The following is a 144,179-nucleotide window of genomic DNA, read 5'->3' as shown; positions in this document are numbered from 1 at the left end:
GACTTGTTGGAAGCTTACTGAAGTATGGAAAGTGTCATTAAATATAGAGTTCATCTTGCCTCTTTTAGATTCCCCCAGTGTAGATATCCACATGTGAGAGAGCTGCTTGAGGAAATCATGCTTGAGAAAGCGTGATTCAGCCGGTCTCCTTGAGACGTTGCTTTAGTATGTGGCAAGCGTAGCCTGGAAGTTCACGTAAAACGTTCATCAGCTATAAAGGGAGCGCAGATCCTGGTGTCAGCTGGTGATACCCACATTAGAGACGTCCACAGTTGGTCAGACAAACCCCACTCTGTCCAGCCGGACGGGTGAGACCGTTTAGACCACACATCGTTAGTCTCGGCAAAGCTTCTCCAGCAATGGTTTGAAGGGAGGAAGATCCAGATCTTTTCCACCTCAGCTAATGGAAGGTAAAGAAACGGGGTGGGAGTTAAACGTGAGTAATCTCCAAACTCTGATCTCAGCTGCCAAAAGGGTTAGCAGGGTTTCTCGCTGTTCAGACTCAGGCTCTTGGACACAGTCTGGAGAAGAAGGACTGAGCGAGAAGCCGAGTCCCTGGCCAAGGAGCGGCGGCAACGGCAAGGTGCCTCTCCGGCCCTGGGGAAGTCAGTTTGAGAGGTGGCTGTACAGGACCCTGGAGGAAACAGGGTTGTCCTCTGCTCAGGAGAAGAGATCTGGATGTGGTGAGACACCAGCGAGCACCTCGAAGCTCTGGGACTCCCAAAGGGAGTTTTCTGGGGCTCCCCGTAAATGAAGCCTCTGCCTGTTGAGCACCATTCTACTCCGTCATGCTTCTTGCGTTACAGCTTCATTACATGGAAATTAGGTGTTAAACTAGCACATGGAGTGAGGAATCGGAATCCTCCCATTTTTACGCATATAGTTAAGCCACGAGCCAACAAAGTGTGGGTTTCAAATTCTGAAGCTCTTGGCCTTCGGCTTTATGTATGCGTTGCTGCAGCATAACTGTAGGTTTGATGCTGTCTCACTAGGCAGTATATTGGCAAAACACAGCAAAATCGTTTGACTCTGGGAAGAGCCTACGGCATGAGTAGAGAAAAAAACCCACGCAGTGTGCCTGTCTGACGACTCCCTTTGCTGCTGAAGGGGCTCCACCTCGTCTCACGGATGGCTGCCCCCCCCGTCCCGAGGAAGGGGAAGAGAGGAGAAAAAGAAAATAAGAGAGCAAGGAGCAGCACAACAGTCCCAGGCGTGACTACAGCATCCCACGGCCAGCCCCTGGCCGGATCACGGATGTGGGTGGTGAGGCCATTCCCATGGGAGAGGACCGACACTGCCAACTGATTTCTCTGAGCCTCCTGGAGCCCAAGAACTGGGAGCTTTTGCTCCCTTCACAGCCTAAGAGCAATCGCTCCTCCCGGAGCGCTGGAGATTTGCAATTATGCAATACGAAAAAGGAAGACGGTGGCGTGGGAGGTGGTGGTGCAGGAACATGCCCCCGGGGTGGCCTTGCAGCGATGAGGAGGGTGGTGGGAAGGGCCAAGGCAAGCCGTTGGGTCTGCTCGTGCCCGAGGCCAGCCTTTGGTAGACAGACACCGAAGCAAGACTTCACGGACAAGCGTCAGCAGAAACATTTGGTGGTTTTGTTGCTCGAGGCAAGGAACGTCTTTCTCTGGATGCCCTGCCAGCTTCCAAGAATGGTGTTACATGCCACCATGAATGCACCAGGACAGGGGAATCATCATGCTCTAGGTTAATTATAAGTGACATTTGAATAAAAAAATCCTCCATTCCTCACCCCACTGATCCCTTTGCTATTTGATTCCAGTGCGTACATCTAAAATTAGGCCTTTGAAAGTACTTCACGGCAGGAGTTGTAAATGGTATATTTTCCTAAGCCTGCTGCTCTCGAAGCTTATGTTTTGCCATCTTATGACTTGGCTCATGGCTGGGATTGCATCTGCGTAAATTTGGGACACAAAGGCTCAGTAATACACTGCGACTTCAGTAACAGAGGAGCTGAAAAAATTCCATTAAAGCATATCAAGTTCATTTAAACAAAGAGCATTATTATTTAACCCTTAGACTTGCGCTAGTCCGACACCCACCAGCGGGGACATTTTGACGCCTGGTGTGTCATCTCAGTTCAGCACTGCGTGGATGTGTCGGGACCTGCTGTCACTGTGTGCACTGGAGAGGGGGGACATTGCCTTCTCCATCACTGCTAACAGCCTGAGCACCCCACTTTGCCAGCATCTTCAGAACACATCAGCTAATTTTTTGTGCAATCATTTTTTTAATGACGGCCCATTACATAAAAATAAAAAGTAGTCCACTAAACCAGCTGCACAAAGAAGACAAGTTTTGTGTAGTCAAAGATTTGGCTTCAGATCACATTTCAGTGGGGTGTTCCCTGAAGGATATCTCAAAATAAAACCAGGCTATTAAAAGAAACAGAGTTCTATTTTTGTCACAGGTTTTCTAATTTCAGTTCCCACTACGGGCCCCAGGACTCTTATGGGTTTTGGACCAGAGACGGGCTGATAACAGAGGGTCAGATTCTCCCATGCAATCTGCCTCCTCTGATTTGGAGCTTGTTTACTTGAAGAAGCTAATAATGTGTATACCATGGGTGAATGTAAAGGGCAGCAGCGCTCACCCCTTGGACATTGATCGTGTTTGTGTCTAAAACAGATGCCATTGTGCAGTTTATGCTGATCTATTTGGTAGCAGATTACCACAAACTGCAAAAAACCGTTTGCAGCAAGGAGTAAAGGTGAGATACACTTGCTTTTTTCACCCCTTCGTACTCCCGGCTGTCCTTCATCCCGCTTTTCTTCTGACATCAGGGTAACAACACTGTCATTTAATCTCTCTGGTGCGTGGCACACAACAATGTCCTGTGAGATGCTATATTAGCTCTCTCCAAGCCTGCCTTTTTAGGGCTTCACTCTGCTCCCTGCATTTTAGCCGCTCTTTGCTGTGGCACCATTCTTGTCATTCTTTCTGATATTTTTGTCTTTGAGTTTCTCCACATCCTGTCATTAAGTGATTTCTTGAAGCCACACTATGCACCCCTGTTATTTTCTTTCCCTCCAAGCGCTTGTCTTTGTCCACCATCTCAGCTAAGATAACGAGGATAATGATTTGGTGTTTACGATAGCTAAAAAAAGTGAAGACTGTAGAGGATTCAGGCATACCAGTGCCATGATTTCACTACCAAATCATCGATGGAAGCGGCATGGCACGAAGGACAAGGGCTGGCCGGAAAGGCAGGACACTAACCCTCCAGTTCTTGTGAGACCCAGAGCAATTGCTTAACTCACTCTCCTCCCGTTTCCCCAGTTGTAGGATGAAGCTGACAGGGTGCCGCTACACTGGGCAGGAAAGAGGCACTATAAGTGGCAGATAATTATTAGAATTGCTTGCTTGATTTCAGGCCATGACATAGAAACAGAGGTCAGGGAGGGAGTTCATGAGAAAGAAATTCCACATTGCTTGAAGGCATAGACGGCATTTCCATTAAGGATGGAGGAGTGTGTAAAATAAATGCTGTAAAGGTAAAAAAAAAAAATCACACAGGAGTGGCCTTATGTATTAATTTTCTCCCTTTCTATCCCACCGGTTTGAATTGTTCTCATGTGTTAGCCAGAAATCCCCTCAGGTTTGCAGATGCAACTTTTGCAATGACTTGTATCATACCACTTCAAAGGAAGGCCAAGCGTTTGACTATTTCTCTTTACCAACTCTAGCCCTCGTGATACCCTTCACTGGAGTTTTAGAAGCTGTCTCCAGCCCAGACGGGCTCTGTCCACATTTCTCTTTTCCCATCTGGACAAGATTTTTCAAGCAGAAGGAAAGGATGTTTCATAGAAACTCTTGATACAAAGGCAGTATTGGGTGAGGGAATGGTCCGTGTGCCTCATGGAGGTGAGCGGTGAGCAGGAGGAGACCGAAAGAGACTTTGCAGAAACCCTGCAGAGCCAGGAGCCCAAACCCTGTGTTTGGGAAGGAGAGCTGGAGACATCCCGGAGAGAACTGATGGATGGAAGTTTGCAAGGTGGGGAAGGCTGCGCCAAGGGTCCTTCTTGGCCTGTGGTTCTGCAGTTACAGAACCGGTGCATCGCTGGTCCTCAACCAAGCATCTGCATGGAGAGGAACAGGAGATCCATAGTTGCTGGAGACACCCTGCTGCGGGAGACAGAGGTCTCTGCAAGCCAGCCTGACCTGTGTTTGGGTCTGGGACGCTGCAGAGATGACCAAGGGTTGTCTGGCCTCAGACTATTACCCTCGCTGCTCTTCCACATGGGCACCAACGTTACTGCCAGAGACTTCAAGCATATCAGGAGAGACTATATGGATTTTGGGGTGCTGGCGAAGGGCATGGGGGCCCACGTTGTGTCTCCTCAATCTGGTTGGTGAAGAGGAACTACAAACACCATTAGAGTAACTGGAACGTGTTGGGACAGCTCGCACAACTGGAGTGCTGTGATGGGCAGATACCGGGTCTTCAGGAAAGAGGCAGGGAGACAAGGGGGTGTGGAAGCAGATATGTGACGGAGCAGCTCCGATGTATGGAGCTCCTGAATGGGCCAGACAGTAGGCTGGGTGAGAGCTTGTGGGTCAGGACAGGGGTTAGTCATCAGTAATGGTGCCAGTCTGGTGGGAGTTTGTTAATGACCACTTAATCAAGTGAGGAAGAAGATGAAGCCTTCTTTAAACAACTTGAACATATTTCTGGATCACATAATCTGCCTGTTGTGGGAGATTTAAACTTCCCTGATGTATGCTTGAAGAGCACTAGAGAGGGATGCAGGCAACCCAGGAGGTTTCTGGAAGATGTCAGGGCCAACTGCTTGACACAGGCACTAGGTAAACCAGCCTGGGACCACACACCCTGGACCTGCTATTCACAAAACATTCACACTGGTTGGGGGAGTCATAATCAATGGCAGGCTGGTTGTGGACGCCCTGAAATATTGGACTTAAAGATACTGAAGAGAATGAGGAAGACAAGCAGCAGACTACGGACCATGGAATTCAGGAGAGGAGAGACTTCAGTTTCTTCAGACTAGTGAAGGTTGGATCCCATAGGAACCATCTCTGAAGGGCAAAACAGCTCAGGAAAACTGGCAAGTCTTCACTGACAACATCTGCTAGCACAAAACCATCGTAGTGTGCAGGAAAACAAGTGGTTGTATCAGGAAACCAGCTTGACTCAAGAGGGAACTCATGCCTGAGCTACGATGCAAAGACTTGGTGTAAGGAGAAACTTTTTCTCCATTCGGGACAGTCAAGCAGTGGCTGCCCAGAGAGGCTGTGCAGTCTTCATCCTTGAAAGTTTTAAGATCCCATGTGGATGAAACCCTGAGCAGTCCCATGTGGATGAAACCCGATTCAGTCTCAGACCTAACCCTGCTTTGAGCGGAGGGTTGGACTAGTGACCTCCTGAGGTCCCTTGCAGCCTGAATGGTTCTGTCATTACATGAAGGAGTTAACATGGCAAGATTACCTGATTCTTTATTGTCAATGTCAGTATGACCAGTGAAGCCCAGTGAATTTTCAACATAACACTGCTGAGTAAGTGTGAGCCTAAGGTTCTCTTTTTAGCCTTTTTATGTGCACATTCAGGAAGGCAGCAGCTTTGGAAAGGAAAGTCTGGATGTTGCAGATACTAATAACACTGCCAAAGAATGCTGGAGTGATGTACAAATACCAGTATACATCTACTCAATTGCTGTCTTTGTACAGAAGTAGTTATAAGACCTACCAATAGCTTAAAGGGATATTTTGGTTTAAAAATACAGACTCATGGCATCACTGACGTTATAAAGAGGAACTAAGCAAGGCTGTTATTACTGCCTTCAGCTTTCCACGTTAAAAATCAGATCTTTTTCCAAGAATGGCCCTTCATGGAGTGGTGAGTATTGTCTGTTTTTCAAGGATGTTGGAGTAAATCTTCGTATCAGTCCAGTCCTTTTAATATTTGGAGATCAGCTTATCTTATTGGGCAGGCTGCCAAAAGTGATTACAGCTGCAGAAACTCTACATTTGAACAGGGATTTTATCAAATCACTCACATGTGGAAAAAGGCCAAGAAAAACAGTGACTGGAGAGAGTGGAAATCATGCCTCAAAAATGGGATGAGAAGCTGTGGAATAATTATTCAAAAGCTATGTGAACTTACATGAACATCTGCCAGGTGACCAAAATTGCCATCTGAATAAGGCATTATCCACAGTTAGACCAGATTTAGCTAAACAAGCCATTCCACCAGGCATAATTTCACATTTTCCATCCTTATAGCTTTTCTATTGAGTGTGGATATCCCAAGAGCACTATAAATTCATACCCTATCTTAATGCACACTAGCCTTCCCTTGTAGACAAGCCCTTAGAAACAGAGGCACCTCCACCACTATGAACAGAGTAATGCTTATTTAAATGCTACAAGATGAGGAAGTCATTTGGTGGTCACTGCAAACAAAAGTGGGTAAATACACCGCTGGCTATGGGAGTAGGCTTTTAGTAATGAAGGCATCCATTACATTTGTTTAGCCAAAAACACAGAAATATATCCATAGGGATCCACTTCATATATCAGCATGAGCCCTCCACGGTCTACGAGAGCACTCTGTGCAAAAGTAGTTTCTCAAGCATTACTGAAGGCTCTTTTTCCACTAATATGAGAAAAGGGGGAAAGGATACAGGACTTTTTCCATCCCGGTTGTGTTCCACAAAACAGCTGTCCACAGTCATAAGCGTCAGGCACCCAGAACACCTGGGGTCTTCCAAGAGACATTAATCACGGCCGGTCGGGGAGGAGAAGCGTGCGAACACCAGCGTCAGGAGGACTGGCTCCACGCGGGGCCAGGGGAGCGTTCTTTGAAGGTGGTGTGAGCCCGCTGCTCCAGCTTGCTTTTTGCTAATGCTCCAGGAGGAAATCTCCACCAGCCAGAATTCCTCCAAAGATTCGGGGGCAGCAAGGGCTGTAAAAAACCACGTTAGTTGGTTTCGGGCCATAGTCTGCATCTGCATAGCAAGGTGCTGTTTGCACATGGGTAAATTCAGGATCTGTATTCCCTTTGCTCATTTCAATACAGTCTGTGTGAGTTCACAGACTGAACCTTAAATGCAGATGTAGCTAGAAAAGATTGCCTTTTGAACTAACACTTCTCTTTTGTTAATTCCTTCTGGAGTGTATTGCCTGGAGTAAAGGGTTTACAAGTGCCGGGCTTTCAATTAATTTTGCCTACATCATGAATCATAAATTAGAGATGGAATATGTGGTCAGGTCATCTGCCAGTATAACATTTCACAAAGAGACGATATAAGCTGCTTTTCAATTGCTTGTTCGCTTAAAAGGGAGTATTTTTTATATGCAAAAAAATAATTCCTGTGATACTTTGGTGCCACTTGAGACCCTGTAGATTGTAATAAGTATACAAAATGGGAGTGTGCACATGCATGTGTGTGTACGTGTGCATGTGTGTGCATCAGGAGAAACAACCAACGAGAGGGAGAGAACCAAAATTAAGCGCTTTATATGCATAAGGCATGTCTACGCAGATGGGTGCAGGCAGATGTGGTCTCCTCTGCAGGGCATGTTAGCTTGGGCAGAGAGATGCAGGAAAATGGCTCGATGGCTTCCAGACCAGAACTGGCTCCCATTCCATCAGCTCAGAGCGTGGCAGATGAACGTACTTGTCTGGGCCCATCCATGTAGACATGCCCAGACTCACCTCCGGACTTTCAAAATATTCCTGGAATGGAAAGGAGCTTTTCCAGTTAGGACCTAAAATAAATATTTGCTGGGATAACATGCATACTTGCTAAAGCGTTTGAAGTGGAGAAAGACAAAAAATGCAGTAGAAACCAAAATTAGATGATGATGAAATGGGTAGTTTAAGCAGGGCTCACTTATCATGAAACCATGGCAGATCTCCAGCCCAGGGTCAGGTATTTATTTCCAAAAATGAAGAGGGACATGAAATATAAAGGGTAACATTTGACAGAGCTCAAAGGAGAAGAGTGCAAAGGGAGGAGAAAAGGCAAAAATTAATTCCCTTTATGAGGCTTACAGACTGAGCTTTACTTTGGGTACCTTGGATGCTACTGGCAGTGTTTCTCTCCTTTTCAGCTCTCTGACTTTTGGGGAAAAGAAAGTGTAAAGCTGTGATGGACACTAGCATGACCATTGATCAAATTTACCTTAAGCCATCTAATCAGAGCCATGGGTCCATGGTCTGTCCGAAGTCAGTGACGAGAGCAAGTCACTTCCAGAGGCTGCATTTAGGGTGGTGAGAAATGAAATTTAGGATAAGTGACATGAATTATACCCTACAGTTGGTCTCTCTCTCCTTCTTTTGACTGTAGCAGATGAGTAGCTTAATCTAAATCACCCGAAGTCAGGGGAGATGAATCTCAACCTAAAGGGAGTAACAGAAGGAAGAAAAGTCAATAATGTTCATGGAAGATTCTGCACACACTGGGTCCAGCTTTGTCTCTGGTGTAAGCCTAAGGGTATCTCAGAGGTCAATGAGGGTCAACATATCTGCAAATTTTGTACCTAAAAGAAAGACCTCAAATGAATATCCTCAATTAAAGCAGAACATGGAGGCAGCACTGTTGGAAGAGGCAGACTCACTTTAGACCAGCTGCCCATCTTGCAGTCCACGTTCCTTGTCTAAATAAGTATCTCAGTTTATTGAGGTACTTCAAAGGCACTGTTTCTTTTTATGCCAGCGCTAACACTCAGAGGCTTAATAGAAAATTGCAACTTGTATCATGTGTTTCCTCTGCTTATACAGATATTGTCAGGTCAAATTACCAAAAAAAAGCCCCACCTCACTCGCTTCTTTTAAGAGTCTTAATTTAGGCTTTTTCCATTACCCAGTTTAGTAATGATTAAAGGTCAGATTCACCTCCAGGCTTCCTTTAACAAACACAATCTGCCCATGACGTAATCTGAGACACGCTGGTATTCGTAGTACCACATATTAAAAAAATTCTTGGTAAATAAGCCCGACGCTTGCTGGTTCTCTGTTTCTCACCACTTACCTGACCAAATCTGACTGAAAGAGTGGCAAATGTAGTGGCATCCTTGACCATCCCTATGCAGGGAGCAAGGGCTGGACCCAAGTATCTAATATTTACGACATACGAGGATCAGTGCACACTACAGGTCTGTGACTCAGTGCTGCTCTTGCTGGTCCAACAAATGAACTCCTTATGTTAGAGAAAGTGAGCAATAATAAGCGGTGCTTAAAACAAAGGCCTTAATAATGTGGTAGAGGGGCCATCCTTTCCCTTTCACCACATAGGTGAGATAAAAAAAAGTCCGTGCTGTAATCCCCTTTCAGGTAAGAAAAAGCCAATGAGATTGGTTTGGCAAGAGGCTAGCATGGAAAGGTAGGAAATTTGCTATATACTGTAAAGATGGTAAGTATTAAAATAACTGGCTGAAAAAGCCAATAAAGCACAGCGAGCATAAGAAAGGGAAATCACATCCGTTGCAGCAGCAGCTAATTATGCTGCTTGGCTGTAACAACCTGAAGGCATCGCTGTGCTGTGGGAATTAGCAGTCCAGGTCTGCCTTATGGCTTGTCGTGTGTGTGATTGGTAAAGACTGGCCATGGTTAATCCCAGTCCTTGCCCAGTGCTTTAACTGAGACCCCTTCACAGTGCTCCTTGGGAATGAAGTAAATGTTCAGCGATGAACCACCTCTCCGCAGTAGGACCCGTTGGCTCTCCACCCTCGTTCCCACAGCAACCTCTGTGAAAAGTCACCGAAAAGCTAACATCATGGCACCAGGAGCATTTTAGATGGGGACCAGCTGTGATTAGGAGATAGCTATGATCTGAAAATCTGTAATTATTAGAATAACTAATGTTAATGTATTCCACTTGGGCTCGACCATCCATGCCGGAGATTATTGCAGTTTAAAAAAATAAAATGAGAAGCCTGAAGCAGTTGTGTTTCTCCAGAATTTTTTTTTTTTTTAATGAGTGTTTCATTTATAAAGTCCAGATTTTAGTATCCTGCACAGCCACAAGACGACTAGGCCTACCTCAAACTGATCAAAATGGAATTTTTCCATTGGGTTCAGCATTCAGTTGACTATCCAAACATCTGTTTTGTGGTTCGTTCAACCTTATACGTCAATACGATGTTAATCTCCTTTATACACAAAAGCTGAAGCAGTGCCAATGATTTAACTTCCTAGGAAGATGGAAGATCCTTTCTCAAGCTGTAAATCCTTCTGGCCTATGCCCAAAGTGAAAAATGTAAATCACCAGAGTGGAAACACGGCAAACACGATTTTCTGTCTAAACAAGGGCAGTCTTAACTCTGGAAATTAATCAGACTCTTTCTTAGAAACACCTTCAATGACAATGAAGACAAATCTCCCAGAAAATTACTTTGGAAATTAATCAGCCTCTTCCTTACATATTTTTTCCAGTAATTTTCTGGGAGATTTGTCTTCTTTGCCATTGTAGGTGTTTCTAAGTCAGGAAAAATCTCTTCTTCAAGAACAGAGCCAGCAAAAGCATTTTTTAATGTATTGCAAGCTTTCTTTCTCTATGCTATGTTCTAAATAATCCCATTCCTTCCTTTCCCTGAAACCAAATTTTTAGTCTGTGCAGAGGTGCACCTAGTGAGGGGGTAGCGGCAAGGGCATTTATAGGCACCATTCCTGCCCCCACGGCCGGCGTTGTCCCGCTTAGGAAGCAACCACTTGCACCTAAATCCAGTCCTGCAGATATGAGTCACTCGCTGTGGGACAAAAAGCCCTTTTTTGTTAAAAAAAAAGATGAAGACCTTACTGAGAACAATCCTATCTTAATGTCCATATCGTTCACTTTCAAACTTAATAAAGTTTCCTTTAGGAAGCTGCAGCCCCTTACTTTTTACTGCTCTTTTGTATACATTTTATGGGCTCTTTACACTACAGCGCAATTCCTAATAAATGATCAAATTTACCTGTGCATGCCCCCGCCTTGCTTCTTCGTTCCCTGTAATTTTCTCCAATAAAACAATCTAGCAAAAACCCAGTTTCCCTTGACACGGACTTTTTCACCTCTTGAAATCTGAGCACCGTCACGAGCAAGTTTTGTCACTCGTGACATAACGCGATGCCAAAGCGGAGTTGGACGGTTTGGGAGGACGCACGGAGGGATGTGGGACTGGGGCAAAGGGAATTCTGGAGGCACTTTGAAAATGCAGCAAGAGTTTTTCGGGGGGGAAGCGGGGTACCTCAAGCAAGCAGACGTGAAGGAAGCGTGGCAGCATCTGCAGGGCAGAGGTGCCAGAGAAGGACGGAGGAAGGGAGCAGATGGAGAGCCGCGGAGAGGGGAGGGATGTGAGGTAGGAGTGCAGGGAAGATGCGGATGCAGGGAAAGGGAATGTGGGGAGCACATGGGGCCATAAAGCAGCGGTTTCTGCAGAAGGGCTCGCAAGTCGGGAAGGGCAAACCGAAGTAGAGGAGTGACGCGGGAAGCGGGACTGTCGGTAAAAAAGTTTGGAAACTGCTGCTAAAAAGTTATTGGAGTTTAGGAACAGGAAAGCAGCTCCTGCTCTGATTCAGCCTGGAAACCTGTCGTGTCCTTCATAAATTCTGGCAGCAGATGCTTCAGCGGAAGGTGTAAGAGCTGTAAGCGGGCGCAGAGGTAAACGCGGTCGTGCTCAGGTTGGGAGGAACAGCCTGAGTGCATTGCCCTGATCCACCCACAAATGTGCCAGATGTGGCAGAGTTGATCTGGGGACCCAGAAAGCTGCCTTAGCTCCCACGTAAGAAATGCTCACCTTGGGAGGTTAAGCCACTTCAGCACCTCGTGAAACACCCTGGCACTGTTTTGTTAGAGACTGGCATGAGTTTTGGAGAACCAGATTTAGCATCTTTCTTAACAGTTTTCAGTACACATGCTATCTGGAAATGTACTCTATCCACATCCATGCCCCATGTGGCTTCTTGAATCATACATCTCAGCTAAAAAGAGTTCCCATGGCAATGAATGGTCTAATGATAAGTCTGTGGAAGAAAACTCTTCCTTTTATCCATCTCAAATTTCTTGCTTTTTACATGTCAGTGACCTGTTATTAGCAGGGACAAAGAACTACCCACATCTTCTACCTAACATAAAAAATCCACATTGCCATTGTACTTTCACAGCCATCAAGTCTCAGAGTAAATAGAAAAGGAGAAGATTTACACAGGTATGAGCACAGCAAGATTTTGCAATAGCAGGAAGATCAGATGAATGCATCTTTTTCATAGCAACTAATAGAACCACCCAAAACACAAGACTTGGTATTAATGAGATTAACTCCTACACAGGAAAATAGCAGGGTAGAGACGGTCCACAAGATCTTAGGATGTGTCATGAGCAGCATTGTTAATGCAGAGGGTGGAGAAAGCAACTAGAAGAGAGGGTTTTCTTCATTTTCTTCTACGTAAGAACATGGAAGTAAAGGTGATCTGTACAAGTGTGACCGTGATATGACATTTCCTATAACTCTTAGAAAAAGCGGGAAAAGAAAAAGCTAAAATAAATAGAATAGACTTAAGAAAGCAGTCCTCAAAATACTCAGAAATCTAGCAGGCAAGGTCAACACAGAAAACAAATGTAAGAGAGAAAGGATTGAGGGAAGGTGGAGAGTCCCTGAATGTCACAGTAAGGTCAAAAGTATGATCTGTCCTAGTGAGGAGGACATCTAGAATTGAGTGTCAGAGGCAAACTTGGATAAATCGTGAGCCTAGAAAAATGTCAACACAGTTCTCATCATTATAAGGGAACAGGGGAATTACAAGGCAATCAGCTTTCCTTCAACTCATAGAAAAATGCTGGAACAAGAAATCTGAGAAGTTGGGGCATCTGGAAGTTAAAAACCAGATGACTGATACTCAATGAGGATCTGTCATGTCAAACTAATACAATTTACTCTCTGCGGCAGGGCAAGAGGTCTTATTGGTTAGAAGGAGGAAGTTAATGGCACATACCTTTAGTTTATTAAGGCTTTCAACATGCCTGACATTCTCATAAATAAGCATGGAAAAAAGGAGCAGATAAATGTTAGGAAGCCCCATAACTGGTTAAAACCATGTCCTCAGAGAGTAGCGATCAACAGCTCATTCTCAAATCACAAAAAGTATCTGCTGAGGATCAGCAGTGTCTGTACTGTGTCCAGGACTATTCAAGGTTCTCAACAGTGACATGAGAGAGCAGACATATGCTTTTTAATTACATGAATGACTAAACTGGGAGAAGCTGCAGTGATGACAGAGGACAAGATGGGAAAGTAGAATGATCTTGACAAATTGAAGAAATGGCTTGGAAGAAATAGGGTGCAACCGAAAAAGCATAAATTAGAAGTTTTAATAATTAAATAGGAATAGCAAACTCCACAAACATAGGAGGCAAATGACCGATTAACACAGGGTAATGCAGCTTTGGGGTATAGTAGCCTGCAATTTCACCACTAGTCAAGAATTCAGATACAAAATAGGCAACAGCTGTGTTATGATGGGTAAAAATGACCAGTCCGTGAAATATGATGTAATTCTTTTGCTCTATGTGCTGCTGGCAAGGTTGTGTCCCATTTAGGTCACGGTGATTCAAGAAGGATTTGTCCTCTAGGGGTTGGTAGTGAGAAGAATCGGAGGAATTTGGTTTAGCATGGAGGAGACTCCAGTGAGAGACGATGAGTCCTTAAATATCTCATGAGTCCTTAGATGCGCATAAGTCACTAAACATAAAAATAATTCTGAAAATATGGAAAAGATAAGTCATAGGAAAAGAATAAACTCTTCTCACGCTCTGCTGGGGGTTAGATAAAAAGTAATGTCAGGCATCACAGCAGAGACGACAGGTTATTCATCAGGAAAATTTCCGTAGTAGTAAGGACTGTGCAGCACTGGAGCAGACTGGCAAAGGGGGCAGTGAAGTCTCCATCACTGGAGCTTTTAAAAAAGGATGGGGCAAGCGTCTGCCAAGAATGTCATGTGTTTAATCTTTCTCTATTTCCTTCTTTGAAACACCTGTAATTTTGTTACCTTACAACCCACCCTGATTTCCAAATTATTGATAATCATAGTGAGTAACACAGGCACCAGGACTGGATCTTCTGCATTTCACCATTTTTTCATAATGAAAATAAACCTTTAGTCCTACCACACCTCCTGCACAATGTTTGGCTCAGGATAATACTCTGACTCTTGCTTTTTCACTATTTAGCTGCTGCGGTGATACCTGGCTAGATCCCTGTAGAAATCCAACCAACTTATTCTGCTTCCAGATGTTTTATTGCTCTAGCTTCAGTGATAGTTTTGACCAGTTCCAAGGTACAAATGCAGCAATTAGTGATCATTGTCAGATTTTTCCTTGTGTATATGTAAATACTGGATACACTTGCCACTTGAACTCCTCAGGCACACAAAAAGCTTGCTTTCTTTCAGCCCATCAGCCTCCTTGAGGAGCAGAGTGCCTTCCCAGTCTTGGACATACCATGATTGTAGCGACTTGCAACTTTTTCAATTTGCTCCAACATCTCAGTTGTGATATTTTCTCAACGGCTTCATCTCATCCTTAGGAAAAGGTTCGACAGCATTGGTGGTAAAGACTAACACTGAAAGATAATTTTACTTCTGAAAAATACCCTTGTCTTCCTTTAGTTGCTTCCTTCAGTCCCTGGTGCTCTCACAGCCCTGTGGATTCTTTCCTGTGACTATCACTTCTGATAGACTTAAGACAAAAATCTTTTTATGTGTACTCTTTTTTTTTTTTTTTTTTTAGCTATATCCCTTTGAAACCTATGTTGCTCCTTCTGATTTCCTGCTAATTTATCACCTACCATAATTTATAATCCTGTTTATTGCCCCCAGTAGGGTCAGATTTCTAAATGCTGAAGGACTGGCTCAAATTACCTCTTAAATCTTGCCACTTGGCATTCCTCTGCCCTGTCTGGTTCCCTTTTATTCAACCCTATGCATATCTTCTGACACTATATAACTGTTTTGAGCAGGCAACTTTCTAGGGATTTTATCTTAATGTTAATTTTAAAGCATTTTAAACTAACCTGCTCATCTTATTTTGTAATGCTTACCAGAACCATGTCACTTTCTGGTGTTTTATTCTCCCTTTCTGAGTCTAGTTCTAGGGTTATCTCTGAGTATTTAATATTCAGCTACTGTAATTTTCTTTGAATTAACTCCCGTGTGTTAATTAAGACCGAATGAGGAATAGCTTTCCCTCCGCTGTGCAAGCTCTTGGCCTAGTTACTCTAAGACCCGACCCTTGCAACCAAGAAACTCTCCCTCTGGGGTTGGTGCAAGCTGTCCAAGCTGCGGGTACCAGGGTGCCTCTTCCCTGCTGATGGGCTCGTTTTTCTCTCTGCACTCACTTTTCCTTGCTTTCCTCTGCAGAAGCACAGTTCCGCCGCAATCTTGCTACCAATCCAGCAATGACATTTTCTTTTTGCATTCACGAGGACGTGACAAGCTTCCTCTTTCTCTCCAAAGGCTGTGCATATCTGGGCTTTGCTCAGGCTGGCGATTTGGCCGTAACACCTATTGAGTTGTGTCTGCGTTGCGCACAACTACTAATTAATTCCCCTCCTGGCCGAGGGGGCCTGTAGACCTTGGGCAGCAAAGACACGCTGGCCACGGCGTGCCGCTGAGCAGGAGGAAACCCGTTTCCCCCGTAAGCTCCGGAAAAGCTTCCATTTCCCACCTCCATCTTGCAGAAACGAGGAGACTCTGCATCCCGGGAGGACCAAGGACCAACGTGGCAGGGTCCAGCCCCGGCGTAGGGGCGAGGAAGGACAACGGCTTGACTCACGGCATTTCGCTTGGCCAACGAAGAGTCCTTCAGGGAAAGAGTTCACCGCTGCCAGTGGCACCGGAGCTGCCCGGGCTGGTGTGCCTCTATTTCAGTCCCAAGCAGACGATGTGTGTCTCGTTAAGAGGAGAATACAGGCGACTATTACTACGCTTCTTTTGAAGAGTTCTCATTTGGGGAGTTGATCTCATTAAACGCATCTGCAGTGGCGTGGGCTGCAGTCGCAAACATCTGCTCGGGAGGCTGCCGTAACGAGGCGATGCCTTCTCCCCGCTCAGCCGCCGCGCGTTGTCCGTTGGGCGCTGTCGGCGACACGCATCTGTCCGTCTTTGGCAGGAACACGTTGCAGAGCATTCGGCACTAATCGGGAGGATGTGCTGGGTGCGTGGACACATAAACCCTCCCGGCGTCAGGTTACGTGTTACACAGCTGTTTAAATTGTTGGGAGGCTTTCCCTCGGTGGTTCTTTTATATGGTTTATATGGTGTGAAGGGAGCATTACTCTTGAAGGGACTTAAAGATCTTGGCCTGGTTTGTCTGTGGTCTTTAAAGATCCCATGACGCTTTTCACAAGAGCTGGAGAATTAATCTCCCTGTGCTGCTTAAATTTCAGCAGGGAGAATTATATTTTGCTTTTCTATCCTTTCTCTTTCTGTGCTCTGCTTTGTAGATTCCGGCATTATTAATACCTTTTATAGCATTTTAAATGTACACTGTGTGTGGCACTGTGAATGGAAATCTGAGGGGTCAAACTCAAAGGAAAATCGGATCCTGAATAGTTTATGAGCTGGGAGAAGATCATGGTAATAGGCAAGAGGCAGCGCTGGCAGCCAACATATGGGCATTGTGAATATTGAATAAGAAAGTACATCAAGTTAAAGTGCTGTTAAGTACATAAATTTTTTTTTCATTCCGATATGATTTTCAAACTACTTTTTTATTTTAAAAAATGAATGTTTTCTTCAAAAGCTTATTTCTTTGACATTATGATGGAGTTCATAGTGTAACAGACCTCACATCCGATGTAAATACGGAATACCGTGACTAGATGTCATAAAACACTCGGTTTACGTCAGTGTAAATGAAAGCAGAATCCGTCCTGCAGCAGCACCCACATGGCAGAGTGTGTTAGCTGGTCGGTCGTCTCACGCTCAGGTTCTTTCTCAACACAAGAAACAATCGAATGCCAAATTCGTGGAAATAATTTGGCTTTGCGTAACAGGTACATAATATCCATTAAATAAAAGGTGATGAAATGAGGGGAAATGAAATGGAAAGAGTTCTTCAAAAATGCAGGAAGAAAAATGGGCAATGAGAAAGAAATAGCCTCAAAGACAGGATTTTAAAACCCTCAATTAATTTCTAATAGCAGTCATAGAACATGCCTGCAGGTTTTCTACAGTAAATAACAACAGTAACTCAGTTACTGAGGACAGAAAGACGATCAACACCACAGACTGCGTCTGTCCCTAAAACGGGCTTTCTTCCAGAAGTGGAGATGCCTTCCAGACCAAACTCTAGCCGCTTTCTACGCCAGACCTAACGACCACATTGTGCCCCAAACGGCACATCCCAGAGGAGGTTTCCTCACGAACCTGCCCCCACGTCTCCCACCCCGCAGCCCCCCCAGCACAGGCTGCATCCCCCCATCCCCATTCCCACTGCCTCCTGCACGGACCAGTTTGGGGAGCAGCGTGTCGCACCCCCCTTTACCGCGGCAGACGGCGCAGGAGACGCGTTCGGGCAGAAGCATCCGTGCCGAGCCGTGGTGCGCTACAGCGAGCACGGCCACCGGCGCGAAGCGCTCTTCCGAAAACACCGTCAAAGAGCCTTAAATTCAAACAGCATGTTCCCTCTCCTTCAGGAGAGACCGTGGTGGGAGCAGGGAGGTGGAATGCCAGAAATGTTATGGCTTCGTGTCTAATAAGCAATAAATGGATTTTATTATTTGCGTTAAATCATAACCCCTATGCTAGCTTTCATTGCTGCTGCAATCTGAGATAGCCAGTATATTAGATAATATTGTGTCATGGGAAAATATATGGTTTCCTGAAGTTCAAACTGCCAAATCACACCCAATCGCTATTGTTCGAAAATTGCATGAGTGTTATAACTGTAACAGATGACACGGGGAAGCTATGTTGAAGTGCTGTAGTCAAATATCATCAAGTATTTGTAATCGCACAGTGGGGCCATGCTGATTTAACAGAAGCTGGAATTAAGTTTGGAGTTGTATATCCTGATTTCTTTTTGATTTAACATGGGCCATGACATATGTTGTTAGCTTTTTCTCTTCCGGGCTGCGCAGAGGAAGCCTTCGATCTAGTCAGTGGGTTAAAAATCTAGTATGATGATGCCACAGGAAAAACAGAAGCTTTTAAGTGAAGGACCCTATACTTGGGCATGGGTTTCAGGCTAAAGGCCGTTATCTAGTTGTAATCTAAACACACAAGACAAAGAATTATTCTAATACTTGTCCTACAGACCAGGGATAACATACAGAAGCCACGTGGTTTGCTTGGGCTGACATAGGAACAGGGAAGGGAGCTATACATGCAGCTCAAGACCATATTTTCCTGCAGGAACCAGGCAAAATCTAGAGAAACTAATACAGATATGCTCGTTCCCAACTTTTGCTCTGCAACTCCAGCTTCTCAGTGCACACATATGCCATGCGACGAGAGGTACGTAATTGCTGGCACCTAATGGAGGGGAAGAGGGTTTGCGGCAGATTTACTTGTCTAATAGAGGACATTTCCCCTGAGAGTGAAAGTGAGAAAATATCAGTTCCCAAGGACTCAAAAGGAAATAAGGGATTATTTCGAAGTTTAGGAAACTTCCGTAGTTCACTGGAAAGATTTCACAACTATAAACCTGACACCTTCTTCGAATATTGCAAAGGTCATAAGCCTTTCCTCCAGACAGGCGCGCCAACTCCTACTTCGGCACAAACCCAACTTGCCGGGGGCAAGGGGGCTGCTCCAGCTCCCCCGCCAGCAGCCCTGGAACCCCAGGGAGCAGCGACCCGCAAGGCACCCCAAAATTTAATGTTCCAGCACCATCAGACATACTCAGTGACAGCGGCCACGTAACAGAGTCCGGGCTAAAATCAGCACTGAGATTTTCCGTGCAACGTGCTGTTCGCTCCCTTCTTCCACAGATGGGGCAATTTAAAGCGATGGGATTGTTCCCTGTTAGAACCAGGCGATGCCCACAGTCCCTTATCCCACCCTGCACAGCAGTACTGTTGGCCCCCACCACTAAAAGCAAGTCCCTTCCCCAGGTGTAAGCACCGATGGGACCCTTCCTTTGGCAGGGCCAGCAATCCAGGACAGGTCTGGTTCTGGGCTAAAGGTGCTGGACACGTGACCTGCCACAATATAAAAAAAAAACCCCAAACCATATCACTTTGGATACTTCTGAGCAGATTTTTCTCTGGCTTTATTCTAACAATTAAATCATTAATGACTCCCCCAGTGTTTCCTGCAGAAGTTAGAAGACAGCTTTTGAAACGGGCTCAGGCTTTGCATTCAGTCTTTCCAATCTTTGTATCGCTCATTTGATTTTGCTAAATGCATTTTCAAGTGAGTGCTAAATACTCTTTATTTTCATTTTCTCACAAGCACTGCAGACACAGCTGAGCGTTTGTAACCTTTCCATTGTACACAAACCAGAGATTATTAAAACCTTATTATCATACAGTTTTAAAAGTGCAGTCCATTTCTCCATCTTCCAAAACCTGAAACATTTATCCACAGCTGCTTTTAACAAAACCTGATTTGTGCACTTCACTGTATTTGAAAAATGTTTGCACCAAATGAATAGAAATGAAAAGTAACTGTGAGGAGAAAATGGCACTCGCATGTCCTCTCTCTCCCCTACATACATACAACACATACACACACACACACAATTAGGAAACTGAGGAGCCAAATTTCTGGTAAATAGTTTAATTTGTATTTCCTTCAGCACTTGTGAATGCCGATAGAAATTCTATAAACTATTTGTACATGAAAAAATTTAAGATCAAAATTATGGTACCCCCCCAACATACTCATATTCTGAAAGCTAATAATATTAGGTATCGTTTTTCATACCCTTTGTTTTGTAATCAAAGAAGATAGCTAGGCTTTGTAATTTTGAGTCCTGAAAGCATTTCCCTATCTGCTGCCAGTTGTAGCAGCACTAATCCAAAATAATTCTATTACATGCAGTTGTTTCACGTTTGCTCCATAATGTGGTCATTAATTTCACCATCAAGGAAGCTTACTGCTGCTAGAATTTAATTGATATTAGCAGAGGGTTTACTGCACAAGGCTGTACCTCAGTGCAAGGAAGTAAAATAATGACCTCCGCGCCGCAGAGGGCTGGGAAGAGCACACATAATCAAATAATCAGAAAGTGTCCAAACAACTAACAGCAGAAATCATTATCTGTCCTAAGGTTTCTGTATCCGATGGAAATGAAGGATCTCTGTGTGATTTTACACAGGAAAAAGACTCTCTCAGAGCACTGTAAAACTGCCTGGCAGAGCTCACTGCAGCCTCAGCAGAGGGGCAGCCGTGCCAGTGGGGACAGACCTGGGTGAGGATGAGGAGGTGCTGCTGGGAGGAAGACTTACCAGTACCTGTCCTGGGACATACTTAGGTTTCTAGCCTTGTCAAGTGACTTCACATCACTTTTTTTGTTTTTTTCCTGCAAACCTCTTTCGCTTCATGCAGAGAATCACACGTTCGCACTTGTTCCAGTCCATCGGATTTTGCATTTCCATTTGCCTTTGGCTTAAAGTGAAATCCAAATATGAAACAATGCCCTCCACCTCCCCAACGTGGTCTAAATTTTTTTTGATACATAGACCACATCCTCGGACGTTAAAGACCCTTGGACACCGTGGTTAGAAATAAAACTTGACACACAGTTTATCTGGTTTGCAGCCATCACCCCGTGCTCAGCGATGGGCCCTGGGACCAGGATTTCTGCTTTGCTGGCAGTGCCCCAACCTACCGGGTAACAGGTTCGCCATCGACAGCGATGGAACGAGCCGCGGCTTGGTAACGTCCTCGCCGCTCTCCGCAGCTCCGGTGAAGCCGTCAGCCAGAGCGGTGCCGGTGGGTTGGAGATATGAGGTGCTGCTGGGGGGGTGGGGGCATCTGACCAGCTCAAACCTACCCGGTAAAGGAAGAAAACCCCTTTAGATATCCAGCACTCCAGTGATCTGCTATGTGGGACTAAGAACTGGCGGTATTTTAGGCTTGCGTTCCACTAATTCATCATGAGGTCCTCCACGTAGTGGGTTGCCTTTCTGCCTCAGGTTATCTGTCCCTGCATGACCCTTTGGCCAGCCCTTCCTTGCCTTGCAGCCCTGGAAAGGGTTTTGCAGTTTAGATGGTCAGAGGGCTTAACGATGGAAACCCATTAGCGTTACTCAACCCCTTCCAGGCTCGGCTGACCTGATAACCTGAAGGGAGAAGAAAGTTACAGAGGTTTTTATTACTTTGGCCGATGGATGACGGGCCTCCTGGGTTATTTTTGACTAAGTTTGTTTTCAAAGCCCATGTTGGACTTATAGGGAGCCTGTCCCACCTGCCAGGCAGTGGGGCGGCAGGAACGGGCAATGCCCACGCTGCCCAGCGCCCTTCTTCCACCTCCCCTTCCAATTACTCGTCCTTTCCCCAGTCCCCTCCTTCACAGGCTCCTGCAGAGAGCTGTTATTACACGTTGTTCTTACAACAAAAAATTAAGAGCTTTTCTTCTCATTTACCCCATGCACGATCAGGTTCAAAATCTCTTACTGTGTTTTGCAGAATCGTAGCAGGATTAGATACAAGAGTGTAGTAACAACACCTTAAATAAGTGATGACTTACGGGCAATTTTTTTACTAGAACACCTGTCTTAGCGATTGCCATAGTTCAGGGTGAGCTGTCCTTCCTAACCCACACCGGCTTTGGGCCGTCAATATTACGGTCTTACAGCTTTACTTCTGTGGACTGCAGCGTTTCCACTTTCAGGTTCCATCCAACCTTTCCGTTTAGCTTCAACTCCACTGCTGAGCTTAAGGGCCATTTTCAAAAATCAGTTGAGCACCTGGGAACCCGAGAACTTACCTCTATTCGTGCTCTTACTATTTTTATGTCTAGGTACTCTTGATGGATTTTAAACTTTTGCACCCACCTGTTAGATGGGAGGAACATCCGAGCTTGAGATTCAGAATTGCATCTCAGAAACAGAGATTTTCAATAACCAATCTTAAGCTGGTAATTGCAGCAAACCCCCTAAAGACTGGGTATAGTTATACTGATATCAAAGTGCTAAAAATGGACTGTTTCACTGTAGGACCAGCTAAACTAAGGTTTCCTGACCGAACTCTGCCCTTGCAAAACCTTTTACTGACATAAACAGACATGAGGAAAATAAAATCAAAACCATAAGAGATGCAATTGTATCAGGAAAGCCTGCATTTCTTAAGGATTTCAGGCCTCTAATTTCTTTTGAAACAAATGAAGATTAAAGGTATTTAGATGCCCAACACTTACAGATTTTAAAACCTATTAAATGTTTGCACACCCTTAAGGAGCTGGTTCTAGGATTATTTTTGGTCTCTTGCTTTCATTTAAAGCCAACGGGACTGAAGCGGTGCTGAGGATTTTGCCATAGCCTCTCTGCCGGATGGTGAAAATCTGCCTGCTGTTTTCGGCAACAGCTGCCCAATATCTGGCCCTTTTCGAATGAAAACATTATTTAGGGTCACTGTCACTAGTGCTACCTAGTTCGTTGGGTTGCCAAAAACTGAACAATGCTGACAGTCAGTAGGAGTTCGAAAGAGGAAATCTTGAGGAACAGACGCAGTTTCAACACCTTTCGGAGATCTAAGCATGCTTTTTTTTGCTAAATTACCAGCACAGAGAGTGCACCAGGGGACACGTTCAGCGCCAATCCCAGTCCCACCGGGAAGGTGCAGGACCGGGACGGCTCGGGGTGGCCCCTCTGCACAGAGCGATGTCCCACGCCGTGCGTGGGGCCAGGTTCCACGCAGGAGCAACCACCCTACGCACCTTCCACCATTTGCTACACGGCGGGGGCTGCCGCCTCTTCTCCATCCCATAGAGCAGGGCCAGGGGTAGATTTTTTGGAAAGTGTGTTAATAGCCGTTTCCGTACTCCCCCAGACAAACCCTGTGCAGGCACAGCCCCGCACTTCGGGGCAGATCGCTCTTAAAAATACAACCTCACTGCTCCTCCTAACATAGCAATCCCGATTTAGGGCTGCAGCTGGACCGGGAGGCAGTTAAACACCTCTCATCATATTGTACGAGGCGGGGATAGACTGCGAAGGTGATCTCTGAACGAGTACATATGGCAAGTTTATAGCGTGCCCCGTGTCTGGCACGCAGACCTGCTGCGGAGGGTAGTCAGAGCTGCGACGTGCTCGCTGGAAAACCACACGTACAACCGTGAGAGGAGCACACCCTCACCGACTAATGGGCAGAGCTTATAGATTTTGTTGTGTATGGTAGTGGAAGGAGCTTTAGCTACTGAGAAATGGGTGGTGGATGCCTGAGCATCCCCATGGCTGCAGGTAGAGTTGGAGCTGTTGGAGCCCTGAAAGGTTTCCCGGGAGGGATGGGGATGCTCCTGCTGCTGCCATGGCCAACAGCCTGGCTGTGGGCTGGGCAGGACGAAGGCAGGATGGTACCCAGGGCTTGAGAAAAGCTCTGTGTTGGAAAACCTCACCCCGTCTTTGCTCGGAAAAGAGGCAGCAGGGCTGTTTCGGGGCTGGGGCGGGCTGCTGCTTCAGGCTGCTGCCTGCTTTGCCTTGCTAGCACTCACTTTAAATAAAGGAGCTTGTCTGGTGAAAGCATCAGTTTTTACCGACTTCCTAAAGGGAAAAAAAAAGTTTATTGCAATTTTCCATAACTGATGGTGTTATCTGAGAGGATAATTGTTGGGTGTAATAGCAAACATTCCTCTTCTCCACACAGCCAGCAGGTTTGGGGAATGAATAGGGGATTCTTGTTCAAGCAGTTACCCCTGATGGGTTCCAGCTCCTTCCCTGCGACAGGGCTCACTGCACGCCGCACCAGCTTGGGACTCCCATGTCTCTCAAAAGCAGCGTGCGTTTCAAGAATCTTCCAAAGATCAGCAAGACCACAAGGCAGCGGTTGTGATCCTCACCCTCTCCTGCGGTCTTTTTTTTTAATCAATATGGATTATTGAATTGGTTGTGGTGAGGACCACTGTATAGAAAATTCTAGACATGTGAACCACAAGATGGTCAACGTGGGCTTTTTTTTCCAAACGAGCCCTCTCTCAGCCCTTGCTACCTCCACAGGCACAACCAAGGGGCGGCACATTGCTACCACCATGCTGCTACCCAAACCAGCCCAGTCTGGGTGAAAGCACACTCAGGGGCGAAGGCGAATAAAAAACCAGGGGTGGAACAAAAAAAGAGCCCTATGCACCAGCAGTCCCGGCGTGTATTAAGTTGCACGCCTGCTACAGCCCAAGTGTTGTCAGATGAGCAGGTGCCGACAGATTCCCGCTCCTCCGGCAGCGTGCCGTGGGTGCCAGCCAGCTCGGGATCAATCCTGTGTTAGCACAGTGCTGACCACAACGTACGAAGCTGGTGGGAGCACAGCGACACGCTATTATGGCAGCAGGGCTTTGGGACGAGGACTCGCTTGCATGCGTTTGCCCCTGACTGCGAAGATGTGCTCGGGAGGGGGGTGGCACTCTTTGGGGTGAACTTTGCTTTTCTAAGGTTTCCTGGTCTTTTGTCGTTGTGTCCTGACGGCTTTCACAGAGTCGCTGCGGATTTCCCTCTTCTGCCTGCGGCCTCGGGCAGGTGTAGCCGGCTTGCCAGGTTGGCTCGCCTGGTTGTTATTTTTTCCACAAGCTACCTTTTTGTCTTGTACCTTGCAAAAGCTGGATGGGAGCATGAACTTTCAGCTTCTTGCTCGATAAGGCTATCAAAACTGCACGGGCAGGCTCCTTGTCGAGCACGTGTGGGAACAGGCAGTAAGTGCTATAAAAAGCCTTTGTGCGCAGCAGCTTCAAATCTTCACCGGCATGTTTAAGCACCGTCCTAAATTATCGGCCGTACAGGTGTCTGCAAAGTTGGTGCAGGACCCTTGAAAGTGGAAAGGCCTCTGGACAAGTGTTTTGGCTTCGCAAAGTTGCTGCAGCCTACAGCTTACCTGGGGAAAGGATCAACCACTGCAGGTGTAAGGGACCAGGCAGCTAAAGCCCAGCGTGTTCCCCTGCGGGGTCTGCATGGATCTATAGGGTCTGTCCATATGTAGGGTTGTGGGGAGAGAAGAGGAAGACCCTGCTCGGCAGGAGGAAGGACTGTGAGCAAGCGAGACACAAAGAGCCATCTGAGCAGAGAGTTTGTGAAAACTTCCCACCTTCTCTGTACGCACGCCTTGTTTGCTAAGGGAGCAGTTATTGCCTTTTCTTTGTGTGTTGCCTCGTCTGTTTTGTTTTAATTTCTCTAGCCATAACAAAGCAAAGAAAGACTTCATTATACTGTGTTTACTGCGCTAGGTGCCTGCTTCAGTGAGTAAAGGTATGGATTTTGCAATTCCAGGATAAGTAAGCAGCAACTCAACCAGTGCGAGCAATGGAAGAGAGAAAGACAAGAAACCTGTTGGTGGGGACTTGAGCATAAGAGAGGGGGAGGAACAGGTATTCTGGCTGTCAATAGTTTGAAATGGGAAGATGCCATCTTCCTGGGCCACAAAAGATGAAAATCTCAAGGGATGGAAAACCAGAAAAAAACCCCCATGTATTTTTCAGATGGGGTGCCTCTGATTTTCTGTGCCCGTTTGTGGTAAGATGTATGCATACGCACACCACTCTCAATAATATAATTTCACAAGCAAATCACTCTGGTAATGCTTTCTTCCAAAAAACAGGCAGCAACGGCTTCAGGAGGCTTAGGAGTTCTCAGCACAGCATCTTTCGCACCAAGCAGGAGACGGTGGAGGCAGGCAGAGGGGCTCCAGCCCCCGGCAGTGTGCCTGGGTGGGCGCTCGGTGCTGGGGACCCGGGCAGGATGCGTGCTGCCCACTTTGCTGAAGCACTGCCCACGGCCGCTTTGCGTAGCGGGTGGGTGGGTGGCAGGGGTGAGATGTCACATCACAGCATCTGCTCGGGACCTTACGCTGATCCAAAACACCACGGGCTATAAAGCAGAGTGAAAGCTTGGAGCCATTGCCCAGGGTTTTACCCCTGAAGCCTCGTGTGAGATGAAGCTCTCATTCCAGACTCAGACCTAGTCGGATGTGAGATGACAAATGTTGAAATGAGTCTCAGATCTGAAGCACTTCTTTTTCTCGTTGACATCATTCAAATCTCTCTGGTTCCAGGCCAAGCTTGGTTTTTTTTAAGAAACACCTTTTTCTTATTAGCACATCTCTGCAATTCTTGCTGAGAGACTTCAAACAGAAATTCTTATGTGAGTGTACCAGAAGAAAACTGAGTTTCAAAATTACCCTTCAAGCCAACTACAAAAAAAAAAAAAAAAGCAGAAAGGAAATCAGAAAGGAAATCAAAAATGAGCCCTTGTTACACAAACAGGCATGAAGTTGCCATTTGCACAGCAGTTCTTGTCTCTTAAGTGAGCCCAGTATGTTCCAGCAGCGCCTTCGACCCAATCGTTATTTGATTAGGAAGCTTGAATTAAGTGGCTAGCACTTAAAAAGTAGCCTACCAGACTAAACTATGGGATTTTAATTAAGGCACTTTCTTACGAGGAGCAGTAAAGGGCCCTGGGAACAGGAGCTGTTTAGTGGACTAGCTCCGAGGTGGGAGCAGGGTCTCTGAAGGGGCATCGGCTGGAGGTCCCCCGTCTTGCCCTCTTCCCTGCCACGCAGGCAGAAGTGTTTTGGGAAGGATTCCCGGCCTCACCTGCTGCTCTTCTTGCTGGCTCACATGCAGCGTAGACAAGTCTGGTCTTGAGAGCAGCCCTACAGCAACTCGCACCAGCCGGTGTAGACATAACCGTGCTGGCCCAGAAAGGAGCAGCAGTGCGGAGAGAAGTGTCCTCTTTAACAGAAGCAAGGAAAACTGCTGGCGTGCACGAGGAGGACCTCTTTCAGGCATGTGGACCTAGAGGACTTCATGAATGTCACAGTCGGCGCGAGGAAGGGTGAAAAATTATATCTGTGGTCTACAGGATCGGGTGTAGAGGTGATTTGCTGTCAATGGTAGCATTGTAGAAGTGTCTGGAAGATAGCAAACTGGGCTAACAGGAGGCGAGCAGATAGTCCTCTGAGTCAACGGCAGGGCCTGTGGGCAGTTGCTGCTTGGTGGGGAGAAGATGAGGAGTGGCAGATTAGTGTAAAGGATGTTAGAGGCACATGTTTTTCCAAGTGCAGCGGAGTGGAGGACATGCCGCTTCCACGGGGATTTGCATTCTCTGTCCCTCCCTTCCTCCACCTTTGTCCCCTTGCGCCACAGCAAATCTAGTTCCCATCTTCGAGCTCCAATGCCTACCCCCTGCTACAAGAATTTCAATTCCTCCAACATCTCTTGGATTTCTCAGTCCCCTCACAGCCTCATCCCCTCTCTGTATCAACTGCTTTCAATGTCCCTCAGTTGCAATCTGGACAGAAGGCAGCACATGCTGTGCTCTATAGAGCTATAAAGGCTAGATAAAATAAATGCTCCACTGTATAGAAGCTTTCCTCTCAGAAAAGCCATTAATTAGGGCCTTCTTCCTCTCCACAGCTGCCTGCTATCCCAAGACTTGCAGGAATTTTGAGATTTCTACCTGTCAAACATGGTGGAATCCAGTCAACGTGGTCAAATCTATGAAGAAGGCTGACAGACACATAGGGACAGCACAGCTCCATAAATGAAATTACCTTAGGAAACCAGTCTACAAAAGAGCTCACCGCTAGACAGAAAATGAAATAAAATGAAGAGCTTGGTTTTATTTGCAAAGAATTTGCAGTCTGGCATTTGTGGTGTTCTGCAGGGAAGCCTCTGATAAAGGTTTGAATTCCAATCAGGGGTGTGGGCAGAATAAAAGAATTAGCCTCCTCCTTTAAATGATGGGAAAAATCAAACTGGCTAGCCCAGCAGTCTTGTACGAGGCAACAATTTTCACATCTGTGCTCAAATAACAATGATACAGTCCATTTTTGTAATATACATCAGTCGAGGTTCTCAAAGTGCCTTGGAGCATATGAGCACTCCTACCTCCACATAAAATGCACCGACTTTTGAGAGATACGCCCTGTTTTGCACAAGAGCTGGCAGGAAACGCGGAAGACATCCATCCATATTACATCTTTCCTAAATGGAGATTGATCGATATGCTAAGGGTAATGTGTTGCACAGTCAAGAGAAAGGCTTGGGACACGGGTATTACACTTTGTGGGTTGCCTCTTTTGACCTAGCTAGGTATGCCTACACAACCTTTAGGCTGCGTCCAGAGCAATCCCCTGACGCCTATGAGGATTTGGCAATGTCATGTCACCAGATAGCAGAATTGAGGACCGAAAGCCAGGGTTTGTTGGTGATGACCAAAAGTTTGTCTCCCAGGATGGCTGTTTCACCACCCGTGGGACATGAGTTGCTGGTATCGGTGCAGTTCTCAGAGAATAAGTGATCAAATTAGCAACGCTGTCACCAAGGTCAGTACAATTAGCTTTCTTGCTGGTTGCTTCAGAAATTAGCCCAAGGGTTGTCTCGAGCCTTTTCCCACTTACAATCTTATTGGTTTAAATCTAAGCAAGACCAAAACCTGGAGTGTCCTGGAGGGCTGATGTTCCTGTACCCTTAGGAAACGGCTGCTGGAAAAATTTGGAAGTACAATGGCAGGCAGCCACCAATGCTGATTTTCATCAGTCCAGCCTCAGTCTTGCTCCAGCTAAATCTGAGCGGTCGCACCTCAAGATCTCTGTGTGCAACTTTTGCAGCTACCTTCAACTTCATACTGCCCTGCTCAGAGACCCCTCGTCCTTGCCCAGTGCAGGGCTGCCCTTCTGCCCGGCTTGGACCTACGCTGGGACCAGACCCAGCCTCCTCCATCACCCCTGCCCTGGAGAACTGCCCGGAGACACGGAGCGGGGCTGTCCCAAGGCGAGGGCCGTGCTCCAGCACAATCCCCGGCTTTAGGAACCAGCGCTCCTGCCCTGCATGAGCCATGTGCACCCAAAACCTGTCTGCAGCTCCTTTCGGTGGCAGTGGAAGGGGTTGTGGGCAATTTTAATCAGCATAGTCGTCCCCAAAGTGAGCACAGGACTCTCCATATGTTCATGGGTTAAGCTACTGGTCTGCTTTGAGCATGTTTTTGCAAGAGAATTGTGCTGTTACTGTTCAGGAAAGTCTCCTATAATAGCTTAATTTCGTACTCATGATTGTGGCACAAGAATGGCAGCCTTCACAATAAATTGCAATAGCTTTAAGCATTAAGCATTAAGCTTTTTATCCATTGAAGGGCTTATTTCCCTTTGTCACTGGCACAGGTGTGTTGATGACTGTCTTAGTAGAGCTGAGATCTATCCACACACTTCGCAGCATTCGTACTTCGATAGGCACTTAAGTTTTCAGATGTTTACTTCATTTACTAGCACTGGTTTCTAAACTCCTCTAAGCTCCTAGTTACGCTCTTCCAAAATTTATCCCAATTCATAGTGCCACACGTAAAACACTGTATTATCCAAATAATATCTGCAGTTCTTACTCCAACGGCACTTCGAGCCCTCAGTGCTTGAAGTGTTTGCAAGTGATCTGCTTTATTCTGTGTCCAGCTTAAACTACTTGCACATAGCAACTAAAAGAGTTTCCAAGTGTCTCTGTCTGTCTGGAAACATTGGCCTGTTTATTAACAAGGGCTGTTCATTAATACCATGGCATTGCTAACGCAATGCGAACAGAGACCTATGGGGAGCAAGAGAGCTCAAAATCTCCCTGTGTTCAGAAGAGGGTCCCCAGGGTCCAGCTCCTGCTCTTCCATCACATTTCAGCTCTCCGATTCTCGCTTGCAGGTGCTAAAACTCAAGGCTGGGTCCGCAATGGAGAGCCAGCAACTGTGCAACACAGCAGGGAAGGGATGGGGGAAAGACCTGGAGACCACTCGGATATAATGGTGCAAATTGATACCCACAATGAAGCTTCCTTACCAGGAAAACTAGAAGAAAAGTGTTAAATGCGACCCTTGCTAGCAGACACCGTGATGGATGAGTTAGAGTCACCCAGAACACTGGCAAGCCAGCCAGCAGATGCTCACGGGCCTGTTCGTTCATTTTGTAAAGAAAGGACCTAAGGTCCTCTTTTAAAAGAACAATAATTTTAATAATAATATTTTTAAAACCCCACAGAATTGGAGTGGAATGGCTAGTGATACAATGAAGTGAAAACTCTCAGCTGTGACAAATGACTCAGCTGCAGACAACCCATTGATGAAAAGCTGTCCTTGTAGAAAAATTCCTTTATAGAACGCTGACACGCAGGTCGTGGCCTTTTCCACCCCCCCACCCCCCCATTTTATACATGAGTTTCATAGCATTCCTCCCTCCCCTCCCGGTCTCCTCTGCCTTGTGTTAAAAGCATCTACACGTAAAGTGACTTAGCATCAAGCTCCGGGGCTCTTTGGAATCGCTACAACGAATTACAAATGATGCGATCTGATGGTATGAAATGAATAATCTCTGCAAACGGCATGGTGGACTAGCCTGTTTGCTGCATTAGTCAGACACATGCTTCGGTTCAGCAAAGTGCTGCCAAAAATTCTGACCACACCCAGAAAGAAACATGAAAATATTCCTCTCAGGAAAACAGATAGCTTATTTTAGTTAATTTTTGAAATGAGATGGTGGCCAGCTAACTGGATTTGACACAGAAAGAGAAAAAAAAAAAAGCAGTATAGCCCTCCTTCCTCACAGAGGAATTATAAATCATTCAAAGGGTTTTTTCATTACTGGGCCATTACAAAAATGCAGACAAATGCTGGATGTTCATGAGCGTATACAAGCGCATGTGCGAATTTAGGGGTAAAAGTGGGCGTAGAGCCTAGACAAGTGCACTACGTATCATTAACGTCCCCTTCGAGGATTGCAGAATATGAGAATGTATTAAAAAAAAAAAAAAAAAAAAGAAAAGATAAAAGATCCCTGTTAGGTCAAACACAGCCCCGGCCAGCGCGGTGTCCTGACTCGGAGAGTTGCCAGTAACAGATGCTTTGGAAAGACTATAAGAAAGCAAGCAAGCAGAGAGAGATCCTCCACTTCCAACAGTCAAGCAGAGGCTGCGGAGACTTTCTAAGCTGGAGGCTACATCTGGAGCCCGGTTTTTAATAGCCGCAGAGATGCTTTCTGCTCAGGTGGTCTCTCCGCAGGCGGGGGGGGCTTCGCCTCGTAAACAGCGACTGAGGAACGACCCCGGGGGCTGCCCTCGGCTGCTGCGGGAGGAGATCCCGCCTGCCCCCGCTTCTCCAGGGAGCCCCCGCTTCGGGGCATGTTCGGTCCTGGGTTTCTTCGCTGAGACGGCCAACAACAGTTATTATAATTAAAATAAATTGTGGTGATGGACTCGCTAATTCTGTTCAGAGAGGTTATTATACAGCTATTAGACTGCAAAAAAAAAATGTGGCCACTACTGATCTGGGCTGGTTTGAATTAATGACCCAGAAATGAAAGACTCTATATCCTATTAACAGTCTGCCAAGCCATGCCAGATCCCATTACTTTGGTTTATTTGTAACCCGTCAGGAAGGACCCAATGCAAATCCAGATCTGGAGTCGATCCAGAGCAACTCCGAAAGGCACCTCCGCAATCTCCCTTACGCGGCAGAGCAGCGGCTGCCCCGTTTCGCCCGGCAGCGGGGAAACGTTCATTTCCACGGGGTTTGGTTCACCCGGACACGTCGGCCGACATCGGTGGAAAGGGACCAGCGAGTCGTGAACGGGGACTCGAACTCTCAATTTGCAAAAGCCGTCTGCAGCGCCACGTAAATAGGAGACAATTATCTTAAATTTCAACTCTGGTCCGTGCGTGACCCCGCTTCGGACCGGCAAAAGAGGGGTGGGTTTGGCAATGGCAGGGAAGCGGGTCACGGCGTGCGCTGTGGGACAGGCTCCGGCAGGTATCCCTCATCGCCCGAGACTTGCAATCCCTGCCGGCTGATGGGAACTGGTGGGACCCTCCAACCGGGACGCGGCCACCGCGACGGGACCTTCCCAGGGCTCGTTTCAACCCCGCTCCCCACCTACCACCCACGCAACTGTGGGTGCAGGGAGCGAAACCTAGGTACCACAGCAATAACTTCAGGGTTATCGTGTTAATTCCAGCAATAAAGAGATAAGGGAATGCCGAGAATACCACGCTCAGAGCGAGGTACGATCCCGGGGGCCTGTGCCGGTCTTGGCAGCTGACGCTAGTGATTGCCTACGGAATAGCGCAGGTGGGTTGGGTGCCAGGCTGACAGCCCAGTCGCGTGCAGCTCTGCAGGTTTTCCTATCTGCTTACTGCTGGAGACGGCAAGTAAGGATATAAGCATACCAGTGAGCTGAGACAATCTGAAAAAAAAAAAGAAAAAAAATATAAAATCACCCCTTCCCTCCCCATCGCTCCCATCAGATGCAAAAGGAGGATGAGAAGGGGGAGAAAATGCAGGACCTCCCCCCCCCCGCCCCCAGCCCCCTGCATCCCCTGCTCCCAAAAAAGCTGCTGGAACAGCATCGCCACCGCCGCGACTGACTGCAGCCTTGATCCAGTCCAGGCTTTCTACAGATCCCTCCTGGAAAGAAGCCATTTTTCTTGAGTGTATTTCCAAGAAACAGTTGACAGGCTTGGCACAGCTATTCCTGGAAATGTTCAATAGGTCATCTTCTGGAAGAGAATGCCTGACTGACGGAATTGAACAGATCTTGTTCTCCGCGCCGCACACCGCTCGCTCCCTCTCTCGCGACGGCTTGGCGTTCGCCTTCACGCCGTGCCCAGGACCCCCCACCACCTTGGCATCCCCCCCACCACCCCAGCTTAAGCTCTGCACCCAACCCGCTCTGCACCAAAGCAGGATTTGGCGTGCTGCGAGCCGTCTTTCCCTCCTGGCAGCACCGCCGTGCTTGTCCTGCGCTGCCAGAACAATTGCTGCGTGAAGGCGACCGGCCCCAGACTATAAATTACAGCGTTGCCCCCTTGCACACGCCGACCGGTGCAGTGGAAATCTTGTGTACGTACACACACGCGCACGTACGTGGTGGCCGGGAGCGTGGTGACGTGGGCTGGCCGACCCCACCGTCCCTGCTTATCCCTGGCCATCCCTCCGAGCTGAGGAAAACGCCGGAGACGGGCTTTTAGCTTTTGCAGCGTCTTGCTGTTTGCCAGCAGCAAGGAAGGGCACGGTGAAGTCATGCTCGGAGAAAGTTGCTTAAGGTGAGGCACGCTGGTGAGAAAAAAAAAAACAAAAAAACAAACCCCGAAGATCCATGTTGGGTGGTTTCTTCAGCGCTTCTCCTGCCTTTAACCTGTTCCTGGTTTTAATTGCTCTGGCGAGATCTATTTCCTTTGCCGATTCGGGGGCGGATCCTGGCACCTCTTGCTAACTGAGGAAAAGGTCTTGGACAGCGATCCCGGCCCAGCCGGAGCCAGGGCAGGTCAGGATCCCTCGCTGGCATTCCCACCCAGGGCAAGGAAATGCTGCCGTGTGCCGGGACGGACCCGCCGGTGGCAGCAGGGGGGGGGTCTGCGAGCAGGGGCAGTCACCCAGTTTCCCCAGTGTCTACCAGCTTCGGCAGGCGGAGAGTGCCAGGGGTTGTACCCTCAGGGCAGCAGCCAGGGAGGAGAGTTGCTCCATTTTCGAAAAGCACGCAGGTTTGCTCCCCACGAAGTGCCATAGCCTAGCTCTACCTGGCTGCAGACGAGAGCTCCGGTCCCCCCCCCCCCCCCACCGTCCGTCTTAGCTCCAGGCCCTTCTGCCCACAACAGGTATTTTTTTTCCCCACGTTCACAGAGGTTTAGCACGGCTGGCTGGGTTTAATTCTGGCCTAGGTAGTTCCTTATCACGTTAAAAGAGTTTTTCTTCCGCATCAGCACACGAGAGGAGCATGAGCCGGGCTTGTCCTCGTGTCCCTCCCCAGCTGCGTGAGGTGGAAAAGGCTCGGGAAGGACAACGGCGGTGTTTAGCTGGGATGTGGTACAAAAAGCCACCCTTGCCTCTGTATTTGAGCTGTGGTAATTCTGCAGGTTAAATCCCGTCTCTGCCCTGAGTCCCGGGAGCTTTTTCTTTCTCCTCTGCAGCCTGCGAATGCAGCTGTTCACTAAAATTCTTTTTAAATAACGCTCTGCAGGTTCTGTGTTGTCCCCCTTCAACTCTATCCACAAATAATGGACTTGCTCTCCGCCAGGAATTAAATTTCATCCATATCTGTAAAAACATCAAGACAAAACACACTCGGCTCAGCTGCCAGAGCTGGCAGCAGACCTGTTGGGTCCCCAGGCAGCGGCTCAGCGAAACCTTCCCTTTTCCCTCTCACATCGTGGGTACATTCCACCTCTGCTTTATTTCCCCCTTATTGCCCCCTCCCCAATTCCCAGTAGCCCGGAGCTCATCTTTTCTGTGGATTTGTAAAACTCGTTTAGCGCACAACCGCAGAGCTGTAACAGGTTTTAATGGAGAACCACAAATTTTAAGACAGGCAAAATAAGGACTGGAAGGTAGTCCTTGTGCTAGCAATGCAGACGTGACCACGCAGTGGACATTCGGTCCCCACACCTCCGGAGAGCACCCATTTCACGCCTTCCCGCTAGCTCTCGGATGGCGCGTTTGAAAAAAGGCAAAGCAATTTTCCAAGGAGCCAGTAAAACCTCTGCCCCCGTTTACCGGTGAGCGGAGAGGTGTGCCTCACCGCTGATGGGGCACCCAGGCCACAGACTCCAAAGAAATGCTCCCAAAAAGGACCACGGGGCTCAAGGCTGGTCACCCCATGACAGACACAGCAACCAGCTGTGAAGTTGAACCCAAAATAAGGACTTTCCTCAGAGCTGGGGAAGGTATGAAATGAACGGTTCATTTTAGAGAAACTCTTTCATAGGGAGAAAGTCGTAACCCTTCTCACCAGGGAGCAGGACTCCTTAGGCTCTACCTCCAAAGCGTGGGGCTGAGAACGCTTCTCCTGCGCGCGGATGCGGGTGCCTGCTGCGGCACGTTGGGATGAGAGCAGTGCCCGTGATTTCCCTCCCTCCTTCCCTTGCCCCAGCCCCTGCGGGTCCTCTCATCTCCCAAAGATAACCCCAGGCACGCACGCAGCGTAGACCTACTGCTGTATTTCTCTAAACTGAGCTTGCTGTGGGATGCACCTGCTCTGTAACATGGACAGAGCTGTGGGTTTTTCCAAATCTATGCCTTCTAGTCCTTTTTTGATGCGTTAATAAACATCTCAAATCACCATTTGTTACTGACTTAATTACCGGTTGTCACCACTCGGCAAATATTTCAAACAGCTGACAGTGGGAAACACCCCGTCACGCACAGTATACAAGACAAGCTCTTGAAAAACGATCTCTAAAATAAAAAAAGGAGTCGCTCATAGTGACACTTATCAGGGTCCTTGCCTCCTGCTGGGTGGACACACAGAAAAATGTGCAAAAATCTTTTATCCAGCGTTCAGTCATTCATTCAGAAAAAGCTTCTCGGAGACTTCGCATAATTTTCAGAAGCTTGTGGCCACCGGTGGGACCAGCTGCGGTGCCTTCCCGCGGGTCTGGGGCACTGCTCCGTGACTGGGGGGGGCTGCAGCTCCGTGGTCCCCCGGGCTAGCGCAGTGTAGAGCGGTGGGAGATCCTCCGGGAGCTGGAGGCTTTGCCGGGCTGTGTCAGGCTGAAGAACACACCTTTCGCCTGACGTTCGAGAGACCGCTTTAATGTGAGACTTGCCGAGTCTGCAGGAAAAGCAGTTGATGGCTAAATGCAAGTGTAGGTCGGGGTGAGAACGGGGAAGGGGGTGCAGCAGAAGGGGGCAAGTTGTGGTTTTTTGAGTAGCTGCAGGAGAACTCATCCTCCTCAGGCTGAGAAAGAAATCCTAGCTTACGGTTTGGGACAGGATTCACGTGGAATGTACATCTTTTAAAACATACAGTGTTTATTAATAGAATGTGCTCTCCTTCCCTAAACCTAGCTTCCCTATAGCTCAGTGTCTGCTGACAGGCAGCTAACAGTCAGCATTGCTTTGTCATTTTTGTTTAGAGCTGTGGTTTTCTAGAAGCTATTTAGAAATGTCTCTTCCATTTTACTTGCCTGTGTATCTCCCTGCTGTCTGGCCAGCTTGTGGCTGATAATTCTCAGTGACTCACAGATAAAACCTATTAAAAAAACCCCCTAAGCAGTGACGCACCAGATGTGCAGTGAAATGTTAAAAACATGCTATGACTTTTTAGGAATACATGCAATTAATATTAAACAGATGCTTGAAGTTTCCTGCACAGCTGTTTCTCTATTACGTGTCATGACTTTTAATGGCACTGAGGTGAGACACACAGACATGAGGAAATGCAAGACTATTCCAAATTCAAGCTTTTAAAATTCTAGCAACAAAAAGGGGAAAAAAATAAAAGCCAAACCGCCAAACCTCTCACAAGGCGCAAAGTGGAACATTTTTGCTTGGGTGCTTCACAAAGCAGACAGTGAAGTATCTCGGTCAAGGTAACATATACCATCTACCGCTTGGTAGTTTATCACCTCTGTTAGGCACTCCCGTCTTTATTAGCTTCCTCCGATAGATCTGGTTTTGTAGCAGAGATCCACTCTGTGTTTATACACAGCTAGGACTAGAACTGGATTACAAGGCTACATTTTGTTCCAGAATCCCCCTTGCTGTGTGTGAACTGTTTTTACAAACCGAGTAGGTCTTTTTCCAGGGAAGCTTGTCTACCAAGTTTCAATTTCCTTTTATTGGATACAAGAGCCATTTATTACCCCCCTGAAAGGCCTCCCTGAATCTCAGGCTGTCAGGACCTCCACGGCTGGTGGGGCAGCAGCGTTACCGCAGGGGCCATCAGCGTTGGCAGCCAGGACCATCAGGAGCTGAAAGCACCTTGTCTCAAAAATCAGGCTTTTGGGTTGGGATTGGTTTAATCTGACACGAGGGATGGGATTCTTCTCGATTAATGAACATACCTACAGATGAGCTAGGCTTCAATTATAGCCACTGGGGTGTGAATTCGTCTGTCTCATCCTAGCAAAAACATAAGGAAAGGCAGATGAATCGCACCCAAAAGGTGCCTGCTTCTCTCCCTTGACTATAAAAGGATGTGACGGGGATCAGCTCTGATGTAGGTGTCTCTACGGTAGATGTCTAAAGGTAGATGGATCCTTCTCTGGGTTTCTAATGCTAAATGCTTGGCCAAAGCAAGTCATCTACATTCCCTCGACAGCCAGTTGAAAAGAGATCCCTCTAGAAGATGTCACCCGCATCTACCCGACCGGTGGGCTGAGCTGCCGGCCAGTGGTGCCCACCTTCATTCTGCTGTCGACGGGAGCAGCAAGGGCTGCCTGCCTCATCTTTAGCTGGTGAAAGCGAGAAGGGATGAAGTCAGGTCTCCACCTTGTAGGGTTACTTTGCTTCAGGATCACACCCTCAGCCCCGACCTCAGTAAGGCCTCAGCTCATCTTTTGGGTGGCATGGTGCAAATGCATCGGTGCTCTCGTTTTTCCTTGGATATACTTTCTGCCTCCGGGGTTAAGCAGTTAAAGCGACACAGGAAAGCCTCTGGATGCTAAGCGGTTCCACCTCGGTACCCGACAGGCCCGTACCCATAGGGTGCAGTTCCCCTCCCACCCACTGCCCTCTCTCCCAAGGGGATCTCCTGCAGCCCCAAATTCCTCCAGCAGCAGCCTGTCCCCCTTCGGAGGCTCATTATAGTTGTGATATTTGTTCTCTCGCTATTCATCGTGCCTTCTGTGGGGAGTCACAGCCAGTTTATCAGCTACCAGGAGCATGCTTTCTGGGCTGAAAAGCAATTTCCTTTTCTCCTCTTATTGCAGGAGCCTAAGAAGGGCTTGATTTATGCCATCAGTTTTAGATTTAAAAATCTTCAGCTTCACCTAGGTACATTTCCTGGAGATCGGCAATGCTTAGTATAGTAAGCATTTAGTAATGCTTAACAGATGAGCAGTTCTGTTACGCCATATGATCATCTCTCATACACTAGGTCTGGATTTTTCCTACCATGTTAGTTACAGCCACTGTCAAATGGTGCCGTTCATCTTTTCTTCTCTCTCTTACCAAGCTTATGTTCCCGGGAGAGTTCACAGCGGCGAACGTGGCAGCCCTTCGACACTGCTTCTGATCAGCTGCACTTCTGGCTTACTTTTGTGCAGCACTCCTACTTTCTTGCTGTAAAGGCCCTTAAAAAACATAAGCGTTTGCCAACATGCTCAAGTACAGGAGAACACAATGGCACTATTCGAGAAATGCTGGGTTTTTAATGAAAAACACTGCTGTCTGCCAGGGGAAGTGGCATTCACCACCGCATGGATAGCTCCAGCTCAACGGGCCAACGCTCCTCGTTGCAGGATTTCTGCTGGGCTCATCGGCAATACGCCGCGGGGTGGACGGGGAAACGGGAGATGGACCGAAATGTGCTCCTGAGGGTCCACGCAGGCCCACGCCGAAAACGTCCACGGCGGGAGAGACAGAGCAGGACGGGCTGCGAGCGTGGGGTGGGCGAACAGCAAAGGGGAGCGGTGAGGAGCGAGCCGGAGCACCGGGCTCAGCACTCCGCCGTTCCTCCTCTCCATGCTCACGGTGCTTTAATTAGAACACTTAGGAGAACAAACCTGCATCCCTAAGACAAGGCACTCGAGGGAGGTCCTCTGACCTTTCTGCCGACTTATTTCAGTTCCCACAGAACCCGCTATTTCGGTTGCCGGTTTGTTGAAGGAATCGACTCGCAGCCCCGCACCAGAGCCGGGCAAGCCCCTTCCCACCTCCGAGCAGCGGGCAGGTTTCTGCAGCCGACGGAGCCGGACCTTCTCCTGACGCTCTCCAGCTCCACCAAAGCTGCGCCCAATGGCTCAGGTGGTTAAACACCTCCCAAAACCGGGTCCCGAAACCCAGCGGGAGGCCTTGGATGGGGTGACCAGGGCTCATCCTCCAGCCTTTCCCAGCAGACGTCCCGGTGTTGGCCCGGCGCGGGGTGGTGGTGGTGGCCACGGGTTCCTCGGACGGCAGCGGCCGCGGCCAGGAGCGTTTGCTGTCAGCCATACCGGCACTTCTTTCGGGTGATGACTTTGCTTGGGTCGCTCGCGGCTTGTCACCTTGCCAGGACGCGCGCCTCGGGGGATTAGCTTTTGGAAATGGCAGCGGCGTGCCCTCTGAGCAATGTCCCTTCTAGGAAAGCGTGTTAAACCCGGAGCCAGCCCGTCAGCTGGTTTTCAGGGTGAAATCTGATGTGCCGGTTGTGTCTGCCTGGGAAAAGAAAAAAAAAAAAAAAAAAAAAAAAAGAGAGAGAGAAAGAAAAATCCGACCTGCTGTGGCACCTGCTGGCGTCAGAGGACACGTTTCCCGGCACGTGGCCTCGTGGCATGGACGGGGAGCCAGCAGGCAGGGAGCTCCTTCCCTGCCCTCCCTCCTCTCCCGATCCCTTTATTTAAGTCCTCTACACGCTCGCGCACACGTGTCCCTCTCTGACCTGTTTGCTATTCCCTTTTTGCTTTACCAGGCGCCCAGGGGCTGACTCGCCAGAGCCCCGAGCTGACATGGAAGCGGAGAAGCCAACAACCCGTGACACAGAGCCCGGTCTGCAGCTGAAACAGAAAAATCACAGTCCTTGAATTCACAACAGGGTGATCAGCCAGACTCAGGGCTTTGTTTCCAGTCTGGTTTTCTTCAGACCTTTGCTATTTCTCTTGCCTGCTTCTATGATGTGCCTCTTGCTTTAGATGGCTAGTTTCAGGGGTTTGATTTTTATTCCCCCCCCCCCCCCCCCCAGAGTTCTGTAGGACCCCAATACTTGGTGCTGGGTGAGAAAACTTGCGTGTATCACAGGGAAGAAAACCTCCGGTCACCCTTTCGAGGCCCGTGTCGACAGGTTTTAACCGTGGCTGAGAAGCGTGCCCGTGCTCCTCAGAAGCTCTCTCCGCTCTGCAGAGGTTTCGGCGCTCCACCCTGCTCGCTGTGCCACGGCCGCTCGCTCAGACAGCAAACCCCAAGCATGCGTTAAGTAAATAATCTCGGGCTCGCTACGCCTTCGTCAAACTCTGCTCATCAGAAGCCCGCATCGCTCTACAAGTTGCAGCCTGAAGTGGTTTCTCAAATGTTGCAAAGTCAGGACCCGCGAAGGAGAGGAAGGATATGTAATTATTGAGGCTCATTTCACATGCAGACAATCAGACCCGACGGCACAGCGAGCCCAGTGCGAAGCAAGTAAAATTCCTTCAGAAGGCTTGATTTCCCAGGTCCCTACGTGGCTTGTTTGTTAATCCTGAGATTTTTCTCAGAAGTCTTTGTTATCCAGAACAGGGGTGTGTGCTGATTGCGCGCTGCTTCTTGGAAATTACTGGGAGGCAACTTACTGGGAGGTAATTCTAGATGGGAATCTGAACAAAAGGTGTTGCTTAAGCATTCTGAAGAATAATTGAGCACTTGCTATGCAGCTTGTTTAATAACCTGAAAGACGGATCCTTATCAGGAGTCTCCACATGCTCTAGTTACTCAATTGCTTTCTTATTTAAATAAAGCCTAGCAAATGTGTCCATAAAAATAAAATTACCTCATAAAAGGTGGTATCGCTGAGGTCTGCCTGCTCAGATAATTGAAAGTTGTATTTTCCTGTTAGTACCTCTTTATATCCTCTTTTTTTTTTACAGGGCTGTTGGGTGCCCGTTGGGCTTTCAAAGGCAACGACTGTGCCTTGTGTCCCCAGCGCCGCTCCTGTTAAGGTGCCATAAAGGCAAATGTGGTCGTGGGCTCGTCCGGACCGGCCTCAGCCAAGTGGGAACATTCCCAGCCTTTTCCTGGAGTTCACAGGGTTGTGAGCTGGGAAACATCACCCTCCTGGCAGAGAAAGTATCGCTAAAAAATCAAAATGAACATCAAAGGACTGCAAGAGTCTCTGTGTGTCTGCTTCCTAGGGAACGGTGTTCAGTGTGCGTGCAAAAAAATACCCCCGCTCTAGTTTGCAATGGTTCCCTTCAGGATAATCCAAAATTAACGGCGCAGATGGAAGACTAGAGTCAATAAAAAATAAAATAGCTAATGATCGAAATCACAGTGAACAGCAACACGCAGATGTCCCAGGTGCTGGAAGAGTTTGCATCTTTTGAAAGTCAGAAGGGCTCACTTTGAGCCCCATGCCATGGGGCATGACTTACGGCTGCGGAATGGCCAAGTGCCAGCGTCCCGATCACGGGGCAAAACTCACTCTACCAGCACTGAAATCAAACCAGGAAGCAAGTGCTGGATCAGCTCTGAATCGAAGAAAAAAAGAGGCATTGTTAATCAGAAAATAACTCGTGACTCTGGAAACCTATCTTCAACTAGAAGCACTGCTGATTGATGGGATCTGCGCTTGAGCGGTGCTGCCAGCTACGGTGTTGTCCTACCCTGCCCTCAGCCTGTTCATGGAGGAGACTCCGTCGCGCAGGAACAGGACTTTGGGAGGTTAAATATTACGCCTAGACACACAATCCTCGGGAAGGGCTACGACAGCACTCGCAGGAGAGTAGCAACAACTACCCAGCGAGTGAGAACAGCCTCTGAGCGTGTGCTGCAAGGAGTTGTTAGGGACGTCTCTGTGGACCCTCTCTCTGTGAATGAGCTTGCTGCTGGGGTGGAGGAGGTCTGGGTGACATCCCACCAAGCTGATGGCCTCTCTGCATACACCACGTGAACGTTAACACCAGCCGTGGCAATTCCCATTGCCCGCTTTGCCTTCTCAGCGTCTAATGGGTTTGTCCGTCTTCTGGGCAGAGGGCTGTTCAAATACGCGGCTCATTCAACCCTCTATGCCCTTTTCGAAGTCTGATAGCAAGGGCTGGCGCTGCGTAGGTCAGAAATGAAAGTCCTAAAGACAGAAGGAAGAAAACGCCTAGTTCGTTTTGCACAGACTGCCATTAGGTTGCATTTCTTTTGGGTTAATGTGGGTTTGGACCCTTGATCTCGAGGTGGAAAACTCCATGAATCTATTAACAATCTCCTGAGCCATCAAATCCCACCTCTTAGGGGATTATTCATATTCCAGAACTCAAAATGGTCTCGGTTTTGGAAACATACCCATACCCTTTTGCTGAATGGCTCCACTCCTCTGTTCTTTTTCCTTCCTCGTGACGCTTACTTTGAAGTGAATAGTGCAAAGTAGCACTTGAGGCAGTGAAAAGAGGACCCCGTAACCTAGAGTGCTTACTACACCCACAAAAACCCCTTTCCTTTTTATTGCCCCAAATCCATAAAGACTGCTTTTCAAAGGGAGGTAGTAAAAGTACCACGCTTCAGCAGGTTCCAATTAAAGAAGGCCTAATCCAAAGCGCACTGAAGTTAATAAGAGACTTTTTGTCTCTTGGCTGTTGGGGCTTGGACCAGACATCAGTGTCAGAAATGGTATCTGTAACACGTGCAGACATTTTAATGCAGTCACTGCTGCAGGAGTGCCGGGAGTCCTCCTGTGCCATTATCAGCTCTACTGATCATTCAGCTCTCCCCAAGAGCTTCAAAGGGAAATTGCCAATTCATCTTTTTTCACGTCTAAAATGCGAGGTTCAGAAGTGAATTCTGCTAAAACACATACTTCTTTTTTTAATCTGGAAAGATATTTCAAAGATATTTCCATTTCCGGCAAATGTTCCTTTTTCTCAGGAAATCAGTTAAAAAAGACCCTGTATTCAGGCCAAAAAAAGCCAAATCACTGGATTTATTTTTAGGTCTATTTATCAGGTGCTAGAAAGACACCTTGAAAGTCAAAATTCTTTTCATTTAGCAAAATGTGGACAAAGCTTTTGAATATTCATTGTAAATACACGAAGCTTTTAGGGACTGCCTTTTCAGCTCTACTTCTGCTATGCCTTGACATTAGTCTATGGCTATGGAGAATATGGAGGCTTATAAACAGATTAGCTCTCAGAGACCGTTTTTATTTCCAGTAAGAAACAAAACTGGCAGCACGACCACATCTAGCATCAGATGAGCATGCCTTCTATGTTTTTTGAATATAATGCGACTTTGTTTACTTTCCCGGCCTTTTGCACAACGTTTTACTCCATAGATCAATGACCGTTGTAACACATGACTCAAGATGGAAATTTCCCCCGCGTCATCTGGGAGAAGCGGCTCAAAGACGACTGCATTTTCGTTTTACTCTACGCTCCAGCCACTGTTCAACGCAGCGTGAAGCCTCCTTGACATGGCTGTGCCCTGAGGAGATCCCTCCGTTGTGATCATCCCTGCTGCTTTGTACAGGTGGGAAGCAGCGCTCCGAGGCCATGCCTATTTCTATGTCCACCTGTACTTGCCGAGTACAAAACAGCTTTTATAAAGCCTACTTACCACTTAGGAGAGTTAAATGGGATCTCAAAGTCTCCATTATAGACCAAGGAAGAAAATCAATGACTACTTTTTCCAAGGACAGAAGTTAAGCCATCCGCTTCCGTGGAAAGTCCCCAGGGCCCACCTTTATGCTTTCCCCTCTCGGGGCTCCTAAACACCGCTACAAATAAATAGATAGCAAAAATACCCTTTTCACTAGAAAGGCTTTTTCCACGTTGGTGAAGAAACCCAAACCCATCGGAGAGCAGTTGCTGCTGGCTAACCCATGCCCCTGAGCCCCGGCACTAGCCCAAAGCCCGGAGCGGTCCCGCGCCTCGCCGCAAGCGATGAGCAGTGGAAGAGGGACGAGTCCTTGCCGGGAGCTGTCCCCTGCCGTCAGCCGTGCCCCCGTCCTGGGGGGAACGGTGGGCAGGGAGGACAGGAGCCCCTGCGCAAGCCCCCCCCGTTGTCACCCAAACTGGTGGCGCAAGGGAGAGACGGGGAAATTCTCTCACCGAGTCGCCTCCCTCCTGAACAATTCTCAAGTCGCAGGCTTGTCTACGGGTGAGATTTAAATACATAACATTTGCTCACAAATTAGCCAGAGAAGAATAAACGTTTTAAGACCTTTTGGCTCTCCTAGGAGAGAATAAGAGGCTTTGCCATACGTCTTAAGAATTAAATTGTCTTAATTGCATCCTTGTGCAAAATAAAGCATTACACACAGAAGAAAAATATTTTTCAGGGGATGGAAAAATCCACTGGGTTAAAGGAATACTACTGTCAAGTTAAATGTGTCTCTGAATTTGTGTAGAGCAAAAACAAGCTTTAATAAAACTGAAGAGTCTAATAGGAACATTTCCATGAAATTAAAAATAACAGCAATGGAAACAATCTCATAAAATAAGTAAACCTCTCCCTTCAATATTTGCAACTCAAGTATTACAGCATTAATTTAGGGCCTGGGAATGTAAAAGTAACTATAAATTACGAATCAAGTGCTTTGTTCTACAATACGAAAGGCCAGGTTTTAAATTCCTTGTCTAGCCGTGGCTCCTGTAATTTCAGTACTACTGCTGGGAGGCTGAATTTAGCCCACCTAAAAACCAATCCAAATGGAGAAATTACCTGACATGATACTCACCCATCAGGTTTCCAGTGGCCCATAATAGATACACATAATAGACATAATAGATAATAGCGGGATCCCTGACTTGTAAGGAAGGCTTCTTTGCTGTGACACTTCATACCTACTCCAGGCTGTTTTCTTAACTGTTTCTTAACCGATTCTGAATAGATTAGTTATGGCTAACCTGACATTGGTCCTACAAATTAAGAACACGAAATGCAAAGTTCACCCAAAGAAGAAGGTACCAGGGCCCCGTGAGTGTGCCCGTTATACTGCTTTACTGCCCGGACCGGTTGCCTTCCCAGAGCACGGCGCTCATGCTGGGTTAACTGGGGATGACTCCCTTGGAAACCAGTCTGTTTTAAGACTTGGTCCATGCCGGCTCAGAACAAGACAAGGTACTTGCATTTATGTCACTGGGAGCCAGCTTCTTTCTCTAAATCATGTTTTCAGTAGTTTCTCCTGCTGCCCATCTCCAGCTTTTGTTCCTCCAAACTGCTGCCGAGGCCACCGCGTCGCCCCTCTTCCCTAACACACAGACCACGCTCCTGCCCATCTCACTGGCAGAATTGCTTCAGAGTCTTCGTCACACTCCCTACGCTGGGCTGTGCTCATAGGAATTCACCAAATGCCTGTACACCTGCTCTGGGATGGTTTTCAACCAAAAAAAGAATATGCTGGCATTAAAGCAGCATGAAACAGAAAAATAAATAAATCCCAAGGCCTAAATTGATTTACATTGTTTATTTGGGATTTGTTGATAGACTTAAACTCTGTAAGTAGCCATAATAGGATATGATTAGTTAAGATCTGAGTGAGGTATAACAGGATCACGATTTACTGAAGGTCAGAACTGTATACAGAAGATTAAAACCAAAATACCACCAGATTGATTTGGGACTTGCAGGAGCTGATCCTGCCAGGATATGTTTTCCTTTTCCATGCTTCTGGAAAACAAGGCAGACAGGATTTCCTTAAAATCTCTTTTTCCTGATTTCCCAAATGTCTTCCAAAATCTAGGTATAGGAAGAATAAAAAAAAAAAAAAAAAGGTAGTAAAGTTCATTCTTGCCCCAATAAAGACTTCTGACAAGGCTGTTAAGCTGTTAAATTATATGGGGCAGATCTTGTAGGACGGGAAGTTACTTGGCAATGACTCTGTAGATGAAACAGTCTACCATAACTTGCTCATAAATAGACCTGGAAACCCTGCATGCAAACTTTGTTCCTCATTTACTGCAAACTGCTCAGGGAGAATGAAAACATATTCTGCCTCTTATAATCAGGTCTCAGAGACCAGCTGGTCACTTCCATCGCCTTTGGATATATACCCTGTGGACTGATCCCCACTCACCTGGCCAGCAAAAACCTCAGCGGTTTCTTCCAGGAGGAAAAAAATCTTAAAGGGGGGAAGGAGGAGAAAAGCCCAAGCTTTACTGTTCTACTGGATAAAATCTAATCATCACTGGCGGTACAATTATAGCTGGCAAAGAACTGGGGACAGGAGCGCTGAAGCAGCTGTGTAGAAGTGTAGAAAGTAAATGAGCCTGGTGGATGGCACAAGCTGGAAGGAGAGCAGTGGGGAGTTCACCTTGACCAGAAAGGACCCGCAAACTTCAGTACCCTGTTGGGCATGCGGTGGTCAGAGAAGGGTGCCTACGGACACTTGACCTAAGAGTAAAACTTCTGTGAAACAAGATTGCCTGGATCCAGAGCACAGTACAAAGACTCAGCGGGCACCAGGTTGTTAGAGGAGACAAACACAGACAACTTAGAAGTTGTCTCATTTTTTAGGTCCTTTCTTGCTCTGTTTGCCTGTTCCTGCCTATCTTCTGGTCGCTTTTCTACTGCGTGTCTTCCCTGAGAACTCCCCACCCGTGCTATGCTAAGAGATGGCATGCACACACAGTGCCTGTCTCCTTACAGAAACCTACCCTCATTAAATAGTAGCGGGAGAAATCCTCACAGGCACGCTAGGTTCCTGTTACTTCCACTTACGGCCGGTTTCAAAGGCAGACTAAGGTGGCAGCCATCTATCCTAGCAAGAAACTGTATGTGCTAAAACTTATATAAATGTGAAATTAGCCACCTGCAATAACTGCTGTAAAATTGTTAAATTAGTACCAGTGATTATTCTCATTTCTTGCTGGGGTATCAGGGAACTAGCATGGAACAGCAGTAAAAAAGGCTCCTACATAGTCCAGAAAATAGATTAAACCAAGTGTTGCTGCCGCAATGAAACCAGAAACCTTGCTGAACTCACTGCAGGGCCGCCTGCTTGCAAGGACTTTAAGTGTCACCCTATATCCCCACTGGAATAGTACAAAAGCGAACAGGAAAGAGTGATCCAGTTTTTAATGCCTGCTAAAAATTAATCTGGCATGAAAAGAATTACAAGTCACAAGATGCCACAGAAAACTGCAATGTTTAAGCTTAATAAAACCACAGTTCCCAATTCCATTTTTTTCCAGTTTGAGGCATCAGGTCTTCAACATACATTTTCATGAATCCTCTTTATTTAATTTAAAGAAGTACTTGAAAGCTCCCAATCAATAGCAAGGCTTCACTCAAGCATGTACTGTATCACAGAAGGATCCACTTCTTCTGCCATCAGACCGGCTTGCAGACTTTGGATTGTTGCTTTTTTCCCCAAACGCTGTCTCCACAGGACAAACGCAGCTACGATCTGTGACTGCAGGTTGTGAGGGTGATTGACTTTACATCGATAGATGTCAGTATGGGACAAACCCAAGCACAGAACTATATGCTCCCATTCGGGTCCCAGTCTCCTCGCAAGCTTGTTCAGCTGCTGATCTGTTGGTGAAGTCTTCAAAATACACGGTGCAATTTCAGTTATAGCTGTAAAAAAACAAGAAAAAGAAAAAGAAAATGCATACATGTGTCACTAGGCAATGCTGCAAACATTAATGTAAGTCCTTGGCAAAGGAGGGAATAAGCAAAGCTGAGGTGAAAGAATTAATTAATTAAAGAAACAGAATACATACTCACCCAGAAAAATTAATTACATAATCGACCAGAAGATTAATTAAAGGAAAACTAATGCTCAGTGGACCATACTAGGGAGCCTTGAGGTTTTGGGTGTCAATAATCCAGATATCAGAATTCTATTCCAAAGCCAAGACTTCCAAAAGTAATAGATTTTGGGGTGGTGAACAGGAAAGGCTTTCAAGGAACATGTTCCCGGCAGTCATCACCTTCTGAAAATCAGTCTGCTTGCACCAGTATGATATAGTGACAGGTGACAAATATGGGACCAATAATACCTTATTACTCCTATTCTTTGGCTCTGTTTATACACTTCAGAAATAATTTTGGTTCCTGATTTATTAGGTATTATTTTTTTGCTAGGGGCTGTTCACATGAAGTTCTTCTGTCTCCTGAGATGCTACTTATTCTCTGTGCCCTGTTATATATGGCAAACTCATCTGGAGGAGACCAGCTTTGGGGGCTTTTCTTCTATTTGAATGAATCCATAAGCATTGTTCAGGTGAACCCAAATGAACAGGGCATCAACACTTCCCCAATACAAATTATGCTTCCTTATCCCTCACCCCGGTTGTAGTAACGCTCCTGAAAACAGGCATGTATGTGCTAAAGCCCCACTCATCTGGCTTCCTTGAAGCTGTTTTCAGGAGAGGGCAAGGAAATCCCATGTTCTCTCAGAGACTTCTGCCTTATGTCCCTCAGTATTGCGCACGTACCCAAAATGCCCCAGAACACACTCTTCATCCGAGGAGACGATTAGCATCAAACTGGTACCTGGCTCGCAGAGGACAGGATCAATACAGCTACCAAACCAGCTTTCACAGTGTCCTGGTTTCAGCTGGGATAGAGTTAATTTTCTTTCTAGTAGCTGGTATAGGTTATGTTTTGGGTTCAGGATGAGAAGAATGTTGATAACACACTGATGTGTTCAGTTTTGGCTGAGTAGTGTTTAGACCAAGTCAAGGATTTTTCAGCTTCTCATGCCCAGCCAGCGAGAAGGCTGGAGGGGCACAAGGAGCTGGGAGGGGACACAGCCAGGAGAGCTGACCCAAACTGGCCAAAGGGGTATTCCAGTCCATGGGACGTCACGCCCAGTATATAAACTGGGGGGAGTTGGCCTGGGGGGGCCGGATCACTGCTTGGGAACTAAACGGACATCAGTTGGCAAGTGGTGAGCAATTGCATTGTGCGTCACTTGTTTTGTATATTCTAATTCTGTTATTATTATCGTTACTATTATTATTATCTTTTTTCTTTTCTGTCCTATTAAGCTGCCTTTATCTCAACCCATGAGTTTTACTTTTTTTTTCTAATTCTCTCCCTCATCCCACTGGGTAGAGGGGAGTGAGCGAGCAGCTGAGTGGCGCTGAGCTGCTGGCTGGGGTAAACCATGACACAGAGGAAGCATTAAGTTAGCTGTAATTATCAGCGGTAAAAATCTCTTAGGGACTGAATCAAGTATTTCTTACAAACACAAGTGATCTCTTCACGTATTCCCTATGGTAATCTGATCATTTAAAAAGAAAAGCATTAATACAAACAGCGTCAGTAGCAGAGTGAGAATACAGTGCTATTCAGAAATACGCTGATGGGATCCATCTCATCTAGCTACAGACAGCCCCTCCTGAACTAATTATACTAGGATTAATTATCGCTAAGGAGAAAAATAGGCACTTCTAGAATACAATCCATGTCACTGGAAAGAAGATGTCTAAAATAATCAGATTAATTGCTCCTCTAAATGTGCACATTTCTCTCCCTTGACTATAAAAGGAGCGCTGGGTATAAGCTCAGATGTTGACATTGACGCCGTAAACACCCAGTGCTGGCGAAACGATTCTCTGCCTGTAAATTCAACCCACATACCAGTTGCTTTAAAAAGGTGCATTTAGAAAAGCAGTGTAAGATATCTATAAAGCATATTTGCTCTTTTGCCCTTCGCGATCACAAGCCGAAATGAAGGATCGATGCAGCCTGCAATTGCTGCTCTACTTTTGTTGCTGAAGATACTGCGTCAAAACAGAGCAAAAATATCCCCAAGAAAATGCTAATTATAGCCTGTCAGTCTGAAGCAGCAGGCTCCCTACAGAAGAGCCGCTTTGCAAAATCTAATTTATAGCTCCAATATCATGCTCGCAGTCTCCACTACAGCAGAACAGCAACACTAGAAAGCACCGCTCCTTCATTTTATCAAAAGTAATTGTTTTTGCATAGAATACCCAGAGCCTGCAAACGTTTGTACAATTTAAGCCCAATCATACATAAGTACTATACAAAGCTGCTTTGAGTAAAGGGAAAATTGCTTTCTGAAGAGTGTTTAGGTCCCTTTGATCTTTCTGTCTCCAGATTGCCAAAGGAACCTGGGGCAAGTGGCCGGTTCGGGGACAGGGCAGAGGTTGCAGGGCTCCTGAAGAAGGCTGAGCAGTACTGGTGGGGCTGCCCTATGCTGTCACATCCCACGTGATACCAGCTCCACAGGTAAGTCAGGACGAGGGAGTGCCTTGCGTGAATGCAAATATTTGAGAATAACTAAAATTTAAAATAAATACAGCTACTCCGTGCTCTGTTGCCAACACTACTTTTTGATATTAAACCCCATTGGCTTCTAGTCAGCTACTAAGCATAAAGCAGTGTGCCCAAAGGAGCACTACCTGCCAGCCTGGGCTTTTTGCTCTCACACTGGAATTTTTATGCTTCATGTTCACTAGCAGAATGATTTTATGATGCCGAAATGTGATCAAGCAGGGAGGCCTAACAATAATACATGTCAGCTTGTCCATCCAGCCTTTGATATTAGGCAGATTTTTTTACTGGAACAAGTATCTTGCCTTCAGCCTGTTATCAGTCCTTTAATAAGAATAAGAATAAAACCCATCCAGGAAATCTTTTCATCTTACACTACCATCTGATTCTAATATGGATGTGGAAAATTCTGGGACAGAAGCCATATGTTAAATTTAAATTTAATACAAAGGACTGTTACTTTAGTTGCTGTGATAGCTCTTTTCCAGCTCTGATACAAAGTCACTGAGGAAAATCTGAACCAAGTATTACACGATGGGCAATATTATTTAGAGGTATAGAGAAATATTTAGTGAGATCTTTTAGTTATGCCAAAAGCAAAATCACAAAAAGATTTGGATATGTACTAGGTTTAATGCCACTCTTAATTTAATAAACATAATGGCATTTCAGGTGAAAGGGAAATGAGTTTTCTGTGCTCAGCAGCCAAGCTGCTTTGAACACATTGCAAAAACATTACAGATGCCTCTTTTTAGTTATGTTTACTACAGACCCTCACTTACAATCTCCATTTGTCAGGAACTGCCTGGGAGAGGTAATGAGATTAGAGCAAAAGTTTCAATTATGCAGATCCTGCAGTTGCATTTGAAAGATACATTTAGGATACTGAGACCTCAATTTTGCAAAAAATGTGAAGCTCTTCTTGCTTTAGGTGGATTCAATCTGGACGAGTACATGTTTATGTTAGGTATATGCTTTGGCTTAGCAAAACGAGGACAGCACTGTTAAGACACGGGAAGAAGCAGGGTTTGGGGCACCACTGGAGGGTGTTGGGGGCTTCCCCAGAGAAGGCGATTTTCGGTGCCATCACCTCCAGTGAGCCCAACAAGTGAAACACCGTGTTCAGCTGTGGACACGGTCTACGCCACGAAGTGCCAGGGCTATGCGCTGTGGAGATTTAGAGGCTGAAGTCTCACTGCTCAAGCTTAAGCCACTAAGTCCCTGAGGAATGGGGAGCCGACAGCTTTGTGCTGGGGAGTGAGCCAGCCTGGTGCAGAGTTGCTCTCCTGGGAGTGCCGGCCAGCTCGCTGGCACAGCGCTTGGGACCATGAAAATCCCCTTTCTCCAGGCAGGAGGTGGGGAGGAAACTCTCCACCCTGGTTTTGGAGCTGAAACTGAGCCAGAGAAAGACCTTCAGCTGCTTCTATTTGAAGTTGCAGCACAAGGGAACGCAATTCTCCATGTCTACAGCTCTCGCTGGTCAAGGAAACTCATCCACCCTAAGCCTTTATCCTAGCTGTCCCAGTTAAAAAACAGGAATGTTGACAACTTCTGGCCTGTGTGTACATCTATGCTTCCAGATCACTGCACAGCCCAGGAGATACGACGGTGCTGGTGAGCGTGGACAGGAAACAAAACTGGATATAAATAGACAGTGTCACAGACAAAACAGAGTAACCCAGATATCAGAGCTACATATGGGGTAAAGGCAGACAGTCACCACTTTTGCATTTCTTTTTCTTCAGGACCTCTCCAGCTTCAAGTAGGAGACTCCAAGAAGATATTGCAATAATTAGGGGGATTGAAAAGAAACTCACCTCGGCTCTGTCCCACTTGGCACAAGTGGGAGGATGCAAGATAAAGTCCAGTGAAAATGGGCTTTGAATCACTTAAAGACTTTTTTGTGCTTTTGCTTTTTTGTCACCATCTCTAGGTGATGAAAAAGCTGAGATCATCCCTTAGGCTGTCTTGCGCCATGGGAAAATCTTTATCAGCAAGTGAGCTTGGCTCCAACACAGGACACAGCAGCAAAAAGTTCTGAGGCATTTTTCGTGATCTGCAAAGTACCCAGCTGATTCCTCAGGACTGCCGGCAGTCCGAAGCGCATTACGGTTTTGTCTAAAGGACCCTTCTCCATCTAAGTATGACTTCTCTATACACAACCAAAAGCATCTGTTGGGAGTTTCAGGGAGCCTTCTTCGTTATGCAGTCAATACATTTCTACATGATGCAACACAAAACCAACTTTTTGGCTTTTGCTCTTTGCTGTGTAAAAGGGACTTTGATGGAAATGGCCCACCTCTTGACTAATAACTATCTAATAAATCTGTCCCTTGGGAAAGGATGTTCTGGGGACCGGTCTTTGCTTCCAGCACTGCCTCTGTATTTTATCCATTTAAATGACCATGTACATACTCATTGGATAAGAAGACAGAAGCAGCCCTGGAAGAAGAGATGGGAATCCAGGTCTCTCTGAGCTGCACATCCTAACGCTGAGGTGCACAGTCATGCTCCTCTTCATTCCCTTTCTCTTGATAAATCATTCCAGAAAAAAATATAAAGATTTCCCTGGAAAGGGTCAAGAATGCTTCCCAGCCCCTAGAATGGAGCCTGGTGGAGAGAAAACTCACCTGGGAATCAAGGGATATGGTGAAACCGAGCAAAATTGCATGCAAGAGCCCTTGGCAGAAACAGTGCTCAGCAAGTGCTCTAAGTTTAATATAATCACATCAGAAACAGGCAGGTGATTCTGGGCTTCAGAGCCTGCATAACTGGAATGGGACTGTAAAAAGGAGTAACTGCTCAGCCATGCATCTGGCCTCAGCATCTCCCACTGACAGGGGTACAGAGTCCTTCAGTCATCTGAACTTAAGTCACTAACTATTCACTTGACCCTCTCACCAGATCCTACTCATAATCTCTGAAGAGTTCAAAGCAAGCATTTCAGAGTCCTCTTTCATCATCTTTCCTGGCATCTGGAACACAGTTCTTCCTTGAGGAGTGCTGAAGTTAGATCAAGCAGTTCCACAAGCAGCAAGCCAAAGAAGCCTTGTGTCCCCCAGCTGTGAGTCCTACAGCTGACTCACGCTTCAGGACTTCTCCAGCTGCTTATCGATTCTCAAGACACTCCTGAAATTTCTCCTCTCCACAACAGCAACCAGGCAGGCTTCTTGAAGTTGGCCAACAGGTTCGGAAGCTACTAGGGGTACACGCATACACGCAACGGCCCACAGAGGAGGAGCACACAGCCTTGGTTACTATAGGACATTACACTAAAAGGGACTTTGGAGCTCCACAGAACCATCGTGGCTAACGTGCCAGCAGCCAGTGACATGTGGGGCACTTCAGCTAAAGGAAAACATATATAATAAAGAACCTAGTGCCAGGGTCTGCTTCCCTCCAGCCCCCTCGGAGCACAGTGGACTTGTTCAACTAGCCTGAGCCATAGACCCAGCAGCGGGTACTGAGCGGGCATAGTCATGGTTGCCAGACCGTGTGCTGTTTGTTTTGGTGGGTGTGTTATGTTCCAGAATTTATTTAATGACTGAATGTTACAATAGCAAACACCTTGCACATAACCAGGTATATTTGCTTTAAAGTGAAATCCCCTTGGCCTGAGCACAACAGTAGAAGTGGGTCATGAAGCAGAACAACACTTGGCGGATCAGGTTGGGACAGGCTTTCAAGAGCAGTGAGGTGGGGTTGCAGAACGTGAATTGGAAGGTAAGTATGTAATACTCCCACTAACGGACAGATCAGAGACTTCGGAGAGCTGCAGCCCCCCTTGAGCCACCAGAGATGCTGGATGAAAGGGAAAGCAGAGAGTAAGCACTTTGAGGGATCCCAGTGGGTGCTGTAGACCACTTAAGTCAAAGACCAGATCACGGTGGAGGTCCTGGTGAGAAGGGTGGAATAAACAGGAGGTGCTGGGTAACTGCAGGGGGTGGCTTGGCTCAATTTGTTAGAAAAGGGGTGACAGCGGAGGTGACAGTGGACCTCCATTTGTACGGCTGCTCTTCTGCTTTCTTGTTCAGCTGTTCTCTCCCAACCTTGTCCTAACAGGCGGAACTGCAGGCAAATGCCTGCCCTCTTCCTACAGCACATCCAAATTCATGAGCTCTAAGCCAACCTGCGGCAATGAATGACTGGAGTGCCAGATGGGAAAGTATCATGCTAGATATATGACACTTGGCAGGCCTGCACAGAGAATGCAGCGCTTACTCCCTCCTGTGCAAGTTAAAAATGATCATGAAGCATTATAAGGTTATTTCATGGCTGTGAACTTTAGAAGGGTCTGATTCAGGACCGTTTAAACACAAGAAACAAGCTCAAATCGCTAATCAGTGGAAAAAGTAGAAGAGACTATCCAGAAACCAACCCCTACCTCATAATTTGGGTGTTGTTTTTTTTCTTGTTGTCATTGTTGCTAATTAAACACCAGACTGATTCAAAAGCTGGGAAAGGAACATTAGTGTTTTGCAACAGCTCCAAATAATCGTGCTCCAGGGAACATGGAAAAATATTTCTCTTTTATCACCATATACATATCTTTTCTATACATCTGCAAAGAGCATGGATCACACAGCCCATCCAAAGTCTATTCAAAACCACCAGGTCTGCCTCCTGGTTTCAGCGGGTTTCAAAAAGTGTTTGACCAAGGAGTGGGAAAAATTGAACTGTAAATCCCGTACTATTTGAAGACAGATAGCTGACCCCATTGTAGATATAAAAGTTAATATTTCATATAAAAGTTAATCCACTCAGATTAAAATAACTCTCAGAAGATGACAATAACTTGGAGTAGATGTATAGCCTTCTCCTGCTTTTAGCATATGCGTAGCTGTTTCTCTGTCTCTCCTGCCAAACATGAGTGGTGAGTTACACGGATAGCTACCAGGTGGAAGACTGTGGTAGCTGTTCCACTTATCTGCGCTGGTTCCCTCCTCCGTAGGCTTCTGTTCACCACCAAAGAGATGCCCACCTCCTTCATCCCACCTGAGGCTACCAGAGGCCACCATCTAACGATGACCGGCAAGCATGCGCTGATCTCTGGTCTCTGCGTGGGAACTCCCGCTTCTTCCTCCCATAGAGCTGACTCAGCACAGGGAAATCCCAGTGATGGAAAACCTGCACCCTTGTAGGAACAACAGGCCCAGTTACCTTCCTAAGAATAAACACTATCATCTTCTCTAATGCAATCAAAATCAAATCTTGGTCAGTTAAAAACTCAGACTAAACTACAGAATGGAATCTGTACCATAAGCACATTAAAAGAAAAAACACCTAAACCAAGGGTTTAGAAAGTGGCACATTTTTTTCACCTGACCGCATTACAGTAAAACAAATCTGACAGAATTTTATGTTCATCTGAGTATATGCCGCACTTATGCTTCACAAATGCAGGACTGTAAAGTTTCTGTAGCTTGATAACTTCTGATCTGATGAATGCAAATGGTCATTAATGTACAGAATATGCATGAACAAAACCATCCTCTGTCAATTAGTGATCATAAAACACTTACTCATAAGCGTACTTCTATCACGGCAATTTACATTTTAATGTCTTGCAATTAAATTATGAAGGGCACTAGTCAAAATGAAAACAAATATGAAATAAATTTTTAAGACTGGCTGCATTCTTCCACATCGTCCTGGTTTTTATGGCTTGTATTAAAAGATAGGAGGTTCTCTGTCTTATTTTAAATAAATTGGAATCTAATATTATGACAGCTGACGTGCAGAATAAATTATGGCCATGATCCCGTGATAATCAAACCTATAGCAACTTTAAACGGTCTCCCTTAAATGAAGCAGAATCCACCCACAGTACCAAACTCGGCTCCTTCCTGCCAAAAGCTTGCTGGGACTCAGCATTACTGGTGTAATTAAAAAGTACATGTATCTTCATTTGCTGGCTATCTCTTCTCCTGTGTGAGCTCTAAAGCATCACGCTTTGCGACATTAAATACATTTTGGGTATTAGGGTAGGAAAAAAGACAGCATAAAATTTTGTAAATCTACAGGCAATTCAAGAACGCAGATGTTTCTATTTTGGTTCAATCCCAGCAGCTAATTTGTATATTCTTTATCACTTGCTAATGACTGCCTAGTAGCTGCAGATGTGGCAGCAGACTGCTAAAACCTGAAACATAAGCATTCAGATTTCATGACAAAAGTTTTCAGTTGTATTCCCACTATTCAGTTCCAGTAGCTATGCAGTTTTCCTGAACTTTTTTTTAATCTGTTTTACAGGTTTTATACCTCCACAGATCTCTGCTTTACTGATGGCCTTCAGTATTAATCCATGTTAAACTGACAGAGAATTCCCTAAATAAATTCATGCTGTCTGAAGTTTTCACCCTTTTCAAGTCATAGGGAGTACTCCCTGGGTTTAAGGAGTTGAAAGAGATTGGGGTTTCACTTCATTTGCTTTTTATTGGGAAGAGCAGGGAGGAAGTTTCAGCAGTTAATAGTGTAGATGTTATTCTGTTTCCCATGCAAAAAATTAATTACAATGCCACCTAGTATTTCTCTGCTGTTGCTGTTGCATACCATGAAATCAAATAATTAATTTCATAAATAAAATGGCGACTGCAGATTCATGCAAGGAAAAGAATACCTATGCAAAGAAAACACAAACATAACATACTATAATATCTGCTCTCTTGTCAAGCAGGGTTACTCTACATTACGGACAGGATTGGACTTAATCATACTGTGTTTTTATAGTTTTTTATTTTCAGCAGCATTTGATGCTGCTGTAGGTCCTGAAGTGGAAGTAAAATTTGCTTGATATTTCCTATGGATTTCTGTATTGTTGTAAATAAATAAGCTGTATGCATCAGCACTGAAGCCACAGCTAACGACGGCATCCTTGCAGTGATACCTTTGGTATAAATGTATGAACAGGTTCAGCATGTAGCATTACACTAAGGGGAAAAAAAAAAAATCTACTCAGTTGGGAGGTTCTGAGGAACACCTGAGCTTTTAGGAATTATTTGGAAAAACTGCTTATATACAGATACTGAGCATTCAGACCTTGGCCAAAGATTTTTTTTCCAAATGAACAAATATGACTTGAAAAGTTATATGGCAAGAAGACGTATGATCAATTTTTTTGGAAGGCAGGTGCAACTAGTTGTTAGACAGCAGAAAGGTATCTGATAGCCTGAGAGAGGAGAGATCAGAGTCTCTGGTTTGCATGCTGGCAGTCACACCAAGAGTCAACTCTAGAAACTACGCTGAAAATCTAATTCTGAAGTATGGCAGCGGCTTACTGTATACTTTTGAATGCTCTGCAGCTCGTAGTGAATTCAGTGGAGTTTGATAATATGACACTTTCAACCATTAATTATTGGTCTGAAGCACGCAGAGCCATCATTTCCCTCAGTCAAGTTTCTCCTCCATGCTATCACAAATAATTAACAATCAGCGGATGGTTGTATGAAGTCATGACGATCATAAAGCACATTCATATTTGCAGTAGACTTCTCATGGTTTCGCAGGATGCAAATGTCTACCCGGGTGGGCCAGGCAGCTCTGACAGAGTAATTCACCCACTCTAAGTGCAAAACAAAGATAAGGGGAGCAGTTAATGATTAATTTGTCAGCTAGGTGACAAACTCATCGCGCAACTTTTGTCAAGGGATTGGAAGTTAACTTCTTTCGACAGACGCTACTTGAATGCTTATTTCAAATAGCCTGAGCTGTCTTTCAAAGAGCCGAGGCAAGTGTTAATCCTGCTGTTCCTTTGCGTGCAAGAATCACAGCAGACTCCTCGGGCTTTTTATCTGCCGAGTACAATAAGTGAGTAAATTTTTTTACCAGCAACTTTCCTACCGAGAAATCTTTCTAAAGGCTCCAGCGTTTCAACAATAAAATCATGTGCTTGGACTTTACTATCGGTGTTCCTTTCACGCAACAACAAAAATCATACTGCCAGTACGAAGGACTGTTTTCTTATATAACACAACTAATCGTACATGTTTCCCTTACAGGACTTAAACCAAGTATGACAACAGCCCATTATATTTAGCCTTGATAAAACTGTTCATTCCTCCTAGAGATTTTTTTTCTTCAAGTTGGCTCTTCTTTTTGCTTTGGCTCGAGTAGTTAGAAATATCAGAACCGAAGATCTGCGCAACAGATGGAGCTCGGTTGAGAAGAATGCCTTTGGCTGGTGAGGATCTTTGCCTGGCAGGTGTCAAACCAAAATTAATACTGCACATATTATGCTTTACCGAGTTTCAGATTTTAGCGAAGTGAGACTGCGTTCCTTTCTGACCACAAACATATATTAATAGAACAAGCCATGCAGAGCAAGCTAAAACAGTACTGTCATTATGCTGAATCCTCCACTGCTTGGCATTTTATTTAATCATTTACACCCATGCAGAGCAAGTAAACAAAATGCAACGGGTTAGGTTAGTGTCTTTACAGACATTTTGCTCAGGTGTAAAAGGCTTCACAAAATGCCATAAGCAACATGGACTTAGACTCCTCCTGCTTTCTTTTTTTCCTCCTTTTCTTGCGTCAGTGCCTTAAAGGCTTATGAACTTTAGTAGACTTTTCGACATTTCAAAATCCACAGGAAAAAACAGGTACTGGTACTAAAATATACTGCTCAGCTACAGTCGGTCGCTACGCCTGGCTTGCCAAGTGTGATGCAACAGCCTGAGTCAGAAGGCAGGACTTTCCATAGGTGTCAGAAGGAGAGCTTCAGGTGGCATCATCTGCTTCTCTCCATTTCCAGCCTCGTGTGACACTTAGCATCGCAACCAGCCCTCTCAAGGGCCAAGTCACTCGAAGATCTGAAAGAAACCGATCTGGAATCTCATGGCTAGTCTGAGAGATTGTTACTGTCCAAAAGCAATTTTAGCTGACCAATAGGGTAGTAATTTTAGAAGGTCACAGTCACAGGACTTTTAATTATCTGTAAAGCAAATGTGAGATTGTATTTGTGTGTATATACACATATATACACATAAAAACATTTTCAAAATTGTAATAAAAAAACCATGAAAGTTTTAGATATCTGCCAGGCAAATCAATCCCCTTTTTGATTTCATTGTCACAAATTCAGGTTAGGGAACCGTCACACCACCCTGCGAGAAAAAGGATGAAAATGGGAGCACGGGTGAAGTCATTTCATAAACAGAGGTCCTAATTCACAGAGCACTTTTACACTACCACGGGTTTGATGAGTACTCCTTTCCCCTCTGAGTCAGCACTGACCCAACATCCCGCGCAATGCGCTCACCGTCGTGGCTCGTGGCTGCCCTGTGACACGGCGTGTACGGGCTGACATGGCACGCTGACCAGCTGCAGTCATTAGAGATCCCAAGACACTACGGAAAGTAACGAGGTGACTCACAGCTGCAGGCTCGTGCTTGAAGGCTGCAGACCTAATTAGTCTTTTACTCACTCAGGAATAGTATTTTGCCAAAGCAACCGAAGCAAGTTCAAAATCAAACAAGCTATTAGCAAACATTTGTATTACTTAACGGTGTTTGTAGAAGATTTACGCTGGTGTTAGTGGGACAATTCACATGCAAAACCTAAACATCTATCTTTTGCTTGAATAATTAATTTTCATGTCTCGTGCGTACAGAACAATGTTTTCCCTCATAGTTTTGTAGTCTACTAGCTGCCAGATTTTGATCCAGAATTGAAATTTCAGTCATTTTGGCTTTCATACATAGCGAATCAGAAATAAAAATGTTTTAACATCAAAAATGAAAACGCTGGAAGATCAGACAGACCATAAAAGATTTGTTTTACTTGGTTTGGGATTTTTACACAGCTATGCCTAACCTAAGTAAGACTGAAACAAAACCAAAAGGCAAAACAAACAACTAGACAAATCTGTTCCATCCAAGAGATGCAGAAATACAAATGATGCTTGTGTCCCTGGGGGAGCCAAATCCGAAATCCTGCTACAAACAAGACAGAAGGGCTGTTTTCCTCGACAACTGTTCCTGAAATCACAGCTACCTCCTAGAGGTAACAATGGAAAAGCAATCTTAGAAAAGGATATTTTTTTTCTTTAAGCAAACATCTATTTAGTTTTACAAACTCAGAAACAAAGAGATAGTGGGTTGTTTTTTATAATGCTGAAAATTTTAGTGCCAGAACTGTAAACATGAACATCTTTCTCCTCCTTCCTTCTTCACGTGTAACTGCTCTGTGTTGGTTGACTTATATTAAAGAAATCAAACACACTCTGCAGTGAACCTTCTAATTGATTTCAGTATTAGACAGGTGTAAGTATTCTGAGCTTCACAGTCAATGTGTTACCTCATTTTGTGTGTAAGCTCCTCAGAGAAGAGCCGAACAATCTGGTGATGCGAGGTTAACATATTCTGTGAAAGTAGCCTCAAATTTCCATTTGTGGAAACACGCCGTACCACATCAGCATATGCAAACCCAACTTTGCTGTGTACAAACCCCACAAACAGTGCCCAGCTACCTAACGTGACCTTCCACTTGCACTTTAGTGTGTGTAAATATGCTAATGATGGGCACAGAGGGTTCATGTGCAAGTTTACAAGTTCAAGCGCAGAAGACAGATGAAATTTTGGGTGCAATGCTTTAGTTTTCCCCCATTTTGGGAGATTCCAGCTTTCTAAGTCTGTTATACAGCCTAGGAGTTGTGTTTTAAAGCCACAAGAACGACCTATTTAAATATCCTTATTCAGTTTTGTAGATTGAAAACAATGGCTTCTTGTCTACTCAAAAGAGGTTGACAAGAACACAAAGGTACTGCTATGACTCAGGCTTTTCAAAACACATTATTTACTAGACATTATTTAGTGATATTTATACCATATTTGAATCGTTTGAGAACTTCAGGCACTCCATGAAAAGTCCTTGTTCGAGGCATGTTGAAATTTGACGATTTATGAAGGTTTTCACTTCCAAAATTGCCAAATTAATGGAGACAGTCAAGCTGAAAACTGTGAAGAGCCTCAATGTTTTCAGGAAGCTCTGTGCAGGCAGATTGTGAGACTCAGGACAAGAATCCCTGATCACCACAAGAAGCCACTAGTCCTTTTTAAACAACCCAGGTCCAAAGCATTCGACAAAGAGACTCAACAGACCCCTTCTGTAAACCAGGCAAAGAAAGCAGAAGCAATTTTTTAATACTGTTCTTTGTGTCACGCAATTATTTCCACATGGAAGTAGAGAACTTCGGTCAACCAAAGATGCCTGTGTCTGTAAGTGCAGCGGGAGCACACCTTTTACGGGGAACAGAAGTATGTTTGGAACAGCTGAACATAAGGTTAATGGAGTAATTTCAAACAACATATAAAATTGTCTCAGATACACAACTGTAAAAAATTTGTAGCTCTGTAAACCCACGGATTGCTATTTTAAAGACAGTTTCATTAAGAAACGCAGCTTGAGAATATCTACCAAATAAGATCAGAGCTACACGCAGGGACAGCAGGAGGCAGCTGAAGCAATCTGCAGCACAGCTCTGGTGCCCATCAGTCTCTGACCCTGAGAAAAATTATAATTACTGCATGAATTCACATATCAGACCAAAAGAGAAAGCCTAGGAAAAGACAAAACTCTACTAGAAAGACATGGTGAGAACTCAGGTTTTATGCAACAGTCTACAGCTCTGTATGTCCCAATCCGATACACTTTCTTCGACTGACAACATGGCTGTGGCTTTAATTTTGAAGCCCACATTTTTCCATGGGAATCATTAAATATGACATACTTGTCCTGTTCAACAGAAAAACAAATCTGCCTCTACTTTTTATTCCTCTGAAGCCTTAATTTAATTGTGCAACATTTGCTTTAGTAACATATTTGAAGATGTTTGAGATATTACCTCATTTGTACACCATCCCAGGCTTTCCAGGAACTCTGAACCAAGAGCCTCCTAGCCTTTCTTATATCTGAACTACTGTATTTGATGGCTTCCACACCGTACTGTCTGGAAACTCCCTGTGAGACTGGCCTTGTTGCGTTAAATACCAACACGTAGGGAGGAGAGACACTGCACCGGAGAGTTTGCAATCTCAGGCGCGGATTGTGAAAAAGGCTTTGTATGTATTGGTTTATGTACACACAGATTGCCGTAATTAGGTTCAAATAACTCCAAAGAGCTGGGCCTACACAGGTAAAAAGGAAAAGGACCAGAGGAGCCAACAGTCCAGCAGCTCATCCATGCTGGATTTCCTACTCATGACCTCTGCTTTGAAAGGTGCCTATCTTCAGATGCCGATGGAGCCCTGCTATGCCTCTGCAGTTTTAATCAGAGAACCTAATTTACCAGGTCCTAGAAATGTAAATAATAAATTGTCCCAAATAATCTCAGGTATGGAATTGAATAGACTGGAATTTGGAGATCCACTGAGGTACTGATAACCAACGGCAGCAGACAACCGAAGGCGTCAGTAGCTGTTTGAGCTCGAAAGGCTGAAATGTCCTGGAGGCAAATACGCACGCTCGTCTGCTTGGGACGAGGCTGGGGCTCCCACCTCGCAGCTCCCTCCAGAGCGGATCCTCCTGAAGCTTTTGACTCGTGAAGCTAGGCAGGCTCCACACAGAAGAGCTCCCATGCATTTAAGATGGAGACAGTGAAGTTTTGCCCTGTTCGGTTTTCAGTCATCCAGTGACCACAGGTAAGTTAGGAAAGTATCTGAAAATATCTCCTATCTGTGCTGTTTGTGCGTGCAGGTGCTGTCATGACAATTTCTCAAAAACTCATGAAAAGCTACACCAAGACCGTAGCTGAGCCACTGTCACAGCTTACCAAAGCATCCTCCAACATCTGCACCTCACCTCTGTTCTGCCAGTTGCTTCATGTGGAATTTAAGGCATTGGGTTTAATCTGGAAAAAAACACCTTCAAGTCAAATTCTGATGTCTGCATTTACACAGATTTTCCCAGACAGTTCCCAGCGTGGATTCCTTCTGGTCTCCCACTCTTGGCACTGACTTAAGTCTATTCCCACCATCTCCTCCATCTCTCTTCTCTTCCCTGCCTTGTCCTGCAGCTGCTGGAGGACCCTGGAGCTGGGGCAGGGTGCTACCACCATGTCCCTCCATCACAGAAATGAAATTGGTCTGTCTCCTAACCCACGCCGGGCAGGCACGCAGCCCTCCCACCGGATGGGTGGACTCAGCTGTGTCAAAGGTATGTTGCAAGTTTTTCCGTAACAAAAATCCCCTCCTACTTTTAAATAATGAATTTGGTTTTTTCTTTTTTTCTTCCTTCTCCAGCTTTTTCTCTCCTTCCCCGCCCACTTTTTCAAGCAGGAAGGAGAGTGACAGGGAGAATAATGATTTCCTCAGCTTCTGTTGGAAAAAAAAACACAAAAATTTTCCACCAAGACGGAATTTTTTTCTTTTTTTTTTTTTTTTTTCAGTCAGGTTCCGAAGCCATTTTTTTATTTAAAATTTCCTAAATAAGTGTCCAGTTAATACTGGCATTTGGTGTGGAAGGTAACAGGAAGCTGGTACCTCTGTTTTGTTTAGCACAGATCCCAGCCTTAAGTGTGGCAAGAGGTCAGCTTGAATTTTTCTCTTGAATTGTATCTTTGCAAACTGCTTTTCAGGGTTTCGGCTGTATAAATCAACCCCCGTAGCCCAGCGTGGATGCAGAGCTTTTGATGCTTTCCTTCTGCCAGTTGGCTTTGCACGCCCCTGGTGTGAATCCCCATTGCCTCCACATGTTGGGGAAGGAGGGAGGAAAGCACTGGTGAGCAAGGAAAGGACCGGCCAAAAGCCGGGGCAGCCTTCCCATGCACGGAGAGCGCGGCAGAAACTGGAGTGGTCGGTAAATGAGAAGAAAAAGGCACTGAGGCTATTGATTTTCCAACGGCGTTGATGGGCAGGGGTCTGAGCAGGTTAGGGACCCTACAGTCACCGATGAGAACGGAGTGTGTGCATACATCGCGTGCTGCCTCTGTTTCTGCTCAGGATTCAACCTTGTTTAAGGCGTGCTTTGTCTGAGCAGATGGCAAAGCATGACGGCTGCTGGGTTAAGATTTTGCTGCCAAACCAGCCCCTGGCTGTTTTCAAAAATAAAGACTGCTGCTCTCTTTACCAATGCAAAAATAGCCGTCTCTCCAATTCCCTCCTTCAAAGTATTATTTTATGTAATACAGGAGCACATATCTAGCCAGACTATATAATTAACATTACACAATTTTTAATTAACTACCTACAACAATCTTCCTGCTTTAACTGGTGGTGGTGTTGGAAGGGTGGTTTTTTTGAGGCCACTAGGAAAATCTGAATTCCTCGCTAGAAATTCACATGGTTCAGAGCAGAGCCTGCACCACCAGGTGCAGAAGGCGATCCACCACTCTGGCTATACCATGTGTCCCATGAAAAAAACAAAAATGCTTGTTACACAGGAACAAGCCCAAACTTCATCTGCAATAGCAAGTACCTAAGGCAGAACTGTACCAGAAAAGACAGTGACAGAAACACATACTGATTTAGTTTATTCCCTCGGCAGCTTTTTTTTTTTTTTAAATCTATTTTTGGCCAGGAACCTCCTATAAGGCTTGGCTGTTAACCGACTGGGCGTTTTCCAGCAGAGTCCCCAAGGGCGTACTGCGACCACAAGGCAGCATGGCTTCCTTCGGGCATCCCTCCTTCCAACGGCGCGGCAGGGCTTACCAGCACAGCGAGATGTAACTCAATGCCGCCCTGACCCAGCAGCCGGGCACTGGCCTCCTCCGACTCAGCAACTATCTATAAAACATGAAATAAGTAGAAGTCCAGTGACCATCGTTGGCACAAGGAAGTTCCACGCAAACCAACACAAATAATAGCTCTTGAAATGAGTTCAAGGAGAACAATGAGTTCTGGGGACAAACAACCATCATCCTCTTTCCTCTGGAACTCTGAGTTTGCTTGCACCTGGAAATAGGAGTGCAAGAAACACCCCAACCGTGCACGCACACGCGTGCCATTTCTCAGCAGACAGCCAGCAACTGCTGATCCAGCAACTGCAGCTGGAACACAGCAACCCTACACCAGCAATAAAGCACCGATGGGTCAGATTTTATGGTGTCAGCCCAAACTCAGTGTCACGGAGCAGGCATCGGCCAAGCCAGCTGTTCTCGCTAGCTTCAGTGAGCCTTGAGCTGCGCCGTGTGGAATTGCTGCTTTCCACATGGAACGTCTCATTAAGAGTAGCGTCTGCCGCAGCAACTGCAATAGCACCGCGCGTTTTTGGTGTATTTGGAGTGGGAAAGTATTGCTTTGTGAGCTGAAAAGCAAACCAAACAACAAGCGACAAAAGTCCAGAGCTTCAGGCCAAAGGTTTTAATATCTTGCGTCGGTCCTGTTTCCCAAAACAAAGGATAGTTTACGCACACTGTAGACATCTTCTGTCTGGAGCAATGCTAACACGTTATCTCGTTATTTACACTGCACGTGAAGTGTCCTGCACCCTCACCCACACGATGGCCTGAATCTAGATCCACCCTGCTGTTGCTCATGGGAGGAAATCTAGGTGTGTTGCAGAGCCAGTGGGTCCTGATATTCTGCAACAACATCAGGCAGAAAAGACAACGTGGGTCATTCCTCACAAGGCTCCAGGGTCCTTCCAGACTGATTTTAATATCGCCTGTGGCAAGGAGAGGGGGGAATGGTAGACAGATCTGTGGCAGAGCTAAAAATGCAGGATTTCTGGAGTCTCCATCATACGCCGTAATTGCAAAATCATGCTTCCTGTCTTCCATGTACACAGCAAATCTTTTTTCTCCCTTCATCCTGGAGGGGATGAGATGATTAGGAAATTCCCTAAGCTTCCCTTACTTTGGTTTCTTCCCTTATTTCAGAACCTGACTTCAAAAAAAGATTAGGCCATTGAACGCAGTCTGGACTTTTGCTTCCAAATACTTCTTTCAGCATGGAAAGGACCAACCATGGAATAACCAAGCAAGTCACCCTATTATGCAACAGATGGGAAAACTATTTGTGCCGGTACACTGTGGTTTTCATTCCTCTGAATGCTTCTTGCCTTCAGGGAATTCCAGTAACTGGACTAATTGAAGTGTGTTTTGACAAGTCATAACAGCCCAGAAAACCTACCTATGAAATTACATCCTGGTAGCATCTTCCAAAGTAAACTGAAATCTTGGTATCACAGCTCATTTGGGAAACTACTATGCCATAGCTTTCATTTGTTATGAGAACACAGCTTGAGTTTTTGTTGTAGATAACAGGTGGTGTTACACCTAATGACGTGGCTTAATCTTCCCCCGTACCAGGTTTTTGTACCAACAGGTGCCCTATGGATCATCTCCTGAAACTAACCAGAATAAAAACATTTAGTCTCATTTCATCTACTTGCTTTCACTTCAGGTGACTCCCGCACAAAGTCATCAGCTCACCCCTAAGGTTGTCTGTCTGTCCCCAATAGACAAAGTAATTGAAGAAAATCAGAACAAGCTGCCAGCGTAGATGCCGGCCTGTTGGGAAGACAGGGACGCCGGCAGGGTACAAGAACCAGGCAATGTTATTCTGAGAAAGCCTTCTTACTACTAAAACCAGCAGTGCCCATGAGCCCCAGCCACGTGCCACATGCCAGGCACAGCACACAGTTCCCATCACTTAGGTTTTTCTTGGTTTATTCCACTACTCCACAAGCCTACCGGCCTCATACTGCCTTTCGCTTGCCACTACCACGGAGAGAAAATATTTGGCTGTGGGGGGAAGCTCTTATATACAAATAATTTAGGATTCAGAGGGCAGACGCTTTAAAATGCTAGAGGTTAGAACATTTTGGAAAGTGAGCCCCAAGAAGGAAGGACGGACCAACTCCATTCTGGCTCCTGGGCTCAGCTGCAGCCTGGATGAGTTAGCACATCCTGGACATACCTACCAGGAAGACAAAGGAGACAGAGGCAGTGAAAAGGAAGGAAGTCCCAGACTAAAATATTTCATTTTTCCATATTTTTCTTCCTGAATATCCCAAAACAGAAAGCAGACAGATTTTTTGCAGAAGTGACCAGGATTTATTAAAGACAGGATACTGATATGAAACATTCATGACCCTCAACTTAGCAGTATTTCTCTTGGATGGGGTAACGAAGCAAATTTATTACACATCAGTGCCAAGAAGCTCATAATAAAAATACAAATTATAGTTCTCAGATTCATCAACTCAAACCAGATATTTTTGAAAAACACTCCAGCAGGAAGAATGTAAGTCTCCTAAGATACTTGGGCTACCAAAGCAGCATATGAAATACATATTTTATCCAACAATAGGATACAAAGTAAATGCTTTGATTTAAAAACCCTGAAACAAAGGCAGTCTGTGAAGAAATGAGAAGGAGACCCCTTGCCATGTTATCCCAGGTGTGGGGCATGCAGAGGAAGATAGTTATATATGTTAGAGATAAACAAAGCAAGCAGAGATTTTATTGCATAGCGAGTTGATGATTTTACGAGACCTGAAATAAAATAATAAAGCATGGATAAAGCAAGATAGAGAAATACTGCAACTTCTTGGGAAGCCAGGCTTCGGCAAAGGTTCAGACAGACCACAGCCACAGCAAACCTTCACATCAATTCTACCCCAGTCATGTGGTCCCCTTTTCCCTTCCATTTCTGACCTTCATTTCTTTCTTTACTGGGACATATCTAGTGGAGAATCAGCCAAGGAGGACCCATTTATTGAATTCCTAACAGTGAGCTTTGAATATTTCATTCTGCTTCTGCCATACTCCCTGCAAAAAAGAAAGATCTCTCTTGAAAATGCTCCCAGAGTTTGCCTGTGACGCATCTGCATGGTCTGCATGGCTTTCAGAAGACCTAACATGTCACATGCTGTGAAAGAAGGAACTCGTATGTCCCTAGGTACTACTGAAGGCACTGTCACTAATGAAAGTTTCCATAAATCAGTGTAATGGACCAACTCTTTTAACAACTCATCTCTCCTCATTTCCAGACATACTGGGAAGCATTTATTTTTATTTTAGTGCCAAGGATTTCCAGGGTTTCCAGTTCCTCCCTTCTCCCAGCCTATCCTCTGGAAAAACAAACAAACAAAAAAATCCCCCCAAAATCCCCAAAACCCCAAAGCAAAGAAAAATAAAACAAACCAAATAAGTAAGTACCATAGTGTTTCTAATTGCCTTCCAAAATACAACAAACAAAAAAGCATTTAAAATTGCTTTAGTTTGGGGAAATTACTAATCATGAGATCTCTAGTGCGTGTCTGTGTTTAATAGAGAATGTAATGGAAAAAAAAATAGAGCATTAATAACCATCCAAGAAAGATTTCATGAAAAACAGGGTGGAAGGGAGTTTGTTTGGATTTAATATTTCCCCAGAAGCATCTCTAGTCCAAACATTACACCACAGGTCAAATGGAGGGGAGCCAGAAAGTGAAACACTTTAAAAATAGCCCTTAAAAAGGAAAGTGAAAGTGGCCTGTCTAGTTCCACCTTTCGTTACCATGAAGTGCAAATTCTGGGATGAAAACCAAATTTGGGCTCTGGTACCATCACTGAGTGTCAGTAAATACTACAACCTACGCATGGGAAGTCCAACCAAAAAATTCAGGTCCAGCTTCTCAAATTCTTCCAGACTTAGCAATCCAAGCTGGTACTACTGCTTATAAGAAAGCTTACATTAGAATATTTCAGTTTGGAACTGACAGTTTAAAATACTATGAACTGTTCTCAGCCCTCTGTTGTAGCCCTTCCAAGCCGCCTCCCTGCAGATGGAGAAAGAAGCTCAGCAAAGCTCTCCCATGAGACCGACTGCCACCAAGATCAGAAAATCTGCATGGGGCAGCTGCCTTGGTAATATTTTATAGCCGTAAGGTTAGTCTTGCCAGCCTGTTTCACACATTGCAATACTCACTTTACTTTAGATGTTCCTTCCAACTGAAGGGAAGTAACCTTTTTAATGTTTGATAACGTTGCCTCAAGTTGCGGCAACGGAGATTTAGGTTAGATATTAGGAAAAATTTCTTTACTGAGAGGGTTGTCACACATTGGAACAGGCTGCCCAGGGAAGTGGTTGAGTCACCATCCCTGGAGGTATTCAAAAAGCACGTAGATGGGGTACTCCATAACATGGTTTAGTGGGCATGGCTGATGGTTGGACTCGATGATCTTGAAGGTCTTTTCCAACCTAAATGATTCTATGATTCTATAATGCTTGGACTTTGCATCCTGATGCTCATGTAGGTTCATTTCTCCTTTATAGTACTTCCCTGGGCCTCGAGGTTGGAGATGCTGAGGGAAGAGAGAAGGATGGTGATGAGCATTATGGCAATGGAAAGCAGTCATGTCATCCCTAGTAGATTCTCACAATCCCTGCAATCCCCCTCAATGCCTCTCAAATTGGCAAGATCGCAAAATGCCTGTAAGGCAATTTTTCTCTCTTCTCCAGCTGCTCTTTGAGAAAGAGATGTGCACCATTAAATAGGGAACCAGAGGGTTAAGTATTAAATTGTCTGAAAGACAGAGCACTTGAGGCCCAAACAGGCTACATGCCTTAGTCAAAGAAAAGGCAATTCCAAATTTCTTGTCAAGCGTCATTGAGAAAGAAGCGATCTTACTCGAGGATGAAATGACCAGCAGCTTGCAGCCCTGAAGCAAGAAATAAAAGCTTTGGGAGAAAGTCTGACACATTCTCAGAGGATGCTGACAAGAGCTTTGAAAAGCTAATCTCTCCCGAGGCTCATGAGGCTGAAGGGAAACCCCCTGAGAAGGCAGGGGAGGTGGCGCCTATCCGCTCTGACATGTCATCTTGCAGGAAAAGCTGTAGCCCGATAAAGTAGAAAGGGAGAAAAACCGAGAAAAGCCAAGTTCTGTATTTTGGAATTGACCCAGAGGGGAAGACCTGCTCCAATACTGCAAGCTGAGCAATTCAGGCTTCAGAAGCAAGCAAGCTCTGCATTTCTTAAGAGGAACAGGCAAATGTAAACAACGCTCCAGGTAAAAGACGCTGATGAAAGGTATTGTGCTGTGTGCTTAAAAAGAGAAAACTGCTCCAAACAGCTAAGGGCTCCAGAGAGGTCTGGACAAATGAAAAGTGGGAAGTGCAAACCTGCAAGATTTCAAAGACTGGATTTTCATGGGACCTTCAAATGCCTTCCTGAAGGCTGAGGCTCCCTCTATGCTGTGTGTGAGGCGAGTGAGACTTCTGAGAGCGTGATCCACAATAGTTGGCAAACCGAGTAAGAAACAAAGAAATGAGAAATGTCGAGCCATACTCTCCTCGATAACATGAGAGCCTAACACAGGGCCACAATGAGGTACGTCTGCATTCAGCCTAGAATCCTCTTCCAGAGCTGGATAAATCCTTCGTTTCAAAAGCAAGCAATGTCACAGTCCTCATGAGGAGATCAGAGGACTAGTGCTGCCGCTGACCCACTTTGCTGAACATCCCCAGGCACCCACGATTTGTTTCCAAGGAGTTTTGAATCCACACGTCTCAGTTCCCAGACGACTGCCCTAACCTCTTCATCCCTCCTAGTGAAGTCGTTCTTCTGGTTGCCCTCAGGCACCGAAAGCACACAGGGTTCTCTAGCCTCCTGCCTCAGTGTTCACAACCAGGGGTTGCTCGAGGGTCTGCAAACGACTGGCAAAACTCTTGGCCTGAGATGCAAAAAGAGATGAGTCTGGAGCAGGGCACAGCAGAACTTCCTTGTCCCAGCACAGCCAGCGGAAGCCAGGGAGGAAATGGGAAAATTGAGTCAATTGAGGAAGCAGTCCTGGCCAGGAATGTCTTTGGTTTCTAAACTGCCTGATTTTTAAAAAAACAACAAAAAAAAAAAAAAAAAGGGGGGGGGGGGGGAAGAAGAAAAAAAAAAAAGGCTGTAGTAGAAAAAGCCCAGTCAATCAATTAGTCAGTCATTTCCAGTTCAAATATTTCCATAAGTGCTTGGCAGTATTTTCTATGTAAGGGATGTCTACTGCTGGTGAAAGATTTCTTAGATGGCAGTGAATTCCCCTTGATGACAAACCCTCCTCAGACAAGCTCCAGTCTGGGCAATTTCCCTTTGGAAGCCCTCACAACTTGTTAATTTGTTCAAGCATTCTGAGTCTTTTTAAAAGAAAAGCCAGTTGGCTATCAGTTCCATTTCCAAACCTGATACACTGAGAGAGACAGTGGTGAAGTGTAGGAAAATTCCTACATTTAAGACACCAGGAGCATACTATGTACCTGACCTGAATACTCTGCCTTCACAAAAAACATTTACACAAGTCCTTGATGTGTCCCAAACAGGTCCACAAACAAGCTGTGTTTAAGAATAATTTTGTCTGTTACTGAAATTCAGCCTCATCTGAATTACAACTTGGCAGCTGAAAGCTGGCAGTTCTTGCACAGAAAAGTATATAGCTATAAGTAAAGAGAAATACCGCAATCTTTTATATTCTGATAACCTAAATTTCCCCTGAAGTTCTAAAATATAAGTCATTTGAGATTTGGCTGTGGGTTTGAATTTAGGAATCTTTTCTTACAGAAAATATTGTGGGTTTTTAGTCAGCTCTGTGACCTCAGTAGAGATTTACCAGATAAGGAGTTCATCATCTGGCTCTGCAAGCAGGCAGCAGTATGTTCCACTTATTAAAGCTATTAAAGCATATATGAACATCACAGCAGTTCTTCCATCTTCTGCTCTGCTGCTGAAGGGCTATGTCCTTTCAGATCACCTGCTATACTTTGCACGTTAATCAAATTGGCCTTGAAGGTTTGCTGAAAATCTGGAAGGCTTTGCCAACAAACTAAAAGCTGTTCTCCCCCATCCACGTCTTCCCTCCAATTCTCCATCACAGCCAGCCAGCTGCCTTACAAGTCAAGCGATGCACATACGAACACAACGCGCCTGAGTCCAAACTGGAGAGCGGGGTATAGCCAAACTCTGATTATTAATCCCAGATCAGACCATACTCCTACAAAGGGAGATACAGGCCAGCCAGCACACAAGTAGGATTATGAACAGTAATGACACAAAGGCAAATTTTAATTATGATACATAAGTGCCTTCATTGTGCAACAACGTCTAAAAATATCTATTCATTTATTCCCAAACTTCAAAGAGTGGTTACAATGCCAGTAACAGAGAATCTGCAATCATAGCATTCGGTGGCTTTGTCTTATTTTTCTTTATTGGTTATGCCAGCAAATCACATATGAGGACAGATGATAAATATTCCTCATATGGGAGAACGCTCTAATGCTTTCTTATAAAGAGATCTAAATGATAAAGTTTCTCTTTTTTTTTGTTGTTGTTGTTGTTGTTGTTGAGGGTTTTTTAGCTTTGAAATGGGAAGTGAAGTCCTCATCAGCTGCAAAGTGCTGTTTTAATATCACCCATGCAACAATTACCTCTGCAATAACCTTCATTATGTTAAATTACACACTATCCTTCCTCAGCTCAGTGTGAAGATTAGCTGGAGAATAAAACAAGAAAAAACCCCAACCCACTAAAAACCCATTGTACAGTACTGTGCCTACACAACAAAGGTGAATATATTTCCTGCAGGAAGCTAAGTATCACTTAAGAACTGCCTGCCTTTGTTTGAAGCCTTAAATAAAACCTAAGTGAAGTCCCCTCACCTATTCCAATATTCATTTCACTGTAATGGTGCGGTGCTATTGCTGAAAATGCATACATATTACTGCATAATTCAAGAGCGTTGCAATACGCAGTCATGAAGAGTTAAATAGTGAAGACAATTTTGTTTTCAGCATTTTCTTAATTTTTAATAATTCTCTTAGCAACCCAAACATCGTCATGAGGTCTCTTTCAGCACAGAGCAGAGCTTTATATATTCCATTATTCTCTGAATAACCAGTACGTGTTTGATTCTTTCTATTCTGTTCTACAGATATGTCTGTACTTGCTGGCTTTTAGCAAACATATTTACCTGTTGACCACCTGCCAAGGTATCTTACAACACAACAAAGCGTATCTAGATTGTCATAACTGGATTTTATTTCAGGCCATGTAGCACTAACAGCAACAATCCTTAACAAGAATCCTTTTTAATCTTCATGTTTATCATAGCTCCTATAAAATTTGTCATCATTGGTTGCATCAGAGATGACATTACTGCATGTTTTAGGACACAGCACAAAAACCAAGAAGAGAACATATTCTAAGCTATTTTGCAGTTTCTTTTCTTTCTCTCAGGCAGAATTTCCCATTACTACATTGCAAGACAGTAGGAATTTAAATGTATTACATTTGAAACCATGTTGAGGAATCATCCACCACCCAAAAATAAGAACATGAAAGGAGAAAGGAGGATAATCTTTATTCATCAAACAAATCTAGAAAGGACGAATTTGAAGTCTGATAAAAATAACTGGTTGGATACGTTTCAAGGTCCATCACACTACTACAGAAAGAAAAGGGGAGTTGTAGTAGGACCACATTTGCTTTATTCTTTCATATCGTCATTGAAAAGACAAGCAGACACACAGAACATGAATGACCCTAACAAACAATACCATTAAAAAAACCTTTCCTAGGTTGACACACACCTACTGCATGGTGGGAATCTGGCACATACGTAAAGAAAAAACAATTTGGCCTCTGCCTTGTAAAGGAGCACACATTATGCACTGAACCCATCTTTATGCAGTCCACATACCACTGATGCTAACTGCCCTTAACACACATGAAGCTTGCCGCTGACTGGTGTATACCTGGGTGAAATCTTGGCATAACTGAAGGATCCTATGACCATAGAATAATTTAGACTGGACGAGACCTCAGAAAACATCCAGTCCAACCGCCTCCTCAAAGCAGGATCAGCCATGAGATCAGATCAGGGCTTTATCCAGCTGAGTCTTGAAAAACTCCAAGGATGGAGGCTGCACAGCCTCTCTGGGCAACCATGGCTTGACCATCCTGGTGGAGAAAAACGTTCCTCCCTACAACCGGCCTGAACCCCTCTTGTTTCAACTTATGGCTGTTGACACTTACCCTACTGCTGTGCATCGCTGTGAACAGCCTGGATCCCTCTCCTCCGTTACTCCCACGTCAGCAGTGAGGGGCACCTCCCAGGTCCCCCCGAAGCCACCTTTTCTCCAGCCTAAACCTGGAGTTCCTAATCCCTCAACCTCTCCTCACACAGCAGCTGCTCCTGCCCCCAACCATCTTGGTGGGCCTTTGCTGAACTCGTTCCAGTTTATCAATGTCTTTCCTGTGCTCAGGGCGTCAAAACCAGCTGCAGTATCGAGACGTGCCCTAAAAGAGCCCAGGATGCTGTCGGTCCTCTTTGCTGCCAGAGCACAGCGCTGGCTCATGTTTGCCTGCTGTGTCTCACATCCCTACGTTCCCTTTCAGCACGGCTGCTTCCCACAATCAGTCGCCAGCCTGTGTTGCTTCTTTCCCAGGTGCAGGACTTCACGTTCATCCTTACTGAGTTTCCTAAGGTTCCCGTTGGCCCATTTCTCCAGTCCGCCCAGGTGCCTCTGAATGGCAACCTCGTGCTTTAGCATACTGACTGGTTTCCCCAGCTCGATGGAATCTGTAAACCTGGTGAACGTGCACTTGGGTCTCCTCCCCCAGGTCACTGATGTTTGAAATAGGGCACGTCCCAGCACAGACCCTGGGCTACTCCACTTGTCACAGGTCTCCAGGTTGAGTGCGACCCATTAACCACTAACAGAGTCCATTCCAACCTCATACCACCACAGAACAACACGAGATTGCATCACTCTATGAAAAAAATTAGTGTTTTCACAACAGCAGTATCCCAAACTGCTTTGTGGGCTACAGTAAGTTTCGAAAGATCATAAAGAAAGTATGTTCTTATCTTATTTGAAACTGAGTCTGCGAACACTAAAAAGCCACCATCTGTGCAGAGAATATATAATCTTCTTGAAAAGATTATTTGTCCTCATACTTCCCATTTGGTAATGATTTTTTATATTTAGTACCTATCACCATGTCAGCAACACTCACTGAAAACAAAGGAACAGAAAGACAGATGCAAGCCACCCTTGAGCACAGGTGCTTACCATACGTACCTTAACAGGCTGCTTGTAAGTAAAAACCAGTAAGGAAAAAATTAGCTTTTTTCCTCACTCAACAATTTGCCAAATTCATAGACACGGGATGTTCTAGAGGCTAAAGTAAAATTGGGTCCAAACCAGATTAGACAAACTCAGAGGCTAAACAGTCTTCAGTGACTACAAACCACAGTGATTCAAATGCAGCCTTTGGACACACTGAGGACCTGTACATCTCCATCAGTGTCTCCCACCAGCCTCTTTCAGAGAAGCAACACTGCGCTAAGTAGGCTCTTTTTCCAAGCCAGACCACAGCTTCTATCAGGCCTCTCTAACAAAGAGAAATGCTTAAAAATAGGGCTTCCCATAAAGAAAACCAAACTTCCCATCGACTGCCTCAGAGTTTCACCTTAAGCTCTAGCAGGAAGATCCTACCATTTTGTCTCAGCTATCATGGTACTCCAGGCTGGTGCTAAATACCCCTACCAGGCTACTATGTGGTATTAGGCACTGTGATGCAAGAAAATCAATCCAGAGATCCAAGTCCAGATCATCTGAATACCTGGAGTAATTATAAGAACACTTGCAGAACTTCTAGAAATGGGTATCTTGATTAACAGGTTAAGTCAGCATCTTCTGACAGTATCCATTCCTCAAGGAGCTGGCTAACCTGGAGAGAAAATCTGTCATTTGCTTCAGATAATCTTCTTCTAATTCTTTCACCTAAATTCTACCTACAAAACTTCAGCAATATTCAGAGCACAGAGGTGCTGAGTTCAGTTCATACCATCTTGCTGACAAATATCACTTTATAATGCAGTGGACCATGGTGGTTGGTTGGTTGGTTGGTTTGCTAAGTAATTGCAGTGGTGTAAATAAAGGTTAGGATTTCTGAGAGGCCCAGCAGATTAAGATCTCTGTTGGCTGCCCTAAAAGACAAATAATTTCTTTTTCCATAACTCAGAAGAAGGAATTGTTTCCTGCTAATTAGGTAAGAGGCAATGAAATGTGTGATGTGCTAATTGGGCTGCTTGGAATGTATTGAGAAGGTGTGGAAGATGATGTGATATAGGATGATGAGAGTATTTGGGTATGACATTATGTGATAAAAAGTTTGGATAAGATATTTGTAAGGTCATTGTGAAACTGATTATATTCAAAATTCAAAAGCAGGGTAAATGTAATAAAAGCAGGGTTCATGTGAAAAACCTCAAATCTGATGGTTTGATTTGTATGGTTTGTAAAAGGCCATGGATGTGGAGCTTCCTCCAAAGTCGTGACTCTGCCTCTTTATCTCAATGGAACAAGATAACCAAAGTGGAAGTATGAAAATTATCTCAAAGCGCTGGTGGAGTTACGCATTTTACGAGTACCTCTTTCATTTCAGTAACCAAGAATGTTTCTTCTTACACAAACTAATAACTTTCCTTTAAGTATCAAGCAACTTATTCTGTGCTATGACAATTTATGTCAAGTATGACTTAGAGAAGGAACCATCTGCAAAATGAAGATGACACTTTGCATTTGCATAATGGTCCCTGGTTAATCCCTAAGCCCATAATAAAATGCATATAATACAAATAACAACAAAACCACACCACTTAAAGCAATGTTTCACAGTCAAAAAATAAATCTCACAACAAATACCAATTTCCCAACAACGTATTACTTCCTATCATCTTCCCACCCCTACACAGAAGGATCAGAGCTGTTCTTGCGTTTGGAACACAAGTTCCCAAGAATTATAATTGACCGGTTTCTGAAATGCATTATAAATGCCAATGTTATGTTTAGGCCAGTTATTTGAATAAACAACTTTTCTCATATTTGGAGTTTCTATAGGTGCGTCAGATAACAGCAGGTAATCTGCTTGGGAATTCATGTCTGAGATTTCTAGAGAAGACTAGTGGAGTTGAGTGGGAGCTGAACCCCGATGCACTGACATGCTGTTGGAAGTCTCAGACTTGGTACATAACAGTCTGTTATTTCTGATTCATGGGACTATGGACACAATTCAGCACGATGTCAAACGCTGTCACTGCCACAGTGATTTCAGTGGGAGGATCACAAGCGGTGACAGAACTATGACCTAGCTACAGGAGTCTCAGTGTACTTTCTGCTGTCATAAGAAGATAATTCACTAAATTATATGGGTTTCTTAATTGCTCCACACATTATTAATTCATAGCTGACTCATCTTCAAGGCCTTACACACGCCCAGGATCACAAGAAAAAAACAACATGTTGTATTTGTTGTACCTTCCATCTGAGGATCAGAGGGTATCTTATCCACACAGCTATGCCTTTGTGAATTAGCCAAATGTTTTCTCCATTTTATAAATTGACATGTTGAGCTACAGTACTTTTGCTCCTTGCCCATCCTTGCCTTACATCTATTTTTCCAGAAAAGTCTGACTGAGTTCAATGGAAGTTATGAGGTTCACAGAAGAATTCCTGCGCAGAATATGTGAGCTATAATGTGGGAGGGCAGGCTAAACAGTACTTTATAACTCCCCACTTCCCTTGCCAGCCCCAGCCTTAAAATTACATTGACGGGATCCTTATCTTCCACATTTCCTTCCTAGGTCTTAATCGCAGGACCGTTTTCTATCTCTTAAGGGGGGTTATGGGGTTCCTCAGCTCCATTCCTGTATGGTTACGCTATGCCAGTGACGAGCACTTTCCTGGGGCAGTCGCCATCAGTTTCTCCCAGATTTTCCAGTCTTCAAATCTTGACTGTGGATAGATCATTTTGTCTTTCTAAATGATTGTACCTACATCTGCCTTCTTCAATGTCTTCTGCATATCTAATCCCAGACTTGAAGCAGACGCTATACAAGCATGACACCAGCTGAACTTCCAAGCGCCAGTGCTGGAGTGATTTTGCAGTGGTACAGCGAGGCTCCCGCATGCTCTTGACCGTCCTCCATCAGAGGGACCTGGGAGCAGGCTGCCACCACCAGAATGGTCTCTCTGGTGAAACCTCAGGAGCAGACACAAAGCGGTCTACAGGCTCGACAACTGTGTGTCTTGGCAGAAGTAGCTATTAGCCACGATCTTCCCAGAGGCACGCTACTTTTCACCGCATCTCATGACGGATGAGTGCTACAGCCACAGAGTGGCAGGCTGGATGAGGGGCCACGTATGATCTAGAGTTAGATGCTGAACTCCCCCAGTCTCATCTAACCTTTTGCATTATCACAAGCCATTTTATTTCAGATACTTGCTCTTGCATTAGGTTCAACTGTGTTTGTATACAGGACAAATTTATGTTTGGCTACAGCACATCTTCCAGAAAATCTTTTAGTCTTTACTAAAAAGAAATGTCAACCAGCAGTTTCCTCCACAGCTTAGCCACCTCTCTTATTAAAAATATGAACCCTGCATCTAATTTGGGAATTTTCTGGCCTCAGCTTCCAGCCACTGATTCCTGTTATGCCTTCTGCTCCTGTTCAAGTGACCTTTTAGTAACCCTCTATTCTAGCATCAAGTATTTTCTCCTCATGAAAGCAGTTACACATTACAAATGACCAATGCTCTAGTTTCATTTTAACAAAAGAACTCAAACTGTTAAGTTTAACTCTCTCCTTAAATAATTGGAGGTCATGTAAAAAAATATCTTGTTTTCCCTCATTTCTTCATTCTGTTAATTAGAGCCAAATGTTAGAAACATCCTTAGAAAGACAGAAATAGGCAAGACATCCCTGCTTGGCCTAGTTACACAGCATGACTCAACAGTGGCCACAGAGTTGCAACACATTAAAACTTTAAAAAAAAAAAAGAACAAGAAAAAGCACTACTTATGCAGGCAGCAAGCCAAAGCTGCTCCCTGTAAATATAGTATAGTATTGAACATTTATAAATGATTAACTAACACAGAAGTTAAAAAGTAAACTACAACAAGAGGAAAAAAAAAGACCCCAACCGGAATAGCAAAACAGTACACAAAATGGCAAACTCCAGATTTCGCTTTGATTTATCTTACAGTATGAAAGAAATTAGTCACATTTGAAAAGCCATAATCTTGCAGTCTTATGTGAGTTTCTTTCCTCTAATGCCTGAAGAGCTCATAAATTATTATTGCTAACCTGCTTGCTCCAAAGTTCAAGAATAATTTTTTGCCCTGATTTCATGTCCTTTTTTTTGCAACTAGAATTAAAAAAAAAACAGCTTGAAAAGTTTTACTAATTATTTGTTAATTTAAATACATTTTTCCATCTTAAAAGTAGCCAGCTTCGGGCTTCAAATTGCATCTGAGTCTCACAGTCTATTGAGATTTGAACAGCTAGCTAGCAAACTCACTGTGTGAGAAAGTAATACAACCGTGTATTTACCTGCTCCTTTTATCCTCAGTCCTTTCATGGCAATCTGATAGCCTTCGATGATGAGATAACTGCTTGGTGACAAGGGAAGAGCAGCGGATGTTGTTTATTTTGACTTCAGTAACACTTTTGACACCGTCTCCCATAACATCCTAGCAGACAAGCGACGTGGTTCGGTCTAGTTAAGCGGACAGTTGGGGTAGACTGCGGTTAGCGGCACGAAGTCCGGCTAGAGGCGCGCCACTAGCAGTGCACCCCAGCAGAAGATGCTGGGGCCAAGGCTATTTAACCTCTTCATCCATGATCTCAACAACGGGACAGTGGGCACCCTCAGCAAGTTTACAGATGACTCAAACCCAGGCTGATACACCAGAGGGTCTTGTTGCCACCCCAAAGGGAGCGGGACAGGCTGGGAAATGGGCCAACAGGAACCTCATGCAGCTCCACAAAGGGAAACGCCGAATCCCGCGCCTGGGCAGGAATAACCCCAGGCACCAGTACAGGCTGGGAAGCAGCTCCCCAGAGAAGGACCCGGGGGACGAGCCCACCACGAGCCCGCGATGCACCCCTGCAGCAAAGCAGGCCAACACGAGGCAGAGCATCGCCAGCAGGTCGAGGGAGGTGATCCTCCCCCTCTGCTCAGCCCCACGGAGACGCAGCCGGAGGGCTGGGTCCAGCGCCGTGTTTATTTCCCAGTACAAGATACGGACTTACTGGAGCGAGTCCAGCAAAGGGCCAGGAAGACGATGAAAGGGCTTGGAGCATCTGACACGTGAGGAGAGGCTGAGCGAGCTGGGAGCGTTCAGCCTGGAGAAGGGAAGCTCAGGGGGATCCTATCCAGGTGCGTAAATACCTGACGGGAGGAAGTAAAAAAGACGGAGCCAGGCTCTTCTCAGTGGAGCCCAGCGACAAGATGACAGGCAGTGGGCACAAATTCAAATACAGGAAACTCAATTTAAACACAAGAGAATTTTTTACTGAGCGAGTGATCAAACACTGGACCAGGTTGCCCAGAGAGGTTGTGGAGTCTCCATCCTTGGAGATGCTCAACACCTGATGGGTCACAGACCTGAGCAACCTGCCCTGGCTGACCCTGCTCTCAGCTTGAGGGTTGGACTAGATGATGTCCAAGGGTCCCTGCCAGCCTCAACCATTCTGCGATGCTGTGACTGTGCATGTGAGAGTAGAAATTCTTTTCCTTAGGGATATCATTCTGCCACTCTGAGAAGTCACCTGCCCCTCACTGCAAAGTAATGTGTTTTGAAACTTCCATGCTCTGTAGAATTTTGGTCTCTTGTCCTTTTTGATAAGCATTTCTTTTTCCGTGCCTCATCCACTCTGTTAAAAGGAATGAAATCCTTCTGGTCTGAGAGAGCCTAATGTGTTTTGGGGGTGAAAAAGAAAGGAAAGCAAAAAAAAAAAAAAAAAAAAAGAAGATAATACAGGATGAATGGTCAAATATCACTACCTATGCTAGCAGAAAATACAACAGACTATATTTAGAGAATTCAGCAAATGGGACTCTTGGAGATATCTTTGTCAACACCCATGATAAGTGGGACTATCCATATGCTTAAAGTTAGGCTTGTGATCAAGAACTCCATCGAATAAGGGCCAGAGTATCAAACAAGGAAGCCTTTTGAATTCTGCTCAGCATATGGACAATATTTAGAGCAATAAAATCAGCCAAACAAGCCAGACTAACTCAAATGCAGCCGTATACCTTTGTGGTTTTTCACTAATTGTCCCTACTAATGAGGATATACCTATTAGCCCTTGAAGTTATATCTAATTTACTTACAGACCTTCTATGCCACAGATACCAATTCACAATCAGTTTGGTCTATGTTCATAAAGCTGCTAAGAAATTATCTCCATTTCAAACTCCTAAACACAAGTCATTAGAAAAAGACACTAAGCTTCCTGGACATACCCAGATAGAGCCAAAATGGCAAAATAGCTTTGCTACTAGGGAACTGAGGTTATTCTCAAACACACACATACATGCCTTACCATGCATTTCATCCTGAGACTTCCACTGATGTGCACCACAGTCATATGACAGAACAGGTCATACATGTACGACATACAACATGCCAGTGGAAGTACGACAAGTAGTTTTATTCTTTATAGGGACATTTTAGCAGAAACAGGACACCAGGGGATCACAAACATAAAATACTCTAATCTCCATTGTGCTTTAACATAAAATTGGCCCTTAAGGTCAAGAGGACTGCTGGAAGAAGGGCAGGAGAGTTCTAACCAGTTTCACCATTGCTCACCAATAAATCAGCTTGGCAACCTGTCCTCATTTTAATTTATATATTCTGGAGGGAAAAGAAAATTATAATTTGGGGATAGAAAATATCAGAATAGGTAGTTGTGTTGCTAGGGAGACCCACTCTGGCTGCAGTTTGGTTTGGAGAGTTGGATGTTTTGGGTTTGTTGGGTTGTTTTGGGTGTGGATGTTGCATTTCTTGTAACTCAGAGAAGTACCTGAGAGCTGTGTTTTTATGCTGCACAGAAAATACCACTTTCTACGGGGCTGGTGAACAAATACACCCTAACCACACTCAGAGAGCTCTTTTTTATTATTACCCTGAACTACACTTGAAGAGCTCTTTTTTATTATTATCTTGAATAGAAGAGAGATGGGAGGAATCAGTTTCTCCCTTGCATGTTTCCTTTCCTTCACATAAAAAAAAAAAGACAGCTCCAAGATTAATTTTACCATTTAACACACAAATTCAAAAGTGTAGCTCAGGTTCCTTATCAAATGCCAGTAAATTTTCTAAAGAAAGGACTGACCAGCCTTCCCCACCTTTCACAGGCATCAAAGGGCCCCAAGGGGCCTCTGGTTCCCCTTATACTCCGGTAAAAGCAAAAAGAGAAATATTCAGTATTTTGGCCTTGATACATAGATTCCATTAAAATGAGCAAACAAACCTCAGGGAGAAAAGAATAACAGGAATGGGAGGGGATGCTCTGAATACTCAAGCCACCTGCTCTAACCTCAATGACTGCACCTAAGTTTTACGGATTTCTTTACTAATGCTGGCTTTAGAAAGCTCTGATTTACTACAGATAAAAAGTACTTCAAGTCACTTTAAAAGCCTAACAGTATAATAAAAATAAAAAGCAAAGCAGCAACTTCGGCTGACAGTGCCTGGTTTCTGCAAGCCCCTCTGCTATTTGTATCACTCCACCACGCAAAGCTCACACCAAATGGATGTTCTGGCAGAGGTCCCAGATACACATGCCACCAAGTGACAAGCAGCTCACCATCACACCACTCTTACTAACGAGAAGGAGCGAGCTACGGCAGCAGTTCTTCAATATCTTTTCCTCTCTGCTCTCCTGGGATACATTCCTTATGCCCTTTCCTGCCTTCCCCAGCCAGCTGGAGAACGGCTGACCCCGGGAAAAATAAGGAAGGGAGAGATGGGGAACTGCAGAGTGTGTCCTACGAGGAAGAGGCTCCTCTTGCATGGAAAACCACGGGGAGGGCGGCTAGCAGTGACTGGGCAGGAGGTAGGCACCCAGAACTGACCACAGCTAGACCTCCATGACGAAAGACTGACGCTGCCCGGGCCACTAGCTACCACGCGCGCCCGCTTCTCCTGCTCGCTGTGCTGTCTGCCCTCCTCCTTCATCTTCGCCAAACGACTGAAGACTCCCCCACCCCTCTACCAGCCACTTCTTCCCAGGTATTCCCTTTGCTCGGCTACCTGAAGCTCACCACGGTACAACCAGCCTCAGCCCTCCCCCCCCCCCCCCCCCCCAGTATATTCCACATTCCCCGTCAGACAGAGGTGTGTCCCGGCTTGGCACGCCACCGTGCTGCATCGCTGGGAAGGGAGAACAGCAAAACATTATACGGTGTGAAAAGCTGCTTGGATGGGAGGGTAGGCAGCTGGTATGCGAGAGCAGGAAGATTCAGAAGGAAAAGCTGCAGAGCAAAGCCAAGCCCAGATGAGACACTGAGTGGTAGGCACAGTAACAGCAGGAGAGAGAAAAAGTAAAGACAAAGATCTTCCTTCAAAAGAGCTGGAAAGGATTATGTAGGACTGTGACCACATCTTTCCTCAACCATCCAGGTCCACCTTCCAGCTAAGCAGAAAAAAGGAGAGCTCATTTTTTATTATGCACAAGCAAGCTTTGGGAAGCTTCTTTTAAGAAAAGTGGCTACTCCTCATTCAAGGAATAAGAAACAGATTTTTCTTTTGCAGATTTCTTCAAGCACCAAGATAATCCAGGTGCTGGTTTCTTCCTGAAGCCTGGGAAGAGCCCTACGTGTGTACAAAATATTCATGAGCAGAAGAGTTGGCTCATTCCAGAAAGCAAGGGAAGGAAGAGCGAACAGATCCACCAGACTGTGACAGCGTCTGTGCATGCTGGAAAGTGAACTGGGCGCTTTTGGGAGCAGCCAGAAAGAGGGATGGCTGAGGACAGAGGCCTTGGCCACACTCAAGGCCCAGAGAAGGTCTAATAGAAGGGGCTGAGGGTTTGGAAACCAGGGAGTGGAAGCATGAGGTTTCTAACAGGGAAGTCACGAAGAGAGTCATGACTGGGGAAAAATGGAGAGCTCTCTAAGGAAGGCACTGAAACATACATATATATATATATATATGTATATATATATATATATATCGCATCATCATCTTCCCCTCTAGGGAATCAGCATCTCTTCTCTGTGCTCCATGCTGGGTACCCGGGTAGGGTTGGGGTACACCATATCGCCAAGAGCGGGGAGACCCTGCTGCTGAGCAAGCAGGATTCAGCGCAGGTCTCACTGTCCAGTAGAAGCCACCCCAGCCCTGAAGCCAGATTTATCATTCTGCTAAATGAATGCAATTTACACTACGTACAAGGCAAAGACAAAGGAGGGGTAAGGCGGTTTCTCAATGCTGTTTTGGGGTGCGACATGAGCCACAATATACAGTCTTGAATCAGCCTCTCTCCTGCAGGAAAGAGGTCCCCCCTCCCCACAGACCCACTAGCTGAAGGGACTGGCAGATGAACTTGCTGGCACAGTCTCGGGGAAGTGTGGTGACCATTCAGAGGATAGGCAGCATGAAAAATCAGTGGCCAGCTCCAGGTTGTGACATTTTGGATGGTTTATCTTATCCATCTCTGTGGTCAACATGGCTGAACGGGAGAAAAAGTTGTGGTGGGTTCCAAGAAAAAGAAGGCAGAAGGGGATGACAACCTCAAGACAGACCTAGTAGGTGCCAGCAGAGGCTCTGTCCGCACAGGGACATTATACAGGCAGCAATTCACTGCCTTTTCCCGACAGATGTGCAAGTCCAGCAGGACTGCGGCGATGGTCGCCAGCACCGAGTTCTGTACGAGGCACTCAGGAGTGGTACGGCTTCAAGGATCCAGCACGCCGCTCCCTTGAAAGGTGTTGTGCAGATTACATCACATTTAAAACACATTTCATCACCAGGGCATACACTCTCCTTTCTTATTTTCAGTTATCTACCTATAAGTCATGCAAATGAAAAATTACTCTCCAAGACAGTACAGGCATTTACCACACCCAATTTCAACACCTGCTCCCAGCAGCACAAGCACAGAGGTGTTTTACGGAGGGATCTTCTTTTTCTTCCCTTGTCATTTTTACGCATTTCAGCTAGCCAGAGACTTCTGACCAACAGAATCATGATATGTGAGAAAACTCTTGAGGTTTAAATAATTAATCTTAAATATTAGAAGTTTAGTACTCAAAGGGAACCTGATGGGAAAAGCAAAAAAACACAACTGATATCAGCACTATAAGTAAACTTCTACTAAAAGGCCAACTCTGCTGCTCCTCAGCAGGGAGAAAATTGCGGGTTGGAAGAAGATGTGCCTTGCAAATACAGAGCTTCACTCAAGTTACCTGTTACAATGAAGTGAGAAAATGGTCGTTATTCTTGTCACCTGTAACTGCTACAGAGTGTACTCAAGCCAGTCCCTACACACAACTACAAGCGCCAACACGTCAAGCAAAAGCATGCATATCAACAGGAATGTAGTCTTCTCAATGCTGAGAAAACTGTAATTTAATTTACTATGGTTGACATAAAGCAAACACCAGCTATCAGAAAGGAGATTACCTGTATCATTAGAATCCACTGAAGAAACTCAGGTGGAGAAAAGGAAAAGCTTTTTCCCAGGAAAATGCAAGTGAAGAAAAAGAAGAGCAAGGCAATATTCAAGACGGCAGTAAGATCAATTATCTGGCCCATCAATCTAAAAGAGCAGCATTAAATCTTGAAATGGGTAATCCTGTATCTGGTTCAGAAGGTATGCTGCAGAACCTCAAAGAAACGCAGGTATTATGTACTGCTTTGCTTACAATTTGCTTGGCTAACAGCACACAGCCAGCATATGCTACAGTATTGGCCTTCAAATGGGAGAAGTGTGGAATGAGTCCCAGGATGCACGCCAGGACAAGGAGTAGGAAGGCACTGCTTTGGGAGGCGGCAAGTCTTCGCTTTTGAGGGCCGTTTTAGGGAGGTGAGATACTGGCTCAAATGAGCAGCCCATGTCTCCCGGAGGAGAAGCTGCCAAGACGCAGGTCTGATGGGAAGGGAAACGGTCAGCCCTCCGCGGAGCTGTGGGAGAGCTGATTTCACCACCAGTTGTTGTCTGGTTTGGACCTGCGTTCTCCTCACAGACTGGCGGAAAAGATCCTCTTCGCACACATCAGTAATTCTTACTCATAAAACAAACCTGGGCTGTGATAAATGAAGTATTTGTCGCCATGCACTGACTGACTGTACAAAAGCGCTTGTACTCTTGATTGACAATTAAGCTGAGCTTAGAGTCTTTCACCGAAGACATTATTCACTTCTCTTGGATGGCAGAAAGTGTTGCAATCCCAAGCACCATCAGAGGAGCTATATCGTTCTACATCATGCGGGAACCAACCTATTTACCTGAAACTGCATTTAACTACACAGGGTACTTATTTCATCTCTTCCCAGGACTGATTATCATGATCCTAAAAAAAGAAGGAGAAGAGCTACACTGGGTATTAAAACCCAGCAAGATATGTCTGGCGGCTGAGAAACACGTTCTGAGATAACAGGACAAGTGAATTTCAGTTCCTAAAACCAAGCCTGAATTCTGCTGATGTGATATCCGCTTGTGTTTCACATTTACTATCCCAGTGCTTCCTTCCCTCTCTTTTTTTTTTTTTTTTTTCATTTAAAATGATTTAAAAGATAGTAGGCATTAATAATAGATTTCTGCTTGCAGCCTCCGGTGCTGGTGACTGAGGGAGGGACGTCTTCCACTCTTCCACACTAAGAACACGATGGGACATGCAAGCCGAAGGAAAATACTGCCATTGTTTCTTCTGAATGCTGAGCATCCCTGGACTTGGGCCCTGAGAAAAGAAGGATGAGGGTGGAGAAAATATGAAAAATGCAGAAAAGGACAAAAGATAGAACACTTCTGAGCAAATACATGGAAAAGCAAAAGAATAAAATGAGAGAAAGGTCAAGTTTTGGCATGTTTAATGTGAAAAATAAATTAATAGGAAAATTATAAGAAAGAAGGAACTTCCTACTTTCACAGAAGCCAGTGAGAATAAAAAGCAGATATGTTTAATTCAAGCACAGAGGAGAATGGCAACAAGCTGTTACATAATTTCTGTATTTAAAAAAATTCAATTTTTATTATTTAGTTACTTATCCCTTCCCTCCTGTTTTATTATTAAAATCATTCTGTTTCGGAGGGCAATGTTTGTTTGTTTAATGTAGCAAGAATGTATCTGCAATTACTGTTCGTGTTTTTTGCTCCATGAAGTGCAATTAAATTACATTAAACAAGTTTACAAGATAGCACATAGAATAACAAATTAGAAACCTCTATTTCACTGCTTTCCAAACTTAAAAACAAACTCACTGAATTGAAGGCTTTATGTTTTCAAATTCTAAGTAGAACATTTCTTAGTTCCAGAATTCCTGGAAAACAGTAAGGGTAACTGAGAAAAAAACTAGGAACGGCAAAAGTTCAACAAATAGCAGCTGTAACTTAATTAAAATTTATTTAATTTCATAGTCAGCTGCAGGAAACACACCCGCAATTATAACAGAAATTTTGGTCTCTTACTCAATTATCAGACTGAAATAATTCACCAATATTCTATAGTTTAATATGGTTTTAACATAGGTTTTGCTGGAAAGGGAGGATCATCCACTAATTTTTCAAAAGCTTTAAACTGTGCTGTTCTATAGTATAAAAAAAAAATCCACAGTCTTGAGAAAGCATAAAAATGTAAAGCTCTGACTGTGACTCCACCAACAAACAAGCTTTATTAACTTCCCAATTACTGTAAAAGTTTTGTATGAATGATAAGAAATTTTTTCTGAACATTGCCTGCACTTTTTTCAGGCTCAAACGTACAATGAGAATTTATCTTATTAGAATCAGCCATATTAAAGAAATATGCTGCTTTTGGCTATTACTTAGACTTTTCAACAGCTTCAAACAGAAGCAGTTAATTTATAGAAGCATATTCATTTTTCAGGAAAATATTCTTTGAAGTTGCAGCTTTAAAGTATCTCTGCTAATAGGTACAGTCAAATATTAAAACACTTTCCTGCAATGCTGCTATGCTGGAGTTTTTTATATGCATTGTAGTCAGATGTTCCTTTAATACCATAACAAGCAATATTAAATTCATCAACTTTTACTACGCTGTGTGCAACTCCTCAATGTCAGTCCTTCTATTAAGCAATTCACCAACTGATTACGGTATGTATTTTCTCGAGAAAGAAGCCAGTAACCGTGGACTGGATCCAGCAGCCTTGGAGCCAGCAGCGGGGAGCAGGAAAGAGGGCAGGCTGTTCAGGAGCTTGGAAGGGGAAGGGTTTTCTCACTGGTTTTGTTGTTACAAGTTCAGGGCAAGGATGAGAAAACAATGACGGTGACTATGGCAGCTGTGGGGCAGACCCAAGTAATTACAAAGACAACAGAGATGACTGGATATAGAAAGTGAGGTGTCCCATATCCTTGATGGGGTATTTGACAGATGCTTTTTTACGCAGGGAGACTACCAGTACAGCTCAATACCGCAGCGGGGACTTGGCATAGATTTGCCAAAATAAAACAAAACAAAACAAAAATCCCCTAGATATGGGCGATCATGTAAGCAGAGAATAAGACTTAGGAGCAGTGGAGGGAAAGGGAACATGAGGAAAATAGCATTACAAGAAGAGAAAAGAACAGAATCATCAAGGGACTGGATCCTGAGAGTGTACTGGGAACTGCAGCTAACGCAGCAAGCAGGATGCTCCACCGACAGGAGAACAGATGGAAGAGAAAGGAGTCGGATTCGTACCAACACCTGGCAGAGAAAGAAGATACGCACGATGGGAGACTGTCCTTAACAAGAGCTGAAAACCTGTCATCTGACTGGATCTACAAATCAGAACGGTGTATCAAATGGATAGAGGATACGGAGTTAGGTCTAAAAACGACACTGAAAAATCTTGCAGTTAAAAGATAAGGCAATGGCAAAGGAATGTCAGTGAATAAAAAATGAGAAAGAAAACAGATTCAATACTGCAGAGTGCAGTAATTGAGAGGAAACACAGGATTATGCCTAATCCAGTAAGGGAAATGGATGTGGTTAGTGAGAAACAAGTAAAATGTTTGTGTACTAATACTTAGGCCACGGACCAGAAAAGAAAAAGTGGAATTTTAATTGCTGGTGCAAAATGTGAAGCAATACGTTGCAGGAATAACAGAAAATGCAATCAGGACTAGAACACGACTGTGTTTGGGAAAGGTAAAAACAGAAGTAAAAATGATGGACAAGAACTGACCATGAATAACATTGATGGCAATGTGATAAGAAGGCATAGCATCGATAGTATAAAATCCATTTAGGAGAAAGACCCTCTGCAGTAGACTCTCAGTTTCTTTACAGGAGATTTCTTCCATTTTTCCCCACAGAAATTTTTACGTGGCACTCAAAAGACACAAATCCTAGTAGAAAACAAGATTTTAAATTATGAGATACAGATAGGAGAATAAATGGATCTAGTAACAGCAGGGGCCCAGTTATTTCTGCATGTGAGATCCTATCTATTTCTTTACCAAACACTGGTTAAACAAGAGGGTCTGTGGGTATTCTTAGGATTGATTTTGGGTGTAGCAAAGATATCTGTAATACAATTGGATTAAGAAAATAGTCATGAGTTGTGAGACCATTATTTGCTTTTGTCTAAATTAATCAGAGAGATATGCAAAATGCCTGTAATAAAACTTCAGGACTTCAAAGGGGCAAGTCTGATAAACTAAAAGAAACCAGTTTATTAAATAACCATCTGGCCTGAGGAGATACCAAATAGGAAGAACTACCTGAGCTCATGAAGCATTGCTATAGAAATACAACTGAAAAGGCAAGATCATGAACAAAAGGACCGAAAGCAACATTTCTGCTATAAACTGGAAATTCATGAGCTGGAAATGTCGAAGATGACAAACCCATAAAATCACACAGACAGTCACCCTGACATAATCATAAAAGACAAAGACACTGCTAAAGTGTATCTTTCTGCCAGATAAAGATCACTGCAGTGCTCCTGCTCTACGAAGCAAGAGCTCACCTGGAGCACTGAGCAAAGGTTTTCATTACCCATATTGAAGGAAAGTGGTCTCAAACCAGCGCAGAGCAGGGTTATTGGGGTGGACAAGAGAACAGACAAGCTTTTCCGAGACCAGAAGAGGACCTGAGGAGCTTGGCTTGGTTAGCCTTGGAAGATGTAGGCTGAGAGGGCTATAAGATTTGTTTCTATAAATATATCGCAGAGGAAGTAAAAGAGCTATTTAAGCAAAATGACAATGTTAACTCAAGAACAAGTGCATATAAACAGGCCACAATGAAATTCAGGCTGAAGTTAGAAGAAGGCTTCTAGCCTGACCGCACTGAGGTTTTGGAACATATTTTTAATGACAGTAGCGAAGACAAAGAACTTAATGGGATTTTGATCACTTTGCAAATGGCATAGCAGGAGGAGGTTGCCTGGAACAGTAAGGGAACGAATGCTAGGTTCAGGAAATCTTTTCCATTCCTAATTTAAATAAAAATTTGTTCACTGAAACTTGGCAGAAGTTATTCAATGCTGTCTTTTAATGGCTGTCTTTGTTACTTCATGAAATGTACTTAAAAGGACTGTTAAAAGGAAAACCTTTCTGTTGAAAGACAGCATGGTGTTTTTATGATGTACAAACAATAAGTATCCTGGAATCCTAGCCAGCACACTGAAAGCCATTAAAATAAGTTGCAGCAAATTCATTAGTAACAGTGATAACTGTAAAAATGAGGAATTACTAAAACAGCTTAAAGTTCATGCATTCTGGAGTTATGTATTTTGGTAGAATTCCCCAAATCCAATTCCAGATTCCAAGTGAAAATTCAATGCAAATAATCTGATACCTATTCTTCATGCCCACTGGAATCTAATGTTCAGACATGTACAACTGTACTGCAAAAGAATTTCTCTTTTTTTAACACATTCATCCCTGTGCCACTTAATCTCCAGAGCAGAAGTAAACCCCTGGATTTACAAGGAAGGGAGCAAGAACAATAGGAAAAAAGGTATTTAGCGATAATACAGGGTTGCAATCTTTCAGGAGTTTAAAGAATTATTTTACCAGGTCTTCTAGAAAACACACACACTGATGGTTTTGAAATACTAACTCAAGTAATTCTCTACACAGGGAACAGCAATTTCTCTCTTCTTTTGGGACTATGGAAGAATTCAAAAGTGAGCTAGTAGGAGACTTTAATCTCAGAAGTTAAATTCCTGCAATTTTTTAAGAAAAATAGATACCAAACATTAAAACACTCACAGGTTAGGATGGACCGGCGCCGTCAGCTCTGAGGTACCCCTGAAAAACAGCCTTGAAAGCTTTCAAATTATTTCATTTAATTGATGATAGGAAAAACCATCTGTGGTTAGGACAGTGGACTGGGACTTAATAGTTCAGTTCCTGAGTCTGCCATAAACTTCAGGGAAACCATTCGTTCCGCTGCTTAATTTGTTAGCTGTAAAAGTAAAATAATCATTTTTTTTCCCCTTGCCCTACGTATCGAGGCCTCCACACCTGGAGACAGTGACTGCTGAGAACAATGGGGCTGGTTCTCATTTTACATTTCTCACGTTACTGTGACCAGCGAGTCCATCGCACAGGATGACTATGACTCCGCCGGCTTATTCCCACTGTGCCGGCTTCTAGCGACTGACCAGGCTGCACTTTTGCAAGTAGAGTTGTGCAATGACCTGGAACCCAACCACGCCAGAAGTCAACGTATCAACCATATCAAGTCTATATCAACCTGAAAGATCAAAGCCCTGGCTTGTAAATGATTACATGTAAATGAAAGGCAGTGCAATTATAACCACGCTTCAGATGGTCGGTCACAAACCCTCATATTAATAACCCCTAGTCTTCAAGTTCAAAGGTCAAACTCAGTCATACTGTTAATATTTAAGTAAAAATAAAATGTACATTTTAACTTCATCTTTAATATCTTTTCTCTTCACAGAATATACTCTACATTTTAAGGCATCTCTCTGAAAACGCTACTTTTATTCAACTTCAGTACCTCCCAACAATGTAACGAAAGGACATGGGATAAAAACCAGGGATCTTGATGTGAGCAGAAACCCCCCCTGCACGTCTGAAGAAGTTTTTGTGAAAACAAGGATTGTCACATTTGCATAAAAGTTGACTGTTTTTAATCCATATTTTGTAATGGGAGGCCTTTCATAATTTTCTTGCTGATTATTATTATTCTTACAACCTATAGGGCAACACAGAAACCCATTCTACCTCCTGTGAATTAAACACCTACAAACTTTCATCTTCATTTAAAAAAACCCCAGCAGCTATGAATTAATAAGCACTACTTAATATGACGCAGGACAAATTCTATCCGTCTGGTATGCAGAGAGCACAGTTTTATTATCTTCCTTTTGACTGCCAAGAAATCCAGTGAAGAGACGAAGCCGCAGAGTAGATGGAGCGGCTCTTTCGATAGATCTGGAAGACCGCCCGTGTTAAGCAACTTCCACATCATGGCACACATTATTTTGCATTACTGCTTAACGACTACACAAACGGCACAGATTAATCCTATGCAGAAAAGAAATTATCAGTGCAGAAAGTTGTGCCAGCCGGAAGGCAGCCACTCATAGTAACACTGCTGAGGACTGTTTTGTACAGGGGAGACGGACAGACAGACAGGCGTTGCCCTTCCACGCGTGCAGCTGGTTTGTTGTGCGTCGCACCCCAACAAAAGGAAACGCTTCAAGTCTTTGTGCGAGGCTTTACGTAAATAACACCAAACTGACACCCTCAGACAGTTGGGTGCCATTATTCTTTATCAGAAGCATTTGTCGGACTAAAACAGTCTCACTACGTGACTTTACAGTCAATCCTAAAAGCAAAAAGGGCTCGCTTTGGTCTCCTGAGCCTACGAAGAGCTCTGGTGAATGAAGAGGAGGGGAAGGCCAAAAAGAAAGGGTCTTCCTGCATACGTCTCTTTGTAGAACTGGAACTTGCCTTTGTGCTTGAAGGTAGATGTTTTCATTACATGGTCATCACAGGCTACATCCTTAGAGAGAGCACGCTGCTCTCTCTCCTTCAAGCCAACCACGTTTGGGGAACAGAAGTGCATCAAATGCAACCGAAGGGGAGAGTAGGTCAAAAGTTAAATCTGTCACAACCTCCAGGCGCCAGATTTCAGCAATCTCCAGGCGCCAGATTTCAACAAGCACATTCTCAAATTAAGGGAGAGAAAAATCCACAACGGGCTATACAACACCGAGATACAAACTGCACCTCAAGAAGCCTCCAAGCCCCAGCCTGCAGGAACAGCATGGCAGGTACCTACTGCTGTGGGCAGGTCCTGTTCTTGCAGCTTTTCCGTGGCCACCGGGCTACCGATCTTAATCGGAAACAGGTTACTGAGACAGATGGACCTTGGTCTGGCTTCATATGGCTTAGATTATTTTTATGTTCACGTTTTCTCAAAGTCTGTTCACGCAAAAAATACACACACAATATGCCGTTTCAAAGAGTTAACACATGGATTAGAAGAAATCAGTGATATTTTGTACAACACTGCCAACCCTGAGTGGCTTACACACCAGGATGACAAAACAAAAGAAAAATCTGGAAATGGCAGGGATGGGAGAGGAAGGTTATTTTGCAAATTTTTGCCAGAGTAGCTAATTTGTTTTTCTAAGTTTGTTTCCATAATTGGTAGGGGCAACGTTTTGACTTTGCAGGATTCAAGTACTTTTGCAAAAGGAAAATGAAACGAGAAGCTCTAAAATTGCTACAGATCTGAGCAGCACAGTATTCAGCATGTTAATACCCTCTAAAATCAGAACTTCCTTGTTCTTTTTTCTCTCCCAGCACTCCTCAATATTAGCTCATGTAATGCACATTGCAAGCGTAAACTGAACCTGCTGATGAAATGGATGCAGAGCTCTCCCTCCTACACAAAACCCAGGAAAGAAGGTTTAGGAAGAAAGCCAGGGAGATGCTTTATCTGTCACAGCATGAGATTTGCCTCCCTCTGCTTATATGGGAGTAACAGTTGTCCCTGAAGAAGATTCCCAAGATACTTCCTTGATCTTGGGAAATCTCTAGAGTGCCACGACATCCCACGCTGGTGTTGACCCCACGAACTACCAATTTCACAGCCATAAGCCTAAACCATGAGCGTGACTCTAGGGGATCTGTACCTGCCCTGCAGCAGGATTTTCAACGGCACACCTGCAACTATTTGCTAATTTTTTTTCCTATAACTATATGGCACCAGGGGTGGGGCTGGGACCAAGAACGTATGACACAGGGCAATGCTCTTCCCTTCTGCCAAATCTCTGCTCCTGCCACGTGAATCTAATATCCTTTTGGCCTACCCAGGGACCGGGAGAGGATACAGCTCAGCCTTTGATATTCACCTTGCCTTTACACAGTAATGAAAAAGTTAACGACCAGAGGAAAAGTATCAGTCTATCAGGATGTTCTGTACCCCAACAAGAACAAAGTTCCTGAAAAATCTCCTCCCAGGCCAGGCAAACTACAGCCAAAGACAGAAGAGCCTGCTGGTTATAAAGTGTGCAGTTAATTTTTGCTTTTCCCTTCCTCTTGAGGGCAAACCAGTCTCAATTCTGGGAATCTTACTTAATTCACTTTATGCCAATTAACACAAAGTTTTAATTACCGATTCAGATGTCGGCGGGGGGTGTGGTGGGGGGCTGGAAGACATTAACTTCTCTCCCTTCCCAGCCTCAATTTCCCTTGTTTTCCCCAGATGCCACGCTTGGTCGGCGGGAGAACAGGCAGCACCGGCAGCCGTTCCTTCCCACCGTGCCCCCCGTACTCCTTCTCCTCCACGCATCTTGTTCTCCCCTGCCCCTCCGAGGAGCAGGAGCGTGTCCCCAGCCCTGTCCCCAGTGACAGTCCCCTTCCAGACGTCTCCTCCCGCTCGCTGTCGGTGGCTGATCTTCTCCCCACATGTGTGGGCCAGGCGTCCGGGGCTGCTGAAGGACCAGCAGCTCACCGACACCTCCACCCCACGGCCCCTTCTGCCCAAACCCCGCCACTTACGCCCCAAACCCTCACTTGCCAACAAAAGCCCAGAAGCCAGGGCTGCTGTAATTTCAGAAATCGCACCGTGAACCCTTTTTTTTTTTTTTTCTGAACCGGCAAAATGAGGAAAAGAAACGGCGAGAGGCCAAAACACGCATTGCCCAGGCATCTCCTCAAGCTGCAGCAGCAGGGCTGCTAACAAGCACGCAGCTGACATCAGGCAGGCCGGGTTTTTGCAAGCAACTCGTTCTATTTTTTTTCCCCCAGACAAAATCAGTTTTAGCCGCAAAATCCAGTTGTCCAGGTGGGTGTCTCTGGTCTGGGGGAGCAGGGAGGGGGTGTTTCAAGCACGGCGAAAACGCGCTGGCAGGGTTTGGGAAGGGGCAGGCGTTGCAACTGCCGGGGTTGCAGCTGGCACGGCCGCACCGGCGGGAGTGTGAATTTCGTGCCAGTAAAACTTTCAGGGTAATGCTCCAAAAGTAATAGCTGTAAATATTTATCTTTTATGCTTAAAAAACCTGACTGCACAGAACTGCTGGATGCTGGTGCGTGCACTGGAGGGACAGGAGAAGGGGAGGAGAGTCTAGGCCCTGAAGGTTGCCTGCTAAGCTCCTTCTAAGGTAAATTTTCTGTAGCCTGTTAGCAAGAAATCATCCGCTTTAGAGAGAAGCACGCATTGGCGTGTTTTGTTTTCTCAGAGAAGTGTGGAATTTGAAGCCAGATCCTTTGGCTTATCTGTTGTAAACCATGACTGCTTCTCAGCGCCACACCACTCAGTATTTCCTAGAGAAGGGATTCTGAGAAAAAAGAAAGAGCCCCAGTTCCCTAGAAGCATTAAATTAACACAAGGGATCTGTAAACGAAACAGCAGAGGTTTGAAAGCCTTACCCTTTACTGTTTCCTGCTTTCTTGGAAAAATCTCAGTATTAAAACAGATTGGATTACATTACAGGACTAGTTGCTGCTGAAGAATTTTATTTTGGGTTATAAAACACAATGTTTGCTGTTTTTCTAATTCAATTTGCTTTTACCTTCGTTATGTCACACTGTTACTAAGGTTCCTGTGAGAAAATGCAGGTTATTATTGCCTGCAAACTACCCCAATTATCATCTGCTCTCACTTTGCAAAGTAATCGTGGGTGGAAACTGTGTAGTAAGTATAATGCTGACCTAAAGAAGTATGTCATAATTTCAAATCCATTTACAGCTTTTGCTTTGGGCATATAAAAGAATTACATTAAGAACTTGTCGTTCCCCTCTCCCCCCCCCCCCCCCCCCCCCCGCCCAAGCCTTAAAAGGTTAACACATCTCCAAATTAAAACAAACACTGACCTTAACACTACCAACCAGTTTACATCTCTGAATTGTAAAATGTAAACAAGTGATCTTGCAAACTTTATTTTCAAGGGCTTGTGCCTTTGTAGTGAAGTTTTCAGCTAGAATAACACCACCAGCAGCCTTGCATGGGCTCAGAATAATTTCACCACGAAGGGCTGACTGTAACTCCAGCCTCACTCCTGCAGTCCCAACACAAGGAAGACTCGCATTTAATACAGTGGGAATTTTTGCCAGGTGATAGCCACAGGATCAAGCTTCCTGGGTAGGATAAAAATCTAAAGCAAATTTTTATATTCACGTTTAAATGTTTTAAGTAGGTGAAGTGAAAATTCTTGGCACTCCCAAATGACATCAAAGATTGAGGGAGGAAAAAACCAGAAGATTCTTGGTAGCAATATATTTAGCACCTTTCTTGGAATGTAATTGTTACTGGAAACTTTGGGGGTGTATCCATATGCGTTAACCACTCTTGTACAGTAAAGTCCAGTCTCTGAACTCATAAAAGTATTACACAATATTCTAACTACCTCGAGAGGCCTGATAATAATCATAAAATCATAGCATTCCACAATAATCCTAAAGATAAAGGGAATAATTAATTTGCAGCTGGGAAAAATATGCTACTGCATATGTTACTGCAATTACAATTTCTCTGCATACTGCAGTGATGCTTCTCACACAGCAAGTAAGAACAGAGTTAAAAATATAAAAGTGGCAGGCCCAGGCAAGTAATTCACTCTGCCAAATTTATAGATGCGTGTAAAAATTTGATTTAACAATGTTTTCTTCCAAGTATTCATGGGCTATGTGAAAAATGGGGGGTCGGGGGGCCGTTGCAGTGAAAACAAGCGATGCAGGTCAGGATCAGATTGTTTTTCCTGTCGTCCTTTAGTAATACTTATCTGCTGGATTTAATCTTCCTACTGCCACCTGTATGCTAAAACAGCAAAGTTTTAATAAACAACATTTAATGATACTATAATGCTTGTAATCAATATTCTTTCTTGAAATGGCACAGCACAGCACTATCAGATTTGAAAAAGAGAGTGAAAATCTATAGCCACTGCCCAGTCTGTGTGCTTGTTCTTGAGTGTTTGTAAGCAGTTTTGTTTATAGGTAAGAGAACAACAGGACTGACCATCAAAATCCCCTATACATTCCTCTTAGCAAGTATTTTACCACCACCACCTTTATATTTAGACAAGACATACATCAATCCAAAACGACACTGTAGAGCCATTTTTAAGCTAGACATGAAGAAAATATAAATGACATGAACTGACTAATGAAAATGACGAGAGCCCTACAGATTTTTAAATTATTTATTCTTGTTCCCATTTACATACTAATGTTTCTAATACCACAAGCAGAAAATATAGACATCAAAACATACAGTTATTACAATATTAAACAAATACCTAGACTGTAAAATATTCTGCATTTCAAACTGAAATATTGAATTTTTTTTCAAAAAGTTAAACACAAAAATTATGGCTCAGACCTGCCTACAATTTGCAGATGACTTAAAATGACTTGAAAAATAAATTAAGATACTATTCACCTAAATGAATTCCTAGTTGAGTATTCAGATTAAATAGCAACATGGACAGTAGATCATATCATCTTTAGGATGTGATTTTTAAAACTCAGCCACAGGATTATAGCAATTTTGACAGCACAAGGAGTATAATTATGGTTCATACAGAAGCCTTTCTGTCTACCAACTTCACATGTACCTATTAAGTTATAATAAGCTAAAAAGGTACTTGCTGAAGGAAAAAAAATATTTTCATTTTTGTTTTTCGATACATAATATTCCTGTTTTGCTCTCAAGACTTTCAGAATTATTTTCTTTTACCTCATCTCCTTCAGAGTACATTTACCACTGACCATCAGATTTTCTAAGTGCTGCTACTGTCTGCCTCAGGACATGAGGGGTACTCCTTATTTTAACAATTAAGCTTCAACTACATAAAAAAAGCACATAAAATATTAGTGGACTAAAAAATATTCTAGGCTGTCACAACCAATAAATACCCATGTCTGAATATTTTTAAAGGAAGTTAATGTTAAATCTAGGTAGTCTATTTGAGCCACAAACATACCCAGTATAGTGCAATTCAAGTAGAAAGGAAAGAGTTTGAATTCTTCCTTCTCTTCTACAACACAATCCCTACCAACTTCCAGGAAACTTCAGATTTCAGGAAAGTAAGACCAATGTTACATGAGCACATTGAATTTTATGGAAATAAAACATTTAAACTCCTTGTAAGGTTCTACGTCCATTTCTTCTTCATACATATATATATATGTGGGTGGGTGTGTATACACATCTATTTTAGACATCTGCATACATCTGACTTCTTCAAAAATCTTAAATATTGATCACATATTGTGTGATAACCATGAAGTGCTAAGCTACCCACAGCCAACAACAATAACAGAACTATTCTCAGAAAAGATTTTTCTTAGGCTCTTGTAGTATTTGCAGAAACAGTTCCATATTATTAATATTTATAACTATAAATTATTCCACTAGCAGATTTGTGTGAAAAATACAGACAGTATTTGATACAAGTCTTCAGAATAAATATAATTCATGAATATGGTATAGTATCAGTTATTTTATATAAACATTCAATTTTTGAGACTATGATACACTTTTTTTTTTTAAGAGGCTGTGCTAGCAAATAGGTTTTAAGGACTTATCGAATATACAAAACATATTTATTATGAAAATTATATGCTTGGAGGAATATACTCTCGATTTAAATGTGGATGATATGACAAAATATTTGCTTTGAGGAGAGGGAGGGACAGAATTAGAAAAGCAAACTCATTCTGTCTGAAACATTTAAACAATTTAGTGAACTTCCTACTCTAAATCCTACTCCCGATATTCAGTATGAAAACAAGTCAATATAGCTTGGTAATAAAACCAGAGGTAGTGCTGTAACTGGTAGCCTTAGGTGCAAAGGAATGAGTTGCTTAAATGCAGAATGTGGGACAGGTTCTCAGTTGATGGTCCACTGGTTTAGCTGCTTTCAGTGGGACTATGACAATTTAAACCAGCTGAAGGGCTACCCCACCATTTTGTTGTTCAAACAATTCAATATGATCCCTGCTTCAGGGAGAAAAGGAGGGCAAGATTTCTAATAAAATGAATACCACCACCTGATTTTGTGTTTTCTTTATTTTTAAAATAGGCAGAGCTCTAAAAGTCAATAATAATATCACATTGTAGATGTGGGACTGAAGTCAATAAGACACAGTAAATTCAGTTATGGGAAACAGCTTTGAATGGTTTTAATTATATTTTCCTAGAAAGGCTTATAGAATGTTATTGATATTTGACCTGGATAGTTCTGTTTTCTATTACAAAGTACATAATATCAATACAGCACCATATATGTCTGCATTCAGCAGTCCTTAACCCTTTGCAGGTCCCAAATGAAAGGAGAGGCAGGTGGATGTGTGGGGTTTTTTTTAATCTGAGAAAAGCAGATGCCATCAAACCTGTCACCTGTCATAAAGTACTGAAGCTTAGTCGAAGTAAAGAAGTAATGAGGTCTGAAACACCATCACATTCTGGCATGATGAAGAAAGAGAGCAGACTATTCATTTTGTGTATGGTATTTGTATGCTAACTGCATTAGACATCTTCTATTTTACAGTTGCCTCATTCTTTCTCTCTCCTACAGCCGGTTCATGCGCTTGGCCTCCCCTGGAAGCCTCTGCTGTCTGTCACTTTCCAATGTGCACATTCCAGCTGATTGAATCCTTTATTAAATTAGATAACCCCATACTGAAGAAAAAAAAAAAAAGTAAAAAAAAAAAAATGGGGGGAGAAAAACCACCATACAGTATGAACAAAGGAATCCAGTTTCTCAGAACTATAAATTTCAAATCCATCTGGCCTGGGAGGGGGACAATAAAAATATACAGAAAGTGATTAAGAAGTACTCCACTATACCCACTGCAGCTAGTTACCGCAGGTCCTGTGGGTCCATCCACCCTGTGCATTCATACCACAGCTGAGCAGCTCCGGGAGATGCATAAATGAATATCATTGCCTCCAGTGAACGTAAGGGAAAGCAGATCAGCAGTCGCTTGCCCAAGGCCACGCTTTAAATCAGCCCTAGAACTGGGAATAAAATTCCCAAATCATTCTGCTTTCTTGGTTCAGGCGCCGTTCAGTAGATTGCAGCACAAAAAACCCCAAACAAGCACACAGACAAAATTAACAGTTTGGTGTAAAGGGAAAATTATGTCAAGACAGGAGCATTGTGACAAAGCTAACGGCAGCCAAACAACATGCATTCGGGCTCAATCAGAGCACCTACCTGCAATGGAAGTGCTGATAAGCCTCAAAGAAAAGTGGGCAATTTTAGGACGCCTGGGCATTATCAGCACACCAGTTCAGGAATAAGCAGGATTTTTACACACTGCAGCCACCGGTAACCACCCCACTACTTACAGTATATATACTGTGTATATATATATACTTGTAGAGATAGATATATATATACACACATCCATGTAGACACAGAAGACAGCTCTCCATGCTGATTCGGTAAGGTTAGAAGTGAAAAAGATCTGCACAGCACTTGACGTTGATGACAGAAACGAGCAGAGACAGCAAGGTTCAGCTGTATGCCCCAGTCAGACATCGGTAGGATACAGAAAATCAGAGCTACAAGTTTGACAGCAAATATAGGTTAGAAATACACAGGAGTGACTGGTGGAATAGGCCAGGGGAGTTGTTTCAACACCCTGGCACGCTGCTTAGAATGATCTTTAAAATCCATTAAAAAGAGAATACACAGTGAGACTGAAAAGGCAGCAAATGTAAAAGATTAAAGAAAACAACCTCCTGCCCAGTTAATGCTCTGCTGGGCTGTCCCCTTTACCGACACAGCATCAAACTGAAACCAAGGGGGCACCAACACACACAGCAATTTTTCTTCCCGTTTTCGTTTTAAATACCAAACTTAAATGCAACCATTAACCCTAAGAAGGCAGGGAAGGAATTTTTCATGGGAGAAGTTTTATTCGTAACTCAATAATATGGGGATTCTTTCATGTTTCTCAAGAAACTTCAAAACTAACCAGCCTGTTATTATTTGGATGGGCGGCACATCTGGGAGTGGTTTGAAGATGTAAGCAAAAGGCTCTTACGATAGTTTTTTTGATGCTCGAGGAGGAAGTCTTTGGAGACACCATATACAGCGACTATAAGGGCAGGGAGTAAATCCAGCAATCTTAAAGGGGGAAGGGAGCTTACTGTCCTCAAACTACAACAGGCTCGGTCTTTGGACGCATAAGACGTATGGCATTCGGCTAAGCGCACCAGATCAGGCCAAAACGTAAAACAAAGCATCGATGAGACCACACGGGGGGGTTCAGAGATGTCTCGACAACAGCACGTTGGGAGGTGGTTTGTGACCCGCAAGACGGGCTGTAAAAAGGCAGAGTTAAGCCTGGGTGAGCGAGCCAAGAATTGCAAATGCATGAGCGCTACCAAAGTGTCCTTTAAAAAATAAAAATCCTGCTCGCTACCACAAATAAACGGAGATCTGCACGTCAAGGAAGGCGCGAATCGAACAAGCCATCTGAGCAGGGAGGCTGCAGTATGAAGCAGAAGCTAACGGGATGGTCTCTGGGTGTCCCCATCCCACCCTCACCTTCAGTACGGACCCAGCACCGACAGCTCTGTCTCCATAGGAACAACACTTCTTGCTGTTTTACCTAAATGCCCAGCTCCTGGCATCGTTTTGCCAAACCCGCTGCCCTTGGGTTTTGTGAAGAAACCCCCTCTATGTTCTTCACGATGAAGGGAGGGGGAAGACTTGGAAATGTTAACCCTCAAGAGTTGGAAATGAAAGCCATGCGTTGCCCCCTTCACCATGCCCGCAGCTGAGGGGGGGGGCACACTCCAGCTACTCCCGAGACGCCCTGGGCAGAGAAGCAAGTAGTTTCGTGCACGGTCTCAGGAGACAGCAGATTTCTGGGATCTTGGTTTGGCACCCAGACAAAGTTTAGTCATGGGCTAGATCGAGACCAGAGTCCCCCGTTTAAATATTTCTTCTGCAGGCACAACTGTCATGTAAACAATCATCTAAAACACATTTTCTTTGGTAACATTTTTTAGGAGGAGAACAATAAGATGGCATGTGTGACTGCAGCCCATCTCAGCCACCCATGGAAGCAGAGCAGACAGTTACATTAACTTTTTTACATCATTTTTTGCTATTGAGTTAAAAGGGGAAATTCCTTTTCCAAACAATTTTTATGAGCAGTCAGTGTGTCCTGGACAAAGATTAAGATCCACACAGAGTAAATTACAGAATAGTTTGGGAAGTTCAAGTGCCGTAAATCACTCAGATCAGAAGTTCTGAAAAAACAGCATAAAGCAGCAATGACGCTTCCTGATAGAGCAAACTGAACCCTTTAAAAGAGCAACTATTCCTGAAAAGTCAATTACACAGTGTCACTTTTAAAAGTAGTCAAGTCGAGGCAGAACATGACAATTAACAAACCAGACGTTACCAGCAGCAAACCTTATCTCAATCCCAGGGGAGCAGGGCAAGACAAAAACATTAGGTTATGCGTAGTATCATACAGTCAAATCAAAACAGGTTGAGTAAAGGAAAATTGAGGTTTGCGCAGCTACTGAAACCATGAGCTCAGTCAAATGACAACATATACTTTAGACGAGTTTCCTCTTCTCTTCCAAATGCAATATAAGGTGCTGATCACAATCTGCTGAAACCCTAAAAAAGCCTGTGCTGTAGTTAACAAAGATGTCTCCCATGGTAAGTTATGAATACGTGGCACTTCAGGCTTCACCCCTGGTGTTATACTCCCCCCCAGGAGTGAGAAGTGCCTTGCAAAAAAAGTTCAAATCTTTGGAAAGTGCATCCTCTAAAGCATCATGCCCCTGGGCCCTAAGGATTTTCAGTAATTATACCAGTCAGCTGTACCTTCTTTTATAAGCTTTAAACATGAACTACTGTAAAAGCTTCAGGGCCTACGATTAAAGTGCCTACACAAGATCAAGGCTTTCAAGTTTTTTATTTATTTATTTATGTGCTTCTTAATACAAAAAAAGATATCATTGCTAGCCTTTAAGAAGCCTGGGAGCTTTGTCCCTCTAAACAAAAACCCTCTCGCTAGTCCTGATGCCTGACGGGAATATGACTAGTTTCTACTCTGAGATGTTACCTAACACTATCTCAGTTTGAAGTTCAGATTTCCCCTGCATATTCCTCAGGGCAGGTCACAGAGTAGACCTGAAATCTAGCACCTTCACCCTGAGATGTATAGAATAAAGGTCTGCAGGTGATGCAGTGACTGCTACTCCATAGGCGAGGTTCTTTATAGCAATTTAAATAAATTATTAGCAAATTAAATTATTTTTCATGTCACTATCTAAAGGTCCTACTACATATTTTTCTTGACAGATTACAATCCAATTGTTCAACCACAGTAAGAACAAAAACCAAAAAAACACATCATGGAAAGACAAAGGAGCGACAAAAAGACAGCCTTGCGTAATTCCCAGAAGTTTGACGGTTTACCAAAAACTTTGATAAAAAAATATATTCTACCTGTGGTTCATGTTTCTCATGGTCCACAAGAAAACAAGAACTACTAAGAAACATGGTGAGAAAACACAGAATGGACAGCACTTCATACACCAAGAGCACCTTTTCCTTAATCTTTCCTGATATTAGAAGAGTTCATTTGTGTTCAGGACAAAAACAAAAAAACAAACCAAAACTTGAATCTTCAACTTGTAGCATAAAGAGTTATGACTGGCTTTATCTCCAAACAGGAATGATCCTTTAAAGTTCCATTTCAAGACTTCGTAATGAAACTAGACCAATTACTAGGCTTTGAAGATTAATTGAAACTCTACAAAACAGCTGTAGACAAAAGGCAAATTTCAGCTTCTCCTCTGGCTTTAGTCACAAAGAAAACTACCCTGAAATTAAGTTCTGGTGTATCGTACAGTATAAATGTAACACACGCACTTTCTGTACTGGGGCAAAGCTCCAGGTGCTACGTACTGTTTGTTCAAAGTGCAAGACGCTTTTCCAAGAAGACTCAGCTCAGCTGAGTGCTGCCTAGAGCGTAACACACCCAACTTGTACGGAGGGAAAAAAGTAAGCGATATAAAACAATTCTAAAGACAAGACACCTAGCTTTTTTCTGTACTAAATATAATTCAATCATGCAGATTTCCCCATGAGAAAACACCAAGAACAGCAACAGATTCAGGTATTTTTCCTTCCAAGGCCAAAGGTTCACCAGCCAGCCTGGGTACACCACAAGGTAAGAGAATCGTGGTCTGCCAGAAGCACCAGTTCTCTTGAACAACCTCTTTTCAGCTACTTAAACACATTCATTTCCCATAGGAAATAAACTACTTAGGTATGTATGTATATTCTGAATTCAAGCTACTAAAAAAGGGTGACCCACTCAAAGCTGAGAACAGCTCTCATCACTTTCTCATAACCTGTAGGGAAAAACAGGCGTAGAATTCGTTGTAGTTCTGTCAAAGAGCTACATCCTCTTTGGCATTCCTAAAGCACCAACCACATTTGTGTGCAGACGCCAATACTTATTTTATAAACCTGGAATGGTGGGGGAAGATTATCTAATAGTGCATTTCCCGTACCTTGATCCTAAATCATACCTTGTTTTGAGTGACTGCCTTCTGCCTCTATGTCTGAGGTAATTCATTTTGGTGTTCCAGACATGGCATATGCGCCTTCTTCAGGTATGTGTTGTATTATCACTTTGCATGAAAATAATGATGACTGTGGTGTTAAAAGACAGAACTTTGATTAGCTACTTCCAGTCAAATTAAAAAAAATTAAAATCAAACTGAGTACTAAAACCTATGCCTAAAAAGGCAGTCACTGAAAACCCTGGGATTAAATGTTCAGTCTCAGCTTATCCCTTCTTAGACCACTGTCCTGACTGGCTTTCCTACCTGGGACAGGCATCAGAGGGCTAGATGTGGGGAAACCAAAAAAATGACTGCCTATGACAATCAAGGGAAAAAGAGAGAGGCTTGAGGGTTAAGGCATTCAAAAAATGTCAGAACAAGGGGCCAAAGGGGAGCATCAAACAAAGCATCCCTGACACCATTTCCCAAAGACACGTAAGAAACCAGCAGATGCCACCTGGCACCTCTCTGTCTGGAGACAGGACAGCAAAAGGGAGTGGAAGGAGGTCCTACCCCACTGCTGGGATTCCCCCAGTCAAGCTTCCTTCTCATGGTGCTGTGGGTGTCCAGCTTAACAGAGCCTGGCAGAGGTTAATGGTGAGTTCCTTGACACAGTGGGTATATTGAGCAAGATAGACCCAGCGTGGCTGTCCTTTCATCATCTCGCAGCCTAGCGGTTATATTACAGAAATACTGAACAAAACCTCATCCATCTCTCCTTTTACAGCTAAGACTTCATGGGTAAGGATGTTTTCTGAGCAACTGCAAGACTACTATAGGAGAAGGAATATTACTAGTAACAAAATGGATTCCACAGGTGGAAAAAAACCCATCAAAGCCTATATGCCCCTACAGCTCAAAGGCAAGGCAAAGAACACTGGTAAGTTTGTAATGTAGGCTATGCAAGGATAGGATAACGTTATGATTAAGTCTTGAGAAAGCCCCTTTTTCAAAACCAAGGTGAGGAAATCTATAAAACGTAGTATGAGGAGTAAGCCCATCAGCTGTGGTCAGGAATCAGTGGGTGTCTGCTACACAGCTGCAATGATTTAAGGACAAAGCAGTAATCACAACTGTACATTAGAATTTATAACGGATATAGTACGACCTGGAAAAGATAAAAGACCGTGATGGCAAGCATAAATGTTACCACCACAAAAGAAAGACGAACAGCTTTTGTAGAAGGAGGATACTTCAGGGTCATTTTGGTGTTCACGATTTTTAACACAAGAAAGAAATTATATCCAAAAATCCAAATGCAATATCCAATTTCAGTGTCAGGCAGAAAATAAGCATGTAGATAACTCATAGCAGTTCCTTATGGTGAGGCAAAGCAGTCAATTCTTCATACTTTATATATTCTATGTGCCAATGACATTTTTGTTAACCTTGTGATACCATTGAACCCAGAAGCTGATAAGAAATGACATGGAATAATAACCTACCCACTCCAAACATCCTGACAAAGGCAGAACATGCAATCCTAGAGAAAGGTCTGAGTAATAACTTTGCTTTTAGATCTTTAAAGAAGATACAATACAATGATGTTTGGTTTGTTCACAGAAATGCCATTAAACTCTTCCTCTGGTATGTATGACCAATGTGCTCTGCATCTCACAATTAAATCAACTATATGTTATAATGTTAACTGAACTGTGGAAGGGTTATGCATACGGAAATAGTAAACTGAGAAGGAAAAAGCTACCCAGAATGGGGAAGAGGCTCAAAAGTTGTGGCTCAGACATGACTGGAACTAGATAAGGAGAAAGGGAGCCATTTAGAACTGGGCATAGTTGTTAGGGGTATAGGATCACAAGTGGCTTTCCAGGGGATTTTACACTCTGCTCCTATACTAGCTTACTTAATAAACCAAAGGACTTGATATATTCAGAGAATAACTCTTCATTAATAATATGACAATATAAATGCTTTTCTTGAGGCTCAAGATTAAATTAGCAGTCTTGAGTAACCAAATGGTGGTAGCTTTATGGGAGGAAAAGGGCTATGGCAACGACTTGTACAGTCAATAGTAACTGAGCAATAACAAAAGCAAAAGGCACGCTTATGCCACAGGAGAAAAGGACTTTATCACTGCAAACCCAATTCTTCCTGATGTTAGTCTGAACAGAAAGGCACCACATTACCGAGACTCTCTTTTTCTCTAAATGACTTGATTTTTATTCTTTACACTACTGTAGGTAACAAATTGAAAAACAAAAGAAAAATGCTAGCAGAACCCAATCAAGACACAAAGAACCATGCAATATCCCCTGGGACTCCCTGTGCATCCTTCAGTGGAAACACAGTTGTTTTCACTCCTACAGACTGTGTTTATACATTATGGCCCAATCCTGTGTGTAATTAAAGTAAATTTAGATGCAAGTAATCTGACTGAGGCCAATGAGCATGCTAATGTGCATAGTCACACAAACAAATGTTTGGAGGTGGAGTTTGACAATAAAGATATGTTAGCTCAGGCCTCTTAACTAGCTATTCCAATTAAACAAACTTTAGTAAAGCACATGTTTCCACTAATTGGGATATGGACACCATGTAAGATGACCATTACCTTCTGAAGACTGAGGAGCTCCTTGCAGGCCTTCGTCTTGTGCAAGGTATCAGATTAACGCAGTGCCATGCCAGCAGCTGGCCAACTTAATTTTATCTAAACAGAGGTATGGTAACAGCCTTCTAATAAAAAGGCAGACATTTGGGCTAAGCATGTATTACACATTTCTTTCTTACCTATATTCTATCCATTGATCATACTGGAAGCTGAAAAATCCCTAACATAAGTAACAACTTTAAATAGACAAATTTGTATTTATGTATTTATAGTTTGCATAGAAGAAGGAAGGTCATGCACTTAGTTGAACAATTTAAAGATACAATAACATTGCCATATATGAGAACTAGGACAAACGAAATATATAAACAATAGCGATAAACGAAAATGAGACTCTCAGTAACAGGGTCGATTCTCCAGGATTCAGATGCAAGGAAGAGACGCAGGTTTATCATCAATCCCCTCACCCCAGGACAGGTCTGAATTATTTCGCTAAAATCCATGCACGATTTCTGGGAAAAGTTAGGGGCATTAACAAGGGGATTCACAAAGACCAGCGTGCCAACTGAGAAGCTGCCTCAATTACCCCAGATGAAACAAGGAGGAGAGAAACTCCAGTCCTATCTTGTCTCTTTCTGGGACTTAGATGCATTTCATTCAGCTACTGGGAAGGACTTTATTCTAGTCAAAACTCAAGATTTGAGCTCTCTCTTGGAGCGGTGCCTCCACCAAAGATTTATAAAACACAGCTGAGGGAGCACTGCTCATAGAAATTATAGATGCACTTACTTGGGAAGCGTCTAAGATGTCGAGTCACAAGGTGGGATCCTACCTGTTACACTGTGGGGTCCTACTAATATTAAACTATTCCATGCAAAGAGCTGCACCTCGCTGCCAGCTACTGGCAGGGACGCAGCCCCATCTGACACAGGTATGTGCCATGAACGCCCACAGGATTTGGCCCTGCGGGCAAGATTGCTGGAGAAATGCCTGGCCGCGTGTCCCGACGCCGGCCACGAGCGAGGCGCCGAGTTGTTCGGCACTGGTGAGAGGCGGACAGCCTGGGACCTGCCCAGAGCAGGCTTTGAAGTGCCCAGGGAGCTCCGACGGCAACAGCCGCGGTGCCCAGGGACCTGGCTGCAAGCGCAGCCAGCAGCTCGGTGGGGAAAGATTTAAGGCTTCCCGTTTTGGATCTGGGTGCCAGCCGGCTAGCATTTCTAGCAATAACCCGACATTGCTTTGAAAACGAGCATTTTGCAGGTGAACTCATCACATCCACCATGAGCATGTGAACCGAGAGGATGACGAGAGCATTTTGCAACCGTAACTGCAGCAATCGCTGTTCAAGCGTATGAAGATGAAACTAATCTCACGTGGGGTATGGTAGAACCGGATCACAGAGAAATACATGACTTTTTAATTAAACAGAAGAGAATTAAGAATAAAGAACATGTCGCTTTGAAAAGCTGAGCACACACAGCCAATGCTTACAGTAAATAAAAACATATTTAAAGAAATACTGCCTTCACATAGAAAGACTAGAAAGTACTGGGTTTCCTTTTTGTTCCAGCTTTCCTTTCTCAACAGTTATTTTGCTGAGGATTCATATGCCCCTGCTTAAAGGCAGCACCAGCTGCCCACGGAGGAAGGCTACCTCCCACCAGAGCCAAAGACCCCCAGGGCTGACAAGGGGCTTAGTCAACCCTTTACCTGTGTAAAGTCCTTTCACTCAACCGTAGCACATGTTTTATTAGACAGACTGAAACAGGCCGTTCGTTAAAGAGCTCAACATATTATTAACTACAAATGAAAGGTAAGACTTTCAAAAGCATCAGCACAGGACTAAAATTGCCTACTTTAAAGCCAAGGGGAGCTTACCCTTGACCTTGACGGGAGGAGGGTTGGGTGAGCTTGGGTTAACTACGAGTCCTTTTGAAAATCCCAGGCAAGGTGGTGAAATACTAAGATTAAGAAGGCTGCCAGAAGAAGTGGTGCACTAATGGCAATTTATTCCCCTTGACCCGATGCATTAATGCTTATTTCCTGCACACACAAACTGTATGCTATAAATCAAATCGGCTCCTTGTCTAAATTTAGATTGGAAGAAACACCAAAGCTTTGCTTCAGTTCGTAGCAGAGGTGTTTGTCAAAACACATGCGCATCTCCTTGCCAATACATCAATATATGAGGGAACACAAATCTGTGCACAGACAAAGAAAGAGCAGGAAGAAAACTTAAAAAGATAATCTGACAGTATACTGGAACTATGGTCCAATGGCTAAAAGAAGCAACAAGATTGGTTTTCTGTTTACACAGACAATTGCCAAATATATAAAAATTGGCTTTAAAAGTCTTGTATACAAAACTGTAAATCTTCTAAAAAAGATAAAAACGCAGCTGGATCACTCTGAGGTAACAAGGACTGATATTTGGGTGATGTAGTTCTCAATCATATAAACATATATATATGACTGTAAACAAATCTGGAAAGAAAGCTTAGTTGCGTATAGCAGTGCAGGGAGGGCTTCAAGATATAAAAACCAAGCATAATTAACTGTATCCTAGAGGAACTTCCTGACCTTTGCCATACAAATGACATTTCCCAGTACGAAGTCACATCACTGCTGATATTCTCAGTCAACAGGCAAAACGTGTGTGGAGTCTGAACTAGTTAATAGCTTTTCAGCTGCAGAAATTATTTTTCTTTGAAGGTCAAGACATGCTGGCATATCAGTGTAGGGAAGACAGCATAGCACCCACTCCTTCACCAGAGAAAATGTTTCAGTCATCAGTGGCAAGACCTTTGTCCTGCTCTGGTCAACAGGAGTCTGGCCTCTGACTTCACTGGAGTCAGACTTTCACTGTGAGACACTAGTTAACATATTTACTGACTTTGGATGACTGTGCAGGCCTCCACAACACATGCTAGCTAAGGTGGGTGTGTTTGCTGCTTGGTTAGTTGGTGTTTTAAAAAACAGCATTCATAGACTTAATTTATGAGAGACAATAGATTTTCCCCATGCAATGGGAATACAAAAATTAAACAAACATTTTCAGATAGAGCTCCAAAGCAATTCTGGAGGTGCTAAAAGAAAAGCTGGCCAGCTCTGAAGGAATTATACTCTGAAGGAGCATATATTAGTGTGTATCTATGGGCCACAAGGGCCATTAATTAGTACCAACAGAATGCCTACACTGATGATACAGTGCAAAAATAACAACTGCATCTTGCTTTTTCACATTTACAAGTGGCTCTATCAAGCTGCAGGATCAGGTCCTTACAAGAAAGTTTCCAGTCTGTTCTAGAAAACAATTATTACTATCTGTGCCATTTTTCAATGATTCCCTCACCACATCCTGAGACAAAACCAACTGTGGGAAGCTGGCAACAATTAAAACAAGATCTCAAGGATCATAGAGGACTGCAACTATGCATGTTTTTGGAAATACAAGACATGGGCATGATTTTATCATACTGTGATGCAAGCTGAGGAGGAAAATGGACAGTGAATTAAAATACTTTGTCTAATGGAAAACTACAGGCAGTGAACTCTGTAAGCCATTTAGAATGGACATACCCAAAGATGAGAAACAGTACTATAAACAGTACTATAAACAGTACTATAAACTCAAGATACTTAAATAATCAAAGAAAAAATGCATTTATTTGCAGGCAGCAGCATCCCTGATATGATGCACATCTATATCTATATGTATGTATGAACACAGAATTTTAGGAAGAAAGGATTCCAAGCTGCAGATGTTTATGGAAAAAACCACCTCTTTCACTGACTAGAAAAGGCTATGTCTATATTAGCAAGCAGTACAGAGCAATAGGAGAGGACCTACAGACTGATACAGATCATGCTGAGGATCTGGCTTTCAGACTATACACAGCTGGAAGGTTTCACTTCTAACTGGCTCTAGTCTGGTCCCATGGCCTCTGTGAACACCCAGAGCACATTTTCCTGCTTAGATTCACCTGAAAGAAATCAAATTCAAACACTCCAGTTCACTTAAAAAGCACATTCCTAATCTGAACTAGAAGTCATGCATACATATCTGAAGTGTCCTATGTCAGCACCAGTTATATTTGGATTAAAATCCCACATACGGAGTACACAGAGTGAGATGCCAAGCTTACAGAATCAGAGAAAAACTTAGGTTGGGAAGGACCTTTGGAGGTCATCTGCTCAAAGCAAGGCCAGCTTCAAAGTCTGATCAGGTTGCTCAGGGTCTTCTACTGTTGAGTGTTGACCGTCTCCAAGGATGGAGATTACACAGCCTCTTTGGGCAACCCTACTTGGGCCACAACTTCTGGTGGCCAGTGCTTAACCTGTCTTGTGAATTTTTTTTCCTTATATCCAGTCAGAATTTCCCCTGCCACAACTTGTGGCTGCCACTTCTTTCCCTTTTGCTGCACACCTGTAGGAAGAGTCTGATGCCACATTTTCTGAGTCTACTTGCCTTCCCGAAGAACAAACTCAGTTGTCTCAGCCTTTCCCTATACTTCATGTTAAACTAGCCACTTCGGTAGTGCTCCTCAGGACTCTCTAGTTTGCCAATCTCTCCCTTGTACTGGTGGCATAAAGCTAGACACAGTATTTTAAATACAGCCTCCTAGTACCAAGTACAGGGGAGTAATCACTTCCCTCAGCCTGCTGGCTTTGCTCTTGCTGATGCAGTCCTGCATGTGGTTAGTCTCCATCATCATACTTGCTGTCTATCAAGACATCCAGCTTCTTTTCTGCAGAGTTGCAACTGGCCAGTTGGTGCCCATCTTGCGTTACCTTGCAGGAATTTTGTATCCTGGGTGCAGGACTTTACAATTACTTCTGCTGAATGTCATGAGGTTCTTGCTGGCCCATTCATCCAGCTTGCTGGGATCCCTCCGAGAGGCAGTCCCACTCTTCTGTGTCAAATGATCCCCAAGGCCTGGCATCATCCTGCCTTCCTGCTTTAGGCACAGTTCAGAAGACCCCAGAACACAAACTGACAAATATGCAAACAAAATTAATTCACCTACAAACTTCCCAAAGATACAGTCCCTCCCATCACGCAGGTCACTGACAAAGAGGTTAAACAGAATTGGTCTCACTGTCAGCCCTGAGGAACGTGACTCGTAACTGGCCTCCAGTTAAATTAATATTGAACCACTGACCACCCTCCTTTGAGCCTGGTGGTCCAGCCTTTTTTTCACCCACTGTGCAGTCCACCCATTCAGTCCATACCTTCCCAGCTAGCCACAAGAATGCTATCACTGTGCTGAAAGCCTTGCTGAAGTCAATTAAACGAAATCTACCGCCATCACCCACAAAGGTAGTCATTTTATCACAGAAGGCAAGAATCAAGTTGGTCAAGCTTGATTTACCTGTGGTAGACCCAAGCTGGCTGTTCCCAGTACTTTATTGCACATTGTGCATTTGGCTTACCACAGCCTACCAAACATAACAGAAAACAGCCTCTGAAAGACATAGGCTGGCTCCCTCAGCACTCTCAGACACATCCCATCCAGGTCTGTGGATTTGTGTATGCTCACTCTACTCATGTAGCTCCTAACTCGATTCTCTTCTACTATAAATAGCATCTCCCTCATCCAAATTCCACTACTAGGCACAGAGACCAGGAACCAACTGACAGCAGGCTTTGCATATGAAGACCCAGCCTTTTCCATGCCCTTCTTCAGTGGTTGCCTCGGTCCTCCTTCCACTGCCTATGTACCTGTAGAAGCCCATCTTCTTGTCCTTCAGATCCCTGAATGGTTTCAAACTCAGATGAGCTTTGCCCTTCATAACTCTATTCCTAAAAGCCCACAGAATGCTTTTATATTGCTCCTGGGTAGCCTGTCCTCGCTTCCACCTCCTACACAATTCCTTTTTGAATTTGAGCTCAGCTGGGAGTTCCCCTTTCAGCCAAACTGGCCTCCTGCCATGCCTGCTGCTTTTCCTGTATGTAGGAATGGACCATTTTTGTGCTTTGAAGAGGTTCTCCTTGATGATCAGTCAGGTCTCCTGGGTGCTTTTGTCCTTCAGAACTGTCTCCTACAGTGTCCCATCAACCAGTTTCAGGAACAAGCTAAAGTCCAGGACCTTTACTCTGCTACTTGCTTTCCTCTCTTCTCTCAGTATCGCAAACTTGAGCACTGCATGGTAACTGCAGCCAAGACTGACATTAACAAACACATCCCTAAACAGTTGTTCTCTCTTTGTGAGTAGCAAGGCCAGTAGAGCACCTCTCTTAGTCTACTCATCTAGGACATTCATCAAGATATTGTCCCTTCTGCATTCCAGAAGCCTTCTGGATCGCCATACTGCGTTACATTCTCAGTAAACACCAGGGTTGTTAAACTTGCCCTGAGAACCAGGGCCTGCAATAGAAGCACTCTTTTAAGAAGGCTTCATGGGATCATAGGGAAATTTGGGTTGGAAGAGACCTCAGGAGGTCTCCTGTCCAACCTCCTGTTCAAAGCAGGGTCAGCTCTGAGATCAGACTATGTTGCTCAGTATTCTATGCAGCCAGTTCTTGAAAACCTCCAAGGATGAAGACTGGACAACCTCCCTGGGTCCCTGTTACACTTCTTGACTCCCCTTATGACAAAAAAACTCCCCTCACAACCAGTCAGAACCTCCCATTTCAACTAACACCCTTCACTTCTCATCTTCCCACCATGCATTACTGTGTAGAGCCTATCCCTGTCTTCTCCTGATATCCTCTTTGTAGGTATTGGAAAACTGCTATTTTCCCTTCTCCAGGCTCTAACTCCTTTTGACTGGGAAGCCCTATAAAAGATGCCACCAGTGTCTTTCTTACTGAGCTCCCTTCTGACCCTAACCCATAAGCTCCTGACCCACCTGTTGCCCAGGCAATAGCAAAGCTCTGTGCATTCAAGACAATCTTTTGAAGCAACTGCAGTGGATCCTCGCCTAAGAGCCTGAGGCCATGCGCGATGGCACTGCAGTTGTGTGAACTATCCCTCCGTGTCTCTGCAAACCCAATGACATCACACTGCTGCAACCAGGGGCACGCACCAGTGGGAATATGCAGGATGCATCCACCCCTGTCCAGGTTCTTCCCCTTGAATGGCAGGATGGAGAATACTGCTTGGGCTCCATCCTTTGGATCCCATGGGATCACCGAGTCCCGTAGTAATCCTTAATCTGCTGAAGTATTACTAGTGCCCACATGAGAAAGTAACAAAGTCTGATGACTGGCCAGGCCTTGGCAACCTCTGTGATGTCCCAGATCCAGTCCCTGGGGAAGCAGCAAACTTTGGAAGTCATCAGGTCTGGTCAGCAGATGGGTATCTCCATTCCCTACACCACGGAGTCTTCAATCCTAACTACCCACTGCTTCCTCTCAGTGGCACTGGTTATGAGTAGCCAACCAGGCACAGCTGGCCCAAACACCTCTCTTGCCAGAACTCACTTCTCTCCTGTTTCCAGGGACTATATGTTTTATTAAATCTATATTATTATTAGCCTCACATATTTGTGTTACTGAGGATGACACCAAATATGGTTATATCTTTCCATTAACTTACCTGAAAGAAACTGTTTGAGACTGGACACAAAACACTATAGATCTTAACCACGATGCCTAAGATTTAGGCTTCTCAATGTGAAAAACATAGATGTAAGCAGCATAAACACAGCTCCTTACTAACACGGCAAAAAAGCAACAAAGCAAATATTCCTTAAACTGTTAAAAAAAAATAATCTTACATTCATACACACATTAAAACCAAAATACATACACAGAACGCTCTGTAGAACTAGGGAAGTTGATTACTTGTCCATGTCATGATGCATGCTGTTAATATTGAGTGTGTGCACAAACCCTTAATGCCAGACTTCACAGATCTCACTGCGGTCAGGAACAAAGCCAAAGCCATAAATGTAACACCCGATTTTCAGGGGAGATGGGAATGTGGAAAAGAGTTTGGGAAATTCTCCTACGAGGATGCCTTTGAATCTCTCCAGAGAACCAGAGAACATTTTCTTTAGCCTCCAGGCATTGGGATGCGGCACAAGGGCATTCCTTCATCTCCAGGTCAATCCAGTGCGGCCAAGGCTGCTAAGCCCATCCCTTTCCTTCAGACATACATGGGAGGAAACTCCCCCTTCTGCCACTGGACTATACAAGAGAGGGGAGGGAAAGAGAAGAAAGAAAAAAACCACCGTCATCTGTCCACCATTTTAGAGAGAGAAAAGGAATTCATCAGCTGCTCTCCTATCTGACATCCAAATGGAAAAGGCGAGAGACCAGACTGTTTCCTCACTGCATTAGACATGAGAGGAAGCAGAATAGGAAGAGGGCAGGCAGCAGCCAACAAAAGGTAAGGAGAGATGCTAAACTTCCCCATGTCCTAATGCTGTTGCATTTGAATCCGAGTTCTTAGAAACCTACAATCTGGCTGTGGAAAAAGGACTTTGGGAAAGCTGTGGGGGGAGGGAAGGATGGCTTTCTCAGAAGTACATGTTTTGCTTTGTTTCGTATTTGCATGCTTCATCCAAAGTGTTACACAACATGAAGCTTTATATAGCTATATGAGAACACACGTTCCCCACACATCCAGGGAAAAACCCCAACCACACTAAAATCTGTTCAAACCAAAAAAACTCACCCAAGTCTAACAGGATCCTAATTCAGACTTATGACTAGGTACCACCACAACAACAAAATCATGCATTGGAAAATATTCCTTGCTTAGCTGTGAGAGAACAGCTTTCCCAAGATGATTCTGTGTAACTCCATGCCCCAAATTCACTAACATTTGCCAGATAGCAACGGGTGCTGCAGGATTCCTTTGGCAAACGCTCTATCTCAGACTTTTCTCTTTCTCAGTATGCTGTGATTTCCTGTGGAATGGAGAAATCATCTATACTACAAAGAGGTCCAGTACTAACACTCTTAGAATTAAATAATTTTATAGCAACATATAGCACAGAGAGAAATACAATACTTGGGCAGAGAAATTCCCGAGCAGAGAGAGATTAGAAAAACATTCTCATAAACAAATGCCATCAAAGCTTATATTTTTTTATTCAGTGCAAAAAATATTGGGTAACTGTTTGCTGTTCCTAGAAAGAATGGAAATCTGTTGCCAACAGCTGTAGTTTTTTTGTAGGAATTATAATACTATATTGAAGATTTATGTGCCTGACAAAGGCATAAAGTTATCCAAACTAGGGCAGAAAAAACAGAATAGTCTTTTCCCAATGAAACAGACACACATTATTTTTGTTAACTCTTACTACGGCAGTTCTCATCTTCAAAATCAGGAACTCGTACTGTGGTTGATGTTTATAATCATTAGATCTTGCAGTGCCACTCTGCACAGGTGAACTGTTTATCACAGGTTCTTAGATAAGCAAGAAACACACCCTATCATCTTGAAATAAAGTCATAAATATTTACCTCCAAAAGCACATGACTTTAAATGTTCTTCTTGAGATTTTGGGGTTTTACAATGCTTTCCCTACCTTAAGAAAAGGTTTCCCCAAAGCTGCGGCCATCTGACAGATCCATATGAGATAGAAGAAAGGTGACCCAAGGCAAAAGGCTGTCCTGTGCATAAAGTAAACAAGCAAGGGGAAGGAATCTTGGGTCTCTTTGCTGCAATTTTAGAGATGCAAGTGGCCCTACCTGCCTGCACATCACTCGCCTGATTCCCACGGAAAAAAATATTCCTCATGCTCTGCAGGATTATGGTCTTCTGTGTTCCTTGGAACTACAGCAGATAACAATATACAGAACTATTATTTTTAAGTCAACTGATGTTCAGCAATAAAACTCAGGCTATCACAGGTTTTAAAGTTAATTTATTTACAAGCAGCCAAACAGCATACTCTGGGTTGAATCCTGGGCCAATTTACAGTTACCCTATATGCTGCTCCATGAACATTACAGCAAGTTACACAGCTTGGGAATCAATAACTCCACTGCCTTGGAAGAATTTGCCCAAAGGCTCTCAATGAGTCAGTGGCAGTGTCTTGTCTAGGTCTCAGATTTTGGCTTCTATTTTGTAGCTGCTCAGTCCACGAGATCATATTTACACTAATCACCAAAAATGTTTTTATTTCTGTCCTTCTGAAATTGCTGTTTGTTTGGTTCGGTTGGTTTGTTGTTTTTTGGCGTTTTTTTTTTTACTAGGGGAAGAAAATAAATTTAAAGCTTCTTAACAATTACAGTTGTGATTATTTTTTTTTTTTTTAACTGGGAACCAACAAAGTATATTTCTCAGCCAAAGGAAAGATAGAAAGCCTGATCTCTTTTAACAAAATGCACAATAATCCAAAGGCCTGCATAGGAAAAAACACTGTGCATGTGCCACAGTTTTTAAGTTCAGATAGAGAAAACCTAAGTCTACTTTTACTTACTTTAAAAATCCTACATGTAGTCAGTGAAAAGAGAAAGACTATAAAATAAAACCTTCCTTCAAGGAACAACTTGCCACCAGTCCTTAGTCCTGCAAAAGATCTGCAAAAACTGAGGATATTTTGCTTGAGTAAACAGAATTTTAATCGAGCATAAACAAGTGAACAGCAGGCATGCGATTTCCATAAGTATGCATGATTCAAAGGAAAAAAAGATTTAAAAATCTGAGGCCATAAAATCAACTTCAATTTTAAAAGTTTTGGGGTTGAAAAAAAGGTACTGCCTATATGGCAGGCTTTTTTCACTACAAATGGATTCTTTAAAAGAAATTGCCACTGACAAATCATCATTTATAAGAACTGTTTCCAATGAGGGAAAAGTTATCTAGCATGTCACTAAAGAACACATTTAATTTTAAGTATGCTTATAGTTTTATTAGAGCCAATGGCTTTTTCCATGCTTAAGGCCAAGCATATGCTCAAGTACTCTGCCGAGACAAAAGCTTACAAGTTTGTTGTTTAGAATGCAAAGCGAGGCTTTTTATCCCAAACCACATTTTCCTGCATGTAATCAGCACTGATGATGCCACCATAGTTTCCAATTCATTCCAGGGTGCACTCAGCATTTATTAGGGCACAGATGGTGCTCTCTTTCTTTGGCTTCTAAAGAACATGCCTAAATATTAAAACAAACTTGGCTATCTGCTTCTTATCCTGTTCTTACACTCTGTATTGCCACAGTAAAAATAACAGTAACCTTTGATCTGGTTTGGAAGCCTTTTCTAATTTACACACAAAATTTGGCAATAGGATTATCAAGTCAGCCCACTTGAAACCAGAGAACCTGATATGCATAAATCCAGCACGTTAGTCACAAGCGATCAAAAAAGGAAACAAGCAATCCACAAAACAAGCAAAAGTACAAAAATCAGAAACAATTTTTCTGTTTACAAACTACGCGATCCTGACTGTACTCGATGGCTGTGTGTGCATTTCTGGAACTGTAAGGATTATTCAACAGCTTAACCAGCAATTAGCAAACAAACAGGCTGATTTGGAAGGCAAATAAAGAGCATTGGCATGACAGGATTTGTCATAACAGCAAGCAAGGTCTTTCCCAACACACTGAATGCCACAAGTATGCATTGTGCTGAGAACTTGCAGTGTTTTCCCCTATGGGCAGCACAGGACATTTATTTCCCAAATTCTGAAAATTATTTACCCATTCCTGAGCAAGCATAAACCTCCACAGATACCCAACAGAAAGACAAGTTGTCATGATAGTCCATTAAAAATGTCCTAAGGTAAGGTAACATCAGATCTGTCCAGCAGATCTTGACAAAACGTTCTTGAACGTGCAGCTGAACTGGGACGCAGGTACACATGACGGTCAGCGGGTCTTAGTCACCCACCTTCACAGGGTTTCAGTCTCATGCAAAGCACACTGACACTGGAAAAAGCACGTGTCATGTGTGTCAAAATACATACGACCAAACTCAAATAGGGGGGAAGAGTGGAGGCCTTGGAGAAAGGTTAATCAGACTGCTCAGAAACGATGTTCCCAAGTGCAGACTATTTCACTATCTTGCTGGTAACATGAGGTTAGCAGCCAGCGCATGCTGCCAGAATCTAGGGCAAGAAACATGCATTTTAAGCAGTTGTTTAGAGTTCAAAACAGCTCAACAATTGCATGCACATATTGGTAAAGAAATCACTTCTGAACAAACATCAAGTCCAGAACACTAGTTTTAGAAGTATATTTAAATGCCACAAAGCCAAAGATTTCACTAACTAAGATTATACAACACCCTCTAAATTGGTTAGCCCCTGTTTTGTTTTTTTTTAAACTTAGCAATTGCTAGTAATTTTGGAAGTAATGATCCGAGATATTTGCACTCCAGTAAACATAATAAGCTAACTAAATCTAAATTAGCATATGCTACTAAATCAAAATGACATTAAAATCATAATAAGAGTAAGTAAATAAAAATTCTGTCAACATGAGAAATCCAGAAACAAACCACTGTAAAACATACATAAAACAAAGAATAATTGGGTATGGCTGGTGAGAAGACTGTTCTGCAGCTAGTCAAAACTACTTTTTATAGTTCATTTCCTTTAGGTAATGGAGTCTGGGTCCTCCTACATCCCAGCCTCTCCCAAGGCAGCCTCTCCTGCTGTCTCCCAGTCTCCTGAAATTCAGCCCTGCTCATTCCCCAAAGTTTGCAATACTTCCTGGCGTTTGGCTGGCTTCCAGCAAATTCAGGCTGTCCCCTTTTGTTGATATCATGCTCCATATCTACACAACACATAACTTGAAATTATTGGGACGGTCAATACTTTCAAACTTACGGCTTGAGAGCAAGCTTCAAAGTATCAGCAACATGGCCTTACCTGCAGGATCTTGTACTGTCATTTCCTTACGCTTCACCATCAGCTTGTCTTTAACCCACGGGAACTCCTGTAAGGAATCCAAGAATGCATCAAAAGCCTTGGGTCCTCTGGTGGGGAGAATATCAAGGAGCATCATGGTTTTCCTCTGAGTGGTGGTTTGGGATTTTATTTCTTGAACATGACTGTCCGTGAGAATCCCTTCCTGGTAGAGGTACTGAATAACAACTCCATCCACCAGCACCTCTGTGCAGAGCTCCAGGCGCAGGGAGCGTAAAAGCTGCTTGTCTCTGGCATCCATCTGGCAACCTAGAGTGTGAGAAAAGGAGTAGGGAAATGCATGAAGATTAAAATACTTCAAACTTTAACATCCAGAAGTGATGTCTGAACATCCAGAACTGATGTTTGATACCTGGCAACCTTTAGAAAGAATGCCAAACTCAGAACCACCAACCTGGGAAAACTATTAATGATCCCCACCATCTTCTTTCCACTCAGATTTCACTGCCTCACGAGCTAAAATGCAGCCATTTCTGGGAAATATTAACAAAGCAAGAGAACCTTTGGCATTGTGAAGACCAGTCCTTTGCTGGAATAAAACCCATGCCAAATAATCCCGCTCATTAACTGGTTAAGGTTCATACTAAAGGCAGCTAGAGCATTTGCCAGTCCTTGAGAGACTCTACCCCCAAAAAATTAAGAGAGATGTCACACCTGGGCTCTGTTACTGCTGCCTCTGATGTTACTGCTGTTGCACTAGCGCAAAAGCAGCAGCAGGACTGGTAGATGCACCACAGCCAGGCAGCAGCAGCAGGGACAGAGTCAGCAGGCAGCTTTGGCCTACACGATGCATTTTAATTTTCAGAGGGGTAGAAATGTACCTTACGCACCAGGTCGTTCTCCCCCCAACTCATCCTGGAAGGCAGCTCTGGAACTCGACTGATCTGATGACGAGAAACCTTCTTCAAATTTCCATCTCAAATTTATCCACCTTCTATTTATAGGCGTTTGTTCTGCCACAACTGTTCTTTAGCTTAAGTATCTCTTCTCCCTCCCTGATATTTACCCTTCTAATGCATTCACAGTAAGCAATCGGATGCCCTCTGCCAGCTTCCATTCCACTTGACTAACACTCTGACTAGACAAAAGCTGGAAAAGATGCATTTTATAGCCACTCTACCAAAGAGGAATCAAGGTCCAGAGAGACCAAGCAACTCATCCAAGATCATACAGGGAGTCCGTGCCAGACCTATGAATGGAATCAAGATGTCCAGTCTAGTCCTTAACGACAAACATATCCCTAGGCCCATTAATGGCACTTGAAAAGGAAAATGACAGAGTAATACAATTAAATTCTTTCTCATGAGTAAATAATGAAGTACAAAACCTGCAGCAGGTGTTGAGTGTGATTACCAAGTGAGTTTCTGATAATTAAACTAGACACTGCTGTTTGAACAGCTAGGCCTTGCAGAAAGTGTACTTAATTCAGGTTGAGAATACATGGAGAAGCAGAGATTTTCAAAGCTTTTGTAAGAAACCTGCTAAAGTCTTTATATGGTGAGAGGTGCCTACCGGCTCTCGAAGCCCCATCAAAGGTTGGCTAGTTGGCTGGCCTGGTTGTTAAAATCTAGGGCAGGCAACCAACAAAACACATAGGCACATAAATGGCATCTTGGACAGAATGCAAGGGCCTAGGACCCCTAGAGAGACTGGAAAACCCCATCTGTGACACCCCCCCCCCCGATAAAGCTACTTTCTGAAAACGCTTCCCCTGAGCACTGAAAGCATTGCTGGACAGCACCTTCCCGGGAGAACTCCATCTCTCCTGGGTTACCCAGTATGTTTCTTCTATAGTTAAGTGAACTTTGAGGTGCCTGCCTTCTGTCTAGGGGCCATTTGGGAATCAAACAACATTGGTCCTGACTATGTCCTTAAAAAATGCTAGTTTGCTAAGCATAGCTCAAACATCAAACTCCATCATGGAGTGAGATGATAGTGCAAGCAAGGAGATGGAAAAAGAGCAGGCAGGAAAGAGAACTGGATTTCCCCATTTGATGTTCAGATGCTCATTTTGGACAGGTGAAGCTGAAGATTCTGGTCTCTAACACGCACTAACTTGAAACGACTGGGAGTGATCACTGCACTAAAGCAAAACCAGATAAAATTCAGGCAGCAGATCCCCGCCATTTCTCCCTTCCAGGATTCCCCGATCACCCCTGAGCTCATGAAGCTCTTGCAGAGTTTAAGACAGGCACCCAGCAGTAGCCCTGAGTGCATTCTCTCAACCCAGGCAGAAAACTGTTTCAGATGCTACGAAGCTCTTGTGCTTCACATTCTGCACGGGCCACCCAGAGCCCCATCCAGGAGCCTCCTTGCCCAGGTGCCAGATGAGGAACATCAACTTCTCCAGCACTTGATGAGTTCCCCTTCTTCATGACCAAAGTGGTCAATGCTTTTCAAAAACAAGGCCTTTTCAAACCATCTCAGTTTGCACCTTTGTGCACTGAAAAATGCCTACCAAGCCATGACCCTGAAGGGGGAATTTCTGCTGAAAAAGCCCTTTGGCTCACTGACTGCAGAGTGAGCGCAACTGAGGCTTTAAAGCCCTAAACACTGAGGGCCCTTAACCCCAAGGTCACTGGCTGAGTAAACTTCCAAGATGGGGCATATTGATTTTTAAGGTCTTTTTAAAAACTAAGTATTTCTTTGTGCTTGTCTACTGTGAGAAGGAATGTCTGAGTCAGGACGGAAATGGATATGGAAATATATCAGGATTTTGATGCGTAACAGTGGAGGGATGGAGTTTAGCACAGCATAGAATTAATTTAATTTTAATCACAGCCTATACCTAGGGACCCAAAGTAAGGTCCAAAATAAATTTTCTCCAGTAATGCTGTGCTAGAGGTAAAGTAGAAAGATGAGTCACCCGTTTACCCAAAAGATGACATGGCTCAAACCTTCCCTGGATACTTATAAAAATGCATCTTTTCCACTGTAGAGCCAAATTTTAAGAAATATACTCCCACGTCCTGCTGAATGAGCACAGTCCTTGACTTACCACCACACCAAACACAGGCAAGTTTGCATTTTTTTCTGGATCTGGCACAGAATCTGTCCATGAACGGCGGTAAAACTTTTGAAAGCCTTGACCCTAAAAAGACCCTTTCTGATCCTAAAAGGAACGTTCACTTAGTTCCTGGCTGGAAACGCTTTGGCATTTTCCCAAACACCAACTGCACTGGGCTGCTTGTGACGCCGAGTACGTGTTCCCATGTGCCTGCTCAGCTAAGACTAAACTAAGACTGCCTGATCCACGAGTGATTTTGGCTATTCGCAGCACCCCTACAGGTTAAAATATCTCACCCCACCCCCGAAAAAAAAAAAAAAAAAAAAAAAATCGAGTTTTGCTTTTAACTTTTTAACCCAGGTCTGGAAGCTGCTGCTCCTGCGCCAGTCAGGGGCTGGCTGCCACCCGAGCCCCGCGCCTCCAGCCCGGCCGGCGGCAGCAGCAGCACCCCGGCCTGCCTTCTTCCTTCCTTCCTTCTTTCCTTTTCTTCTTTCCTTTCTTCTTTCCTCCCCCTCCGCCCTCCCGCCGGGCACGGCTGCCGCCGCGGAGGCGGGCGCTGCCGCCGGCCCTCGGCTCCCACCGCCCCGGCCCGCCCCGCAGAAGAAGCCCGGCCCCGGCTCCGAACGTCCCCTCAGCACCGCTGGGGCTTAACGCTTTTAAAACACCCGCTTCCCCCTCAGCGGCGAGAACCAGGTCGAACCGAACGGGGCCGCCGGTTCTTCACCACAGCGCGGAGCGGGCGAGAGAGCGCTGTGAGGGGAGAGACACCCCCCCCCTCCCCTCCGCCCTCGCCCCGTACTTACAAGAGGGAAGCGGGGAACTACACAGGGCGCCCGCCGAGCCTGCGCGGGGAGCACCATCTTTGTTGAAGGCAAGAGGGCTTCGCCGGAAGCCGCCGCCGCCGCCCTGCTGCGGGCCGGCCGGCTGAGGAGAAGGGCCGCGGCCGCCGGCCCCGCTGAGGAGGACGGGGCGGGGGTTTGGCGGGAAAGCCGCCGCCGCCGCCATGTCAACTGTGGGCAAGCACCGGACGGCAGCGTCCCACCCGCCTCCCGGGCGGGAAGGTGGGCCTTGGGGCGGGGGTCTGCTGTGGGGTTGTGGTTGGGGGGGAGGTGGGTCTCCCCCTCGGACCGGGAGACCCTGAGGTGGTTGGGGTGTGTGGGGGGGGGGGGGGGTCCTCTCCGCTGGCGAGGGGCTGAGGGGGGGCCTCCGCCAGGGAGGTGCTTTTCCAGGAGCTCGGAGGACCTGCTGCGCTCTCGGCATCTGGGTGGTGGGGTGGTTTGGGTTTTGGGGTTGGTTTTTTTTTTAGCCAGTGGAGGCGTCGTATCTAAAATTAAATTAGAAAGTACAAAAATGGAGTTTTCGTGACATTAGAAACAGCTGATCTCATTACTCTCTAGGAATACCGGTTCCTGTTTGCGAGTATGTGCTAAGCCAGACTTCATCCAGGTGCTGGTACCATCGTATCAAACGCACGGCAGTGTTACACCGAATACTATGTGTATTTAGCTTCATTACTTTCATCTGAACAGCCTCAAAATGAAACTTAGGTAGATTAAAACCATTTAGTAAAGTAAGATGAAAACCATCTGGTAAAGTAAGATCCAACGTGTGCCTGCCACAGCGCTACGCACGTTCTCGTACTTTTATTCATCTATTATTGAATACAGAAACATCTCTTTCACGTTATTTTATGTGAATATTTGAAACCAAAGTACAGTAGAAGGAGAAATCTGATTCATAGAGCTATGAAAACGAGGCGGTGTCATTTCCTATCAGGTATCATGGAAGAACTTTTTTCCATCTTCACGTAGGTGTCAGGTGTCACACGGGCTTGAGCAGCATCAGCCCTTTTCTTTCATGTTGGGACCGCAGTAATGATGAAAGAAAAAAAAAAAAAAAAAGATCCTGCAGAGCTGGAACATGCTACCTTGAAGCTGCAGACAACCACAGCGAGCTGGCTGCTGTCTGCTCGGCTTGCTAATGCCTACCCTCTGGAAAAGCAGTAAAGGTGGTTGCTGCAGCTGCTGCTTGAAGTGTTGCCGCTGTGTGAATCCCATTTGCACAGTCGGTTGAGACTATTCGTACAGATTTAAGGGTATTTGGAAGTTTGTTATGGAAACCTTTACATGCCTTTCCTAGGCATTGTACCCAGGAAATAATTTGCCATGGAAAAACGTAACCAAAAGTATTATTGGTAGAGCTCACATACTGCGTATGTTTAACATGATATTTATCCACAAGATTTTGCATAAAGATATGCACTTAGTCACACTTGGAAAGCTTGGATCCTTTTCCTTTGATTTTCCTGTGGCTGACAGCAAAGTTGAGAATTTATGTGGATGCAGAATGTAAATCACAGTCTTAAAGGCAAAGTTTGTACACTGGATTTAAGAAATGTTTAAAAAATTCTATGCATTCACTATGTGGCCAGCTTCTACAGAGATGCTACTTATTTGGCAATTTTAAAGCAGTATTTTGGTTTAATTGACATAATGCTTTTATCTAGGATTATTTCCAGACAATAAATTTGATACAAGGGATTTAAATGGCTTTTAAATAATTGAGAAACAATATCTTATTCCAGTACATCTGTGAAACCAAAGTAAATGTTTTTTGTCTCAGGTACACATGTTAGTCTTCTAGGAACACAGACATAAAAAAACTTAAATACTCCTATGGGTTGTTTCGGAGTGATGCATTAATGTATTTACTATGACCTCGACAACACTGGAAACCACACAAGTAAGTCATTGGTAACTCTTAAGATGAGAAGTATGCTGCTGTTGTAGCAAAAGCACAGCTGAGGTGGTTTTAAATTTTCATGTCATGGATAGTTTGTAATACCGGTTGTGAGAAAATACATTTGTAAACAACACAAAACAGGGAGCAGAGAACACCACAAACCATCTCTATGATCGTTCTTCAGCACAGCGCTGTACAGCTACTGAAAGTTTCCTTTCTTAGCTTCTTGTATTTCTGATTGCAGCTTTTATTTTCCAGTCACGATGCAAGGAACTGTATTATATCTGGAATTGGAGTGACCGAACTTGGAGACTTAAAATATCACATCATTGTAATCCTGACAGCTGCATTTAATTGCAAATAATGTGCCTACATTTTAAAATAGAAAATGAAGACAAGCAGTTACATCACTTGCATTTACTATATCTTTTTGCCAGATGAGGCAATTAGGATTATTTATTTTATGCTGTCCAAGAATGTCTTAGAAAGTTAGCAAAACATATGGATACGCACAGAGCAACTCCGGTTCCCACTCAAGTAAATGGTAGCCGTCATAGAGCCAGCATTTAGTCCCGTCTTTGCTTACAGTCTAAACAGAGATGGAAAGAAGGAAAGCAGTGAAAGGAAACAGATAAGCCTAGGAAGGAGGATAACAGCAGAGATCCAAGTCTGATTAAAGGGGAAGTCTGGTGTTTCCTTTTCCTTCCACTAGCTTATAACTAGTGCTGCACGTTCACTAGCAGAAACTGTAAATGCACTACAGGTGTTTCGGGTTCATCTTCAGTAATGCACTCCAGGTGTTGATTATACTCCACAGTTACAGAACAAGGATACGCACAGGTAATACTTTTAAGTCAAAGGAGAGAAGCCCTTAAACTTCTAATTTCGGTTCTGTTTGGGTTCAGCCCTGACTAAAGTTCTTGAGTTCAGTTCTGATCTGAGTTCAGTAAAACTTCAGAAGGATGGTTTGGTCCTATTCCAGTTTTAGGGACAAATAGATATAGATACAGATACACACACATATTTGAGCCAGTTTGGGTTCAGCTCAACTCCCCACTAACTCTGCTCAAATCTCAAAGCTAACCATGTAGATTACAAAAGTATTTACTAGACTTTGTAGATCGGTGGATCACAGCCAATCCCGCACATCAGTATCATCAGACTTTTAGACTTCAGACCTTGTTCTCACTGGTTCTGTGGATTGGGGAATTGCTGGTGGTCATCGTGCCACACTTTTGAGGACTGCTGAATTCGGGGTAGCAAGTCCAAATCTGTGGGAACCAAGCTAAGCGGCATCTCTTCTGACTATGCTGTTCTCTACATGTGGGTTATTCCAGATCAGAATACCAGATTTTTAAAATTACCTTACACTTTTTTTTAAAGCTCACTTAAAAGTCCCAAATCTTTTTAGAAACTGTACAATAATGAGATGTAAAAAAAAAAAAAAAAATGCATTTGAGAGGATCCTTTGTGCTAATTAAGAGTCAAGCTGTATGCTAGCATGTACATATTTTCTTTGTTTTCTACAGACTAATTTGTTTCTGCTGATAAGAAGAGCCAAAATGTGTTTTTAAAACTAGTGCAAGCAGATTTAATCTATTAGGACTATGCTGTTTTCAATTGTCTGTAGGACAGCATTCCAACTTTAAGGACAAAAGAAAAGAAATATGAGCCTCTAGATTTGTTTATTAAAAACACATCTATTTGGTTAAATCTCTCACAAAACCTCTGAAATGAAGATGGAAAAAAAGAAACATATTATATGGTTGCCTGTCATTTTCAGAAAGAAGAGCACAGAAAACACTTCTGAATGTGATGTATCTCAAAACCACTGAAAATATAAGTCAGGGTGGCCCAAACTCGGTGGCCTGAAGACCAGATGAGGGTCTTGCAAGCCATTGCCATCCACTGCCGTCCCAGGCAATAATCCCTTCCCTTCCTCCCTCTCCTCTTCCTCCTCACCCTGGTCCCCCTTGCACTTCCCTTTGCAAGCATGGCCCTCCCTAATGCCAACATGCAGGGCTCCTGCGCCAGCCACCAAAAAACAGGCTGATGCCAGGGACGGGACGATTTTGGTATGGAAAGGTTGCCCAACTTGTAGACGGAGATTAGGCGTGTTGTGCTGGGTGCCAGCAGGGTTTGAGGGCACTGGACTGTGGCTTGGGAGGGGGTGTCACTGTTCAGGTGGCATTTGCTACTCCAAAAGTGATTCTGTATCCCTCCTGAGAAAAGGTGACGGGCAGGACTGAAGTGCCTCACTGAAGGGCAACAGCCCCCCGGCTGCTGCTCAAGATTATTCTGATACTTCGTAACTTCCCATTCATTGAAATAGTAAAGGCTTTAAATTAAATGCAGTTTGAAGAGAGCAATGAATACAAAATGTAGGTGACATGTCATGAACTTCCTTAAAAGTATTGTTTTATTAAAAGGCATGTCCAGCACGTAGCTAAAATATAGCAGGGAACGTTTCAAAACATCTTAAACCATGGGGTTTGAAGTGATTGTGTAGTGTCTATACATTCACCTTTGTTTCAGTAATAAAAATGTTTATTAGCTGTACTGCAATGAATTAATTCTTAATGCTGTTTACTTTGATACAAATAATCTCTAGCCAAAAGTTGAATGCAGAATAGTTGTAAGAAAAGAAGCAGGCATCAATTGCAAAACTTTTGGATTAATTCCAGGAAAAAAAAAAAAATCTCTGCAATGAATTAATTGTAATAAAACCCCTGCAATTAATATTTGCAAAATATGACTCACTATTTCTCAGAATTTTTAGTCCATTTTCTTTATATTAATTAATGTAATTCTGTGTTTGTTTTTGAAGTTTAATTTAAATATGTTTTGAGGAGACAGATGAAATACCGCAAGCCTCTAAATATTTATTCCAGACTTATGAAACTATTTTTTAAATGTAAAGCAACCATTTTAATAATGTGAGAACAAACAAAGAAAATTCACGAATTAGCCTGAAAATCAAACACTGAAAAATAAGTAAAAGGAATTTAAGATTCAAGTCTGAAACCTTTTCACAAAACCAGCTCGTTTTGTTTGCAAATTACAGTATATGAAATGGTTGTCTAGCATGTTAGATAAAAGACTGGAAGGTTGGTTTTATTTAGGAGGAGAATAACTACTGCTTTTTGTCATCTTCTGTTTCTTTCCCAGGCTTTGACCTGGACAAACTCATATACAGTACCTATATTTTTAAAGGTTTTTATTTTCAGGTTAAGCTTTTCAGGAGCTAGTAATGATTCATGGAAAGTTTTTACAGGTAGCCTAGCAAGAGATTTGCCACTGCTTATACTTTTTCCATACGTCCTGTTCTCAAACAAAAAATATCCTTAGATTAAAAATTTACTTACTCTATTTTGTTCCCTTTCAAAATGAAACCTGCCTGCATTGCATGGGTACAGTGGGCAAGTTAAGCAGCCTGCAGTAGGCACTGCATCCTCCATCAGGGGAGTTAAACAGATGAATTTCCAGAAAAGTTATCTTTTCGCAGGCAGCTTCCCTCACCGAAAACATGCATCTGAAGTGCTTTTCAGCTCACAAAGGAGCAGCAATGCCAATTCTGCTGCAATCTAGTTAGACAAGAATCTCACTTCCCTAACTTACTTTCTTCTCTCTTCCTAGCAATGCAACCAGTCAAGGATATTACCATCATTGCAGCTTAAGTTCCTATCAATGTTAATTGAAATATAAGCGACTTTTCACCCCACACTGATAAATTACAAAATGTTAAGTCCACTGCCCACTTTATAGATGGGTAAATTGCAGCTAATATAGGCTCAGTCTTGTTTAATATTGTTCTTCCTAAAAGAAAATGAACCGGCTAAAAATCCCATAAACAGTAACAGTTGATCCACAAGTTCTGCCCTCCAGACTGTGTCAAGCAGCACACTAGGTAAGAAAAAAGCAAATGTATGATGTGTGTAATATAAGTGTCCAGAACAATCCAGATTCTATTTCAGGTCTGCAACCTAAAGAGATACAATTAAATTGTAACAAAGCATTTCGAAAAGGGATTGTACAGCTTTCAACTGTCAGTCTTACAACTGTTTCTTACATAATTCTTGTTATCAAGCCTGATCCAAATAACCTCAATAAAGTCAAAAGAATTTGCACTGGGCTTTGAATCTTTTCCCACGTTGAACATACTTCTGCATTCACTATTTGTTAACTGACAGCGCACCAAATTGCAATTCTCAGCTATGAAACATCAATTTCGGAACAATTTGACTGAAAACAAAAGGATTTACTTACAAAAACCCTGCCTGCCAGTGAAAGAAGAATTAAGGCAGGAACACTGAATGTGGGGGTTTTAAAACGTATTTTGTTCTTTGCAGCACTCGGCACTAATTTTTTTCCTGGGTACTACCTGTTTAAACTTTTTCCTACTAAATGCCAGCTTGTTCCTTATGCTAATATTGCAAAAAATGCATTTTATTCCTCCTTAATACCATAGAAAGTAGTGGTATTATTTTGGTATTTCAGTTCCTGGAGAGTTAATGGCTCCAACTTTGGAAGAAAAACAAAACAAAACACAGCTGCAATCCTTTTTTTAAAAATAGCATTTAAGTAGAATAAAATCCACAATTTATCAGGCAGATTAAACACCATAATTATGGTGATATGTTTTTACATTTCCCCAGACTTTCTCAGAGGCACTGGCTATTTCAAAGCCCTGTAGATAACGTGATTAATAAACAGTTAATCTCTTCCCCGCCTTGGCAACCCTGGGACCAGGACAGACTGATTTTGCTATAAGCTTATTTCCACCACCACCCCCCCAATTCAGTTATCTAGGCAGACTTTGTTTATATGTGGTTTCAAACTATGCTGATACCAGTCATTCCCTTGGACCTTTAAGATCTACTTAACACACCTTTCAGCATCGTACTAGTCCTGGTGGTTAGTTATTTGATACACCTTGTGAGAGGTGCCACCTCTCATAGGAGCTGCTAGCTTTTTCATGTTCTTTCCCTTCGGTCCCTTCTCAGACACCAAAAGCCAGACAGGTAGTTCCCTCCTCAGCAAGCAGCGTAGCTTGTCATCTGCTTTTCTGGCAGCTGTATTTTACCTAGCTTGTAGCGTGCCCTCTGTCTAAGACGGCCGATGAGGACCAGTGATGGTCGGCACCGATGCCCTTCACAGCCCCGGCAGCACCGGCTCTGCCTCCCAGTTTCTTTGACTGATCTGCAGCCCGTTGTAGAAATTACTGAATTTCAGCAATACTGTGGCAAACCGCCATGTTGTAAAGCAAGCTCAGACCTTGGTGATCCAAAGTTGTATGTTGGTGGAGTGTTGTTTCCAGGCATTTTCAGTCATGCTAAGGGCTTAGCAAAATACTGAGACCTGCTAACACTCATAAAGAAGTGGTTTTCAGGAGCTAGGCTGAGATACCAAAGTAGCTTGTCATCCCCATTTCCTTTGTGTACAGGGCACTAACCAGCTCAGACCTTTCAAGTAATTTCTAGTTATTCTATTTGGAAATTTTATGGTTTATGAACTAGAAGTTTCCTTTATTGCTATAGTTTTTAAAAAACAAAATTTCTCCTTTCAACAGAAAAGTTTCTTATAATTATTGCGAACCAGTAATATAACTTTTAGAATCCCTCAAGCCATTATTTCCTCTAGCAGTCAATATGATACTTAGATTTATTTTAATGACAGCAACATCGGCAAAAGTTTTATTTTACTTTATTTTAAATGACTGTTAGACATGACACCCATGTCTAAAGGTATCTTTTCCCATTTCCATCATGTGTTTTGGCTTAAGAAGAACAAAGCCCTGACATCACTTGACTTCCTTTCTGCTAGATCCTAGGCTTATAGCCAAAGGAAAAATGCATAGGAATTTTATCGGGAATACAAGAAAAAGTTCTTGAATACAGCATGTAAGTAAATAAAGTTTTTTCTATGATCTTTAACAAGGTAGTTTACCTACAGGAACACTTTCTAAGATACAGCAATTCATGCAACTACAGAACCCTGTAAGTTCCGGATTGGTTTAAGATATAAAAATAACCCCTTCTGCCCCCATATTCTAGTGAGCAATTTTTCCTTCTTGCTAATAATTATATATTGTTTATCTAGAATGTGGTTATATAAAATATAATTAGGACAATACTGATGAGATCAGATTAAAATAAAATTACTTCTAATGCAATGGGCGCAGCTGCTTGGTTACATTCCCACTCTACCCACCCATCTTGTATTTGAACCATTTTCTGTCTCTGGTGATAATACTAGCAGCAGGTAAATACCCATACAACTAAAATGGAGCCATAGTTGACAGTTCTGCTAGGTTTAGTGCTCAACTAAATACAGTCAGCAGTTCCATTTTCATCATTCATCTTGCAATTATTTTTTTTCCCAAGCATCACCTTTTAGGACTGTGGGATTCTCAGCTTTCCCTTAATTGAAATGAAGAAGTTGTCAGCAACTAACATTCCAGGTATAAGCTGGAAAATCTGAAACCTCCAGACTCAAAAATGAAAAAACAAAGCAACACATGGGGTGTAAAAAAAGGCTTAGGATTAAAGTCCTTATCATGATTTTTGGTTGACTCACAGGCATTGAACCTGTGAAACTGGCTTCACTGAACACTCTGTACTAGCAATTCAAGATGACATGTATCAGTTAGAAGTAATTTTTGGAATCTGAAGGCCCAGCAATTTAAAAGCTAGTGCTGCAAACAAGCCACAACAACATCTGTAAAATTAAAAAAAAATAATAAAAAAAAGCACTGGAACTTTTTTTTAAATGTTTGGACAATATGATCATGCCTGAAAATTCACAAGGTCTACATGCAACATTTTTGCACCACTGTAATCTAATCGTGTGCTATCCTTGGATTTTTTTGTACCCGAACAAGTCATTCCTCTGTGCTGCATTAGAACGAAGCCGAGCTTTCAGCAAGCTATAGTGTGGTTTAGTTTTACTAGTGCAATGCATCAACCCTAGGGCTGGCATCCTAATGAGGACAAGAACTATGCTTTCATACAAAGAGGACTAGTTCCCCCTCCAGTCTGTTCAAAATATTGTTCACTGCTTCGAGCACACCATAGCTACAGACCCTACTTTTCCTCACAGTAACTAATACGAATGATACGAAGCCTAAGTCAGTATGCTCAATGTTTGGTGACTTGATTCCACATCACAGTAACTACTCTTGATTATTTACAAGAATCACCACCTTTCACTTTACTAGCACTTCTTGTCTTCAGCCTGCCGTTTGCCCCTGTGCTTTGGAGAACCGCTAACAAAAAGCCCAGCGAGCTGCCCTGTATCTGCCCCATGTCATTCCTCAGAGCTTGGCTCTGCTGTGGGGTGTACCTGGCGTGTGACTGCTCACAGCAGGCTGCCAGCAATGAGACATAAATCACTTCTTACATGTACAACATGACTGTCTCATTGCACCCCAAAGCTCTTATCTTCTCAGTCTGCTTGTTCCAGCATTGGTATTTGTGGTTTTAAATCCCCAGGCCAGGGGCTAGCCTGGAGGGAACTTAAAGAACCTCACCACTGAGACCCCAAGTTTATCACCTTGGCTAAAAATGCCCAGAAGTAGAAGGTTAACGTAGCAGCAGATTAGAGTGTTTCTTACTGTAACAGAAGTTATTCCGTATAGCAGCTATCTCATCTCAAGGTAGAGCTAGACAAGAACTGTAAGAACACACATTCATCAGGATGAAAGAACCGTATTCCTGGGAACACTTTTCATGGGCACTGCTCACAGGAAAACCTCCTCAGCTTCAGGGTGGCAGATCCCAGCAAGACAGATGACAAGCACAGAAGAACCGTGTGATTACGACCCGTACCTGGAATACAAGAGCTCTTCTGGGAAGGAACCGGAAGGTGGTAGCCATTATATGTGAAACACTTCCAACTATCTGCTACATTTTGGCAGGGCGTGGAGAAAAATTTTGCATAACAAAAGCTTTTGTTTTGTTTTTCAGGAGAAAACTCTACCCATTTCTATACTAAAGATTACATTAAAAACAGGGAGAGAGAATTGAAGCCATGGAGGAAGAGGGAGAAAAGCCACCTTTTCCACAAAGAGAACAAAATATCAAGCATTTGCCATACCAAGGGGCCATCCCCTCTCTCTCAGGTTCTTGGTGTCCTCCTCATCTCAGCGGCTGTGCTACTCATTTCTGCCAGCACATTAATGACAAAACCCAGTGCCTAACACTGGGAGTTTAGATGCAACAAAATAAGCTGGTCAGTGCCCCAGAGTTTATGAGAAGGGACAGAGCATCTTGACACTACTACAGAACAGTTAAGTCACAAGGAAAACAAGAAGATTCTTTTATATTGTTTCTATTTCAGCCTGGGCAGGGCTAGATCACAGCAAGTCTTGACAACCCTCCTTGTTCAAACACAGTTCTATTTGCTTTAATTAAAAAGCTAGGGAAAGAGTTAAAACTATGAAATGCTTGACTAAGGATGAATCTATGTCCTTGTTACTCTCAGCCTGGATAGTTCTTCTATTAAATACTTCACATGTAGACTGAGGAATGGGTACCGAGGGCCTTAGTCCCTTCTTGCCATTTGGAGGACTGCTGTAACAGAAAAAGCAATGTCCTATGCTAATACCTAACTATGGGAACTCAGCAGGCAGCCTCTAAGCCACTAATCTGAACATAATCCAGCTCTACCTTTGAGCAGCACCACAAAGGCAAAGCAGGGGTATTCATCCTCACTGATATATGTGCATTTATTTGAGTATTAGCTGAGAAATTATATAAGTTGGTAAGATCCCTGTTCCTGAATAGTAGCAAATCCATACATACAAAGATTGGGAGATTGTTGTGCAATTTGATTTACTTTATTGAGTAATAGTCTGATAGCTACAATGGTGAATTAGAAGAAAAGAAAAGAAAAAAAACCTAAGAAAAAAAAAAACAACAAAAAAACAACCCCCTCAAAAAAAAAAAACAAACCCAAATCATATTTCCCCACATTTTGGGAAACAAGCTGAAGAAAACATTCTACACTGTAGAAGACAGCTCTAACTGCTGATATCCATGTTTTGACATTGGAACTGAGCAACTGCAAGTCTGCAGCGTACAGTCCTAAAGCCTCAACCAAAAGAGGCTTAATAGTAATAACATGGATATATCACCACTGGGAAGATGTTAACATGTTAAAGATTCTGGGATACCAATCTGGTATAATCAGCAACATACTGGGTTCCTATGAAAGATGTGGCATTTCTCTTTAAGGTCAGCTTTTAGCGAAATTTGAAAAATAATGTTTTAAACTGATTACATACAGTACTCCTTTGCTTGCAGAAAAGCACAAGAATTACAGTTTAAAAAAAAAAACAACTGAATACATGATCACTTTTTTTGACTGGATTTGATTAGTTGCATAACTTTGGCAAGATTATCACAGTGTGATCCAGTTAAGCTTTCAGGATTATACGAACACCAGCACCAAATTAATCTTGGAATCGAACAACTGAGATACGTATGAGAGTGCATAAGTCTCTGACCACTTCTGCAGTCTCTCCCAGTCCCACTGCTTCAGTTAGCATTTGATAGTTAGTGCGGTATTTTATGCTATTGACAAAGCAACACAATCTGGACAGATTCCTGGCTTCTCTCTCCTCGCAAGAATAGCATGCCACCTTGTCAAACCCCCGAGGATGCAAAGTGGGATTATTCTACATAAAGTCTCCCTTTGTGGCATCTGAAATAAAAACCTTTCCCCCAGAACTGCCACTGTTTTGATAGTGAATTCCATGCTGAGTTGTACAACTGGTTACTCAGTTCTCTGGCTGATTTTAAGAATTGCATTTAAAAGTTACTCTGCATTAGAGGCATTTAGAAAAGACATTTATACCTGGTATTGGTACTCTTTCAAGTACTCTTTTAGTCTTGTTGGTAATGGCAGCTCCCAAATCCGATTTGTACATTTGTTTATAGTTACTCTGCAGTGGTGTTGCAGAGATGGAGCAGACGTATAGAGAGGTTTGTTCAAGTAAAGATGAACTGTTCCATTTGAAGGTGTTTCGGTTCTGTCCTTGCACATAAGGACATAGTACTCAATCAAATGCACAACGCTGTTGAACTGTTTAAGTCTAGATCTGACACAAGTGATAGAGTCCAGTCTAAACTTGCCATCTTGATATTCTATACGTAGATTGGTCGGTCCCGCTGAGGTTTTTACAGAAATCGTCAGTAGATATTCTGAATGGGAACTATCCCTAACCAAGAAGGTCCCTTCGGGGGCATCCTGTAATCTCTCTTTGGCTTCAGCAACAGTCATGTTGCCCCAGTACCATCCTGTTAAAAGAGGAGAGGAACAAGGGGTTTGTTTATTCCTGTTTGTTTAAAAAGCTTCTCTTTGGCCGATACACTTGAAATAACCCATTTCCTTTGTTGTTTGAAAGCTGAAGTCCTGCAGGCACTGTAAATTTTTAGTTGCAATTTAAATTCATCTGCTTTACAACGCGTCTCGTTCCGACAGAGCCTTCCAGGTCACCGTTTATTTTCCTATCTACGCACACACACGCACAAACTTTCCTGCAGCGTCCTGCGAGGCTTAACGCCGAAGCCGCCGACCCCGCGGACCGCCCGTAAGGTAGCCGGGACGCGCCCCGCGGCTCCGCGCTGCGCCCACGCCGGGGCGAGCGCTGCGGCCGCACGGCACACGCCGGCAGCCCGCAGAAAGCCCGCTTTTGGTAGCTGTCGGCAGGCTGCTGCCGAAGCGAGCTTCGTCTAGCGATCAGTAGCGGCGAGGGGTACGAAAACAACTTCGGCGGCGGGGCTGCGGTCCTCGCCGGGGAGGCGGTGAAGACAAAAGCCCTTCCTTCCCCTCCGCCCGCGGCCGAGCCCCGCGTCCTGCGGGGCCGGGCGAGCCGCCGCCGCCGCCGCGCCGAGCGCAGGTACGCGGGGCCGGGGGGGATGCGGCGCCTCCGCCGCCCCGCTCCCCACGCCGCGGCCGCCCCGGCCCTCGCCCGGCCGGCGATCCCGGGCTACCGCCGGGGCGCGGCGCTGCCGGGGCGGGCGGTGCTTTCGCTTCGGCCGCCGCCGCCGCCCCTCCTCGCCGCCGCGGGGCCGCGACCCCGCAGCGCCGGCGATGGCAAAGCGTCGCCCCGGCCGCCCGCTGCCCCTCTCCGCCCGGCGGCTCTGCCCTCCACGTCGCTCCGCCTTCCTTCCCCCGGGACCGCGGCGGGCGGCGGCGAACCGGGCACCTCGGCGAGCGCCGCCGCCGCCCCGGGCGCTTCCCTCCTCCCCCACACCCCGCCGCCTCCTCCTCCTTTCCCGGCCGGCCGCCCGGGCTTACCTGCCCGCCGCAGCTCCTCCATAGCCGCGGCCAGCTGCGCCGCCTCACGGGACTCCTCGGCAATCGGCGCCGCCGCCCCGGGGTGCCCCCAGCGCCCCCCGGAGCCCTCCGCGCTCTCCAGGGACCCGGCGGAGCGCAGGGTCATGGGAGGGAGGGCGGCGGCGGTGGCGGGCGCGGCCCCGGCCCCGCTCGCACGCAGGTCGGGGGCTGCCCGCGGGAGGAGGGCTCCGCTTCGCCGCCGCCGCGGTGCTCAACGCCGCGCCGGGTGCATGGCCCCGGTCCCCGGCCCGGGCGCCGCCTGCGAGCAGAGAGAGAGACAGAGAGCGTGGTTAGCAGCGGCGGCGAGCCCCGCGAGAGGCGCTCCCGACGCAGCCCGTGCCTTTCTGGCGCTCCCGCTTCGGAACTTCCCAGCATCCAGAGGGACCCGGGGCGAGAGATCACCTCCCGGCGGAGCGGGGGAGGGACATCTCCTCCCTCCCACCCGCCGCCGCCCAGCCTTGTCCCCGGATCCCCTCCGCCGGGGCCGAGGCGGAGGTGGTCTCGCTTTATTGCGAGGGCAAACCCGCTGATGCGCCGCTGGCCGCGGCCGGGGTAAGGGGAACCCGGCCGGTACCGCAGGGGAGGCGGTGGGGGAGAACCGAGCAGCGTACAGGTAGGAGCGGGGAGGGGTACCGGAGGAGCGGGGCCAGGTCGCAGACCCGGCGCCGCCCGGGTTGCAGCGACACTGGCACGGTACGCCTTTCAGTAAGGTCATAGGCGAAGTCGTACCTCTAGGAACGGGAACGCGGCGTGGGCCGTGCTCCCGGGGTGGGAGCGAGCCTCTCCCGGGCGGCGGCGTGCCCGAGGGGCTGCGGGGCGGGTGCGGCGGGCAGCGCCGGCTCCCGGGGCTCGCTGGCCGCTTGGGTACGGGAAGGGGCAGAGTGGTGGAGGGCGCGATATATTTAGAGCGGGGCAGGAAATGTGCTTTTCCCGTTCCATTAAATCCCGATACTGTAAAAAAAAAAAAAAAAAAAAAAAATTATCTTTCCGCTCGGCTAGACGCGAACGGGAGGGACAACAACAACAAAGAGTCTCTCGCTCTCCCTCCGACACGCCCGGAGCGACGGGGAGCTGGGCAGCGCCAGCGAAGGGAGAGCCTAGCCGGTTTGGCCGGGGACGGGTCTCACGGGGAAGCCCGGGACCCCCGCCGGTGCTTGCGAACCGGGCAGAGTCTCTGCCTCCAGGTGCGCAGCAGCCGCCGCCGGCTGAGGGGTTTCGCCGAGGTGACTCCTCCCGTCCCAAGTTCCGCGGCGGAGCTCGGAAACTTTTCCCAATTAAACTTTAGCAGCAGCTGATAGCTTGCTCTGCCGGGTATTCTATCGCAAAATACGCAGGCACACAGGCGGCAGCCCTCCGGACAAAGCCCATCCCCGTCCCCTTCTCCCCCACCCCCCCCCACAGCGCAGGACCTCCCGCCGCCGGCTCGGGGACCGGGTGCAGGTGCGCCCTGTCCCCGGAGCGGCTGCGGGGCCGGCGGCGGCAAAGAACCGAGCGCAGGTGGGATCAGCTTTGCCGAGGGGTGGCTCAGGCGCGACCCCTTTGCGAAGGGGAGACCCCGGGGGGGAAGCGCCTGGTCGCGATGTGCCGCCGCCCGCCGGGAGCTTGGCGGGGACGGAGGGGGTTTTGCGAGGCGGTGGCGGCTAGCTTGTCCTCCCCCGGTCAGGGACGAGGAAAGCCGGAGCAGCCTGCCTCCGGGTTCGGCAGCTCCGTCCCGGGAGCAGAAGGGAGGGAAGAGAGGGAGGGAAGAGAGGGAGGGGGACACACGGACACGACACCGACGACGACGGGACTCACCCGGCCTCGGCGGGACGGGGCTGGGGCCGCCGCTGCCGCCGCCTGGAGGTGAGGCGGTCAGGTTGTTCTCGCCTCCCCCCTTCTCCCCCGGGCGGCGTTGAAGGGCCGGTGTGGGGGGACACGGCACCCTCCGCCGGGGAAGAAGCGTCGGGGCTGCGCTCGGGCAGACAGACAGGCTGCCGCTGCCGGAGGAGGATGGTGCTCCTGGGGAAAGAACACCCTCCGCTCCCCCCCCCCCGTCTCCCCGGCGCGGGCGGTCTGTTCGCCTTTGATTGCGAGGCGAGGGCATCCTGCCCCCGCCACTCCCCCCCCTCCCTCCCTCCCTCCCTCCTCCCGGGATGGCTACATACAAAGGCTGCTTTCCAGGAACTTTCCAGGAACCGCATCATGTGACAGGACCCGCTCCGGCGCCTCCACCGCGATCGCGGCCAGCCGGGGCCGACGCACCGAGCCGCCGCCCCTGTCACGCCGGGGCAGCGGTCGCCTAACCCTGCCCCGCACCGCCCGCTTTCCCCCCCCTCCTCCCCTTCCTCCTCCTCTTCCTCAGCCCGCGGGAGACGCGCGGCGAGCAGGTCAGTGGCTCCGGGCCGCCGCTGAGGTACCGGCGGGCGGGCGGGCGGGCGGCCGTTGGAGCCGTGCCTGAGGCACGGCCCCGCGCGGCGGGCTCCAACGGCCGCCCGCGAGCCCGCCGGGCCCGCGCGGCACTTCCTGAGGTAACCGGGCGAGCGCGGGAGCGCGGCTCCCTCCCTTTTCCCTTCCCTCAGAGGCGGAGGGCTGAGGGGTGCCCGGTCTAACCCGTCACCGTGGGCACCTGAGGGCGGCGGAGGCGGCCGGGGAGGGGGGGGTGGCTGGTGCCAGGAGCTCCGTGCCAGGGAACTTGAGGCGGTCGAAGCTCCTGGGACACCCCACCCTGGTCTCCACCCCCCTTCACCCTCCGGCGCTAAATACCTCGTTGCTACAAACAGCCATTACCCGCCGATGCGCGCGCCGCTCCTTCCCCCCCCCCCCCCCCCCCCCCGCGATTTTTTTCTTTTTTTTTTTTTTTTTAAATAAACCCGAAGCTGGGGTTTGGTTTGTTGTTTGTTGTTTTTTTTTTTCAGCCTAAAGATGATTGATGGTGCCGCGGGTGCTGCTCGGTATAACCAGGCACCTTCCGCCGCTGCCCCGGCGGCCTCGAGCCGACTTTAGAAAGATTTAAAAAAAAAAAAAAAGAAAAGAGGGGAAACGAAGCAAAAGTAGTCAGATTAGTCTCACCCCTGCTCCTGGCTGGAGGTCAGGGCTCTCTGTAAATTGTACGGGGGTGTTCGGGAGGGAGTATTTTTCGGGTTTGGTTAAGGTGTGTCTTTTTAAAGTCCTCAGGAAAACATAATATCAAATAACATAAAGTAATGTCTTTAAAAATCGGGCTGGGGGGGGCCAGCTTTTGTTATCAAAGAGATAAATAAATATCTATTCGGCTGGACGGCTGAGGGAGCGGGGCTACGCCGGCTCCCCTGCACAGAGAGAGCTCCCACAGGGACACTCCTGCCTTGGGTCGTACTCGCCAGCAATTCCTGAAATTGAAGGTTTCTTTAAAAAAAAAAAAAAAAAAGTCACCGTGGAGGACAGTTCCTAAAGGCTTTTGTAATAGATATTACTTATAATCTTTAAACATCAGGGGATGAGTGAAAAGTATTAGAGTTAATAGTTCTCTTAAAAAATAAGTGCTGTATTTAGTAATTAATCAGATTCATCTGAGGAGAAAAAAAAAATCTTTCTTAAGTGAATTGGTCAGTACGGTTTCATCTGTTTGTGATGCCTGGGTGCTTTTAAATTTAATTTATTCAGTTTTATGAAAATGGTGGTTTTAATCGCTGACAGCACCACAGATTTAAAATGAGGTCTGAGGAACAAACATGGGCTTTCTTGCTTAAGCATTCTCAGAAATGGTTTAAAACAATTTAGGTCTTGAAAGTCATTCTTGTTCCTGGTTTTGTCCATGCAGTTCAGATAGCCTCAGATCCAGCCTCCAGTGACTCTTGTGGAATCCCCACTAACTGTTTGTTAGATGTGAAAAGGGGAGAGAATATGTGTCCTCTGAAATCTAGTTGACAGTTCTGCTACCGATGATGTGAGATCTTGCATAAAATCTAATTTACTTTTCCAGAATAGCACTGGCTTCACTATGTTCAGAAGAACAACAACAAAAAAAAGGAATACAGATCTATTTTTATTACTAAAATAATTCCGTGTATGTATATGCTGGCACAGAGCTTTTGCTCAAAAATATGTTATTCTGACATAATGTTCAAATCAGGGCTATTCCTTTAAAGTTGACTAATTCATCTTAGAGAAATGGAATGCATCTTGTCTAGATGCAAAGCTGCTTTTTTATAGCTTTGCTGTAGTTCTCTTTCCCCGTTTTATTTATTAATGGCATTTTTATGTGGATAGTATCTCAAGACTTCCTTTGCTTCTGCTGTTTATTCGTCACTTGAAGTCATAATTGTTTCTAAAACCACAGCTGGCTGCTATAAAGGCAGAGAGAGGAAGACCATGATTTATGTGGTGAATGAGAAACAAGAACAGAAGAATGTAATAAATATTTGTTACTTAAAACTTCAGATATTGTTATGAAAAAGGTAGCATAAAAATTAAATAGGCAGTATATCAGCAGGATCTTTCCTAAACAGAGCTCTGTTAAGTTTTTTTTTCATGAGAAGTTAATGTCTTTTAAAAATAGTACTAAAGATCTGATAAATTTACAAGAGTAATGAAATTCAAACTTAAAAACTGCAAATCGATCTTTAAATGACACTTTTGGCACCTCATAAGAGTGCTTCGGTTCACAGTTACCTTTATTCTCTGGTATGAGACTTTCTATAAGTACTATAGGCTCCGTGGAATAAGTTAGTATTTCACTGTTTCTTTCAACAATGTTAGTTAGCTGGTTTTCTCCTCTGTCTGCGTGTAAGTCTTTCACACAGTCACAGGGGAGAAAAAAAAAATTAAGGGTAAGAAAAGGTGATTAAATTAAATTACTTTTGGGATTATGGGCCACATGTGGTGCATGAAACTACTTTAAGCTACTTTTTAGCTTCTTTGGGATTAGGATGTTTAATACATGCTTGGTCTGCCTTAAGAGTTTTACTATATAAAAAAATTAGAACAGAGTAGGAGAAGGATGTGAAATGGAGAAAGAGAAAAGAAGCAGCAGACTGAAAACTCAGCTTTCCATCATGTAAACAAAATAAGGTTTTTTTAATTTGCCATGCAACAAACAGTGATTCTTCTAAACAGAGTCACTAATATGAAGAGAAAACTAGTTTATACAAATGGGGATTGAAAATTTGTAAGTACAATTCAGACCAAGTGCTTTATTTATTTTTAGTCTGTATGTTTTGGGTTAGCAATTCTAGGAGAAATATTGCCTGTATGTATACAGTTATGAATGCTTCTGAGCCAGTTTTAGAGGCGTATCAGCTGACTGGAGATGAAAGGCACAAACTTACGGAATCTCTGATTTCTTTTCCAGATACTTTCTACTGTGCATGAGCGTTTTGGTTTGGGCAGTATATCATCCATATAGTAGATATTTTTAATCGAGATTTATATTAGTAGTGAAAACATCAACATTAAGAGTTCTTGAAAATCACAAGCAGAATATATTATGTTTCTGACTTGTTTTCAAACCTAAGTGCTCAAAAAGAGAAGGGGAGGGACGAGTGGATTTATTTTTTATTTTTCCTTTAGGCAAAAATCCCTTTCATGACCAAGGAAGGAGGCAGCAATGTTTTTACAATAGTGTGAAGTGCCTGTTGCTAGAAATGACTTCCACTTTGTTCCTGAAAAGTATGCCAACTTTACTGGAGAGCTAGCATGCTGATTTATTTATACAATATGATGTAAGTGGAGGAGGGGGCAATGCATTTTTGGCCCAGCTGGTTTTGCTACCTTTGCTTTGATTTGCTGAAAAGGTTTACTGATTTATTTAGCTAGATTTCTCTAGCTACCTGGAAGAATACAAGGGGCCTTTCCTTGCTCTCTGCATCCTTACTTCCCAAAGATGCAGCACAGATTATCCATTATCCATGACATACCATTTGGTCAGATAAAATCCGCTTTAGTTAAAAGGCCAGTTATTGCTTATGATGTATTTCTATTTGTTGACCATATTTTGACAAGTGTTTACCTGAACTGATCTAAATAGCAGTGTATAACTGCCAGGGTTCCTCCCTGTCCTGTGATTACAGTGGTCAGGCAGCACATCTGGTTCTCGAGCAGAGAAATGTGAATATTGAGCCTTTATCTCAAGCAAATTAGAACAGGTTAATTGTAGCTCCACACCATGAACGAGGTCCGCAACGCGAGCCCTTAGAGAATTTCTCACGCAGCAGTTAGGAGTAAGATTTGCTTATTTCACAAAGAGTTCCTAAAACATAATAAATACAGCAGAAAGAAAACAAATATTTTCGTAAATGGGATCACTCTGCTCTTTCCAGCTGCCTGAGGAACAGAATGTTTTGATGAAATAAATTATGATGTATACCAAACAATTTTACTCTTAACCAGCTGCCACCTTATTTCCTGCCATTTTTATCTATTCAGATGCGAACACTTTATCTTTCTTGACAATATACATTTGCTAAAGGAGAATAATAAAAAATTCAGTGAATAATTTCTATGAATCAGTGATGTTCTAGAAGAAAACAGCACTTGTAATTTAAAAGCAAACCATCAAGAGATAGCAGTAAGGGAGCAGTACTTTGAAATAACATCCAGATTATTTTCTTTCAGAGGCAATTGAGAAAAAGAAGGACCATTTCTTTTAGTTCAGTGGATAGGTAGATGGATTATCACCGGCAAGCATGAAACTCTGACCATAAAAAAGGTGGTATTTAAATCCTTCTCTCATCTCATCATGTGCTTTATACTATTTAAAACTTACGGTAGCATCTAAAGGCCTCAGCTCCACTGAGTAAGAGGTTATCTAGACATACTTAGGATCTTCAGTTAAAACCAATAA

At 44.5% G+C, this 144,179-nt stretch overlaps 2 protein-coding genes and 1 long non-coding RNA gene across 6 annotated transcripts; 1 reads left to right on the top strand and 2 right to left on the bottom strand.

Annotated features, from left to right (window-relative positions):
• Nucleotides 1–44,444: 44,444 nt before the first annotated feature.
• Nucleotides 44,445–124,342, bottom strand: CRADD (CASP2 and RIPK1 domain containing adaptor with death domain). 2 transcript variants are annotated; one of them, XM_049792151.1, is made up of 4 exons: nucleotides 124,102–124,342; nucleotides 120,235–120,540; nucleotides 119,940–120,139; nucleotides 47,219–47,250 (listed from the first exon to the last, which is right to left on the bottom strand). In XM_049792151.1, exons 1-3 carry the CDS (start codon nucleotides 124,301–124,303, stop codon nucleotides 119,943–119,945), a joined length of 705 nt encoding a protein of 234 aa, XP_049648108.1. In that variant the 5' UTR covers nucleotides 124,304–124,342; the 3' UTR covers nucleotides 47,219–47,250; nucleotides 119,940–119,942. The 2 variants fall into 2 exon arrangements, with proteins under 2 accessions (XP_049648107.1, XP_049648108.1); XM_049792150.1 differs by lacking the exon at nucleotides 119,940–120,139 and having other exon boundaries at nucleotides 44,445–47,250.
• LOC126034441 (uncharacterized) lies at nucleotides 124,322–126,402 on the top strand. Its single transcript, XR_007504629.1, has 3 exons — nucleotides 124,322–124,359; nucleotides 124,696–124,750; nucleotides 126,299–126,402. It is a non-coding gene; the product is annotated as an uncharacterized LOC126034441 (long non-coding RNA).
• SOCS2 (suppressor of cytokine signaling 2) lies at nucleotides 124,889–137,565 on the bottom strand. 3 transcript variants are annotated; one of them, XM_049792152.1, is made up of 4 exons: nucleotides 137,342–137,511; nucleotides 135,896–136,338; nucleotides 126,554–126,629; nucleotides 124,889–126,409 (listed from the first exon to the last, which is right to left on the bottom strand). In XM_049792152.1, the coding sequence occupies exons 1-4, from the start codon at nucleotides 137,484–137,486 to the stop codon at nucleotides 126,354–126,356; spliced, it is 720 nt and encodes a 239-aa protein (XP_049648109.1). In that variant the 5' UTR covers nucleotides 137,487–137,511; the 3' UTR covers nucleotides 124,889–126,353. The 3 variants fall into 3 exon arrangements, with proteins under 3 accessions (XP_049648109.1, XP_049648110.1, XP_049648111.1); XM_049792153.1 differs by lacking the exon at nucleotides 126,554–126,629; XM_049792154.1 differs by lacking the exons at nucleotides 124,889–126,409; nucleotides 126,554–126,629 and having other exon boundaries at nucleotides 129,625–136,338; nucleotides 137,342–137,565.
• Between the last annotated feature and the right edge of the window lie 6,614 nt (nucleotides 137,566–144,179).

Source organism: Accipiter gentilis, chromosome 34 (genome assembly GCF_929443795.1).
Source record: "Accipiter gentilis chromosome 34, bAccGen1.1, whole genome shotgun sequence".
Taxonomy (NCBI): domain Eukaryota; kingdom Metazoa; phylum Chordata; class Aves; order Accipitriformes; family Accipitridae; genus Astur; species Astur gentilis.
Note: the sequence above shows the minus strand (reverse complement) of the source record. Positions and strands in the feature narration are given on the sequence as shown.

What these genes read in the sequence shown, in the direction of transcription:
- CRADD (XM_049792150.1), bottom strand. Translation starts at nt 124,303, where the DNA reads ATGGCGGCGGCGGCGGCTTTCCCGCCAAACCCCCGCCCCGTCCTCCTC. An exon ending in TAGTTCCCCGCTTCCCTCTT is followed by an intron (nt 120,541 to 124,101) that starts GTAAGTACGGGG and finishes CTCACACTCTAG; the next exon opens with GTTGCCAGATGGATGCCAGA. An exon ending in GACAGTACAAGATCCTGCAG is followed by an intron (nt 47,251 to 120,234) that starts GTAAGGCCATGT and finishes GTTTTTTTACAG; the next exon opens with CTATAACTGAAATTGCACCG.
- SOCS2 (XM_049792152.1), bottom strand. Translation starts at nt 137,486, where the DNA reads ATGACCCTGCGCTCCGCCGGGTCCCTGGAGAGCGCGGAGGGCTCCGGG. An exon ending in GGAGGAGCTGCGGCGGGCAG is followed by an intron (nt 136,339 to 137,341) that starts GTAAGCCCGGGC and finishes CTCTTTTAACAG; the next exon opens with GATGGTACTGGGGCAACATG. An exon ending in TGAAAGAGTACCAATACCAG is followed by an intron (nt 126,630 to 135,895) that starts GTATAAATGTCT and finishes ATCTCTGTTTAG; the next exon opens with ACTGTAAGCAAAGACGGGAC.